This window comes from Dermochelys coriacea, chromosome 20 (genome assembly GCF_009764565.3).
Source record: "Dermochelys coriacea isolate rDerCor1 chromosome 20, rDerCor1.pri.v4, whole genome shotgun sequence".
NCBI classification, from domain to species: domain Eukaryota; kingdom Metazoa; phylum Chordata; order Testudines; family Dermochelyidae; genus Dermochelys; species Dermochelys coriacea.
The window spans coordinates 5160161-5300685 of record NC_050087.2 but is presented as its reverse complement, the minus strand read 5'-3'; the positions used below and the strand labels follow the sequence as shown (position 1 = coordinate 5300685).

The 140525-nt window shown below is 50.7% G+C and overlaps 4 protein-coding genes across 10 annotated transcripts in view; 2 read left to right on the top strand and 2 right to left on the bottom strand.

The window, feature by feature from the left end:
- Window positions 1-24619, bottom strand: part of EIF4B (eukaryotic translation initiation factor 4B) — a 24893-nt gene extending 274 nt beyond the window's left edge. The window contains exons 1-16 of one of the 6 annotated variants that reach the window (XM_038378627.2): window positions 24448-24518; window positions 22678-22759; window positions 14482-14625; window positions 13457-13665; window positions 10809-10925; window positions 10549-10603; window positions 9825-9965; window positions 8511-8633; window positions 7860-8039; window positions 7440-7677; window positions 6598-6707; window positions 5824-6040; window positions 5382-5449; window positions 3508-3607; window positions 2364-2436; window positions 1-1943 (exon numbers count right to left, since the gene is read on the bottom strand). The exon at window positions 1-1943 is cut by the window's left edge and continues 274 nt beyond it. In XM_038378627.2, the coding sequence (XP_038234555.1) occupies window positions 1863-1943; window positions 2364-2436; window positions 3508-3607; window positions 5382-5449; window positions 5824-6040; window positions 6598-6707; window positions 7440-7677; window positions 7860-8039; window positions 8511-8633; window positions 9825-9965; window positions 10549-10603; window positions 10809-10925; window positions 13457-13665; window positions 14482-14625; window positions 22678-22729 (1908 nt within the window). In that variant the 5' untranslated portion in view covers window positions 22730-22759; window positions 24448-24518 and the 3' untranslated portion in view covers window positions 1-1862. Of the gene's footprint in view, window positions 1944-2363; window positions 2437-2483; window positions 2551-3507; window positions 3608-5381; window positions 5450-5823; window positions 6041-6597; window positions 6708-7439; window positions 7678-7859; window positions 8040-8510; window positions 8634-9824; window positions 9966-10548; window positions 10604-10808; window positions 10926-13456; window positions 13666-14481; window positions 14626-22677; window positions 22775-24447 lie in introns of those variants that run through there. The other 5 variants (XM_038378628.2, XM_038378630.2, XM_038378629.2 and 2 more) reach the window with 5 other exon arrangements.
- Window positions 24620-43370: 18751 nt separating this feature from the next.
- On the bottom strand, window positions 43371-51758 carry KRT18 (keratin 18). Its single transcript, XM_038378667.2, has 7 exons — window positions 50682-51758; window positions 47725-47807; window positions 46887-47043; window positions 46559-46723; window positions 45836-45961; window positions 45019-45242; window positions 43371-44307 (listed from the first exon to the last, which is right to left on the bottom strand). The coding sequence occupies exons 1-7, from the start codon at window positions 51087-51089 to the stop codon at window positions 44178-44180; spliced, it is 1293 nt and encodes a 430-aa protein (XP_038234595.1). The 5' UTR covers window positions 51090-51758; the 3' UTR covers window positions 43371-44177.
- Window positions 51759-92869: 41111 nt separating this feature from the next.
- KRT8 (keratin 8) lies at window positions 92870-107583 on the top strand. Of its 2 annotated transcripts, XM_043506656.1 has the most exons (10): window positions 92870-93073; window positions 94089-94437; window positions 97905-98113; window positions 98691-98751; window positions 98843-98938; window positions 99746-99910; window positions 101922-102047; window positions 103199-103419; window positions 104770-104825; window positions 105708-107583. In XM_043506656.1, exons 2-10 carry the CDS (start codon window positions 94099-94101, stop codon window positions 105896-105898), a joined length of 1464 nt encoding a protein of 487 aa, XP_043362591.1. In that variant the 5' UTR covers window positions 92870-93073; window positions 94089-94098; the 3' UTR covers window positions 105899-107583. The 2 variants fall into 2 exon arrangements, with proteins under 2 accessions (XP_043362591.1, XP_038234762.1); XM_038378834.2 differs by lacking the exon at window positions 92870-93073 and having other exon boundaries at window positions 94014-94437.
- Window positions 107584-115945: 8362 nt separating this feature from the next.
- Window positions 115946-138364, top strand: LOC119845739 (keratin, type II cytoskeletal 8-like). Its single transcript, XM_043506390.1, has 10 exons — window positions 115946-116276; window positions 121599-121809; window positions 123933-123993; window positions 124225-124320; window positions 126620-126766; window positions 127571-127696; window positions 129832-130052; window positions 131327-131416; window positions 131763-131919; window positions 138272-138364. Exons 1-10 carry the CDS (start codon window positions 115946-115948, stop codon window positions 138362-138364), a joined length of 1533 nt encoding a protein of 510 aa, XP_043362325.1.
- The last annotated feature ends 2161 nt before the right edge of the window (window positions 138365-140525 follow it).

Genomic DNA, 140525 nt, shown 5'->3' with positions numbered 1-140525 from the left:
AGCCCCTGCGTTATCTAGACCTAGGCAATACCATGTTTGAAATTCAGCTCTGCTGTCCTGGCGGTGGCCCCCCATGGTACGTGCTGACACATCAGCTTTAATTTTTTTTTTGTTTTTTTTTAAACTAGCTAAAAAAATCACTGAAATAACCAACCAACTGCAGCTTTACAATGCATCAAATCCAGCACCTGGTAGAGAGCTGTGCTCTGCTGAGTTTGCCCAGAAGAGAGAGTCAGTCCTAAACCATGAGGCATTTCTGCAATTCTCCTCCCCCCCGCTAAGGTAAAAAGGCGACAATTGCTGAATGGGTGCACACCTTGTCAATCAAGTGAGTATTGTCTGTAGTCTTGCAATCCAGATATGCTACACCATTAATGGGTTCTTTCTGAGAACCCTGTTCTTTAGAAGGCGGTGAAACCCTCATGCTGGCTTGACTATGCCATGAGATTACCACAACTCTGCTGTCAGCTCAGGAAACCTAGTGAGGGTGAATTAAAACGGCTAAAAATTTATAATTTTACTTTTAATACACCTTGCCAGTTTTAGGCCAGTGAATATTTAGGGACTGGAGAATCTCTCTTCAGTGGAAGTTTGGGGCAGATATTCCCTGTACAAGGACCTATGCCACCAATGCTGTCTGCCTGCTTGTCCAAGTGGAGGGATTGAGTTGGACAAGCAGATGCAGAGGGGGCAGGAATATGTTCCAGAGGCACAGATGTGCAACCTGCTCCCTGCACCCAGAGACAGCCTTGAGGCCATCTAGCCTGCCCGCCCGTGCACCTTGATAGCTGTACATGCCCAACCGGAAGAGGGAGCTCTCACTCAAGGAGGGGGGGGTGCTATTTAAAACGTGTGTGAAGGGGTGACACCAGGTGATTAAAGAAGTGGGCAGGTGGTGGCTAAGGAGAAGAGATTTCAAGAGAGAGAGATACCAACCCATGGGAAGATGTCAGATCCTGAAAGGTTTGTCAGTCCCAGCAGGGCTCAGAGGAGGGGAGTTGAGCGTTTGTGCCTCCAAAGGGAGGACTTTCACTACCTTGTTAGCATGCTTAGCACTTTCCAAACTGACTGCTGTCTGAGGCTCTCCACTCCCCAGGGGGCTACCACTCGGGTTCACTGGACAGCCTGTCTGCTCTTTCCTGGATCAATTGGCCTGACCTGGTGCATCACTTTCAGAGATGAGAGTCTGGATTCGAAGCACATTTCAGAGACGGGCGCAGTTCAACACCCCCTCTCTACCTCAAAGTCTCATCCCATCCTCCACTGTTGGGACAGCAAGACAGTTTTCTCCTCCTAATGCACTGGGTAATGCTTTGTATTACACTGGATTTTGGAAAGGAAGAGCTGGCCGCTTAAGGAAGGAAGGAAGGTAGAATAACCTCATGGACTAGATACCCTACCTTCAAAGTGATCATTTATTAAGGTAACATCGCAGAATTCATCCATTTAGGCTAGCAAGATGAGGGAGAAAAGCCAGTTCTTCCTTAATTAACTGTCCTACTGCCCAATCTGCTCAGGCTTCTCCAAGACACCTGGCTGGCTAACATGTTAAACGTCCACTCTAAATGACAGGGCCTATGCTCAAGTCACACTGGAAACCACGTTGAGTCGCCCCTTTTCCTTTTAAAACTTGCACTTCTCTCCCGCTACACTTTGCAGAGATTCTCCAATTAGTTCAATACTTTAAAGGCTGCAGCAGCATGCAAGAGAAATGGTTTCCTTTTGTTTTTTAAAAAAAGTTTAAGAAAGGTCTCCAGGAGATGTTGAGTTTTACATTTTATTTCTGTCTCATCTGGTTTGGTTTGCTTTTCCTATGTTCCTGGGTGGCGATTGGCTAGGAGACAGCGCAGGGTCTGGAGACTTTAATCAGTGTAATTGTCTTCCTCCACTTCATCTTCACCATCCACTGACAAAGCAGCGTACTTGCTAACATAGCTGAACTTCTGCAAGAAATACAGCAGGTTAAACGGGGAATGAAACACCGGGTCAGCGACTCTGCAGGCTCTGTGATCGAGAGTTCAAGAGCCTGGATACAGCATTTCATAGGAGAATCACACGCAGCTCCCACTACCTACCAAAGGGTTTTCACTGTCATTTTTAATCCAGGTATTTTTTCCCCATGCCCCTCACCACTGTATCCAAGTACTTCCCAAACAATGAATTTTATCTTCCCAGATGAGAAGTATAGGGGGAAATAGCCTCATTTTACAGATGGGGAAATAGAGAACAGGAGAAGTAGATGGCACTCAGGAAGTCCACAGAACAGCTAGGAATTGAACTGAGGTTTCTGAAGTCTCAGTCCAGCCCTCCTCTCCCCACACGCCGCTGTGCTTCAAGCAGCAGCTAGTAGATTAAATGCTTACAGAGGCTGTATTCTCTTCAGGTTTCTTTGGCTCAGATGCAGATTGCGAGTCATGATCGTTCTTGCTTTCTTTCCTGCAAGAGTCAGAGTTTCAGTTGAACAAGAGTTCATTCAGCTAGAGGAGCTGCCAACGGAGTCAGTGTGCTGCTACCAGGCTACAGCTGTGCCCACTGGATTTGAAAGGGGTGCCAATCAAGGATAAGAGAAAATGGCCAATTTCACATCCAACGTGCAGGCTAGCCTTTGGTGTTTTACACAGCCTGATTCTCAGACCAGCGCTGACTGGACACAGCATGCATCACTTCAGTTAAGGAGGGAAACTGGCTTTATAGATCCTCTAATTAAGTCTGCACGTGCCTACTTCTGGCAGTGAGGGAGGCTATATAGCTATTTTACTGACTACTACTAGACGATTAGGAGCTCAGTAGGTGGATGAAGGAGGGAGTCCTGGCCCGTCCCCAAGGGCATGGCTAGTAACATGCTCAGCTCTCTGAAGTCAGACCTTACACATAAAAGCCACCTGCATGAAAGCTCTAGCAAAAACCCAGGGACTTAAATGAGGAGGGAGGGGTAACTGGCCTTGGTGGTAGCAGCATCATTAGGGGCAGGGCAATGGGGGAGACCTTGACAAGGTGTCTAAGGAATGCAGGGGGAGACCTGAAGGGCTGGATCTTAGTAAAAGCCCAAAATAAACATTCTGAAGTTAGTGAGAACTAAAACCGAGGTCAGCTCAGGTGGTGCATTGTTTTTAAAATACCTGGCAGTCTATTGTAACAGACCATTCCTGCCTCATGCCTAGTTGTTCCGATGCCCAACTGGAGAAGGAGGAGTCATGAGACCATTATACCAGCCAGTGTTTTGTGCTTCGGTTGGCAGTGGATACTGAACCAGGCAAAGCTGGCTCCTAGCATGGAAGCATCAGCATTACCAACAAGGCAGTAACAGCTCAGTACATAGAAGTCTGCAGCTATTTAAGACCTGCCCCAGCGCTGTAGGTCAGACACTCCACACCTGCCGCTGGTTAGGTCTGAAGGGGCTGGTGCATGACACTGGAATGCTGCTCAGATCTGAAACGGTTGTTGAAATAGGCCTGGTGGGAGGAAAAAGGGAAGGGGATGATGAGACATCAAGACAGACAGACATACCTATCTGAATCTTGCCAATGATCTCTGCTGCCTCCGTCTCCTGGGCCACCTCGACCTTTTGGAACGCTCTCCTTCCCCTCATCTGGTTTGTTCTCATCTCCTGAAGAAAAAAGGGCTGATGAAACGTTCCCTCTCACGAACACAGCCAAATATCAACCAACCACTTAAGGCCTGTATATCTGAACAGTTCTAGTACAGCAAGCCGGGGCGTACTAGCCTGCTGTGCATGAGGTATCAGGTGGACCCTACTCCTGCACACACAAAGTTCTGTCGTGCATTTTCAGCAAGTCCTTAGACAGCCCGTGATACACATGGCACAAACACTACCCCACAAACACTACCCCAAACAGCTTACAGTCAAGGCCCAAAATCCATCTGGGCCTTCCTAAGTTCCAGCCTGCCTGTTACCTGCTCCTCCCTATTGGCTGCACAAGGGCTGGATGTCCATGTTCTGAGGGATAACTATTCAGCTCAACTGGCCCCTTTGGCATTTCACTCCTAGTTTTTCCTTGCCTTCCTGCTTCCTCTTTTGTTTAGCCTGTCTTCTGTGACCCTCCATGTTGTGGGTTCATCCATGACTTGCTTCTCCCTTTTATGAAATCCTCTTTCTAGAACTTATGGATCCCAAAGGCAGCTTTGAGTACCCCTTCCCCAATATCAAAGAGCAATATCAAATTCATGGTCCATTTTAGTCGATTTCAGTGTCACAGGATTTTAAAAATTGCAAATTTCATGATGCTGCTGGCTGGGAGCCCAGCTCTGAAGGCAGAACCACTGCCAGCAGCAGTGCAGAAGTAAGGATGGTGTGGTATGGGATTGCCACCCTTACTTCTGCACTGCTGCTGGCGGGGCGCTGCCTTCAGAGCAGAGCGCCTGGCCAACAACTGCCGTGCTCTGGCTGCCCAGCTCTGAAGGCAGCACAGAAGGGTGGCAATACCATGACCCTCCTAAAATAACCTTGTGACCCCCTCCCTACAACTCCCTTTAGGGTCTGGACTCCAATTTGAGAAACACTGGTCTCTCCCACGAAATCTGTAGAGTATAGGGTAAAAGCACACAAGACCAGATTTTACGGTCTGGGACGTGTTTTCCATGGCTGTGAATTTGGTAGGGCCCTACCCAAGAGGATCTGAGATCAATTACATTACTTGGGAAATGCTTCCTGAACCATCTCCCACATGCTCCTTCAGACTAAGGCCTCCTTATGCTTGCTCCAAAACGTGCTGTTTTCCAACAGTCTCCTCAACAGGCCATGGCCAGTGGCACTATTACTGTCTCTATGGCAGGCAGAGGACTTGAATCTCTCTTCTCCTGGGTCGTTAATTCAGCACTCTTCAGGTTAATTCACCCCCCAAACCAGTTAAGCCAGCATTGAGGCAGGAGGCTTTGCAGTGACAACAGCATGGGAAGTGAGGTTTCCCCAATCACAGAAACTCCAACAGAAATGCAGACTTGTGAGGGGTTACACTTGCAGACCCATGGCAGCCTCCCCGGGCAGGAGGCAGTTTTCCCTTTGCGGCTGGTCAGACATCTATGCGGACAAAGGTGAGTGTTTGAATCTAGTCTGAAGGAACTGTCCATTTCTGCTCCCATCAATGCAGAGAGGAGACTGCTGCCCTCTACTGTCCGGCAGAGGAACAACTTAAGGGCAACAGAATTTGAATAGAGTTGTTTACCCCTTGGTCCTGCTGAGATTAATAAGACATACAAACAACAACAATTCCCAAACCTGGAACCACCCCTTAACTCCACAGTGCTAATGCCATGTAACTCAGGGCATCAAACCAGGGAGCAGCAGGATTAGTCCACCTGCACGAGGCAGAGTGATTCTCAACCCTTCTTGCCCTACAAGTGGAAACAAACCCTGACCGTACCTTTCCTGGAAGCACTCTTAGGTGGTGCTCTATCCTCCGACAGCTGAGCTGGTGCTGCCTGGCTGCTGCTAGGAAGACAAAAAATCCCAAAAATATGTGAACATCAGGGACGCTGCATCCTCTGACAGGTGCTTGGGATACTGCTGACTTTGAGAGCTATTTGCTTCTTGATGAGGCTCAGCCTTAGGTCTAAGATTTCAGCAGCCACATGTGGGTCATACAAGAACCAACCAGAAGCCCCCAAACCAGACTCAAACCTGAGGCCACTGCCTGAAGCTAAGCTCTACAAGGTGCATGATGCATTCACCATTGTTTCAGTGGAGAACAGAGCAGCCGCTCATCTTCAGTGGAGTTTTAACCTCCCTTCTGTAACCGAAGCTCCTTGCATGTATCTAGGGATGACAGATCGAACCCTGAGCAGACACTCGGTACAGACGCTCACCTTGTGGGAGAGTGCTGCTCCGTGTCAGAGCTCAGGGAGCGGGCAGGGGGGTTGCTGCTGCGTTTAACCCAGGCGTTCTCCTTCGGCGGTGGTGCTGGCATCACTTTCAGAGGGAGCTTCTCTTCCTTGGGGGTCTTGGAGGTTGGAGACGGGGCATCATCCTCTTTGCTGAAGGTTTCATTTTCCAAGGACTTCTCACTCTCCCTCCTTCGGGTGGCTGCAAGGACAGGAGATGGCAGTGAACACAAGGGATGTGGGCAGGCAAGACTTCCCCCAAAATGTATCTAGCCCAAGGCAGGTGGTCTGGATAGGTCCCCAATTATTCCAATCTGAGTAGCCTGGGCCATCAACCTCGATGGCCCCTTAACTATCACTTTAGGACTCTTGCCTACTGAGGCCAGCAGGTTTGACCTAACATTGCCCACGAGTAACCCGACGAGTGGCTCTTGTGTAGCAAGTGACCACTAAAACCTGATCGCTACAGCAGCCAGGAAGCCAGGCCTCACATAGCACCTGTTCTGTTGCAGGACAGGATGAGGGTACATTGATGATGGAGGCTGCACCAGAGGAGTCTGGTTAACAAGCGTTTGAGCATCACTGATGTTCTTGGTCCCATGCAACCATCCACTGAGTCGTACTAGGGATCCTTCCCCACACGCAGCCTACACACGTGAGGGGGCTTTCAACAGAAGCGGGGCTAAGCAGCCAACTTGGGAAACAAGAGTTGACAAAGGCAGGCTTGGTCCAGACCGACTCATCTTGTCCCCAACTTACTTCTTCCTGTTGGGCCAGTTCCCACGGATGGGCCTGTGCTCCCAGTCTGTGAGGACTCGCTCCCTGTCCGTGATCGCTCCTGGTTCTCTTCACTACGCCAACTGGGGTGCCTATAATAGAAATGGGGAAGAAAGTCTGATCAAACTGTAATATCCAGTAAGAACTGGGAGCGGGGCTGGAGGAGAGAGTGGGCAAAACGCCCCTCTACATCCCAAAGCTGGGGAAGGCAGTACAAGTGCTTGGCGCTTCCCATCTGCTGACCTCAAAAGGGACAGCAAAGAAGGGCTATCACCACTACTCTGCTGCTTTGACAGATGGGCAACATGAAGCACAGAGATTAACAGATTTGCCCAAGGCGACACTAGAACTCGCATCTCAACTCCCAGGTCCAGGCCCTACTTACTGGACAAGGCTGCTTCTCTTCAGAAGTCACCCAAGAGAGAATCAAGCCCAGTGTCTTCTGACAACGCAAGTCAGGAATGTACAGCTGCCCTGGTGAATAGGACCTACCAAGAACCCATACTAAGGCCGGCCACTTTTAGGTTTACGGGGCTGCCTGAAATTCCAACGAACGTTCGGCCTATGACAACGTTATTCCAAAGGATGCAAACAACCAGACGGTGCAATATTACAGAGGGGAGCAGTCACATCTCCAGCACCCTGCATGAGAGGGGTGCACAGCTTTGCAGGCATGCTAAGCCTCAGCACCCTAGTATGCACACTCCCCACATCCTTCTAAACTGTGGACACCAGAGTGCATACCACACAACCACCACGTGCAGTCAGGCAGCTCATGTAAAGAACTGCTCCCGAGGGTGTTCCAGCCCCCTCCTGCCACCTACCTCTCTCGGGGCCGCCTTTCTAGCCTTGGTTTATCATCCTCCAGTTGACGCTGCAGCTTCTCCTGCTCCTTCTGTAGCCGCTCTTCCACTTCACGCTCCCTTGCGGCCGTGTCCACAGGCTTGGCACCCCCGAAGATAGAGGCTGCGCGGCTGGACTGAGTGGCAGGGGCCACCGAGGAGTCTTCCTCCTTGGGGGCGCTGCGCGGTTTCAGGTTCAGTTTTGGCCTCTGAGTGGGACCTACATTGGATGAAGTGGACAGCAACTTGAGGGCAAACGCCATGTGATCTGTTCAGCACAGGACCCCAGGAACACCCAGCTGGGAGGAGAGAGGCACACTGGTTGCACTGGCTACCAACCCTCCAAGCTCAGCTTCCTTCCAGCTGTTGAGCCCACCCCCTGAGAATGAGCAGAGCCTTTACCTCTATCATCGCGACGAATGTCATCGCGGGCGTAGTCATCCCGGGAGCTCCACCTGTCCACCCTGTCGTCCCTCCTTTCATAGCGATCTTCGTAACGGTCACCTCCCCCTCTGAAGTCATCGTCCCGACGGTACCCAGTGCCAAAGGCTCTCCGGCCGCTGCCCACCCTGGAATCGTAGCCTACAGGAGGAGGAGAGGAAAAGCAGCACAGGTTACTCCTGAGCAATGGAGCATTACACCAGAGGATGGCTGACTAAGTGCAGGAGAGGGAGGCCCCTCTAAGTTTAGGCAACATTCCTTAATACAGGAAGGCAAGAAAGGGGCAATGGTGACCCGTACTAGCTGCAGCCAACCCAACCTCCCTGGATCTGCTCAGTCAGGAGGCACTATGAAATGTAAGTACCAGGGCAGGTCAGTGCACACCATCTGCCACACATAGGAGTAAGTGGACTGCAACTCAAAGGCATACAATGAATGGCCTGCCTTCCATCCCCCACTTCTAGAATGGGGAACAAAAACAGACCTGGGACCTGCACAATTGAAGTGGTTTGTCAATGGTTAGTGCAAGCTCTGGACAGAAAGACTCCAACTGACATGCAGTTTGATACCCTGATCCATCAGATCACAGGAAAGCCTCTGAAGCCATACTACCTCCTCTATCGTAGTCTCTACTACGGTCATCATAACGATCTCGGCCCCCAAAGCGATCCATATCCCTGCGAGGGCCATCGCGATACCGGTCTGAATCATTGTAACGATCGCGGTCCCGATACCCTAAAGAGAAAGAATGGTTACAGTACAAGGCAGCCAGTATTGGGTGACCATGCACTACTCCCAAAACACTGAGGCTTAGTCTACGCTACAGAATTAGGTTGAGGAAAGGCAGTTTACACTGACATAATGCGGCTCCTGCCGATGTAAGTCGCCCACCACACCAATTTAATTCCACGTCTGGGAGTGGTGTAATGCTTAAGCCAATGTAGCTGGGTCAGTGAGGTGTCCATGTAGATAATGTGAGGCTTACATCATCTGTTGGCTCACAGGGCTGACAGCCCGAGTCCAAGCCCGGGGCTGACAGCTGATGAGGAATTGAGGGGGCTGTGGAGAGGACAGCCTGAGCTGTGGTCGCCTCCTGGTAAGGGAATGTGGAGAGGGTGCAGAAGGGCTCCAGCTGTCAGCCTCAGAGAGGCAGGGCTCTAGCTGTCAGTTCCCCACAACATCAGTTAAATCAGTGCAAGTGCGCTTGGTGAGAACGTGCATTGCTGACAGAAGGAGCATAGTGTAGACGTTAAAAATCAAATTGAACTACTGCGGTGGCTGTATGTCAACTTAGTTTTGTAGTGTAGATGCACTAAATTGACACACTGTCCCAAGCAGCTCAGTTGGCAAAGACTCTGCAATGAATGATTCCATTCATTCCTCCCACCTTTGATCACTTGTTGAACTACATATTTCATCAGACTACCGATGGCACTTGCCACTATGGTACTGAAATGTCACGTACATTATCCTCAACACCCCTGTATGGCAGCGAAGCATTACTACTTGTTTTGCAGATGGGAAACGGAGGCACCAAGATGAACTTGCCTGAGGTCATAACACGAACCTGTTGCAGAGAGCCGGGAGCAGACCTCAGATCTCCTGGTCCCAGTCAAATACCTGAGGCTACCTACACAGACTCTCCACCCAGTAACTCAACTGGTCGCCATGTGCAGAGCTGAAAATAAGTATGCTAGGATACCATGATGATGTCATTTCCCAGGAGACACCATCCAAAAAGGAAGGATGTTGCTGGAGTATGAGGGATACGCAGGATCTGGCTCCTCAAATCTGGGGACCTGCAGATCCACCCTCAGCAGATCCCAGAAAAAACCCAAGAGAAGGCGTGGAACTAACATTTCACAGGTAATGTTTAATGACAAGATACTATGATGGGCATGGAGGGAGGACTCTCAGCCAACTCACGGTCTCCAAAGCTATCCTCGCTCCTGCGTGGAGGGTAATCATCAAAGCTATCAGTAGCAGGACGAGCCCTCCAGTCAGTCTCGAATCTCTCTGAGTCTCGGTTGCGATCACGATCTCTGCCGAAGGAGCGATCGTCCCTGTCTGCAGAAGGGAGGGAACCAGACAGCAGTCAGGCTTGGAAGGTCAAGTCTTTAAGGGCTGGTGCAAATGCCCAAGGGCTGAGCACCAAAGGGGAAATCCATGGATTTGAAATGCAACGAGACTGATATGGCATCTCTGCTGTTTGGCATGTTGCCTTGCAATTAATACATCAATGACAACAAGAACCTCTGACTGATGCTTTAGAAGGATGACGGGCCCAGCCAGATTCAAGGACAGTACATGGGCGGTGGGGAAGAGGGCTGCCCTAGTGTTGCTTACAGGTACCAGCAGCCACTGAACATTCCAGCTACCCCTTTGGCAAAGCGTGCAGATGTGCAGAAGCCTTGGCCCTGCAGCAAATGAGAACAGCATGCATAGACAAGGAGGACCTATATGCTGCCTTTGAACTATTTAGGTCAGAGGGAGAGAAGGCTGCCAGCCAGTCACCAGCTCTTCAGGAGCTCCAGTGCTAAGGCAGATTCAGTCATGAGGACAGTTGCCTTGCAGTGTGGTGCCTAATTTGTCAGCATTCAGTTTATCTGATCAGAGAGGAAAATTGCTACCTATTTCAGGCAGTTCTCACCTTTATCCTGAGCTTGATCAGCAACATCCACTCGTATTCTTCTGTTCCCTAGAGACTGAACACACAATACCAAATTCATTAGCCTTTCAGCCTGAGGATGTGGGGATACTTAGACAGTTTTTTCTAGGGAGATCTTAGAACACTTTGAGGAACAGTGTCTGTTAACTGGGCCCTGGAATATCCCGTGAAGCCACCTGGGGTCTGGAAGCAAGAGTTTTAGGAATTGCTTTGACCCCGTTTCTTTGCAGGTTTCAACTCACCTCTTCATTGAGGCTCAGAGCCCGGAGCAAGGAGTCCAGGTCTTCAAACTCGGCATAACCAAAACCTTTCAACCTTTCTGGGTTAGTAGGTTCCCGGGGCAAACGCACAGCACTTATCTGCAGTCAATTGGGAACAGAAAGGAAGAATCTCATTAGAAGGGTCAGGATCCCTTGATGAGTGATGTACAGGAAGACTCAATAGGACTGGGTTTAACTATACATTCATCTGGTAGTTCAAATCCATTGGAGAAGGCATGTGGTCTCCAAAGAGGAGATGTTGAGTTTCCCAAATTCATGTGACTCAAATAAGATTTATGAATTAAGCAAGCCAGACAGCATAGTTCGCTTGCAGGCAAATAAGAGGATTAGTATATCAGAAACACATGGACCTGGTTCCTGTTTAAAGTGCTATTGTCTGAGAACCCAGGTAACAGTTTGGAATGAAGAATTTGGCACTGGTAAACAGTGTCCGACTTTCAGCTCTGGAGACTGAAGGTCTTTATCCACAGAACAGGGAAAACAGTCATTGGCAGAGCAAGCTTCCTTGGTATATTCCTGGTGAAAACAAGATCTGTGAGTCTTTCACTCTAACCTCTGCTGACAACTACCAACAGCAGAGCCACCTGCTGCCCCTTCCTCCCCATTTCGCATAAGTCAAAGAGGAGCTGTTAGAGGGCACTGGTCAGGATTGACCTAGACTGGAATTGGAACTGGCAGTACAAGTCAGAACGCTTCACACTTACACAATTTGCAAAAGGATCTTTGCACATTATATATGCACTCTCCCCACCCCGCAAGGAAAGCGCCCTATGAACCCCACCCATTTCTACAGCTTACTTAATATTACTTGATGAAGTCCTCAAGTAAGGCCAATTTCTGACCTGCTTCAATGGAAAGACCCTTCAAGCTAGATTATGGATAAAACAGGAACAGCAGTTTTATTCTCAGCTGCACAACTACGGACGACACCCACTGCCAAGAAGGGCAGCTCACACAACGCTTATGATTAGGTTTGGGATGCAGAACTTAAACTAATATCACTGCTTGCAGTATAGTTTGCTTAAAGTATTAAATGTCACTTCAAAGGCTAAGCTAAATTCTATCACATTAATGATTTCCACTTGATTAACCACTTCATAAGCACAGTTGCTCCCAGTGGCGCTTCCTGCTTAGAGAAGCACAGCACACAGCTCAAAGCCACAGCATATCACAGTGGTTTGTGGAGGTTACACTCAAACAAGGAGCTCAAATTGTGTTCAGATAAGCCACATGTGACAAGCCATTGGCTTGATAAAGAATTACAGAAGCAGCTGGGCAGTGGTTAAGAGTGAATGATATGGGCAAACCTGCAGGTCATCAAGTGAGGAAGGGAAAATTCTAGTGATGGTTATTAAATTGACATTCCATATTTATTATGCACACATCCCCCCCCATTAATATTTCCTATCAAATTTTCTCAGTTTGACTCCGCCAGATCAAGAGGTTTTTGCTGCTGGAAGCAAAACATCAGCTAGCCAGCTAGGGCAGCTCAGTGTTGTCTTTCGGAAGCATGGACCACCACCTCCAAAAGTACCCAGTCACTTGCTAATGCACGTAGGGTATAAGTAGAGGATGGGGCAAGTATTGGATGACTGTAAGCAACAGAATGCCAGGAAGACTGGTTGGCAGGAAATTAACAAGGCAGTCCCTTACTCTGAAGATACCAATGAGTTCACCAACTGGTTATGTAAGGCTATGTCTATACTATGGACCTTACAGAGGCACACCTGTACCACTACAGCTGTGCCGCTGTAAGGTCTTCCGTGTAGACACTCTTTGCCGGCAGGAGAGAGCTCTCCTGCTGGCATAAACAACCCACCCCCAACAAGCGGCATTGGCTATGTTGGCAGGAGAGCCTCTCCTGACACAGAGCTGTCAACATCACCACTTTTGCCAATTAAACTTATGTCAACCGACACGTTTCACCGACAAAAGTGGTAGAGTAGACAAAGCCCAATACAGTACATCGGTCACCTCTCAGACGGACATTCACCATTGCCATCCACCTAAAGCCAGCGCAGCCTCTCTAGATGGCGACACTGGAGCTCAGCAAAGACTGCCCAGGAAGACAGTGGCAGAACGGGACCTGGGACTCCTGCATTCTACTCCCAGCTTTGCCACAGATTAAGCCTCCATCCACTCTTAGGAACTTACTAGACCTCATCTCTCACTTACTCTTCCCATTTATTTTTCAGATATGTGGAACTTAAGAGCATACGAGATGAAAATGGCTTCTTCACTGCATGCTAAGTATTCTAGGTCTTTGGCACAGCCCTAGGCTGCTATATGCAGCAAGTGCTATGAAGTCTATTGCAATGACTATGACACTGTGATGGACCCCCTGCTGTACTGTTATAGGCAAGTTATTACTTCCAAGAAGGAGGGGATGCTGCATCAGTAGGAAGAACAAATGAGTTATAGTTGCAAGTTGAAATGGACAAGAAATGCAAGCAATGTCATTTTGACCATAACAATCTGCTGTGAGCAGCGGAGCTCATCATCACATTGACAACGTTCAGTTCAACACCCAACGGCACATCAAGAAATATTTCACATTCCCTGCTGTATGTGTCACAACAAACTTAAAATTATGCATAACAGATACTCACATTGAGTCCTCTGAAGAAGTCCTTGATGGACTCTTCTGACACATCATAGGGCAAGTTTCCCAGAAAGGCAGTGTACGGGGGCGACTTTGGAAGACGGCTTCTGTCTATATTGGGTTCCCGAGCAGCCCGAGGTGCGGTGGGCAGGATGGACCGGTCAATTGGTGCAGCTCGGTACACATCATCATCGTTACTATGCCAAGTGGTGGAAACTAGAAGAGAAATTTTGCACATGGTCAAGACACACTGAGCAAGTCCCCTAGCCTTTATAGAAGTTGATGCCTCTCAGATCCCCTCTTCATTGGGATTAATGTTTGAATTTACTTGCAGCCCCTTCAGGCATCTTAAAGGCATTAAAGATGATCAAGAAAAATGTTCAGCAATATTATAAACAATCCCACAATTAGATTCAACTGTGCCATGTATTTTAGGGCACTTCCCCCCCAACAGATCATAGCACATACGCTGCACAAAAACATGAGATCCAGCGAATGAACAAAATTGGACAAACAAAAAAACCCCCAACAGACCAAGCCGGTAATAAAATGGGGACAAAATGGTCCAATACAGCAGACAGAAAAGTTTTCAGTGAGCTCCGAGTACAGCCACTAAGGGGCAGAGTTAGGGAATGAGCAACTTGGACAGAATCCCTGAATCAGGATATCTCTGCTGGGAGCCCCAGACCAAGCCTCAGATAAAGCAGAGAACTCAGTTGGTCTCTCAAAGGAGTTAGGTGTTACAAGTACTGCCAAATACTAAGAGTCACTGAAAATGTTCGTTCTTTCCCCGTTGATGTACAAGACTCTCATAAATGCAGAGAAACTATATACAGAACATGACAGTGAAACTGACTAAAGTGCTTTCAAGTGCATCATGAATAAGCTAAAAAAAAAATAAAGGCACTCTTCCTGTAATCTTTTAGCTTCAAGATGTCTTAACATCAGTAGGTTTCACTGACATTTAAGCTATTCAGGGACAGTATCTAGAGACAGAATGCTAATAGTACGGAAACTTGGGAACAAACGTACCATCTCCTTCCAGGTCGTCTGTCTCATCGGCCCAGCTGACTGGTTTTGGAATAAAGGTGGTTCCACTGCCACTACCGCTGCCGCCATCCTCTGCCAGAAAGTCCGTCAGAGTAAGGGTTTTCCCCTTCTTGTTCTTCTTCTTAGCTGTTAAAGGGGAGAAGGGGACAGACATGAGTAACATCTGGGCACAATTAATTCCATTAAAGACGACAGGGAATGGAGGAGTTAATGCCCATCACAATGCCTACGGAGGCAAGTATCCTACATGCTCAGGATGATACACATCACCTCTAGGCCAAACCTCACCAGCACAAAACCACACCCCACCATTCCCACAGACTGGGAGAACAAAAGCCATCCATTTGTTATATAGCATTAGACTGCCAGAGTAGTCTATGGAGTTGAAAGACTTTTTATTCATGGGTCTCCATCATAACTTTTGTTGTGCATTTGACTCCTGCTATTTTAATTGGCATCTCTATGAACCCACACCAGAGGAATTCTCACTAGCACTTAGAATCTCTGGCTGTGGCTTGTGGCCTAAGGATTCAGGCCTATAGTCAGTGGGAATGGGGCAGATCTGTTTTGCTCTTTTCTTCAGGGCCCTTCTGATGGACTGGATTTAAATTAAAAAAAAAAAATCTCACTTTGAACCTTCCCCACTTTTTTCCTAGCCCTTGTTAGTTCAGATGGACCTCTCTATTTTCATTCCTTTGTCGCAGAGCATCCCTTAGCTACCTGAATTACAGTGACACCCACAGCTGCCCCACAAGGATCATGGCCCATTGGGCAAAGCACCCACCACCTCTACTTACAATGGACAATTATTTGAAAGCCTCTGGGACCCTCCTGTGAAAAGTCTACAGCCCCACTCATTCTACTTGTGCTGGAAGTTCCTGGCTTCTAAGTGAAGAATATACTATTGCCAACAAGGTGGTTGAAATGTTACTATGAGAAAGGCATGCAGGTCACCTGAACTATGAGAGCGACTGGACGCTCTGGTAGGACTGTATCCCATTTGAACCCTTTCATGGTCTATTTTACAGAGGAAGGACGGTCCAATGGTCAGCACCAACCAATTCCCTGATCTGCTACAAGCTTCACGTGACAAGTTACTGAGGTCTGATCTACACTTAAAAATTAGATCAACCTAGCTACATCACTTAGGGCTGTGAAAAATGTCAGTGTAGACATGGCTAGGTCAACTGGAGAATTCTTCCATTGACCTTGCTAAACAACTTTTTCAAGAGGCAGTAGTACATAGACAGAAAAACCCCTCTCCGTTGATGTAGGACGTGTCTGTGCTACAGCTTGCAGTGCTGACATGGGACCCGAAGCACAGAGATTCAGGCCATCTGTAAAACAGGATAACAGCAATGCTCTGCCTCACACGGGTTGTGAGGAGAAATGCATTTAAGACTGAGATGCTCAGATACTATGGTGACGATGGCAAGAAAAGCTCCTTAGATGGGTTTAAGTGCACTCAAATATGCAATAAATCTGGTATACATGCAACGAGGGAGATTAGCTATTCTGAAAGCCTGACAGCTACACTTCTTGTGTTTTAAAACTAACTTTAATTGTACCCTGGGCAATTTCTATTTTGTTTACATTAACAAAAAAGACTAACACACTAATCAGGTACTTGCACATGCATAATGAAATGACAGCACAAAACCACCCCATGGTAACACTGAGATCATGTTTGTGTTATTCTATAACCAGCACAGCATCACACATTTAGTGGATATTTGTTGCTGTGCACGTGCAAAGCAAGAACATAATTCCTTACTGGTCCCCTAAACACACTCACAAAATAACCCACCTTGAAAGATTCAGCTTTTCAACCGCAGCATGTACATACATAATTCACAAGACAACTCAATATGGTTTTCTGTGGTGGCAAAAGACCAAACAAAAGATTTTCACCTGCCTATAACTCAAAACTAGGAAGCAATTTCCTTAAACTTTCAAAATGCCATCTTAAGGCCAAAAACAAACATGAAAGAGTTAATGGAAACTGGACATTTTAAAACAGGGAAGTTGATGGAATTCTAATAAACTTGGCTTGAGTTTTCAGAAACGAATAATTTTGGGTTCTCAACTTGAGACTTTTACAGGTGCTCAATTTTCAGTGGACAGATGCTCAACACTTCTGAGAGTCAGGCCCTTCCAAAATATCTCAAATTGAGCATCCAAAACCACTGATAAACTTATGCCCTTATCTTTAGTAGTTGCTACAATAAACTATAGTAGAAGCTTTGCTGCATTTCATACAGATCTCTTACCAACTTTCTGGCAGGGGAATGAAGAACTGATCTCTGTATTTCACAGTTAGTACCTTTCAATAAATGCATTTTATGAAAATTAGATCTTACTAGCTTTCAAATATGTTCTGCAACTGACAGTAAACCAGACCTGGTCTACCATTCTCTTCAGTATAAGCAGGGAACTGCTGACAGCACATAAAATGTTTCTTCTTCAGGTGGATGAGGATCAGTATTATGATTGCAAATTGGCTACAAGCATTAGCTGTATAGCCCCGGCACTAAGAGTAACACCGAGTTCTGGCTGTACGTTGAATATCCGATAATACCTTCCCTGTCACCCAACCCTATTCCCCACCTTTCAGCACACCTGATTTACTTTGTATCCCCATATTCCCCTTTGATCTCAATCCAGACGGTAGCATATCAAGCCTCACCCCTGCTATTTTAGCCCTCTGCTGCAACACTTGGGACATTGTGCCTTACAGAACAAACTCTCTGGGCATCCAAGAATATCTACAGAAAAGTCACTGCCCAGAACTGCCACAGAAATTTTAAGCTATGTCTTCTATCAACACCCAGGGAACATCCAGCACAGAACAGGCCAACTCTTTTTGCTCAGGAGTTTTGTTGTTTGCTCTGAATCTAATTTGACATTCCTGGAAACCTTCCCTTTATTTTAAGCTTCAGCAAACAACCTGGAAGACTTTCTGCTATGGGCTGTCAGAGCAACATAAGCACATGCCTCCAAATGAGACTTATCAGCTGCTTCTCTTTAACCACCTGAGGAAAAAACAAACAAAAAAAGACAAGTTTGGAAAGCCTGCCAGTCTGCAGTGAAATGCTACCATCATAAGTAGAGAGATATCAATATTTTAGCTCCTACAGGCCAATAACCTGGCAGCAACCAATTTCACAGCCTCCCATCCACCATGCTGCCAACTGTGCACAAGAATGCAGACTCTGAATATGGGGAGGTTCCACAGATTACTGCCACATAAAACAGGGCACTCCAGGGCCCAGGCCACCAGGCTTCTCTCAATCACCTAGTCAATGAATCACTCCGTGAAATACTGTTTGATAAGATTAGCCACATCCTAGGAGGCTCTTTAGAATTCCCCTTAGGCTGGTCATAGCAGGTATTACTTGTAGCACTTCCTACACTAATGCAAAGCTTTCCAAATCACCAATGGCTTTCATGGGGGTGGTAAAGAAGTCATATGAGCAAGCTTACCCATCACCAGTGTTCAGTGTCTTTAAAATGGAGTTTCCATATCACAGGTTGGTTTAAACCTACACACTAGGCAGAGGATGTGTTCAGCATTAATAAGCTTAGCAATGTGGAATGACACAGAACACGTATTGGGACTGTAGGATGCAGGTCTGCTCTCTCCTTTGGCTTCCACTAGCTCCTTGAGGATGTTCTGGCTTTGATCTTCAGCCTTTAGTGCCCCCTCTGTATGCCTTGTGGAGCCTGGGCCCTGAGGATTCCACCGTGCCCATCTTCACAGGCAGGCTCAAATCAAAGTATTTTCATTAGCTGGGCCAGATTATTCCTCCACACAAATGATAGGAAGGAACGCCATTGAAGCCAGAATGGCATAAAATTGGTGAGAGGGGAAATCAGACTGCTAAGCTAGGGCCATCTGGTCACAGGGATATCAATGAGACTTCTGCAGAAAATCAAGCGGAGGCCATTGCATTCAGCATTACACAAAGGACACCTTTAGGGGTACTTGCTGCGTTTCTATTCCTTCCCCCTGTCTCTGTTCTGCCGGGTTGGAGACTGCTTGATATTTTCTATTGGGAAGGGGTCTTTGCATGACTATTTCGCCTCCAGCAGCTCCCAAGAAATCTATTTCTCTGCAACCTGGCCAGCTTTCCCTACCAGCATACCGAGGGAGTCCAGCACCACCCAACTTTTCTTCCCTTCCTCAAGGAGTGGCTTGCTCATGGTTGCCCACAACATTAAAAGACTACATTGCTTAGAGCAGCATATAATCTTTGGAAGCAAGTTTGACTACAGGGCACTTCCCCTGCCCTACTGGACAGCTCAGTATATGAAATAAATTGGTTCAGAAGCAGCAACTTCAATTACGTTCACTTACTTTCCTCTGCTGCCTGCATGGTAACTGGGCAGACCCTGAACACAGATACATGGCATTTGCTTGAACTGCTCGTCCTTCTCACTTTCCTCCCCCGCAGCCCACCCCAGAGTCTAAATCTTGCAGCAAAGCCACATGGTCCTTTTTTTTTTATTAAACCACCTCACTTTGTTGCCATAGAAGCAAATGTGAAATCACAGATTCAGCATTGTGACTTCATGGCTAGGCTAAAAGGAGGAGGGGAAAAAAGCCTGAAGCACAGGCAGGTTTGACCTCAAACGAGATGGGAATGGAAAGTAACAGCTTGGAGCCTTAAAAATCTTCCAGCCTTGCAGATTGAGTTCCAAGGAGTAACAGTGAGCTCCAGTTAAGACACTCGGTTCCTGTGGCCAGGTGGAATTTTGAGGTGCCAGGGCGATAAACATATATGGTAGATTCTCCTATCCCATTTTGTTAGTCCCTATTTTATTCCATCACCCATGATGCCTGCCCTGCAGTTACTATTGTCCTAGCAGAGATCTTACCCCGTGCCTTCTTATCAGTAGATTTCAAAGCACTTTACAAAGGAAGTCAGTATCATTATCCAAATTGTACAGGTGAGGAAACTGAGGAAGAGCGAGGGGAAGCTACTTATCCAAAGCCACAAGCCAGCAATGAAACTCAGGCCCAAAATCCCAGTCCAGTGCACAATCCACTAAACCATACTGCCTTTTCCAGAGCCCCTCAACAGCACTCAGGGCACTGGTCTACACGACAAACTTAGGCTGGCTTAACTACATTGCTCGTGGTTGTGAAAAGTTTAATTCCTTGTGCGATGCAATTAAGCCAGCCTCAGTCGCAGTGTAGATACCGCTAGGTTAACGAGGAATTCTTCCTCTGGGAGAGGTGGATTTACTACTGCAATGGATAGGGTTTTTCCACTGCTGTAGTTAAGTGTCTGCTTTACAGCATTGGAGCCTCACTGCTGTAGCATTTCTAGTGTAGATGTACCCTAGAGTCACCCAGAGGAGTCAGAGGCATCTACACAGAGCCCATGCTGACTAGGAAAGTAAGAGAAGATGACTTGCAGCTAGGCCTCTTACATAGCAGCAATGATTAATATTTGACCACAGGGCCAGCCTACTTCGCACTCTAACTAGAACAGCAGTTTCAGGAATAATGTCCTATACCCCAAATCTGTCAGAAGTAAGTGATTAATGGAGAGTCCATATAATTTACTGGAATTATTTGAATACAGAGGCACAGGTTTATTGCTTCTTCCCTCCCCCATCACTCAAATGATATCGCCAGCATCCCCCTACTTCACTGCAAACATCTCTTTTCTTTCAGGTTGCCTTCTGCTCTACCTTCTCAATTCCTGTCACACACCTAATTCAGCGACCAGCCTTCCATATACTATGCAGAACATGGCCTCACCAGCGACTAAAACAGCACTACAGATAATTAGATCTAAATGAGAAACGTCTACCCTGGGGTGAGCTTTAGAAGTTCATAGTCACTGTATCAGCCGCTCAGTTTACAAAATGTAGTTATTTTTAAGGTGGTCACACAAAATCCACATGCTGCTACCTGTGCAGCTTTGGAGTCTTCCAGAAAACCCCAGGGATAAAGGTCCCATGATGTTTAAGGTGACCCTCTTGATGCAGCAGAAGAAACTGAAAAGACTCCAAAGTGCCCCCGCCCCTTAGTGCAAAATGCACTGGTCTGATGTTTTTATTGTATACACTGGGAATGCTATTGCTGAACATGGCAAGCAGGGGTTGCAAGAGCTCTTGCAAATGGGGATGATAGGGGGAATCTAGCTAACCTTTAAGAACTATCAATTGTTAAAAGCACTGGAGTCTACAAGGACTGAGAATTAAAATTGGGTTAGTCCTCTAGGATGGTTAAAGTTCAGTTTGCTGGGGTAAACTCATGGAATTATGACATCAGACAAGGATAAAAACTGGTAGATCAGCAGCAACAACCTCACACAGAAAATGAGGCTTAAGTGCCCTCCTGCTGTAGGCAAGCATTGCTCAGAAAGAAAGCGAAGGTGTTTCATGTATGTTCCCACCCCCAAGGACGTCTAATTGGTATCAATGATTGGTTGCTAAATGACAGCAAATGCACTGCTAAGTAGAGCAGACGCTGCATTCATAAAACCTGCAGGCTGGCTGTTTGCTCAATTTGCATCAAATGGCTGACAAGTCACAGGCAGTAGCCAACAGTATGAAGCAACTTCTGTTGCTGAACGCAGTGCTACTTATGCATCACCGAACCTGTCAAAACCTCATATGGCTCAGGAAGAACAATGCAGGGAAAGACACCTGGACAAAAGAAGCCCTTTCTTGCCAGTTGTGGATTTCCAATAAGGCCAATATCAGCTTCCTCCTTGATATGAGCAGAAGCTATCTCCAAACTAGGCACCAGTTATATCTGGGAGCACCAAGCCCTTCAAGAGTTTTCTTAACATCTACTGCTGGTAAATTCCGATTCCAATTCCCAGCTGCTATATACAAACAAAAAGCATATGCTACTGCTCTACTCAAACTTAGCTTATTGAAACATTACCATTATTAAGAGATGTACAGCACTTGTACAGAGATCTATGTTTTATTAATGCAGCTTTGTAAAACTGTTAGGCAATTTGATCAGCCTAGGCACAAAGCCTATTTGCTTACCCTTTGATACAATGTTGAACATGCTAGTGATTTGTTTATTTAACTTACCCCATTAAAAAAGTTACCCCAGGGAATTGTGAAAATAAAAATTCAAGGCAGAATTAGTATATTGTAAGTATTATATTTAATGTAGCTCTAAATGAGTGACTTAAGCGATTTTGTGTGTTTCATCATTTTCCCTTATCCTTAAGCTCAAAGCAATATTTTGCTTTTTGGGCTGCACAAATGCGTAAGCATATCATGGGCTCAGGTTCTAGTCAGCTACAGACACGTCTGTGCAAACACCTAGGGAAAAGGCAGGCAGGTATTTCTGCCTCAAACTGCTTGCTATGAAATATGGGACCTTACAGGTCTGTTGGTGGAACTCCAAATGGCATCTGCAAATTCAGAGTGCTGCAGTTTTGCTTAACTGTCCTGATCCATGCCCCCTGACATTTCAGTCATACAGCGAGAGCCATGTTATTGCTGTTCGGGGGGGGGGGGGGAGGAGTTGGTTTTATACTGAACTCAGAAAGATGAAATATTACTCATTTTAGAGCAAAAGTGAGTTAAGTGAAGAAAACTGCCTGAACAGTTATACTGATGCCTTGACCTTTCCTAGATGTCAAACACTTACCATCTTATGGGGGGGGAACCCACAAATTCTGCTGCTTTTTCTCTAGGGAACTGAAAGGGACACAGCTGACTGAATTAGTACCAATGGACTCTCATACAGCTAGGGCTTTTGTGGTTACTGTAATCAGAAGTGTAACCAGTGAGATGAGAGACAGACGTCAGCCTAGTTAACTGCAGAACCTCAGTATAACCCTAAAACTAAGTCATCCTGACTCAATAGCTACAGACCCCTCAGTTCTTAATCGAGCAATACTGGCTAGGTGTCAGGAAGAGTCCAGAGTAAAGCCAATCTTTCATATAAATTAACGGGAGACCCATTGCTCCAGACAGGTAAGACTATATTTAAATAATGAAGCTTCCCCCACCCCAAAACAAACAGACCTTTAGCTCCACAGAGGTTTTCTAAATTAAGAGCATTTGTTGAAGGAAGGTTCCAAAAGGATAACTTGCAATAAGGGGTGTGTGATTAAACTCTTCAGCATGGGGTCTTGGGTTCAGGGGGTTAGAAAGAAGAAGAGCCCTGCTAGGAGATTCAAGGGTACATACCTTCTGGCTTATTTTGGATACTACCTGCAGATAATGGTGCAGTCTGGTGCATTTCAAAGGCATATAAAAGTCACTCTTCAGACTAAGACAGTAATAGAAATTCAAGTTCAACATCATCCAAAGAAGTAAATGAATCTCAACAGCAGAGAAAGCCCTTTCAGTTTAGGTTTCAGAGTAGCAGCCGTGTTAGTCTGTATTCGCAAAAAGAAAAGGAGTACTTGTGGCACCTTAGAGACTAACAAATTTAGTAGAGCATAAGCTTTCGTGAGATACAGCTCCGATGCATCCGATGAAGTGAGCTGTAGCTCACGAAAGCTTATGCTCTAATAAATTTGTTAGTCTCTAAGGTGCCACAAGTACTCCTTTTCTTTCAGTTTAGAACAGCCAAATCTTTCACCTTTTATTCTGAAGGGAAGGAAAATGCTGCAATACCATTTCCCACCCCTCCTGGATTCCATCCTGACCCTATACACCATATTAGAAATACAAGGCAGACAGCAAGTCCTGGAAGGGACAGAGGAGCTGTACAGAGCAGGGCACAAACCCCATTTCCTGCAGTAGAAGGGGCACTGCATCCCTGCCACCCAGGATACAGGGTGGGCAAGAGGGCGGGGACAGCAGCATATCCTACTTGTGGGAGGGAGAACTCTACAGAGCAAGTGTTGCAACAGGCCCAAGCAAAATGGCATGGGGCAAAGACGTGTTGGGGGGGGGGTGCTCAACCTCCCAGGAGAGGGGCCTACCCAGCTCTCTGAGGACAAAGATAAGAGATGCAAACTAGCGATGATCTGATCAGTGGTGAGTGCGCAGGCTGGGCTGCCCTTTCCTCCCGTGAGAAAGAGACCATGTGGGAACACTGCACCCTCTGGTCCTGGGGTGCATCCGGAGCTTCACACCCCCCTCAGGGCAGGGGGGCGGGGTGGCAGGAGCGATACCCAGCCCTGCGGGCAGGCCGCAGACCCCCCTACGGGGTTCTATGTGGAGCGGTCAGGCCACACCCCTTAGCTTTGGGGTGGGGGGAGAAATCGGGGCACCCTGCACCCCCCACCCCGTTCTGGGGGAGATGATGCAGCACTGCGGGAAGTCGGGGGCCCCGCACGTGGCGCTGGGGAACTCCTGGTCTGTCGGGGGCGGGGAAGGGGATGCGCACAGCCAGGGCCCTGCACCCCGCCCTCTCCCAGGAGAGATGGCCCCGCGCAGGCACCCGGGCTGGGCACCGCCCGCAGCCAGCGGCTGTTCCACCACGCCCCCCCCGGGTCACCAGCGCACCCACGTGGGTGCCGCCCAGCCTCCTTCTTCCTCTCTCCGTGTCCGCTCCCGCCCCCCCCAGCCAGCCAATCCCTGCGCTTGCGCAATCACCCGACCGAAGCTTCCATCTGGCTCCCCGGTTCCCCCGTCAATCACCGGCGGCGCGAGCCGCCCCTCCCCCAGCTGCCCCCCCCCCCCACACGGCGGGATGGCGCGCGCGCCGCGACTCGGAACGTTCCAGGCTGGAACGTTCCGAGCCGCGGCGCGCGCGCCCTGGCTGCCTGGGGAAGGGGACGGTGCGCGCGCGCGCCGGCGAGGCCCGAGGGGAGGGGAGGGGAGGTGCGCGCGCGCAGGCGATCCCTGCGTGGAGGAGAAGACAGACAGGATTCGCCTCGCTCGGGCTGGGGAGGGGAGGGCGAGGGTCGGCCCGGGGTGAGGAAGCGGGTAGAGTCCTCGGCCCGGAGAAGGGACCCGGGCCTGGCTCAGGTCTCAAGGGCCCGGAGGCCGCTGAGCACCACTCACCTGAAGCCGCCATGTTGGGCAGAGGGAGAGAAGGCAAAGGACCCGGATGGCGCCGTCACGTGACTATAGCGAGGCAAAAGCCCTCCTCCCGAAGGGGCGAGGCTCCAGTGGGGAGGGGGAGGGAGCGCGGTTGATTCTGCGGTTCCGGGCGATGCAGATAAAATCCAAGAGTAGCGCAGCGGGCGGGCGAAGGCACGAAATAACGAGGGGGGGAGGGATTCTTCGTTTAGCATCGCCGCACGCTCTCGCTTTTCTGACGCTAGATGGGGAGCTGGAATTGCCACAGTTGTGGGGCTGTCAGGGCCAGCCGCAGACCCCCAGAGCAGGTCCCGCGGGGGGGCCCCACCCTCCCGTTGGGGATGTCTCTGGTTGGCTATGGGGGGCAGTGAGGGGGCTGGGGTAGTTCAGGGGGCAGTTGGTGGGTTGGGGTAGTTCAGAGGGGCAGTTGGTGGGGTTGGGAATGTCTCAGGGGGCGGTGGTGGGGTTGGGGTAGTTCAGGGGGCAGTTGGTGGGGTTGGGTAGTTCAGGGGCAGTTGGTGGGGTTGGGAATGTCTCAGGGGGCAGTTGGTGGGGTTGGGGTAGTTCAGGGGGGCAGTTGGTGGGATTGGGGTAGTTCAGGGGGCAGTTGGTGGGGTTGGGAATGTCTCAGGGGGCAGCTGTTGGGGCTGGGGTAGTTCAGGGGGCAGTTGGTGGGGTTGGGAATGTCTCAGGGGGGCAGTTGGTGGGGTTGGGGTAGTTCAGAGGGGCAGTTGGTGGGGTTGGGAATGTCTCAGGGGGCAGTTGGTGGGGTTGGGGGTAGTTCAGGGGGCAGTTGGTGGGGTTGGGAATGTCTCAGGGGGCAGTTGGTGGGGTTGGGAATGTCTCAGGGGGCAGTTGGTGGGGTTGGGAATGTCTCAGGGGGCAGCTGGTGGGGTTGGGAATGTCTCAGGGGGCAGCTGGTGGGGCTGGTGTAGTTCAGGGGGCAGTTGGTGGGATTGGGGTAGTTCAGGGGCAGTTGGTGGGGTTGGGAATGTCTCAGGGGGCAGTTGGTGGGGTTGGGGTAGTTCAGGGGGCAGTTGGTGGGATTGGGGTAGTTCAGGGGGCAGTTGGTGGGGTTGGGAATGTCTCAGGGGGCAGCTGGTGGGGCTGGGGTAGTTCAGAGGGGCAGTTGGTGGGGTTGGGAATGTCTCAGGGGGCAGTTGGTGGGGTTGGTGTAGTTCAGAGGGGCAGTTGGTGGGTTGGGAATGTCTCAGGGGGCAGTTGGTGGGGTTGGGAATGTCTCAGGGGGCAGTTGGTGGGTTGGGAATGTCTCAGGGGGGCAGCTGGTGGGGTTGGGAATGTCTCAGGGGGCAGTTGGTGGGGCTGGTGTAGTTCAGGGGGCAGTTGGTGGGATTGGGGTAGTTCAGGGGGCAGTTGGTGGGGTTTGGGAATGTCTCAGGGGCAGTTGGTGGGGTGGGAATGTCTCAGGGGGCAGCTGGTGGGGCTGGTGTAGTTCAGGGGGGCAGTTGGTGGGGTGGGGAATGTCTCAGGGGGCAGTTGGTGGGGTTGGTGTAGTTCAGGGGGCAGTTGGTGGGGTTGGGAATGGCTCAGGGGGCAGTTGGTGGGGTTGGTGTAGTCAGAGGGGCAGTTGGTGGGGTTGGAATGTCTCAGGGGGCAGTTGGTGGGGTTGGGGTAGGTCAGGGGGCAGTTGGTGGGGTTGGGAATGTCTCAGGGGCAGGTGGTGGGGCTGGGGTAGTTCAGGGGCAGTTGGTGGGATTGCGAATGTCTCAGGGGCAGTGGTGGGGTTGGTGTAGTTCAGAGGGGCAGTTGGTGGGGTTGGGAATGTCTCAGGGGACAGTTGGTGGGGTTGGGAATGTCTCAGGGGGCAGCTGGTGGGGCTGGGGTAGTTCAGAGGGGCAGTTGGTGGGGTTGGGAATGTCTCAGGGGGCAGTTGGTGGGTTGGTGTAGTTCAGAGGGGCAGTTGGTGGGGTTGGGAATGTCTCAGGGGGCAGCTGGTGGGGCTGGTGTAGTTCAGGGGGCAGTTGGTGGGGTTGGGAATGTCTCAGGGGGCAGTTGGTGGGATTGGGGTAGTTCAGGGGGCAGTTGGTGGGGTTGGGAATGTCTCAGGGGGCAGCTGGTGGGGCTGGGGTAGTTCAGAGGGGCAGTTGGTGGGGTTTGGGAATGTCTCAGGGGGCAGTTGGTGGGGTTGGTGTAGTTCAGAGGGGCAGCTGGTGGGGTTGGGAATGTCTCAGGGGGCAGCTGGTGGGGTTGGGAATGTCTCAGGGGGCAGTTGGTGGGGCTGGTGTAGTTCAGGGGGCAGTTGGTGGGATTGGGGTAGTTCAGGGGGCAGTTGGTGGGGTTGGGAATGTCTCAGGGGGCAGTTGGTGGGGTTGGGAATGTCTCAGGGGGCAGCTGGTGGGGCTGGTGTAGTTCAGGGGGCAGTTGGTGGGGTTGGGAATGTCTCAGGGGGCAGTTGGTGGGGTTGGGGTAGGTCAGGGGGCAGTTGGTGGGGTTGGGAATGTCTCAGGGGGCAGCTGGTGGGGCTGGGGTAGTTCAGGGGGCAGTTGGTGGGATTGGGAATGTCTCAGGGGCAGTTGGTGGGGTTGGTGTAGTTCAGAGGGGCAGTTGGTGGGGTTGGGAATGTCTCAGGGGACAGTTGGTGGGGTTGGGAATGTCTCAGGGGGCAGCTGGTGGGGTTGGGAATGTCTCAGGGGGCAGCTGGTGGGGCTGGGGTAGTTCAGAGGGGCAGTTGGTGGGGTTGGGAATGTCTCAGGGGCAGTTGGTGGGGTTGGTGTAGTTCAGAGGGGCAGTTGGTGGGGTTGGGAATGTCTCAGGGGGCAGTTGGTGGGGTTGGGAATGTCTCAGGGGGCAGTTGGTGGGGTTGGGAATGTCTCAGGGGGCAGCTGGTGGGGCTGGTGTAGTTCAGGGGCAGTTGGTGGGATTGGGAATGTCTCAGGGGGCAGTTGGTGGGATTGGGGTAGTTCAGGGGGCAGTTGGTGGGGTTGGGAATGTCTCAGGGGTAGTTGGTGGGGCTGGGGTAGTTCAGGGGGCAGTTGGTGGGGTTGGGAATGTCTCAGGGGGCAGTTGGTGGATTGGGGTAGTTCAGAAGGGCAGTTGGTGGGGTTGGGAATGTCTCAGGGGGCAGTTGGTGGGGGTGGGGTAGTTCAGAGGGGCAGCTGGTGGGGTTGGGAATGTCTCAGGGGGCAGTTGGTGGGGTTGGGGTAGTTCAGGGGCAGTTGGTGGGGTTGGGAATGTCTCAGGGGGCAGCTGGTGGGGCTGGTGTAGTTCAGGGGGCAGTTGGTGGGGTTGGGAATGTCTCAGGGGGCAGTTGGTGGGATTGGGGTAGTTCAGGGGGCAGTTGGTGGGATTGGGATAGTTCAGGGGGCAGTTGGTGGGGTTGGGAATGTCTCAGGGGTAGTTGGTGGGGTTGGGGTAGTTCAGGGGGCAGTTGGTGGGGTTGGGAATGTCTCAGGGGGCAGTTGGTGGGGTTGGGGTAGGTCAGAGGGGCAGTTGGTGGGGTTGGGAATGTCTCAGGGGGCAGCTGGTGGGGCTGGGAATGTCTCAGGGGCAGTTGGTGGGATTGGGAATGTCTCAGGGGCAGTTGGTGGGATTGGGGTAGTTCAGAGGGGCAGTTGGTGGGGTTGGGAATGTCTCAGGGGGCAGCTGATGGGGCTGGGGTAGTTCAGAGGGGCAGTTGGTGGGGTTGGGAATGTCTCAGGGGGCAGTTGGTGGGGTTGGTGTAGTTCAGAGGGGCAGTTGGTGGGGTTGGGAATGTCTCAGGGGGCAGTTGGTGGGGTTGGGGTAGTTCAGAGGGGCAGTGGTGGGGTTGGGGTAGTTCAGGGGGCAGTTGGTGGGATTGGGAATGTCTCAGGGGGCAGTTGGTGGGGTTGGTGTAGTTCAGAGGGGCAGTTGGTGGGGTTTGGGAATGTCTCAGGGGGCAGTTGGTGGGGTTGAGGTAGTTCAGAGGGGCAGTTGGTGGGGTTGGGAATGTCTCAGGGGGCAGTTGGTGGGGTTGGGGTAGTTCAGGGGGCAGTTGGTGGGGTTGGGAATGTCTCAGGGGGCAGCTGGTGGGGCTGGTGTAGTCAGGGGGCAGTTGGTGGGGTTGGGAATGTCTCAGGGGGCAGTTGGTGGGATTGGGGTAGTTCAGGGGGCAGTTGGTGGGATGGGAATGTCTCAGGGGTAGTTGGTGGGGTTGGGGTAGTTCAGGGGGCAGTTGGTGGGGTTGGGAATGTCTCAGGGGGCAGTTGGTGGGGTTGGGGTAGGTCAGGGGGCAGTTGGTGGGGTTGGGAATGTCTCAGGGGGCAGCTGGTGGGGCTGGGGTAGTTCAGGGGGCAGTTGGTGGGATTGGGAATGTCTCAGGGGGCAGTTGGTGGGGTTGGTGTAGTTCAGAGGGGCAGTTGGTGGGGTTGGGAATGTCTCAGGGGGCAGTTGGTGGGTTGAGGTAGTTCAGAGGGGCAGTTGGTGGGGTTGGGAATGTCTCAGGGGGCAGTTGGTGGGGTTGGTGTAGTTCAGAGGGGCAGTTGGTGGGGTTGGGAATGTCTCAGGGGGCAGTTGGTGGGGTTGAGGTAGTTCAGAGGGGCAGTTGGTGGGGTTGGGAATGTCTCAGGGGGCAGTTGGTGGGGTTGGGGTAGTTCAGGGGGCAGTTGGTGGGGTTGGGAATGTCTCAGGGGGCAGCTGGTGGGGCTGGTGTAGTTCAGGGGGCAGTTGGTGGGGTTGGGAATGTCTCAGGGGGCAGTTGGTGGGATTGGGGTAGTTCAGGGGGGCAGTTGGTGGGATTGGGAATGTCTCAGGGGTAGTTGGTGGGGTTGGGGTAGTTCAGGGGGCAGTTGGTGGGGTTGGGAATGTCTCAGGGGGCAGTTGGTGGGGTTGGGGTAGGTCAGGGGGCAGTTGGTGGGGTTGGGAATGTCTCAGGGGCAGCTGGTGGGGCTGGGGTAGTTCAGGGGGCAGTTGGTGGGATTGGGAATGTCTCAGGGGCAGTTGGTGGGATTGGGGTAGTTCAGAGGGGCAGTTGGTGGGGTAGGAATGTCTCAGGGGGCAGCTGATGGGGCTGGGGTAGTTCAGAGGGGCAGTTGGTGGGGTTGGGAATGTCTCAGGGGGCAGTTGGTGGGGTTGGTGTAGTTCAGAGGGGCAGTTGGTGGGGTTGGGAATGTCTCAGGGGGCAGTTGGTGGGGTTGGTGTAGTTCAGAGGGGCAGTTGGTGGGATTGGGAATGTCTCAGGGGGCAGCTGGTGGGGCTGGGGTAGTTCAGAGGGGCAGTTGGTGGGGTTGGGAATGTCTCAGGGGGCAGTTGGTGGGGTTGGGTAGTTCAGGGGGCAGTTGGTGGGATTGGGAATGTCCAGGGGGCAGTTGGTGGGGTTGGTGTAGTTCAGGGGGCAGTTGGTGGGGTTGGGGTAGTTCAGAAGGGCAGTTGGTGGGGTTGGGAATGTCTCAGGGGGCAGTTGGTGGGGTTGGGAATGTCTCAGGGGGCAGTTGGTGAGATTGGGGTAGTTCAGAAGGGCAGTTGGTGGGGTTGGTGTAGTTCAGGGGGCAGTTGGTGGGGTTGGTGTAGTTCAGGGGGCAGTTGGTGGGGTTGGTGTAGTTCAGGGGGCAGTTGGTGGGATTGGGGTAGTTCAGAAGGGCAGTTGGTGGGGTTGGTGTAGTTCAGAGGGGCAGTTGGTGGGGTTGGGAATGTCTCAGGGGGCAGTTGGTGGGGTTGGGAATGTCTCAGGGGCAGTTGGTGGGGTTGAGGTAGTTCAGAGGGGCAGTTGGTGGGGTTGGGAATGTCTCAGGGGGCAGTTGGTGGGGCTGGTGTAGTTCAGGGGGCAGTTGGTGGGGTTGGGGTAGTTCAGGGGGCAGTTGGTGGGGTTGGGGTAGTTCAGAGGGGCAGTAGGTGGGGCGTGAGGGGCAGCTGGCGGAGGCAAGAGCATGTCTGTGAGGGGCACTTTATTCAGGGTGTTGGGCCCACTCGAAAGACCATAGCGGGATGATAATCAACATCTCCCTGACACTGCAAGGCAGCCACCTCTGGGGTCATGGTAGTTTATGGAGGCAGTGTGGTCCGGGCTGAACATGAGCAGCAAGGAACAGGTTTATTTCCAGCTGTACACCAGAGCTGTGTAACCAACCCATGGCCCCGCGGGCTTTTGTCTACACAGGAAAGTTTTACCCCTTATACCGGTAATATCATACTGCTGTGGCACCACCTCCTCCTTCGTGGACACTCTTATTCCGGTGTGAATGGCCTTTTCGGATTAATTTATATCACTTGGGATAGGATTTAAGCTAAATCAAAGAAAGCCACACTTACATCAGGATAAGAGCCATCTAGGCTATGTAGTTGGTGCCGACATAGCCCCACAGTGTCGCCGCAGCCTGTCCAACAGAAGGATTTTTTCTGTCACTGTAGGAACACCACGAAGTTACATCCATGGACGCCCTCTTCCGTCAATATAGCTGCGTCTACACTGGGCATCATGACAGCATAGCTACATGGCTCAGGTGTATGTTTTTTTCATGCCCCGGTCCTAGGTAGCTATGCTGATACACATTTTGAGGATATATCTACACTAGAAATGCTACAGTAGCACAGCTGCAGTGCACATGCCTACTACAGTGATGAAAGGGGTTCACCCCAGCTATTGGCACCCTGCCATGGGGTTTGAAGGGAGCCCAAATGGTCATCTTGGTTTTGCAGCTCATCTGAGATATGGCTACTGCTGCAGCATAATTCCTTCCTCCCTTCACCGTGCTGGAGTCTGTACTGACTTGAGGGGAGAGCCACACCACTCCCTAAAGCACCACACCCCTGGGGTATCCCTGCAGACTTGGAAGAAAGAGCACCCCTTATTGCATCCTTACCACCACTTACTGCAGTACCCTAGTACTGACCCGGGACACCTCTGCTTAGCCTATGATCTGTGGTAGGCTCATAATCCCAGCTAACAGAGAGAATGAAGGCCCTTTCGCTCCCAGAGATGATTGGTCCCAATTCCTTAGACAGGCCTAAGGTCCCCAGACTGCCAGTGCAACATCTTTCTTTCACGCCACAAAATCCTCTCATTTATAGTTTGAAAAAAGGAAACAAAAATAATCTCTAATTTCCCATCGTTCTCTCAAACCAACTCTCTGCATTATTAATGCTGCTGGAAACATGAGCTGATGATTGCTCCACACACTCCTGTGGCATAGGTGAGTATTGTAGATGGGGAAACTGAGTCACAGAGCAGCATAGTGACTTGCTTGAGTCCACACAGCAAGGTAGTTGCCAGGGCTGGGGTTAGAACCCAGGAGTCCTCAAGTGAAGCAACCACCCCAAATCATGCCCCTTGTTCAAATTAGCCCCTATACCTAAATCCCCATACCTTTGCGAAGGTGATGGGAAAACCACAGGATCGTTGGTTCTCTGGTCCCCAGTTTCTGGTCGGGTCCCCCATTTATGGAAGCCTTTTGGGTCTTGCTAAGAGAAAGCCCCATTTTGCAACTTGTTCCTCCACTTCTCTGCCCAACCGACTCAGAACTTGGTACGCTCAAAGTTCTCTCTGTCTCTCTTAAAGGGACCATCACTTTAAAAGACTGTAATCCATTCCTGGACTGTAGTTTTATCCAGTCTGGCTCCAGGAAAGATTGTGAAACAATAGTGTCAATGTGGCATATTGGTTAAAGTAGGGGACTGGGACATAGGGCTCCTTGGTTCTCTTCCTAACCCTATTAGTAACGCCCTGTGTGACTGTGGTCAACTCACTGCACAGCCCTGTAAAATGCCGGGGCTAATAATGCTGGTCTACCTGAGAGGGAAGTTAATAATCATCATAATAACTAATGATTATAATAAATGCACTGGTTTAATTCACACACGTAAGGTGCTTTGAAATCCTCAGATGAAAGGAGTTAGGTACATGTAAACTATTAATAAAGGAATGTTGCTTTGTATCCCAACCCCCATCGTCAGTAGGGAAAGTAAGAATATTATTCACTACGTAGATGATTGCCCATTGTGGCTGCATTAACCAGGGTACTTCACTATATTTCACTTCAGGCAGGGTCAAAAGCTGGGGGTGAGGAAGGGGGGAAATTGCCCAGAAAAGGCATTTATAAAACAAGACCCATCCCAGTGAGATCTGACAGAAAATATTCATTAAATAACAATACTTAGGTCTGATCTAGTGCTGGTCATCAGTAGGTCTCAAAATGCTTTACAAAGGAAGTTAGTATCATTACCCCATTGTATATATAGGGAAACTGAGGCATGGAGTAGGGAAGTGACTTGCCCAAGGTCACCCAGCAGGCCAGGTGGCAGGGTTCAGGTCTCTTAAATCCCAGTCCAGTCCATTATCCACTAGGTCACACTGCCTAAGCACACTGCCGAGCTGCAGTGTTATTAAGACAATGGTTAGGGTACTGAAGTGGGTGTCAGGAGACCTGGGTTCTATTCCTGACTCTGTTGCCTGGCCTTGAGTAAGTCACTTCCCTGCTTCATGCCTCAGTTTCCCCTCCCAAATCATTGTTTGTGTTGTCTAGAGGGCAAACTCTTCAGGGCAGGAGCTGTCTCTCACTGTGTTCGTACAGCACCTGGCACCATGATACCCTGCTGTTAGGAGATGAATAATAACAAGAAGCTCTGATCATGCTGCCTGACTGGGTTTATCTCAGTGCATTCTGGGAGAATCTGGGACACTCTCCCTTACTGCCTCTGAAAGATATACATCCAGAGCAGGATCAGCAGCAGATGCGGGCAACATGCCCAAGGATGCCTTACTCAGTAGAGCAAAGTGACACCAGAGGAAGCTTGCACAGATCAATCACACCCTGAACACTCCACAACTCAGACAAGATCATCGACGCTCCTTCCTATGGATATGGGAACTGATGGATAAAGCAGCCACTTGGAGCTAGAGTGGGGTAATAGGGAAACAGCACGGCATTGCTGCATGGGAAGGATGGGAGGATGAATCCATTAAAGAGTGAGGTGCTCAGGTACCCCCATAATGGGGGCAGGGAAGCACCTGAGCTAGACATAACGACTGCACCCCCAGGTGCTTTTCAGCAGGGAGTAGGTGGTTGCATGTCTCTTCCCACCTCCAATGGCTGCAAGGGAGGCATATACAGGACTGCTCCTTGCTGTGGACAGGCAGCACAACCTGGCCTGTTGGAATCAGGAGCAGCTTTGTGAGCCAGTTGCAGACCCATTGCAGGGATCTCTTGGGCAACAATGCCTCTGCTAGGCCCTGGGCTACTCACAGAATAAAGTGCCAGTTGAATACAAATAATCTTTACAGCCAAAAAACTCTGGTAATAGAGTCTGATCCCAGCCCCACTGCAACTTCCTGAGCCCCTTGCATGGGATGTGTCTCTTACATCACTGCTTTGGCTATGGGGCTCTGATTCTCACACCTTGTGTCACCATTCACCCCCGTGTGTAGGGGGTGTCAACTGCGGTGGTTCTGATCTGTGATGATTTCATACCGACTTTAGGTGTGTACAAGGGAGAATCACACCTGGAGCTTCTCGCAACCAAACCCACTCAGGAAAATAATTATCAGAGCCAGAACCCCAGAGCTGATGACCCTAGCCTAGGGCCCTGCTCCTTTAGCTCCAAGACCCCAGACCTCAGCCACTTGAGCTAACACAGACATCCTCTAATGGTGAGTAGTAATAGGTCCGTTACCTTCTCTGTGTTCCAGCTAATAGCAGATGACAGCATATATGTCCTGCCCAGCCACTGCTAGAGAATGCTATTGGCATATGGAGTTCAGAAGATTCAGATCAAAGTTGGGCATGAATCTGTAAAGCTGACAGCTACTCTAAATTTGATCTATCTGCATAGATAGCTCTCTCCATAATATCTTTCTTTATTGATACATATCTATCTATTGATACTTTCTTTCTTTCTTTCTTTCTTTCTTTCTTTCTTTCTTTCTTTCTTTCTTTCTTTCATACTGATCACATCAGGTGTATATACGTGTATGATATACTAATATCTTTTACAAACCAGCTGCTACAAACCCATGATTCATCAACTCTCAGTCACTGACCTGCCGCCTTGGCTGGAAGGAATTTGTTTGTCTTCGTGTTCCCCATTCTCCCCTCCTGTGTAACATTTGCGGCTCTCTCCTCCCCTGTCCACACTGGAGGGCTCTGCTGTGTATTCTGCACATGAGATGAGGCGAGGGCGTGGAAGGGAGAACCACAGGGCAGATCCAAACCCTTTAGTGCAGAGCCAAGAGAATCCATTGACCTGCAGGATGGGCTAATGGCTCCTTCCTTTAATCTGCTGCCCCGATCGTGTGAAGCTGCTGTGGACTCACCAGCTCCATCGCTTACTAGGAGACTTAGCTGATGCCTTTACAATGGCCTAGCAAGTCCCTAGTGAGCTGGTTCTTGCTAGAAGGGTGGTAACACAGTTCCCTGGCTGGTGTGAAATGGTCCTTAACATTATTCATGTGGCTACTACTCTGCCAAAGGGCTCTGGGACGTCTGTGAGATGGCACTGGCAGGGTTTTCAACATGTGAGTTGCAGGGTGGTGCACACCAGTTTGTTACTGTAGGGTCACTTGAGTGAGGGACCTGCACACTGGTTTGTTATTGTAGGGTCATTCCTGAATGAGGGACTATGCACACTGGTTTGTTATTGTAGAGTCACTCCTGAGTGTGGGGCTATGCCGGCTAGTATTGTGGGGTTTCTCCTGAGTGCGGGGTTAAACACACTAGTTTGTTATCATAGGGTTGCTCCTGAGTGCTGGCGTGACTGTGCAAACTCCTTTGTTTGTGCAGGGTTGCTTATGAGGGCTAGTTTGCACATGCTGGTTTGTTATCAGAGCCCCCCCCCCCAAGGCTGGGGCTCCCTGCACTGGATTGTTACTGGAGGGTTGCTCATAGGCCCTGACCAATCAAAGCAGAGCTCAGCAAGATGGCAAATAAACAGAGGGGGGTATAAACCCAGTTTTATCAATGGAGTGGGGAGAGACAAGGAGGGCGAGGTCATATCTTTTATTGGACCGACTTCTGTTGGGAAGGAGACATGCTTCCGAGCTCCCCAGAGCTCCTCTTGTCTCTTTCCCCAACAGAAGCTGCTCCAAATAACGGGATGACCTCACCCACCTTGTCTCTCTCATAGCCTGAGGCCAGCATGGCTGCACCAACACAGCAAACAAAATTTTTGGGTGTTCTCAAGGAGTAAAACAGAATGGCCACAAGATGGCGCTGCAACCTCAGGAACAGGAAAGAGGGCTTCCCTATTACCCCCCCCCCAACCCCCCAGTTGAAATGCAGCCTGCTGCAGAGTCATAACACAAAGCCTGAGTGAGTTTTCAGTGCTGCATAGGTCTCCTGCTGGCCCCTGCTCCCCGGTGACTCACCCCCGATATCTCCTTTCACCCAGACCAGACAGGATATTTCTAGCATCCACAGCTACAGGGCCAGCATGGACCAGGCTAGGAACCTCTCCCCAAATAGCTGCATACCCACGCATGGACTCCACCCTTTTCCAGCCAGGGGCCTATAGTCCCGCCTTGTGGGATATAAGAAACTCCCATTGACTTTAATGCCCCCAGGACCTGCAGCCGGGTTCAGCCTGGTGCTGTGGCTGCAAAAAGGGGCCTTAGGGTGGGTATAATGCTCCCTTGGGGAGTGGCACAGAGAGCCCCTACACCATGCCCAGAGCTGGTGGATAGAGTTGTGGACTGCCTCTGCAGCAACTCTGGTGGGAAGGGGCCCTAAGGAGTTTGGACCGGTGCAGATGTGTGCTCCAGCAATTCTGAGCGCCCACAAGGGGCCATTGTGGTGCTCAGGGCTGCACCAGCCTGAGCTGAGGGGCTGCATCAGCCTCCACAGCCCCTGGATAGGAGGAAGGCAAGATGCATCCCCTCTGCCTCTGCCCTGGTGCTGAGTCTGCCCCCTGAAGCGTGAGCTGTGCGACACCATCACCTTTGCACAGCACCGTGTTTTCCAGGGATGCTGAGTGATTCTGGTTCCCACGTGGACATGGATTCATGCCAAAGCAGAGTCCAGAGTGTGAACTGGAGTGTGAACAGGTCGAATGCTGGGCTTATCCCTAGATTGCCTGACATGGATATGTCAGCAGACTGTGGGGCAGAACATGCCTTGCCTGACCCGAAAGGAAGCAATGAACCACTCTTGGTCAGTTCCTAACTCCCCATCCCCGCTTGCCCATTTCACTCTGAATGTGGATGAAAGGGGTTAGCTCAGGAGTTCTTAAACTGGGGATTGGGAAACCTCAGGGGGTTGTGAGGTTATTACATGGGGGGTCGCAAGCTGTCAGCCTCCTCCCCAAACCCCGCTTTGCCTCCAGCATTTATAATGGTGTTAAATATATTTAAAAGTGTTTTTAATTTATAAGGGGGGTTGCATTCTGCGGCTTGCTATGTGAAAGGGGTCACCTGTACACAAGTTTGAGAACCACTGGGTTAGCTGGACTGGGTTCTTCCAGGACCAAATTCTCCTGTAAGATTCCCCCCCCCCCCCCGCATCAGTGTAAAGCTTGTGGCAAACTGAGATCCTGCCTGCAGCTCCACAAAGGAAATGTGTGCATGCAATGATTTGTTTTGATATAGTCACTCCTGAGTTCTGGGCTGCGCAGCCTGGTTTGTTATTGTAGGGTTGCCTGTGAGGACTGGGCAGTACACACGGGTTCGTTATTGTAGGATTGCTTGTGAGTGCTTGGCTGCACGTGCCGGTTTGTTATGGTAGGGTTGTTCTTGCACGCTGGCCTGGGCACTCTGGTTTTACCATCCTCTGCCTGGGGACAGACCGCAGCGGAGGTGAGACAGAGCCCAGAGTGTTTGCTGCAGGAGCTGGGAACGCTTCCTGAGTTGGGTGCAGAGAAGTGAAACCTAACACTGGTGTATTATTTGCTTCTCTACAAAGCTAGCTTTGTTGGGACGCTAGCTCTGTCCCTGGCACTCACTCCACACTGCAGCCACCTCCTCCGCTTGATCAGTGCACAACGCGGAGCCATGCAGCGGGGAGAGCTTAACTTTAACCCTCCCTCTCCAGGGGCTGGAGCCCAGGGACCCCAGGGGGCCGGCAGAGACGTTTGCACAATCAACACGCGTGGACCCCACATCGGCTGGGAGTCCGGTCATTCCTGGCAGCTGATTAGACATTCCTGCTTGGCTGAACGTGAGCTGCTGAAACAAGGAGGAGAAAGGGCCAAAAACAACTGACCCCAGCCCAGCCCTGAAATTCCAGAGGAATCAAAATACCCAGACGCTGCCCTATGAGAACAACACGCAGGCTCTGGCTAGGGAGGCCTGTGGGAGGCTGGAACCTAGCTTCTTCATGTAGCATCATGGCCTCGGGTCGGGTGAGCCTTCTGCAGTCACCAGTCAGTGTGGAGGGGAATGTGGGGGTCAGGGAAAAGGTGTGGACACAGACACTTGCCTTGCTGCTGGTGGTGTGGGGATAAATGGAGGATTTGGAGCCTCTGCCAGTCCACCTGTGCCAGGTGCCCTGGATTCTCCTTAGCGCGTGACAGCGGCAGTGGAAAGACAATGAGGAGGGGAGAGGCAATTCTGTTGTGTAGCTGCACCCCCGGGGCTGGAGGAAGACCCCCAGTTTCTCTGCCAGTCTGGAGGCAGCGTGGAGTGTTCCCAGCTGCGGCCTGGAAAGCCCCAGGCTTGCCTCTGTGCCGGGCCAGGAGGGAGGAAGGGCCCTGGGCTCCAGGCTCCGGGGCTGTGATGAGCCTGGACTCCAGCTCGTCACAGCCCCCGAGCCTGGAGCCCAGGGCCTTTCTCGTGGGCATGGCTTGTTCTGATCCCTGCCATGCTGGTGTGTCCGCACTGGGCGTGGGACCCTGTTGAAGGACTGCGGGGGGGCAGACTACCCCAGCGTGGCTCTCAGTGTGGCTGGATCACACACAGAAGTGTCCAAGTGGGACAGACTTTGAAGGAGAGAGACGGGATGGTGGGTGTTGTGTGATCAGGCTATGGGGGGAAGGCTCAGCCCCTAGAAGCCTGGTGGTGCAGTGATCAAAGGCACCGAGGAGGTGTGAGTGCCCAGCTCCCCTTGGTGCTTAATCTCCTCCCAGGTTCCTTATCTTTCCCTGGGATGGTCTAGACCAGTGAAATTTGCAGCTGCACCGGCGCAAAACCACTACACTGCTGTAGAGACACGACACAACGGGGCTGTCTGGGTGCAATTCACAATTGGGTGAGCTGTCCTGGTGCAAAGCACCATCTCGTACTTCTCCACTGGGGCAAAAGGCTTACACTGATGCACCCCCAACCCCTCTAGGCAGGATCTCCCTCTGCTGTAGGTTATCACTATAGGCTGAGCAGGATGATAATCCCAGGGGATTTTCCTGCCTGCAGGCAAGGTCATTAGGAGCCCTACCCTGCCCAGAGGCTGTTCTCAGCATGCAGGGCTAGCAGGTGAAATGAGCAGCGGTGGGAGGCCATCAAGAAGAGAGATTAGAGCTAGTTCCTGTAATTGCTCCCAGAGCCTGGCATTGTGTTGGTATCATGCTCATTAAGAGTGGGACTTTCCAGCCTTGGGGCGAGGCTGCGGCCTGCTCTGACAATCCCTAGAATGCCTGACAGCCCCATTCCCGTCTGGAGCAGAAATTCCAGTGCTGCAGGAGATTCTGCCCGGACACAGGCCTGCACGGGTAGTCCCGTCCCCCGCACTCCTCTGATGGGGCCACTCCAGCCACGCAGCAAAGGCTCACCCCTCCAGCAAGAACACACTGCCTGCCCTGCTGTGATGGGGCACTGCCCGCCTCCTGGAACACAGACCGGCCTGGCAAGGGGGCAAAGGGTTCCCCTGGAATCCGGTGCCACTAGAGACAACCCCCTGGACAATATACAGTCCTCCCATGGGCACAACAGACCCCAAACAAAGCTAAATGAGTACAGGGCCCTGAACAGATAGATAAATACCCAGTAACATCTATCTATCTATCTATCTATCTATCTATTTATCCCCATACATATCATCTATCTATCTATCTATCTAGTCACGTGCAACTAAATTTTCCAAACTAACCCCTAATTCTGGATGCCTCATTTTGGGGCACCCAGTTTGAGACCCCTAGGATATCCAGGCAACAGCTGAAGTTTGTTGGGAGCCGGGGGCCCTCTGCAACCTGGAAGTTTCAATCCACCCGTGAGCCTTGTTCCCACCCGCCAGGGCTCTGGTTCAATCTCTTGAGGCTTTGCTGGCTGAGCTGTCATTAACGCGGCGGTGGGGAGTACGCGCAGAGGGGACCGTGAAAGCCCCTGCCACACTTGCAACTCGGAGAGGCCGTGCCACCACGCAGCTGCATTGCTGTGGGGGAGGTCACGCCACCAAAGTCCATCTCAATGAGCTGCCAGTATGAGAGAGGAAGTTGTTTATAGTGTAACTGCGGATTATTCTCCTGAATGCCTGCTAGCAGGGGAATGAACGTTTGGGGTGGGAGCTAGTGCCAACTTTTGCTTTCTGGGCAGTGCCACCAAAACTGAGTTGCTGTGGGGAAGCTCCCAATGCTGGGGGTCCCTGCAGGGCACAGTCTGCACTAGACAGAGGAGGTTGTGCAGGGCTCTCTGGCTGGGGCGCATGCATTTCTCCACTTGCCTTCCTCTTATTTCTGTGTGGGGTGTCTGACCCTCATGTCAAGTGGCCCAGGCTAAGTGCATCAAAGGGTTTAGTGTCTGGAGATAAGGTGATAACACAAGGGGCTTTTGTTTGTGTGTTTTCTCCAAGGCAAGGGAGTTACTGATCAGGGTTATCTCAGCAGTGACTCACCCTTGTGCCTTTACACACACAAACACACACGCAAACACACACTCACCCGCACCGCTCCTGAGCTTTCCCTTGCCAAGCCAGTTGCGTGGTCTCTGGGTTCGCATGGGTGCACCTCTCCTTTCACAGTCTGCCAGAGCTTTGCACATCCCACTGTAGCTAGGCACCCCGTTCGGGGCAGGCAGCCCCCCTCACCTTGTCCTGACAGAAAGGGTGAGCAAAGTCCCCCATTTCAGTGGTGGAGCAGGGTCCCTGCTGGTGAGTCATACCAGAGCAGCGTGGGAAGTGGGTGTCCTTGAGAATGACTCAGGCAGCCGTGGGGCACGATAGGGAGTTCTGGATAACTGACTCATCCAGGACTCTCTGACCCCAGAGCGGGGGATCCAGGGTCTGAACCCTACACAGGCGGAAGGATCTATCAGAGCTTCCTGCCTTTACCATCCGTTCCTTGGCTAAATAGGGAATTCTCCCCTGGGCAGGTGCCCCTGCCTGCTCCTCGCCCAGGGCCAGGACCAGAACCCTGGGGTCCTGGTGCCCAACCCTGTGCTCTAACCTCTGGATGCTGCCTCTCACCTGGAGGGGTTCCATGGGATCACAAATCATGAGTCAAATCCCCCCCAAAATCATGATTGGCTCAACAGTCATGCCATTAAAAAAATCATCCTGTGATCTTTTTCTTGTCCATCTGTTTTCTGAGCCTGCGAGAGTCCCGTTTCCAATGTCTCTGCACACCGGGACTCCAGAAGCTGGGGCTCTGAAGCACCAACTAGCACGAGACTTGGCCCTGCTGTGCCTAGCAGGAGGGGAAGCCTAGGTCTCCTCTCTGCAAACACCCTGGTTCCCAAGCACAGGGATGGTATCAGTTAGAATTCCCTGTTTGCCCTGGTTGGCGCAAGATCATTAGTCCACAGGGCCCCTTCTTAGCACAAGTTCCCACAGGAAAATGCCGTCTCTCCCCAGAAACAAATATATGTCTTCGAGGGTGTTGTACCCACCTATCAGCTGTGCCCAGCCAGAGCTATTCCAGCTGCCATCCCAGGGCCAGTGAGTTATCTGAGCTCCACTAGAGACCTTGGCTGCTCCAGCTGAGCCAGCGGGAAATAGGGTGATCGAGGGCTAGGGGAACAGGCAAGGTCCGGCTGGCATAAGAGATGGGGCATCTTGCTGGGATGGAGCAGCTCTGGGCACGGTGTGTGATGACCGGCAGCACAAGAGGCTGCAAGGGTAGTGGAGAGAAATACGGTGCCCTAATGCAAACAATTGCACCCCCACCACATACATGTGAGTCTGCAACCTCCATGCCCCCACGTCTACCTGTCTGGTACTGACCTGCCCTTCCCTCCCTCCATTGTAGCATCAGAAGGCCACAGAAATACGCCTACCTACGGTGGCTTGGAAGGATTTGATTTTGATCGGTAAATGCTGGTGAACGTCAATTTCACGGCCCAAAAAGCAACGACAAAAACCTGCGTGCACTCACACACCCCGAGGCTGAGCTCACACATGCAATGCACAGCCCAGCCTGTGCACGCACACAAATACAAGCGCACACCCCTGAGCCCGCACACCCATCCAGACACACCCACACACCCCGAGGCTGAACACACACAAATACACCCCCACACCCCCTGAGCCTGCACACACACACACAGCCACACCTATGTCACTGCTACTCCAAAGCCCCCGGTTTGAAGTACATGCCCAGAGAGGACAAAGGCCCAGATCCTCAGAGGTACTGAGGTGCCTGGCTCCCACTGAAATCAGTGGGCATTTAAGGATGTGGGGCTCTGGTTGCTCTAATCAGTTGATCTGGTTTCAGTGCAAACGGGTGCTGGATGCAAACCTGGCTCCTCTCCCTGCAAGTGGGAAGCCTGGGCCGCAACCTGCAGGGGTGGGAGCTGCTGAAAAGTTTACCCCAAGGTTACCTGGAGCGCCGGCTCCCACCGGTTACCCTTAGTGGGACAAATCGGGAGGAACGGCACCGAAATCAGCCGGGTTCCTTGGTGTTTACATGGATGTGGCTGAGAGCAGCAGGGTTGCTTGGCCCCAGCAGAAGGGAGTGAAGCAGCACTTGCCAAATTTCCTTCCCTCTGAACCATCCTCAGTAATCAGCTGCTCCTCCTTGCTCCTGAAGCTGGGGTCTGCCCAACTCTGCTCATTAGGAGCGGGAAAGGGAGTAGCTGACACTTGTTGTGCCTACTTTACACTGGGAGAGGCTGGGGCTGGAGTAAGCTGGGAGCTCACCGCCGCGGCCAGCGTTCCTGCCCTGCTCCCTACAGCACCCCCTGGTGGGAGAAGCCAGGACTGAACACCTGCCCTATCATCTGAGCAGCATCTCATACTTGGCTATAGGAATGGGCGGAGCTTATGCCGTGGATGGAGCTTGGAAGAACACCACACCCCTTTGCCATTCCCAAGTGCTAAATTTCGGGATTCCTTCCATGGCTGGCGCCCATCCGCCAGCCTGCGTGGGGGGGTCCTTCATTCTGCCACTGCCCCGTGACTGTGCCCCCATAACACTGCAACCCAGGGACTTATCAGTGGCCATGCCACCATGGATCTAAGGAGCCAAAATGGATGTGACCAATTCAACCCCTTTCGGGGGAACAGGCTGATAGTTGCAGGAGATAGGTCAGGTGAAAGCCCTAGAAAGACCCTCAGATTCCTGCCAGGAATCTGAGGGTCCTTCTACGTCCAGCTGCCTTTAGAGAGCAGAAAGGATACGACCAGTGCTCTGCTTTATGGAAGGCTACTGGGGACACTTATTAGCCAGCCCAGCCTTGGAGAGTCATGGACTACTGCCCTGGACAGAACAGCTCCGCCCACCAATCTAGAGTTAAGGGTGAAGTGCAGGATGCCTGTAGCCCCGACTTGTTCGCTCCAGTTGCAACGGGCCTGGAGAGTGGGGTTATTGAGTTTAGTGCCATTAGCGGGCTGGATGGGGGCAGCCCCCCTCCATGGAATAAGGCATCCTGGGATGGCCCCAGGACTAGCGGAAGAGGAGTTAAATCCATGAGCCCCACTGCGGACCGAGCCCCACAGTGGCAATGGGCCATTCAGAGAGACACAGCCGGGGTCTGTGCAAGTGAGGGAGGGGGACAGGACGGGAACCCCAAAAGAGGGAAATGGAAGGGTGAGAGCTTAGAACTGGGGAGGCTAGTTAAAGCAGGAGGTTGGGGACTATGGGAGGGAATGCAGTCTAATGGTTAGAGTGGGGGGAGGGAGGGTGTTGCTGGGAATCAGGACTTCTGGGTTCTTTTCCTGACTAAGGGGAGTGCATGCTAGTGATTATGGGGGTGGGGCGGTGGGAGTGGAAGTCAGGACTTCTGGATTCTATCTCTGGCTCTGGGAAAAAATGTGGTCTAATGGTTAGAGCAGGGTGGGGCTAGGAATCAGGACTCCTGGGTTCTATTCCTGACTCTGGGAGGGAAGTGCAGTCTAATGGTTGCAGGAGGAGGGGTGGAGAGGGAGTCAGGACTCATGGGTTCTCTCCCTGGCCCTGGGAGGGAGTGCTGTCTAATGATTAGAGTGGGCAGGGCGGGGGGGCTGGGAATCGGGATTCCTGGGTTCTGGGTGGGGAGTGCAGTCTGATGGTTAGAACAGGAATGGGGAGTGGCTGGGATTCAGGACTCCTGGGTCCTCCTCCTTGCTAGGGAAAGTTTGGGGGAGTGGTTAGACCAGTGACTGGCTCTGTGACTTTGGGCAAGTTGTTTTATCTGCCACGTGCCTCCGTTTTCCCATCTGTATATCGGAGACATAGGGCTATGACCCTACATGACCAGGGTGCCATGCGGCAGCATGGGGAGTGCTCTGAGCACCTTGGGCAGGGGGCCACTTTACACCCGCATTAGCAGGGAACTCAGGGCTCAGCCAAGATCCCCCACCTCTCCCCTCCCCCAAAGGCCTCCAGAAGCCCAAGAGAAGCAGCCTGCTCTGAGGCCAACTGTGTATTTTATTGAGCTCCGCTGACCAAGCAAGTGGGTGGAGGGAGGCAAAGCAGGGCATCGCAACACCAGATGCTAAGGGAAAGAAGCAGGGACCACGGGGTGTGTCTTCTCAGTTCTTGAGCACTTGGGACTCGCTGGTCTCCGACACCACTTTGCCGTCCACCAACGTCTTGGTCGTGGTGATGACCTGCTGGGTGGTCTGCGTGGTGCTGCTGCTGTCCACCAGAGCGTCGTTCAGGCTGCAGAGTGGGAGAGAGGGAGCGTGAACACGCAAGGGGCTTTCCCAGAGGCCCTGGTCCACTGCATGCAACCAGAGATGGAGACCTGGGGGCTGGGCTGCACACCCCTTGGGAGGGAGGTCATCAGGGAGCAGCCCACGCAGGATCAGTAGCCCGGGGTGGCATTATGCCCTGGCAAGCATTAGCTCCTCCCTGCCTCCCTCAATGGGCACCCACTTTCCCCACCACCGGCTCCCTGCCAGGGCCACAAATCCAGGGAACGTGGGGTTCTAGCGATAAGGCGCCTCTGGGAGACAGCCCAGATGTATAGTTCGTCCCGCACTGCCCCTCAGAGGGACAGAGCCCATTCCTGGTGGGGAACTGGGCCTGACTGCCCCTTCCCATCCCTGGGGAAACCTCAGGGGCTCCGTGACCCAGCAAATGGGGCCAAACACTGGGAAGGATATTGGGTGCATCACTGACCCTCTCTGGCCTGGGTCAAATCACAGTAGCTTCCCGGACCCTCAGCTAACCCAGCTAGGAATTGCTGTAACAGGGAGTGGGGGGCAAGATGGATTATCTTGGAGCCAGGTTTCCCTAGCAGAACAAATGACGAAGTCCAGGGGCCCCAGGGTTAAATCCTCCCTATTGCCACAAGTAGGAAGCGTAACGGGGAAGTTGGAAAGAAGCAGGGCTGTGGGAGGAGCCGACGCCCCGACCCGAGGCACTCACTTGAACTCCTCTTCGCCCTCCAACAGCTGCTTGTAGGTAGTGATTTCCACCTCCAGCTTGTCCTTGATGTTCAGCAGGGCCTGGTAGTCCTCAGACTGGCGCTGGATGTCGTTGCGTACCTGAGCCAGCTCCGCCTCGGCCCGCAGGAGCTGCCCGTTCAGATGCTCCATCTGCATGGCGTAGTGCTGCTCCACGTCCCGCAGGTTTGCTTCCAGGCTGGCTTTCTGCAAGGGGAGTAGAGGTCAGTGCCATGCCTCCGTGGGCACCAGCCATACCTCTGGGGAGGATGCCATGCCCCAGAGGCACTAACTCCTCCCCTTTGGGGGGCAGCATTGGACAAGGTGAAACCAGGATGTGGCCTGGCCGAGGGTGACGGGCCAACGTTTGCTCCCCCGCCGCCCACGGAGGGTATCCCCAGCAGGGCCAATGCTAGCTCCCCCGTGGCCCATGGAGGGTATCCCCAGCACACTGGGATGCTGTCCATCTCTAACGTGGTTGCCAGCCTGAGCACCGGGGCTGGATCAGGGCTCTGGGAGAGGACAAGGAGAAAGCCCCCTCCCTGCACACGGCTGGGGAGAGGCTCAACGGGGTGCAGGAGACCCTGGACGTGATGCGGGAGAGCCCAGCTGTGATACTGCGGGAGGAATGGGACAGGGAGAACCCGACCTGGTGCTAGGGAGGGGGAAAGCGGCGCTGGGGACAGGGGAGTGAAGGAGGAGCCCAGCTGCAGTGGCGGGGGATGGAGCAGAGGGACCCCGGCCCTGGCGGTGGGGGGGAGCAGGGGGGACCCCGGCTCTGGCCGGGAGGCAGAGCGTACCAGGTTGCGCAGGGACTCCAGCTCGATCTCCAGCATCTGGTAGGTGCGGCGCAGCTCGGAGACACTGCTGCGGGCCACCTCGATCTCCTTTGTGTTCTTGGTGATCTCCACGGTGCTCTGGGTGATCTGGAGGGGACGGGGACGGGGCAGGCCAGTTACTTGAGGGTGGGGGAGGGAGTTTCTTCCTTGCCAGCCAGAGCTAGCCTGGGCCAAACTTCCCAGACCCCGACACCCCAGGGGATGGAGCTCCAGCCATCTGCCATCTGTGGGGGTGAGGAGGGGGCATTTGGGGGGGCAGAGCCCCTCCCCCACATGTGGGGTGCTGCAGGGGGTTCATTTGGGGGGCAGAACCCCTCCACCATTTGTGGGAGTGCACTTGGGGGGAATAGCCCCTCCCCATGTATGGAGTACTGCAGGGGGTGCATTTGGGGGGCAGAGCCCCTCCAGCATTTGTTGGGGTGCTGCAGGGGGTGCATTTGAGGGACACGGCCCCCCTGCCACATGTGTGAGTAGGGCAGGGGTGTATGTTTAGGGGTTGAGACTCCTGTCTCCATCACGGGCCAAACCAGAACCCCGGATCAGAACCACCCCCGATTCTGGGCTTGGTGGTATGAACTCGTCCTGAACGTGCCCAAAGGAGTCTCCTTAAGTGGCCTGTTCTTGAGGGTGGCAGGAAGTGGGGGACACCCCGGGGACAGGCCGTAACCCCTCCCCCCGGCTCACCATCTGGTTCCATTGCTGGTCCAGGTCCGCCATGTTCTTCTGCGCCAGGGTGTCGTACTGAGCCCGGATCTCCGCCATGACCTTGCTCAAGTCCTGAGGCTGAGCAGCATCCACTTCCACCGTCAGCCCCGAGCTGGAGATCTGGGCCTGAAAGCTGTCCACCTCCTGTGGGGACAATCCCAGACCGATGAGACATCCACCCTTTGGGAGAAGGAACCCCTACCCCACCCCTCCCTGGGCCCTTCTGGGGGCTACCTCCCACCCCCCAATGGTGAGCCACGCAGGATAGTCCTGCCCCATGTGGGCACAGCCCCCCCCCGCAGCTTACATCCTGGTGGTTCTTCTTCATGAAGATCAACTCCTCCTTGAGGGACTCAATTTCGCCCTCCAGCTGCAGTCGGCTCATGTTGGTGTCATCAAGGACCTTTCGCAGCCCGTTGATGTCGCTCTCCACAGACTGGCGGATGGCCAGCTCCGACTCGAACCTGCGCCGGGGGGGAAGGGGAGAGAGCAGGAGGGGCTCAGTGCTTGGGGATGGAGCTCCAGCTCTGCAGGGGGGCTGGAGCTCCTCTGCCATCTGTGGGGGTGAGTAGGGGGCATTTGGGGGGGCAGAGCCCCTCCCCCACATGTGGGGTGCTGGAGGGGGTTCATTTGGGGGGCAGAACACCTCCACCATTTGTGGGAGTGCACTTGGGGGGAATAACCCCTCTCCCATGTGTGGGGTACTGCAGGGGGTGCATTTGGGGGGCAGAGCCCCTCCAGCATTTGTGGGAGTGCATTTTGGGGGGGGAAGAGCCCCTCCCCCATTTGTTGGGGTGCTGCAGGGGGTGCATTTGAGGGACACGGCCCCCCCGCCACATGTGTGAGTAGGGCAGGGGTGTATGTTTAGGGGTTGAGACTCCTGCACCATGAGTCTGTGTTTGGGGGCAGGGGGAGCAGCCTGAGTGCCAGACCTCTCCACCCTCCGCGTGCCAGAGTACCCTCAACATCCGGGGTGCCGCCAGCCCAGCAGAGCTGCTGCACCCCTCCCATATATCCTTGGGGGGAGCTTCCCCTCTGGGTTGTGCCCCTCCCCCCTGGCTTCTCACCCCACCAGGGGATCTCCGCCCCGGCCAGGCAAACGGGGTCAGGGCGAGAGGACAGTGACTGCTCGGTGGGATGCTCACTTGACCCGGAAATCATCAGCGGCCAGGCGGGCGTTGTCAATCTGCAGGACGACACGGGCATTTCCCACGGTGCTCTCGAAGATCTGGGCAGGGGGAAGATGCATGGGGGGGGGGGTGAGTGGGTGCAGAAAGCAGCACTGGGGCTGGCTGGGTAGGGGGGGCACGGACAAGGGGCTGAGTTCTGAGCTCTCCCAGCGGGGTGTGCTTGCCCCCTGGATGGCAGCAGGGTCCCACCTCCCTCGGCAGGGCCCCCGGCAGCCCGGCGATGCCCCACGAGAGCCAGAGGACGCCCCACCCAGCCGCTGATCTGGGAATCGCTCTCCTGTGCCAGCCTCCGCCAGGAACCTGAATCCCCTCGGCTCCTGCCAACCCACGACATTGTTTGCCTAGTTCAGCACAGGTGCAAGGCAGGTGCGGTTCCCACAGCAACGGGAGACGAAGGCGCTTAAAGAGACACCACCCGGTTTATTCGCGGGGGCCCGTCACCCTGAGATCTGAGCCCTAAAAATGGGACTAACCCCCGAATTACTACAGGTGATGAGCACAAGAGAGCCTGGACGCCTGGGTCCTACAGGCGATCCTACCGGTGAATAAAACCCAGGCGTCTTGGCTCCCATTCCTAGTCCCGTCGCTGGGTGACCTTGGGCAACAGTTAGGCCCAAATTGGCCTAAAATTTGGGGTACCCCACTTTTGGGGTGCCCGACTGGAGACTGGTTTGAGAGCAACCCACAGTGCCAATAGAAGCCTCCATGTTTGCTCAGCCCCTCTGAAAAGCAGGCCACGGTGGCTGGATTTTGCTGTGAGCTCAGCTCCGGCTACTCCCCTAAATAACAGCCAGTTTTCCAGGCCTTCCCCCCAAGTGCTAAGCTCTTGCTGAAAACCCAGCACTGGCACTGGGAGGGAGGGTGCCAAGCACTTTGAAAATCTGTGAGATCCCTGTCTCAGAGATGGGGAAACCGAGGCATGGGGCGGTGACGTAACTTGCCCAAGGTTACCCAACCAGCCAGTGGGAGAGCTGGGAATAGAGCCCACATTTCCAGTCCAGTGCTCTGCCCACTTAGCCATGCTGTCTCCCCTCTAGGGCACCTTTCTACCAGCCTCCACCCCCAGGGGTTGTACTGGTGGGGTTCCACTGGGCATGACCTCACTCCTCTAGCCAACACAGTGACACTATGTGTGGGTAGACCAGGCCTTTGTCTTTGAACTTCCAGAAGGGAAAGACATGTGTGTGGGAAGAGGTTGAGTCTAATGGTTAGAGCAGGGCGGGGCTGGGAGTCAGGACTCCTGGGTTCTGTTTGCAGGCTTGGGAAGGGGCGTGGGACCTGTCTAGTGGGTTAGAGTAGGATAAGCTGGGAGTCAAGATTCCTGGGTTCTCTTCCCAGCTTTTAGCGGGGAATAGTGTCTAGTGGTTAGAGCAGAGGCGTCAGGACTCCTGGGTTCTCTTCCCAGCTCTAGGAGAAGAGAGATTTGCTGTGGATCACAGGGCGGTCATGCCTTCAGGTATAAATAACCCTGAGGGGCCAAATTCTCCTCTCCCTTTCCCCCAGGGGAGCCAGTGGCAGGGTTTTCAGGCAGGGGTTGGCTCTTTCCCTCTCACTATCTGCCCCCTGCACCTGCGCCCCCCCTTCCAGATGGGGCTTTCTCCTGTTGCCCTGCACACCTGTTCCCACAGCAGCTTTCCAAACGGTCTCACTGTCTTTGTTGGTCTCACTGTCTTTGTTCCGTTTGCCAACGGTGACTCAGCCCAAAGAGAAAACAAACATCCACTTTGTTCCCCACCCAACCCAGCTACACCCCACCGCGCCCGTTTTACCCTGTCCCATCCCACCCTACTTGGGGAGAGAGTTTTCAGTCAAGGCAGGATGCTCGGAGCAAACAAGCAAATGGCCCTGAGATCAGCCTGGGGGGCTGGTTCAGGAAACAGGCACGCAACAAACATTAAGGAGACTAAACCAGCCCTAACAGCGGCAGTGCGGCCTAGGGGCTAGAGCGCTGAACCAGGACTCGTGAGACCTGGGTTCGGGCCTTCGCTCTACCACTGACCTTGGGCAAGTCGCTTTGCTGCTCTGTGCCTCAGTTTCTCCTCTGCCTATTTAGAAGGGGAGTGCGTGTCAGGGCAGGGGCTGCCTTCCCCCCCCGGTGGGTGTGCAGCACCTGGCGCAACGGGGCTGCTACTAGAATAATCATCTGCTTTGAGGGAGGGGCTGAGACCCCCTCAGCGCCCTGCCGAGTGGGGGGGAATTAAACCCCCTGCTGCCCCAAGGGGCTGTAGCTGGAGCAGCAGGGGAAAGATGGGATTTCGCCCTGCCACACCCTGCTTCTGCACCTTGGCTGAAGGTCAGGCTGCTGTGCAGGGGAGGTTAATGAGTAACTTGGGGGGGGGGCATGAGCCACAGGCTGCAGCAACGTGCCTGCCCTCTCTGGGCCTCACCCTGGCTGAGTTTCCCAGCTTCCCACACAGGGGGCTGGGTTGGGCCCCTCACCTTGGCCTACAGCCCAGCCGGACCCGGCAAGCCTAGACGAAGCACCACGGTGAGCTGACTGCCGAGGGACCTCCTGGAGGCTGGGGGGAGCACGGGGCTGCACTTGGGACATGGGTGCAAGTCAGTAACCTTGCAACGCTCCCCAAAAAGGGGGCAGGCTTGTTCCTAGGCTTTCCCTTGCTGCACGGTCCCTTGCAAGGATAGCAAACCCATGCTACCCCCGCCCCTCGGGGGGAGGGGGGGACAGACAGAGGGCTGATCCCAGATATGGGGATGTCGACAGGTTTATGATCCTTCCCTCTCCCATTGGGTTCCTGCTTAGTCCCAGGCAGAGGTGGTGCTAGAATTGGGCAGCAGGGGGGTCCTGCATGTGCCACCTCCTCCCTGATACAGTGGGTTTGGGGGCTGCAGATCTGAGCGTGATCCAGGTGGCCAAGGCTAGGCGGGGGAGGCAGGAGCAGGGAGCACCTCACCTGGTTCCTCAGGTCCTCGATGATCTGGAAGTAGTGGCTCCAGTCCTGGGACCTGGGGCCCTTCTTGTCCATGAACTCCCGGATCTGAAGCTCTAGCTTGTGGTTGTCGGCTTCCAGGCTGCGCACCCTCTCCAGGTAGGAGGCCAGGCGATCGTTCAGATCCTGCATGGTTTCCTTCTCGTTCTGCACCACCCCGGAGCCCAACAGGGAGCTGCTGTAACTGCCTCCAGAGCTGCTGCCCGGGAAGCTGGAGACCAGGCTGGTGGCCCTGGCCACGGAGATCCTCGAGCCAGAGCCCCCCGCCCCGGCGTAGACGCTGGCAGCACTGGTGGTTGGGGCATACCTCCTGCCCATGCTGCTCGGACCTCTCACGCTGCTGGAGTAGGTGGTGGATCTGGAGAAACTCATGGTGCTGCCAGCAGGTGGGGACGGACAGAGAGAAGAGTTTGCAGCAGTGGTAAGGTCTCAGTCTGTGCAGGGCTGGACTGGATGCAGACTGGAATTTATAGCCAGGAGCAGAGGAGGGGCCGGGTAGGGCTTAGCCACCCCCACCTCTACCAGCTTCCCTCTGCCCCAGGAAGGTGGGGCTAGGCAAAGGCCTGGTCCTGGCCTTTGTTTGCACAGCCGGCTCACCTGAACCCTTGCCAAGGACCCAGCCCCGGCTCCATGGAACCGGATACCACCCAGAGCCACCCACGCCTGTTCCTGAGCTGTGCCTGGCTGAGGAGGCTGGGCGGGGGGGTTCTGGGCAGAGTTAGCGGAGAGATCTGTCCAGCCGTGGGGGAGCTGGGGCCTTTCCGTCCCGGCTCTCTCTGGGCCGGAGCCTGTCGTCAAGCCGGCAGGGGGGTTGAGCAAGATATTTGGGCCTGTGAGTCTGGGGCCAGGCGTCTGCTCAGTGCAAAGGGGAAAGTGGCACGGATGGAGGTGCCCATTGCTGGCCACAGGAGCCACCTGCCTTTCTCCCCTGCGCTGGCTCTCGGCCTGGGAAGCCTGCCCTCGTAGTTCCTGGGGTGGGGGGGTTGAGAGCCATTTGGTAACCTCGCTTGCCTTTTGCAATCAGTGCATCCAGCGCTTGCCCCCTCCTTCTAGCTGCCACAGCACTTGCCCCCTCCTTCTAGCTTCCCAGCACCCCCCGGGGGGTGGGAGGGGCTGATCTGGTGCTGAGTGGAGTCCCCTTGCACCAAATTCCGAAGGTGCAGAGAGAGAGGGATCATAGCAGCCCCCAGCCGAGTGGGGCGTAGGGGCAAAGTAGATGGGGTGCGCCAGCAGAGAGCAGGCTGCAATCACTTCCTAACAAGTATCTCTATGCTCGCTTAGCTGGGATCTCTGCTTGCTAACCTGGCATGCAAACATGGTCTTCTGTGTGTGCTAACCCCATGCGCAAATGTGGTTCTCTCTGCATGCTAACTTGGCATGCAAATGTGGTTCTCTCTGCATGCTAACCCAGCATGTAAATGTGGTTCTCTCTGCATGCTAACTCGGCATGCAAATATGGTTCTCTCTGCATGCTAACTCGGCATGCAAACATGGTTCTCTCTGCATGCTAATCCAGGATGCAAATGTGGCTCTTTCTGCACGCTAATCCAGTGTGCAAAAGTGGTCCACTCTGCATTCTAATTTGGCATGCAAACATGGTTTTCTCTGCATGCTAACATAGCATGCAGACATGGTCCTCTCTGCATGCTAATCTGGTGTGCAAATGTGGTTCTCTCTGCATGCTAACCCGGTATGCAAATATGTGCTAACGTGTCATGCAAACATGGTTCTCTTTGCCTGCTAATCCAGTCCGTCGTTCATGCTTCACGTGGTTCTCCATGCATGCAAGTCCGGATTTCACGACCCGCAAACCCCAATTTCTGTGCACGCAAACCCAGATTTCTGGGCATGCAAGCCCTGATTTTTATACACACTTTCCTGGATTTTGTATACTCATTATCCCAGTATGGATGGGATGGAGGCATATTTCTGTCTGCAATGCATGCTAGCCCAGAGCTTTGTGCATGCTGCTTCAAGTGTGCTTCCCTCGATCTCCTTGCTTGCTAATCCCAGCATGCTATAGATAAAATGAAAGCTGAGCAAGCCCATTAAAATCTCTGCACAGAGCCAGTACAGCAAAGCCCAGCTCTGCTCATTTCTCATGAGACAGGTTGTGTGTTAAATTCTGCTCTGGGATGTCAGTGGAGTGACTCCAGATTGACATGGATTTAACTCAAACCAGGATTTGCTTGTGTATGTAGTCAGAAAGTGCTCCCCACTGTGCCTCTGAAATGCAGCCTCCTCTGGGATGGAGCGAGGAGCTCACACAAACAAGGAAAACAGCAGGCTGCGGGAAATGCTGGCCAAGGACCCTGGGCCAAGCCCTTGCTCTTATGTCCAGGCAGGAAGAGCAGCGAGTCGGATAGTAAGATCCAAAGAGCCACCCACTGTAGGGAATAGACCCCAGGAGTCCCGACTCCCAGCTGCAATCTGCTCTAACCGCTAAACACCACTTCCTTCCCAGTGCTGAGAATAGAATTCAGGAATCTTGACTGCCACTTCCCCTGCTTGAACCACTAGACCCCCCCTCCCGTCCCCCGAGCTGCAGATAGAACCCAGGTATCCTGACTCCCAGCCCCCTCCTCTAACCATTAGACCCCATTTCCTGCCAGAGCCATGGCTAGAACCCAGGAGTCCACCCTCCCCTCCTGGGGCCACCCTCATGCTCTAACTGCTGGACTCTACTGCCCTTGCAGAGGGGTAGCTGAGCGGAGCCTGCCAGCGATTCAGCTTGTGGATTCAAAGGGTGTAGCTGTTGCGACACCAGGCCAGCGCAGTGGAGCCAGGGGCAATGGTGCCTGACCTGAGAGCTGTAGCCTGATGCAAGCAAAGTGGGAGACTTGTGCATTTCTGGGCATGCAAGCCCTGATTTTTATACACACTTTCCTGGATTTTGTATACTCATTATCCCAGTAATCCAGCCATCCTAAATCAAGCAATAAAGATCGAGACATAATAGCAGAGGGAGAACTTTTACCGAATACAGCCCTGCCACATTCCTGGCTTATCGGGGCTAGGGTGAGGTGTGGGCGTGCCTGTGCAACACACACACACACACACACACACACACACACACATACTCTCTGCAGCCTTACATCTCCTCTCCTGTCACATCTTCCTCCACCGCAGGCCGATCCCCCTATTCTCCAAACCACGCGATCATCATCTAGCTTGCCTGTTGCCCACAGAAATACCTGCTGTAGACCGAACCAAACCCACCGGCCCACCCCCAGCTCCATTTGCGGAGCGGTGGGGTTTGGAAATTTAAACCCAGGCTCACTTTGGAATGTCACCATTTTGCCCCTGTAGATGGGATGACCCGAAACCCAGGATACAACCCCGCCCATGCCCCAGTAGTTCTCAACTAGGGTAGCCCTGAGGGTATGCAGTGGTCTTCCAGAGGGTACAACAACTCCTCTGGATATTTGCCTAGGTTTACAACAGGCGACACAAAAAGCACTGGCAAAGTTAGTACAAACTACAATCCCAACCTGAAGCAAATACCAGGAACCACACACCACACAACAGAACCACTAACCTAGGAACCTATCCTTGCAACAAAGCCCGTTGCCAACTGTGTCCACATATCTATTCAGGGGACACCATCATAGGGCCTAATCACATCAGCCACACTATTAGAGGCTCATTCACCTGCACATCTACCAATGTGATATATGCCATCATGTGCCAGCAATGCCCCTCTGCCATGTACATTGGCCAAACCGGACAGTCTCTACGTAAAAGAATAAATGGACACAAATCAGACGTCAAGAATTATAACATTCAAAAACCAGTTGGAGAACACTTCAATCTCTCTGGTTACTTGATTACAGACCTAAAAGTTGCAATTCTTCAACAAAAAAACTTCAAAAATAGACTCCAACGAGAGACTGCTGAATTGGAATTAATTTGCAAACTGGATACAACTAATTTAGGCTGGAACAGAGACTGGCAATGGATGGGTCATTACACAAAGTAAAACTATTTCCCCATGTTTATTTCCCCCCCCTCCATCCCCCACTGTTCCTCAGACATTCTTGTCATCTGCTGGAAATGGCCCACCTTGATTATCACTACAAAAGGGTCACCCCCCCCCCCCCCGCTGGTAATAACTCACCTTAAGTGATCACTCTCATTACAGTGTATATGGTAAAAAGAAAAGGAGTACTTGTGGCACCTTAGAGACTAACAAATTTATTAGAGCATAAGCTTTCGTGAGCTACAGCTCACTTCATCGGATGCATGTAGCTCACGAAAGCTTATGCTCTAATAAATTTGTTAGTCTCTAAGGTGCCACAAGTACTCCTTTTCTTTTTGCGAATACAGACTAACACGGCTGCTACTCTGAAACCAGTGTATATGGTAACATCCATTGTTTCATGTTCTCTATGTATATAAATCTCCCCACTGTATTTTCCACTGAATGCATCCGATGAAGTGAGCTGTAAGAAAGAAGAAAGCTTATGCTCAAATAAATTTGTCAGTCTCTAAGGTGCCACAAGTACTCCTTTTCTTTTTGCGAATACAGACTAACACGGCTGCTACTCTGAAACCTACAATTACAATGACTTTTTTGTATTGCTCTATATACTATACGCTGAAATGTAAGTACAAGATTTACATTCCAGTCGATTTATTTTCTAATTAGATGGTAAAAAGGAGAAAGGACGCCGTTTGTCAGTACTAGTGGGGCTGGGACACTTTTGCGGTTTTATATCTGATTTTGTAAGAAGTCGTTTTTAAGTGAGATGAAACTTGGGGGCTCGCAAGACATATCAGACTCCTGAAAGGGGTACAGTACTCTGGAAAGGTTGAGACCCATTGGGCTATAGGGGCTTTGCAATTTGGTGCGGTGTCTAGTCATGGGAAACAGAGCAATAAAGACTCGTTAGGTATAGAACAGGCTTGGATACATTGCTAATCCCACGCCCATCCTCTGTTTACACTCCTCACATATTTGCAGCCTGCTCTCCTGTCTCCTAGGGGCTAGTCTCTTAGCCAAACTAGACAGATTTAGCTCTTGATCTTTGACGTGAATCCTCCCTTAGCAGTTTTCCTTCACTGCATCTCTTTGAGCCCCCTCCAGTTTGTCCGTATCCCCTGGCACTGAGTTGCCCAGAATTTCTCGGGCAAGGTCATCACAGAATGAGGTCCAGCCCCTCTCTTCTGCACCAAGCCGTTGCACTCAGGAGTGGCCAGAATTAAAGGCAACCATCCAGGAGCCAGCTGTAAAAGGGGGCCTGGCACAAGGGTGCACGGCTGGTGGTTGGCTGGAGTCACTGGGTGCTTCTGCTATACAGATAATACTTCTCAAGGTCCCACCCCCCCCCTGCATTTCTGTGATTTTCAGGGATAACTGGAGCATCTCCCAGCTACAGCAGCCGCGGGACACTCACATGGTAGTGTTGACTAGTGAGTAGGGCCCTGGTGAGCGACTCAGAAGAGCTGGCATGTAACCCTAACTCTTCCTTTGATTGCTGAGCAACCTTCATTAAGTGCCTTCCCCTCCCGCCAGTCTCCCGCTATGAGACTGTGAGCTCTGTGGGGCAGAGACTGTCTCGCTCCACAGCTGTGCAACGCAGGGTACATAGGGTCTGGGGGCTCCAGGTGCTACGGTCCAACCCAGGATAGTCCTTAGGCGATCAGGGCTCCGGGTGCTCTGATGGGCCCACCATTCGAAGCAACCTGTGTGTCCCTGGCATGGCCGTCGTCCGATTACACACAGGCAAACCCCGCCTGCCTTTGTACCGAGCAGCGCCCCATGGCCTGAGAGACTCTGCCTGAAACCCATCAGCCTCTCTCAGCCTTGCCCAACTGGCTGGCCTGCCGCTGGCTGATGAATGAGCTGCTTTGAAGCTCTATGTTCTCTCATTGCGGCCTGAAGGAATGGCACATTCCAGAGTTTTATCAGTGAGGGGATCTGCCCTGAGAGCAAATTCTCCGCCCTGGTAGCCCCAGGACTCAGCTTCTGCGTTCTCATTGGGATGGACAGTCAGACACAGGCTGCAGTGTTTGCATTGCATGGCGGAGAAGAGACAGGACATGGAAGTTATGAGTAGAAAGGGGGTTCTTCAGGGAGGCTCTCAGATGCACACAGAGACCCTGGGGTGGCCTTTGGACCTCTAACTCCCAGGTTGATCTGTGCAGCCTCTCTGGTCCACGCAACCTGCGCTGCCTAACCCCGTCTCGCAGGGTCTCCTGACGGCCGCCAGGCGAATGGAAAAGTTTCCATCGAAATGTCTTCTCAATGGAAAACTGGGTTTTTGACAAAGCGGAAGTTTTTCTGGAAGGCGGCTGCTTTCCTGGGAACATTTTCAGTGATTTTGTCAGAAAAAAAAAACAATTTTCGGGTGAAAATGTTTAGTTTCCGCTGAAATTTCGGGCGTTCCTTTTTGACAAGTCCGAATTTTTCTGCCGAAAATTGATGTGGGGGGTGGTTTGTTTTTTTCCCAGTTACGCTGAAAATTTCGCACGCAACTGCCCCCTTCCCGACATGCATTTTCCAGCCATTTGTAGACAATCATGAAACATACTGCTGACTACGCAACACAGCTGTGAATCGCCCTGTGTCCTGGGTGAGGAGCCTGTACGTGGGATGTAATCTGCCTAGTCTGTGGAGAATAGGATTGGCTCTTCTGACATGGCAAGGCCTGAGTTTGGAGCCCCATTGTGCTGGATGCTGCCAGATGGGATTGTAAGGTTTTTGGGGCATGGACTGTCTTTTTGTTCTGTGTTTGTACAGTGCCTGGCACAACGAGGTCATGGGCCATGACTGGGGCTCCGAAGTGCTACTGTAAAACACCTACCAAATGTACAGCGCCTGGCACAATGGGACCTGGTCCATGTCAGGGAGACAGTCCTGGCTTCAAAGAGTTACGATTGAAACAGACAAGATAGACAACGGGTGGGAGAAAGGAAGAGAAATTATCCCTGGGTTACAGGACTGAAGTGGAAATGGTGGGGGGTTTCAAAAGCTCCTAAGTGATTTAGGAGCACAATCACAGGGACCTCTGCTTCTCGATCACTTTGGTCTTGTTGCAAATTCCACCTCAAGAGATTCAGTGACTTGCCCAGGCTCATACAGGAAGGCAGTTGCAGAGGTGGGAGTTGGACCTAGATCTCCAGAGGCCCAGCCCAGTGCCTTGACCATGTGCCCAGCTTCTCTCCCACCCAGCCCACCATCTATCCATCCAAGCACATGCTCTGGAGGTTTTTATCACACCCCATCACCACAGCACCTGAGCACTGTGTATCATCCCATCCTCTTCCTGCAGGCTCCTGCTCTCTCTAATTCATTAACTTAATTTCAGGCCCAGCTGGTGCCTGCTGTCACTTCAGGCTTGTCTGAGGGCAGCACCAGACTCTCTGGCAGCAGAAAAAGCTCCAAACCTACCCAGGATGGCAGCCACAGCCCGGGGGGCCTTGGCCCCTTCACTTTTTACCTGCCTTAAGGGCGAGCGATGGGGGGGGGAAGGGGCAGAGAGGAGCGAGCCGGGGGTGGGGCCTCAGGGGAAGAGGCGGAGTGGGGGCGGCGCCACCCTTCACATGCCAGTGGCCCCCCACTTTTAGGCCCCCCACAGCCCATGCTGACCCCATTCGCCCCCATGCCACCTGCTCCCATTGCCAGTCGTATTAAACTGACCTCTCTAGTGCCTCTCCTATTCCACCCCCCTGAACTTCGCCAGTCTCTTTAACAGCCTGAATCTTTAACCAGCTAAAGATTTGCTAGCTAACACCTGGGACTGAACCCGGGACCCCTCTAGAATGGCAAGCAGGAGCTTGCTTCTGCATAAGGGCTGGTGCTTACAGCCCACTCTCTCTCTGGCCCTGGGACATCTTGGGTTACAACTCCAGGCAGCCAGCTGTCACGTGAGCTGAACGAGACACCTCTCCTCCCCATTCTCCTTATGCTGGGAGGAGTTGTTGACTTTAATGTATATTTCACCTCCCCAGGCTAAATCACTGCTGCTGAGCATAATACAGCTAGGCTAGAGGGCGTGTGGCTTCTGGTGCTCTCCGAACAAGGTGTGATGGGAAACTAACCCTGCCTAGCATTGCAGCTGGGACAGATGTGCTGGCTAAGCCCAAGGGCCACCCAGGATGGGGCTGTTTGCATCCTGCCTGGTTTGTGCCGGATCAGGGGGAGAAAGGCTGGGGAGGTGGACGTCGGTATGACATGGTATGGTAACCGTCCAACACGGTAGCCTCCCCTCAGATGGCAGGCTCCGGGCCGGGACTTGTTACTGCATGGCTTTCAAATGGCAAAGCTTCTGGGGCACTTATGCAAATACATATAGCTACAAGCTTTTTGCACGTTGATGCAAATTTACTATGCCACACAGGCAGGGGCTGTGTCTAATCTGCCGTCGATGCCCGGTGAATGTGCGAGGATAGTTCCGGTTTATGGCTACAATTCCGTAGAAGTGATTGAACGGATCCTGGCTCATTTCCTGGGTGCACAAAGCCTATTTGATCCAGCCATAGAGTGATGAATCAGGATCCTGTCTGGGGACTAGTGGCTAGAAAAGGTGGGGTGCTGAGAGTCAGGCTCTATGCCTGGCTCTGGGAGTAGAGCCTAAGGGGTGGAGCGGCAAGTCAGCACTCCTGGGTTCTAATCCCAGTTTCATCAAAGAGAGTGTTGTCTAGTGGTTAGACAGGCCGGTGGGAATCAGGACTTTTGGGCTCTATTCCTGGCTCTGCAACTGAAGGCTGCAGGGCCTTGGGAAGTTACTTAACCTCTTGGTGCATCTGTTTCTTCCTCTGACGAAGAGGATGATAATTAGACCTGGGCAGGAATTTTTCAATGGAATGTTTTTTCGTTGAAAAATACAGGTTCATCGAAACCGAACCCTTTTGTAGGAATGGGTCTTTTTCAGTGAACTTCTCAATTCAAAAGATGTTTTAGGGGGAAAAAAACCCCTTTTGAAATGGTGAAAATATGATAAAAATCCCACTTTTCCAGTCTGAAATGACTTCTCATTTCAAAATTTAAGCTAATTATAATAATTATTTAAAAAAGGGTCAAAATCCAAATGAACTGTTTCAAAGTTATCAAAACAAAACATTTCATTTGATTTGAACTGGATTTTTTTTCCTTCTGATCTTCAGTTCTCAAAAATTACGGATATTTTCCACTTTTCATCCTGACTGGGGATGGGAAACATTTAAAAAATCTCAAAAACTATCATGGGATGGGAAAACCATTTCCCACCTAGCTGTCATGATAACAGTCCCCTCCCTCTCAGGGTAGGCTGTGAGAATTCTTCACTTACTGTTTGTGACATGCCAAGTAATTGAAGGATTTTGATGAAATTCTAACATTGCCCAGAGATGAATCCCACTCTCTGAGCAGCCACCCCCGATAGCTACCACCCAGCTGCTAAATAGCTCATCCCAAGGCTACAAAATGCATCTGATGAAGTGAGCTGTAGCTCACGAAAGCTTATGCTCAAATAAATTTGTTAGTCTCTAAGGTGCCACAAGTACTCCTTTTCTTTTTGCGAAAACAGGTTGCAATAAGTGAGAAGCAGCAAGCAGTGGATAGCACAGGTCCAAGATGCTCTATTTTCTCCCAGAAAGCGACGCTCCAGTGGATGTGTAGTGAAAACACCACTGCTGGCCGCTTTTGCTTCCAAAAACTCAAGGCAGAGTCCGGTCCCGATCTTCGTTACACTGGTGCAAATCCAGAGAGATCCCAGTGGAACTACAGATTTACTCTGGTGTATTCAAGGCCAGAGCCAGGGGCAGAAAGGAATTTCTGCAGCATAGACACTGGAAGTGTGGTCCTGTGGTCTGTAGATACAGCTTCACCCCCATGGTTTGAACATAGCACCTGCTCATTGCATTAGCCCCGATCTTTCTGATCTCCATTCTTGCGTGGCTCCTTCTGCCCTGCACAAGATTTAGCTACTTCTATTTCTTCACTGCAGACAGTAGCTGTTTCAGAAGCATCTCTGTTGAGTTTCCTTTGATCTTTGGTCTGTGTGGGTGGGAGCTGGGAACAAAACATTCCTAGTTGGGGGGATCCATCTACGGAATAAAATCCAGAGATCAGGCAAAGCCGGAATCTGTGGGAAGCATTGAACTCTCCGAAAAAGCTTTCACTCCCCAAGAGTGACACTTACAATACTACACCCTCCTCTGCCCCTAAACCCCCCCTAATTTCCCCCCAATAAATAAATGAAAAAACCCTTCTTCAAGCAGAATTTGGACCCCCTGAAATGGAGAAGAACCAGACTATCCACTTGACTATTGCTATTGATTTTAAGGCACCCACGTACTACAGTGATGGGCAGCAGGATAAAACCCTATGATACACGGATAGATAGATAAAAATAAAAGGAGTACTTGTGGCACCTTAGAGACTAACAACTTTATTTGAGCATAAGCTTTCGTGAGCTACAGCTCACTTCATCGGATGCATTCGGTGGAAAATACAGAGGGGAGATTTATATACACACACACAGAGAACATGAAACAATGGGTTTATCATACACACTGTAAGGAGAGTGATCACTTAAGATGAACCACACCAGCAGTGGGGGGGGGGGGGGGAAGGAGGAAAACCTTTCATGGTGACAAGCAAGGTAGGCTATTTCCAGTAGTTAACAAGACCATCTGAGGAACAGTGGGGGGTGGGGTGAAGTGGGGGGGAGAAATAACATGAGGAAATAGTTTTACTTTGTGTAATGACTCATACAATATATAAATACATATAATGATAGATAGATGATAGAGAGATATAGATAGAGGTGTATGGGGATGGAGAGATAGATTGACATTGCTTTTCTTCATCATGCTGTTCTTTCTCACTCTCCCATTTTTGCTTTTCCCTAACTCCCTTCAGAACAGGGGCTCATCCAGTGGAGTCGCCTTCCCCCAGAGTGGCCAGAGGAAAGTGCAAAAAAAGTGTCAGTCGTCTCGAGGGGATATCTGTTCCTAGCCACAGGCCTTGGACCATGACCCAGATCATGAACGTTTATAAGCCTTATAAATGTTTACTGTCAGAATGACAGTAACAACCACCCACCCTGACTGAGATCAAGGCCCCATCCCGCAGGGTGCAGGCACAGGGTGAGAGACAGACTTTGCCCTTGTGGCACCTTAGAGACTAACAAATTTATTAGAGCATAAGCTTTCGTGAGCTACAGCTCACTTCATTGAGCTGTAGCTCACGAAAGCTTATGCTCTAATAAATTTGTTAGTCTCTAAGGTGCCACAAGTACTCCTTTTCTTTTTGCGAATACAGACTAACACGGCTGCTACTCTGAGACTTTGCCCTGAAGCTCTCACATGCTAAACAGACAAATGGTAGGAGGGGAAACCGAGGCACAGGGAGGGGAAGTGACTGGTCTATGGTCATACAGGAGCCCCTGGCAAGATTAGACCCCAGATGTCCCAAGTCTTGACCCAGTGCTACCTTACCACACTGCCTTGCTGATCTAGCTTAGCTACTGCAATGGGAGGACATTTGCATTTTCCCTGTGAATGCCTGACCCTATTTTGAATTGCAGTAAATAGGAGAATTTTGTTAAATTTGTTAGTCTCTAAGGTGCCACAAGTACTCCTCGTTTTTTTTACTAAATAGGAGACAGAGCTTTCTCTGCGGCCAGCCCAGGCTGTGGCATAAGCTCCCCCAGGAAGTAAGGACCTTCCCAAATCGCCCCTCCTTCTACTCCAAGTGGAAGGCAGGTTCCTTTGACCTGCCTTCTGTAACACAAACACAGAGCAATGTGTGTGTGTATGTGTGTGTGTGTGTGTGTTCCACAAGAAGATACTCCACTGCTTCTACTCCCCCCACCCCCCCACCAGGGCACAAACATGAGACAGATGTTGGTCACTCTGCTTAAAGCACAGCTGGAAGGTGCTCAGATATTAGGGTGATGAGCACAGTATAAGACCCCCTATGAACTCAGCATTATTCCTTTTATTACAATAGCACCTAAAGCCACCAGCCACCATCGGGACTGTGTGGTGCAAGGGGCTGTACAAATAAAGACACTTTCTGCTTCGGCAAAGGGACTGTTCTGAGCAATGCAAACACATGTAATCACAGGGCTGTGGGCTGAGACCGGTCTCCCTTATTTAACCACATCACACTAGAGTGCATGGCAGCAGAACTGACCTGGGCCTGCCGATAGTGGGAGGGCAGCGTGAGGTCAGTGTTACTGAGTATGCTCAGGTTTCAGAGTAGCAGCCGTGTTAGTCTGTATTCGCAAAAAGAAAAGGAGTACTTGTGGCACCTTAGAGACTAACATTTATTAGAGCATAAGCTTTCGTGAGCTACAGCTCACTTCATCGGATGCATTTGGTGGAAAAAAACCACGATGAAGTGAGCTGTAGCTCACGAAAGCTTATGCTCTAATAAATTTGTTAGTCTCTAAGGTGCCACAAGTACTCCTTTTCTTTTTGAGTATGCTCAGTACAAGCAAAGTAGCAAATCTGGGGGGGGGCACATGACCTTGCATACCCCCCCGCGTTGCCTCTGCATGGCTGGGGAGGGCGGGAGGGGCAGGAACTCCCACTGACTTAAACACAAAGCAAGGTAGGGGTGGACCATGGCGCCATCCCATAATACTCTGGGTAACCCAGTTAACCCTATCCCAACCATTTTACGACATCTGCCTGGCAGAATTTGCCTCCCAACGGATAGGACACAGAGGATGGGTGGAACAACCGAGGGACAGAGAGAGGAAATGACTTCCTGAGGTCATGCAGCCAGGTGGCCAAGTAGAGGACAGAGCCTTAGTGTCCTGGATCCCAACCCAGGCCCCAATGCATTCGGTCAAATTGCCTATTGCTCCTATGGCTTCCACATGTGAAGGCGGTGGATTGCCTCTAATAACCAGTTTTAAAGGCCCTGCTTTTCAGTTTCACCGGGTGAGCGCAGAAGGCTGGGTGACCAGGTCTTTGGTGCGGAGCCCACCACAGCTGCTCCATGGCCTCATCATCCAGTAGCATTCTGCCCACTCCGTTCACATCTGGATTTGCCCAGACTTCAGCAGACATCTGGACTGGGACACAGTTGTGGATTGATTTATTTTTTTTGGCACTGTGTGGACAGACCCTCTAGTCTGACTAGGACGTTAGAAACAAGTAACTGAGATAGGCAAACATGCCACCTCATCGGGGAATCTCAGTACGATGCAGTTGCCTGATGATACCGGTAAAACATAGTTGCGCCTTGCAATGTAGACGGGACCCACCAGCACTTTAAGGAACCCGGACGGGTTTCAAAGCAGCCCCACCCTGCTTGCCTGCGTGGCTCTCCTCCTGCCTTATGGACTCCCTTGCCCTGCAGCGGTGGAAAGCAGCAGCAGATGTGGGTGGGTGGAGCATGCCGTTCAGCAACCATAGCTAGCAGTGGCACATCTCCATTCCCAAGAACCTAGATCAAGCGAAGAAACTCTCCTGGGACTTCACCCACCAGAGCAGCTGGGCGATGGAGCCTCCTGCGATAAGACGAGGGAACCCACCCTTAGTCCCTGAGGTCCAAAGGGCACAGGCATCGTTGTGCTTTGTCTCTGACCATTGTGACAGGGCATTTTACCCTGGAAGTGCAGTGCGGTCGGGAGGCATTTCTGTGTTCTCAGAAAAAGAGTGGGGCGGCAGCGTTGGTTTCAGAGAAGAGCCCCGGCTCCCACAATCATGCCTCTGTATAGCACCATCTGAGGTCGCCTTGGGCTGGAAATCAGGGGAAGAGTCAAGCTGGGGAGCTCTGGAAATTGCTCCAAGGCTGCAGAGAGGAATCATTCCCCAGTTCCATAGGAGGAAATGCAGGACCCCAACTCCCCCTGTGTTTCAAAGGAGCTTAGAACCATCTCTAATCCTAACTGACTTCCTACTACATCACCCAGCCCCTACCAGGGGCTCGAAATTCTCCCACTGTCTGAAGCTCCCCTGGTGGCTTTGTTACCCCAGCTGGAGACCTCAGGAGAGACTAATCTGCTTGCACTTGTATATACTGGCCATGGGCTTTGCTTATGGCACCATGGAAACAAGCGCTGGCACTGCTTGCACCTTGGTGCACGCCGTTGGCACATGAGGATTTCCATTAGAAAGAAGCGATGAAGCTGGTCGGCAGAGCTGGAGGAGAGAGATCTTTACTGAGCAGGCCGAGAGGCCAGCATGGCATGCCCTGGGCTCTAGAGCCTGGCCGTGGCTTGCATTCCTGAGCCCTTGGTGCCACATAGGTCCCTCCTCACGCCTGACCCTTTCTCTCCAGGTCCATCCATTAGGGCAGGTTGGCATCTGATGATCACCTTCAGCCAGGCCAGCCCAACCAGCCACGGAGCGAGGCTGTTGATTGTCAGACTGTCCCTTGGCCTTCAGTTCCCCACCAAGATCGGGTCAACGGGGACACGAGGTACAAGAGGAGCAGGGCAGAGAGCTCTGTGCAGAAGATAAAGTGCTGCAGAGCAAGGTGGAGCCGGAATGAGTGTGGGAGGCCAGGGGCAGCTGGGGGCTGTTGTCAGGCAGAGCATTCGTTCTGCAGGAATCTGGTGCTTGCCCCAAGACTGGTTTTTCCTGGTCAGAATTTGTGCGGCACAGAGAAAGATTCCAGCCCCGGCTCTTCCAGTTTGCAAAGTTCCTCTCTCGGGTGGGACTTAGCTTCTTGAACAAGGAAGCTTACAAGTGGCTGAGGATATAAGTTCACTGCAGAGTTAACCTTGGTTCTTACCCAGGGGTAGCCTCTAGCCCCCCTCCTGTCCACACACAAACACTTGAGTGGTGCTTTTGAACTGACTCGGCTGGGGGCTGGAATGGAACCCGGGTTCCCCTTTCACTTGGGCTGGGAACCAATCCACTATGCAGTGAGGACGCAGGCTAAATCACTCAAAGGCTGCTGGTCCTCCAATGCCTTCTCACAATCCCCCAACTGAGTGCCCACCCAGGAGGAGAGTCAAGCTCTCCCCTGATTTGCTGGGAAAGAATCATAGAGCAGATCAGCTTATTGCAACTCAAAGATTCATGGGATGTGCCCCCAGGTGTCCCAGTGACACAGACGGGTGAGCGCAGCACCCGCGGGGGTAGGGCTTTGCAGTGTGGCTGCTCACACCCAGGCTAGGCTAACTTGGGTGGTCCATCCTGGGTGCCGATCACCCAGGCTGACTGCGATGAAGACGCCCCCCTCGTATTCGAGGAGACAATCACACAGAGCTGGATCCAAAGCCCATGGAAGCAATAGCGCCAACCCCAGGTGTTTGAAAATCATGGGTCTAATCTTGGTCAGGGTCCCTCCCATGCTCTTGGGTGTCCATAAGTTTCCACCATTTATTTCAGGCTTGTGCTGGCCTATTCAGGCTTTGGAATGCCATGCTTGTGACTTTTGCTTCTTTCTCTAGTGCTCTATGTAATGTTTCTCTAGGTTGCCCTCTTTTTCCAATTGGTGTCCATGTTATCGCTTGAAACGGAAGTTGTGTTGATGTTGTCCTTCAAGCAGGTCCTAAATGTGTCCATCATCTTCTTCTTGTCATGTTTGATGCTTTAAATTGCATGAAGTTCTCTACTTAGAATTTCTGATGTTGTAATAAACTCTTGAGATCTTCCGCAGGCAGTCTCTGTCTCCTGATGCCTACCACAATACAAAAGAGTCATGTCACGATAGGCTAAGGGATGGATTTCCTATAGGGTGACCAGATGTCCTGATTTTATAGGGACAGTCCCGATTTTGGGGCTTTTTCTTATTTAGGCTCCTATTACCCCCCACCTCTGTCCCGATCTTTTACACTTGCTATCTGGTCACCCTAATTTCCTAGCAGAAGCTGAGTCTTTGATAAAAAATTGAATGAAATTGCATTGGAAACAAAACGGAGGGAATTAGAGTGACTTAATGGAATGGTGCTTAGTCAAGGTTTTTTCACGCTCCTTCACAGTGTTTGTGGTACAAACCACGGCAGAGGTGACGCCTGGGGGGAACGCGTGGGGTCACGTGCCCTGCCAGGTTTGCTGCTTAGCTTGTACTGACCATGCTCACGTGGACTGAGCATGCTCAGTAACATCTGCTGACACCTCTGCCCTCACTCGGCCTCCCCACTGTCAGCGGGTAGAGGTCCTTTGAGATCCGGCTTCAGGAATGTAAGGGCAAAGCTAAACGTGGGCTAGGTGAGGCTGATGGGTACCTATTCTCTGTCCAAGCTGCAGTTTGATCCATTCACGCTCCCTGCCTGCTTTGCATTTGCTTTGTTTCAATAAATAAACACGTTGCCCTCAGAGAGCCTCAGGTTTCTATGAGCTGATGTGCCAGGAGGATGGAGCTACATTTGGGTACCATTAAAAGTAGACCTCTCTGGAAGCAAGTGCGTGGGTCTCTGCGGGGTTTGATGGGGATCAGGTCTGAGAGTGGGTCTGGGCTAGGAAAATGAAGAGAGGCAACCAGAGCTCTGCCTAAGCTGGTGTTGAATACAATTACCCCGCTGGTGCAAACGGGATCCACTGAGTGTAGCAAAGGGTGCTGGTTACTATGGGCCACATCCTCCGCTGGTGCGAATCAGTGCAGTTGTAAAGTTAATAGAGCTTCACTGATTGACATTAGCTGAGGAGCTGACCCATGGTAGAGTGACCTACTGCTTCCATCACTGGAGTATTTAATCACTTCCCTGGAAATTTAGATCAACATGGCTTTGTCTGTAGGATACCTCAGAGACGCTTCTTCTGATAGGACCAGGTTGTAACACTGCAGCTTTGCGGGGGGGGGGGGGAGGGAATCAGAACAAAACATCAAAATCTTGAACATTTTCATGAGCTGACAATCCAAAAAATAAAAATAAAAAAAAATCAGCGTGGGTCAATTTCGTTTGGATCATTGCGGAACGTTGCCATATTCAAAACTCCCCACCCTCACCCCCTGTTCCTGTTTTTTCAAAACAAGAAATTCATCCAAAGTGACCTTTTCCCACAAACGGTTTCCAGTTTGACAACTCGGCATTTTCCGCTGAAAAACACGGTCTGCTAAAAAATCCCCAGCCACTTTGTTACAACATAGGATGGACTCAGCTGATCTTCCCTGCATCAGGACTGTGCTGAACATCCGGGCTGGGGGAATGCTGCTTTTGACACCCTTGTCTACCACAGTTCCTTTCCCCTAACACCGATAAGAGCCTATGTACTTAATGAAATCTGGTTTTCAGAGTGTGATGGGGTGTGTACCCCACACCGGCCCTGAAGGGTTAATTGGCTGAGGGGCCAGTTGGGTACCTGGCTGCACCTGGAAGGAGAAGCGGGCCTGATTGAACAAGAAGCTCAGCTGGGCAGGAAGAGGCTGGGTTATAAAGCCAAGAAGTTGCAGCAACAAAGGGCTGCCGGGAGTAAGCCTGCAGCGCCCCCGAGCTCCCGGCTGCCAGCCCCTTCCCTGGGGTCCCGGCTGCCAGCCCCGTACACCCAGGGTCCCAGCTACCGGCCCTGTGTGCCTGGGGTCCCGACCTCAGTTCTGGGGGTGGTGGTGGATAGGGGTAAGGGGACTGGCTTTTAGCACCCCCATATTAAAAATGTTCGAGCTCCACTGGTCCTGGATTTTGGCCCTGCATGCCCAGGGTCCTGCCTGCCAAACCCGTGCGCCTGGGGTCCTGGCCTCAGCTCTGGGGTGGGATGGGATGGATGGGGTAAGGGGGCTGGCTTTCAGCACCCCTATATTAAAAATGTTCCAATGCCACTGGGGAAAACCCAAGAGGGAGAATAAGCCCTGGGGTTCTAGCCCTGGAAGAAGGGTCAATACCAGAGGAGCTGTGGGGGAAAGGAAGTTTAGGAAGAAGTCCAGGGAAACAGCAGCAAGGAGTAGGACTGTGTAGACCTTGGCTGCTTGTTATAGGGTCCTTGGCTGGAACCTAGTGTATAGGGTGGTGCTGGGTTTCCCTACCAGTGAGTGGCATAGAAGCATTGGAGACGCCAACTGGACAGCTGGTTCGGAGGGACTTTATTACCCCAGAAGGGGAGGACTATACAGTGACCTGGCTAAAGGGCTGAGTCATGAAGAGAGCACCCTGAATTGCAGAGAGAGAGAAAGAGAGAGAGGTGGTAGGATATGTGCATGAGTGGCAGAAGGGGGCGTTGGACCCATGGAAGGAGCTAATCTCCAGAGCAGCCAGGAGGAGGCGCCCTAGCAGCGAGTGGATCCCTTCACACAGAGTCTGTATTCCAAAAACCTTGCACTACCGCATGGCAGATCTTGATCTGTCTTAAATAAGAAATTTAAGTAAAAGGTAACGGATCCAGCTAAAGCCTACCAATGCAATGCTGGGCATGAAAGCCCACCAATGTGCAGCTGGGTCTGAGAACATGCATTTTTGCACAAGCGCGTGAGCTCACATTTGCACTATTTTATGTGGGAACAATACCACTTAGTACATTATGAATAACAATAATCCCTAGCTTTTCTATAGTGCTTTTCATCAGTAGATCTCAAAGCTTTACCAAGGAGGTCAGGATCTTTACCCCCATTTTACAGATGGGGAAACTGAGGCACATGTACCTTTACTCCACCTCAATGTGACCTTCGGGTGCTTGGAAAAATATAGTTATAAATGACTTATCCAAGCTCAGAGCCAGGAATAGAATGCAGATTTTTTCTTTTCTTATATTTTTATTAATTTTCATAAAGAGAGATACACTAAAAAGTACAAAAATGTAAGCGACTTTCAGCTTGTATACGTGACCAAATGCCATACATTTCACAGGAGAGCCAATCAAATTATGCAATCATGCAACTTTACAACTTGTCAAAGCTGCAAGACTGGACAAAACAAAATCAAACAATATTACACCAGCATAACATGTTAAGATGGGGGTAAAAAAAAAAAAGAAGACATGCCCAAATAGGCAAAAGAGGGAAGACCAAGGGGTGGGAAGAGGGCGGGAAAAAGCAGTAAGATCAGATGGACTGGAAGTCTGACATTATTTGAGCTATCACAGCATACTTTTTCCAAATGAACCAAGAAACAGGGTCCAAATTTCTTCAGATTCATATAATTGCTCTCTACCTCGATAAAATAACATGATGCCACTATATAAATCCATGATACGGCCACACTTTGAATACTGCGTGCAGTCCTGGTTGCCCCATCTCAAAAAAGGTATATTAGAATAGGAAAAAGTGCAGAGAAGGGCAACAAACATGATTAAGGATATGGAACAGCTTCCGTCTGAGGAGAGATTACAAAGACTGGGACTGTCACCTTAGAAAAGAGACGACTAAGTGGGGGATATGAGAGAGATCTATAACATCATGAATGGTGTGGAGAAATGGACTGGGGAAGTGTTATTCACCTCTTCACATAATGCAAGAACCAGGGGTTGCCTAATGGAATTTGTAGGCAGCAGATTTAAAACTAACAGAAAGAAGTATTTCTTCACACAATGCACAGTCAACCTGTGGAACTCATTGCCAGGGGATGTTTGAAGCCCAAAAGTATAACTGGGTTAAAAAAAGAATGAGATAAATTCATGGAGGATAGGTCCATTAATGGCTGTTAGTCAAGATGGTCAGGGAGAAAACCCCAAGCTCTGGGTGTTCCTAAATCTCTGACTGCCAGAAGCTGGGGCTGGACGACAGGGAATGGATCACTTGATATTTGCCCAGTTCTGTTCATTCCTTCTGAAGCATCTGGCCACTGTTGGAAGACAGGACATTGGGCTAACTAGGCCATTGGTCTGACCCAGCATGGCCGTTCTTATGTTCTTAAACTAATCTTTCTTTGGCCGCTAACTCAGACAGGTCTGAATACACCTGCTCTATTCTGGATGTAAGCCTTCTCCTCCATTTTCATCAAGTCATGCACTTGGTAATCACTAAAAGAAAAGGGAGTACTTGTGGCACCTTAGAGACTAACAAATTTATTTGAGCATAAGCTTTCGTGAGCTACAGCTCACTTCAATCACTGCAGCTCTTGTGATCAGATCTTCTGATTTCTTGCCTAATGCCTTAAACACAGAATCAGCTGTTCTGGGCTATAGTGACAGTCATGGTCCAGTGTGATGAGGTCTAAACCATGCAGTCTATGCTGGGGCAAAGTCCCCCTTGCCTGCAGTGGGAATTAGGACTGTAAGATCAGCCCCATAGGAAATACAATACTGGCCCATGATTTGGTATTTTGCTTAATGTGCATGAAGGATGGTTGCAAGAAGACGATGGCCAGCTGTTCTCCTGGTCCACATAAGGTAGGACAAGAAGGAATTGGCTTAATCTGGTTGGATAGTAGAAAAGGAGAGTCAAACACTGGAACATGTGACCTGGCAAGGTTGTGGAATCTCTGTCACTGGAGGTTTTTAAGAACAGGTTAGATGAATACCTGTCAGGGCTGGTCTAGATGGACTTCATCCTGCCTCAGTGTAGGGGGATGGACCAGACGACCTCTTGAAGTCCCTTCCCATCCTATGATTCTAAAGAAGAGCTAGCTGAAGGAGCTAAAAAATACCTGCTTCACAAGCGTGAAGCTGTGCATTAGCCAGAGGCGTTTGAAAGAGCTTTTCTGTCCCTGAGCAAATCTTGGCCAGTGTAAATACAACGTGTTCAAACACAGCCTGTGTGGGGCAGAAGGAAGTGTGAGGCTGGGTAAGTTTCCCAGGCCATTGGCTGTCACCATTCATGACAATGGGTTTAGACTTCTGCCTGTATGGATAAATATTGATTCTTGGATTGGGTGAAAGGGAAGAGGGTGGATGGGGAGGCGAGGAAGGTGTTTGTGTGATCCGCTCCAGATTAAACAGCATTAAAAAGAAAATGGCTAGGAGGGATGAAAACCTTTGGTGGACGGAAAGCATAGTGGTAGAGATTCTACAAACAATTGGATGGCTGCCAGGGGAGTTGAGCAAATGAGAGAGTACAATCATTGCAGCACATTACTGCACTTATTGTAGGCCCTCCACATAAAAAGAATCTGGGTGTGGAAGTTTTAATCAATGAGTGGCACTGCTCTGTTACTGTAGGACTTACAATAAGTGCGGATTGTTTTTATTTTTAAAAATTATTTGGTGCTGGAGCAGTCAATAATATATGAAAATATTGGGGCTGATTCTCCTTTTATTCACCCCAGTTTTTGATGGATACATCTCCATCGACCTTAATTTACATTGTGGATGGGAAGGCAGAATAAAGCATACAGCCACAAAAACAGCTGCTAACAAAATCCAAGGTAATGAGCGCTGTCCGGGCTGATGCAGTGTGGCCCAGTAGGGATGGCACTGGCTTTGGGACCGGTCAACTCAAATGCTCTTCCAGGTAGTGCAACTGGTCTGCTGCGGCACCGTTGGCAATACATTGTACCACCCCTGTGCCTCAGTTTCCCCATCTGGCAAATGTGGATAATGAGGCCGACTTCTTTTGTGAGGCACTTGGAGATGGAAAGCACCCAGGTGTGCAAGTCTGAACAAAGAAGGGGGCTGGTCTTAAAATAAATGCGGGGCTTGTGTGTGTTTCAAGCAGTCTCTGTTCCTAGTGGCTGTGTTCAAAGGGAACTGACAACGTCCCTTGATCAAACCGATCTGTGAAGATTTAACTCATACCTGCCTCAAGGTGGAGAGTAGAATGACCCTGCAGTTGATTCAAGGGACCCTAATATAGTAGCTAGCACAAGGAACGTGGTATCCCAAGACCAGGGTTCTACCCCTAGGTCTGCCCTAGAACTTTTTGCCAGCATGTGACTTTTTATGACCTGTCCATATCTGCATAGACGCTGTTATCCTGGCACAAAAGTGTTGGCCGGGGTAGCTTATTTTGCTCAAGAACTTGTCTAAACTATGTCGGTGCTATACTTTTGCTGCGTCCCCACTAGGCGCGCTTGCCGCGTTGTTGCACCAATCTCACTACACCAAGCTCGCCTGTGCTAGGGTAGTCCTGGCCTTAGCGATCGGGGTCCAATGATTGAACTGGAACGTAAAATAGGGCTGACAATAAGCACCCGATGTGTGCTGGGCTCCTCCGATGAAAGGCATGGCATCTATGCAGGTATCTTTCTTGTATTCAAGCTCCTTCCCGCTGCACACCCAGCTTCCATCTCTGAGATCCAGCAAGCTGACAGGGCAGGTGAGGATCCAGCTTAGCTTATTTGCATGTTTCAGAGTAGCAGCCGTGTTAGTCTGTATTCACAAAAAGAAAAGGAGTACTTGTGGCACCTTAGAGACTAACAAATTTATTAGAGCATAAACTTTCGTGAGCTACAGCTCACTTCAAATGCATCCGATGAAGTGAGCTGTAGCTCACGAAAGCTTATGCTCTAATAAATTTGTTAGTCTCTAAGGTGCCACAAGTACTCCTTTTCTTATTTGCATGTGTTTCCCAGATCAAAGGAGGTCTCGCAGATGAGATTGTTCTGCAGGGTCATTGTGCTGCGATATCCCCTATCAGCCTCAGTCTTTGATGACATCCAGCCAGGCACAATGGACAAACAAAAGTGACTTAGTTTGTAGATGTGCCTTCCAGTCCCTTTAATGGCTCATCTGAAGCAATCAAGCCCTACAAAAGCCTCTGACAAAGCAGGGGAGTAGCCTCGGTGCTTTCAAAGAAGCTGTTCATATACACCTGGCCTGTAGATGCTAGTCACTGCACAGAGCCACAGGATGCTTCCATGCCAAGTGTTTACCATGTGTTAGCCAGCCCTGCCCATTTTTCCTAGCAAACACAAGGCCAGAGCAAGAGACGCAGGGGACAAGGATGGTGGCCTACTTTTGCAGCTCGGCTCGGACGGATTCTTGCCAGTTACATCTGGTAAAACACCCCAGGCAGCGGGGAACCATGAGACACTTGCTCTGCCAGGGATCAGGTTCTTTCTGTGGAATTATAGCAGGGTGGGGAGTGGGGAAGAGCTAGACTTGCTCAGGCTCACATCACCATGTGGCATGGTGGAGCCCAGGGAGGGGATGTGGTGAACGGGTTAGTGTCAGTCTGTCTGTCTGTCCCCATGGCATACTTCTCTCATTCTTACTGCACCTATCTGTCTGTCTAGCCCCATGCATACTTCCCTCTCATTGCCCCATCTGTCCCTCTCTCAGTGGTCCCATTTGTCTATCTATCCACCATAGGCGTGGGAATTAGGGGTTTGGGGGGTGCTGCAGCACCCCCAGCCTGTGCCCGGAGTGCCGCTCCTGGCCCTGCACCTGAGGTCCTAGCTGCCGGTCCCATGCCTGAGGCTCTGCTCCTGGCCCTGGCTCCTGGCCCCGCACCCTGGGTCCCAGCTGTTGGCCCCATGCCTGCCCCAGCTGTGGCCCCAGCCTCAGCCCCCGTACCCCCTGTTCATGTCATCCCCTCCCAGAACCACAGCTCTGGGGGGTAGGAGGGGCATGGACAGGGGCAAGGGGGGGCATGAGGTAAAAAGTTTGGGGACCACTGCTTTACAGTTTCCTTAGCTGGCTTTCAGCACCCCTGCTATCCACCGATTTATCCGTCTTTGTCTGCCTGTCCATCCATCTGTGTGTGTCCATGTTTCTTTCTCTCTGTGGCCTTTTCATCAGGGGATCTGAAGGCCGACGGTAGCTCAGTTCCTTGCAAACCACGTTTCTTGGTCTCTTTCCCTCTCCTTAGCCTGCACTGTTGCTCTCCTTTGTCTGTTGACAGTTTCTCTGGGCTTGGCAGCTCCTCTTCTACCTGTGGTTTCTGGGAAATCTTCTCAGCCCCTGCTTCTTATTGTGATTGACACTCGCTCGCTGGAGCCTCGGTGCCAAAGGGAATTCTTATCTGCTGAAGCATGGAAAGGGCTGGTCTCACCCAGCCAGGTGAGCTGTTCAGAGCCCAGCTCCCAGCTCCACGAATCCTGCTGTGTGGAGCAAACTGCTTGGAAACGGGGATGGGATGACGGAGTGACCATCTGCCGCCCTTGGGCGGGTCCATGTTAAAAGCACAGCATGGGATGGAGATGATCCAGAGCAGTGCAACTTTGCTCCAACGGAGTCAAGGGGCACCTTTATCAATCAGGAGACCAGGGGCTATGTGGCCTAGTGGGTAGTGCACTGGACTGGGACTGAGGATACCTGGAGTCTGGTGCTGGCTCTGTTGCTGGCCTGAAAGTCCCTCTCTATGCCTCAGCGTCCCATTCTGTAAAATGGGGTTAATGATACTGATTTGTGCTTTGAGATCTACTGATGCTAGGGGGTTGTTACTAGTGTTCCAAACTAGGAACCCAGCATCCACAGCTGAGTGTTTAGGCCTAATGAACTGTCCTGCTGCATCTCCTGGGCCCTTTTATTATTATTAATTATTTGTATTCCAAGTGCCTAGTTAGCTGGGAATAACACAGGGTGAGCCAGGAACTGGGCAGCCGACTGAGGGGGGAAGAGGTGAGCTACCCCGCTTGTGAGAGACGACGGCTGGGAGCCAAATCCCTAACAGTGGGTGCTTTTGCTGGACTCTGGAGGGGAAATGCAGGTGCAGTTGCCCTGAACTGTGACCAGCCCCATTCAGATTTGGCCTGGCCACCCCTCTGTTATGATGGTGGGCTGGAGAGTGAATGGCGTCTCGAAACCATGCAGCATGATGTGATTCTGTGTGCTGCGTTGCAATGCCCGGAGTGGGTAGCAAGGCCTGTCCCTGGGGTACAGAAACCTCTGCTTCTGGGTCAATGCGAGGCTGGCTCACTCTCCAGCCCCGTGTCAAAATTCTGGTCCTTTTGTCAATTGCATAATATGCTTGGAAAAGCACCACACCTACATCTAAAGGATGTGTGTTGGGGGGTGTTATATGCTCTCTTTGCTCCCCATGATCTCTGCCACTGGCTAAGCACCAAAGCAGGGAGCTGGGGGGTGCTAGGGACTGTTTCTTCACACCCTGTAAATGAGCCCTTGAGTGCAGTGTCCGGTCACAGTGCTCTAGTTTAACAGGACTGGGGAGGGAGTGGTTCTAGCCTAATAAACTGCCGAACTTCTGCAGAAAACAATGGCAGCAAACCAACTTCCCCCTGCCACGCCCCAGGCTGAGTGTTTGGGAGCCGTGACTGGAATAAACTCAAATACCAGCTCAATATGAACATGGTGCTCATAGAATCATAGAATCATAGAATATCAGGGTTGGAAGGGACCCCAGAAGGTCATCTAGTCCAACCCCCTGCTCAAAGCAGGACCAAGTCCCAGTTAAATCATCCTAGCCAGGGCTTTGTCAAGCCTGACCTTAAAAACCTCTAAGGAAGGAGATTCTACCACCTCCCTAGGTAACGCATTCCAGTGTTTCACCACCCTCTTAGTGAAAAAGTTTTTCCTAATATCCAATCTAAACCTCCCCCATTGCAACTTGAGACCATTACTCCTCGTTCTGTCATCTGCTACCATTGAGAACAGTCTAGAGCCATCCTCTTTGAAACCCCCTTTCAGGTAGTTGAAAGCAGCTATCAAATCCCCCCTCATTCTTCTCTTCTGCAGACTAAACAATCCCAGCTCCCTCAGCCTCTCCTCATAAGTCATGTGCTCTAGACCCCTAATCATTTTCGTTGCCCTTCCTTGTACTCTTTCCAATTTATCCACATCCTTCCTGTAGTGTGGGGCCCAAAACTGGACACAGTACTCCAGATGAGGCCTCACCAGTGTCGAATAGAGGGGAACGATCACGTCCCTCGATCTGCTCGCTATGCCCCTACTTATACATCCCAAAATGCCATTGGCCTTCTTGGCAACAAGGGCACACTGCTGACTCATATCCAGCTTCTCGTCCACTGTCACCCCTAGGTCCTTTTCCGCAGAACTGCTGCCGAGCCATTCGGTCCCTAGTCTGTAGCGGTGCATTGGATTCTTCCATCCTAAGTGCAGGACCCTGCACTTATCCTTATTGAACCTCATTAGATTTCTTTTGGCCCAATCCTCCAATTTGTCTAGGTCCTTCTGTATCCTATCCCTCCCCTCCAGCGTATCTACCACTCCTCCCAGTTTAGTATCATCCGCAAATTTGCTGAGAGTGCAATCCACACCATCCTCCAGATCATTTATGAAGATATTGAACAAAACGGGCCCCAGGACCGACCCCTGGGGCACTCCACTTGACACCGGCTGCCAACTAGACATGGAGCCATTGATCACTACCCGTTGAGCCCGACAATCTAGCCAGCTTTCTACCCACCTTATAGTGCATTCATCCAGCCCATACTTCCTTAACTTGCTGACAAGAATGCTGTGGAAGACCGTGTCAAAAGCTTTGCTAAAGTCAAGAAACAATACATCCACTGCTTTCCCTTCATCCACAGAACCAGTAATCTCATCATAAAAGGCGATTAGATTAGTCAGGCATGACCTTCCCTTGGTGAATCCATGCTGACTGTTCCTGATCACTTTCCTCTCCTCTAAGTGCTTCAGGATTGATTCTTTGAGGACCTGCTCCATGATTTTTCCAGGGACTGAGGTGAGGCTGACCGGCCTGTAGTTCCCAGGATCCTCCTTCTTCCCTTTTTTAAAGATGGGCACTACATTAGCCTTTTTCCAGTCATCCGGGACTTCCCCCGTTCGCCACGAGTTTTCAAAGATAATGGCCAAGGGCTCTGCAATCACAGCCGCCAATTCCTTCAGCACTCTCGGATGCAATTCGTCCGGCCCCATGGACTTTTGCACGTCCAGCTTTTCTAAATAGTCCCTAACCACCTCTATCTCTACAGAGGGCTGGCCATCTCTTCCCCATTTTGTGTTGCCCAGCACAGCAGTCTGGGAGCTGACCTTCTTAGTGAAAACAGAGGCAAAAAAAGCATTGAGTACATTAGCTTTTTCCACATCCTCTGTCACTAGCTTGCCTCCCTCATTCAGTAAGGGGCCCACACTTTCCTTGGCTTTCTTCTTGTTGCCAACATACCTGAAGAAACCCTTCTTGTTACTCTTGACATCTCTTGCTAGCTGCAGCTCCAGGTGCGATTTGGCCCTCCTGATATCTTTCCTACATGCCCGAGCAATATTTTTATACTCTTCCCTGGTCATATGTCCAACCTTCCACTTCTTGTAAGCTTCTTTTTTATGTTTAAGATCCGCTAGGATTTCACCATTAAGCCAAGCTGGTCGCCTGCCATATTTACTATTCTTTCGACTCATCGGGATGGTTTGTCCCTGTAACCTCAACAGGGATTCCTTGAAATACAGCCAGCACTCCTGGACTCCCTTCCCTTTCATGTTAGTCCCCCAGGGGATCCTGGCCATCTGTTCCCTGAGGGAGTCAAAGTCTGCTTTCCTGAAGTCCAGGGTCCGTATCCTGCTGCTTACCTTTCTTCCCTGTGTCAGGATCCTGAACTCAACCAACTCATGGTCACTGCCTCCCAGATTCCCATCCACTTTTGCTTCCCCCACTAATTCTACCCGGTTTGTGAGCAGCAGGTCAAGAAAAGCGCTCCCCCTAGTTGGCTCCCCTAGCACTTGCACCAGGAAATTGTCCCCTACGCTTTCCAAAAACTTCCTGGATTGTCTATGCACCGCTGTATTGCTCTCCCAGCAGATATCAGGAAAATTAAAGTCACCCATGAGAATCAGGGCATGCGATCTAGTAGCTTCCGTGAGTTGCCGGAAGAAAGCCTCATCCACCTCATCCCCCTGGTCCGGTGGTCTATAGCAGACTCCCACCATGACATCACTCTTGTTGCACACACTTCTAAACTTAATCCAGAGAGACTCAGGTTTTTCCACAGTTTCGTACCGGAGCTCTGAGCAGTCATACTGCTCCCTTACATACAGTGCTACTCCCCCACCTTTTCTGCCCTGCCTGTCCTTCCTGAACAGTTTATAACCATCCATGACTGTACTCCAGTCATGTGAGTTATCCCACCAAGTCTCTGTTATTCCAATCACGTCATAATTCCTTGACATCACCAGGACCTCCAGTTCTCCCTGCTTGTTTCCAAGGCTTTGTGCATTTGTATATAAGCACTTGAGATAACCTGTTGATCGCCCCTCATTCCCAGTATGAGGCAGGAGCCCTCCCCTCACAGACATTCCTGCCTGTGCTTCCTCCCGGTATCCCGCTTTCCCACTTACCTCAGGGCTTTGGTCTCCTTCCCCCGGTGAACCTAGTTTAAAGCCTTCCTCACTAGGTTAGCCAGCCTGCTGGCAAAGATGTTCTTCCCTCTCTTCGTAAGATGGAGCCCGTCTCTGCCCAGCACTCCTCCTTCATGGAACACCATCCCATGGTCAAAGAATCCAAAGCCTTCTCTCCGACACCACCTGCGTAGCCATTCGTTGACCTCCACGATTCGACGGTCCCTACCCAGGCCTTTTCCTTCCACGGGGAGGATGGACGAGAACACCACTTGCGCCTCCAACTCCTTTATCCTTCTTCCCAGAGCCACGTAGTCCGCAGTGATCCGCTCAAGGTCATTCTTGGCAGTATCATTGGTGCCCACGTGGAGAAGCAGGAAGGGGTAGCGATCCGAGGGCTTGATGAGTCTCGGCAGTCTCTCCGTCACATCACGAATCTTAGCCCCTGGCAAGCAGCAGACTTCTCGGTTTTCCCGGTCAGGGCGGCAGATAGATGACTCAGTCCCCCGGAGGAGAGAGTCCCTGACCACCACCACCCGCCTTCTCCTCTTGGGAGTGGTGGTCGTGGAACCCCCAACCTCAGGACATCGCATCTCATGCCTCCCAACCAGCGGGGTCTCCTTCTGCTTTCTCCCCCCAGACATATCATCTGGTCCACTCTCCGCATTGGTACCTGTGGAGAGAACATGAAAGCGGTTAGTTACCTGTGTCTGTGTTACTGGAACCTCATGATGTGCTGATGGCCATGGCTACCTTCTGCCTCCAGGGGGCTGATCACAGGGTCACCATAACTTCCAAGCTGCTCTTCAGAGGGTGTGTCTGGCACTCAGAGCTGGGAGCCCTCACAAGCTTCTGATCAGATCATAGGGGTGAGTCACCAAGGCCAGTTCTTTGGAAATGGGGCACTGATCTTGAGTATCCAATCTGAGTCACCGTGGGGGGTTTCTTTCTGGTCATCCACAACTCCCGGGGCCTTCAGCTGGTGTCATGGTTAGAAGAGGGGGCTGCCAATCAAAGTCCCCAGGTTGTGATCTTGTCTCTGGAAGGTAGGAGACTGGGGCTCAGGACTCCTGGGTTCCCTACCTGACTCCAGGTCACATGGTTAGTGCAGGGCACTGGGAATCAGGACACCTGGGGTCTCTACGTGACTGCACGAGGGGAGTGTGGTCTCCTGGTTAATACTGGGGAGTCAGAGTCAGGAGTCCTGGGTTCTGTCCACCCTGCGTGAAAAGGAGCAGCTCCTAGCCTCAATTTCCCCACCCGAAACTCCGAGAGTCTCATATTTCTCAACCTGATGGCAAGGATGAATTAAACGTCTGCAAAGCCCATTGAGCTCTCCAGTGTGAAAGATAGCACGGGGGTACCCCGAGCAGGCCTGTAATTATCACTAGCCCTTCGAATGTCACCCCTCTCAGGCAACCCAAGGAAAGGCTCCTCTGGGTGTAGCTACAAAGTGCCTGGCTCTTGGATTGCACATTCCTGAACAAGCTGCTGAAGGAAAGGAGCTTGCCAGGTAGACTTTGACCTGTGACAGCCCCTGCTGGCTGCCTGCCCAGGGTGGGGCTGTGCAGAGAGCTAGCCAGTGGGAAAGGGCTGGCGGAGAGGGAATTATATTGCACTGTCCCCTCTACAAACAATGGGCCGTCCACTCTGGTGTGAGGCCCTGCGGTGTTTCACTGCACACAGCCCATGCCCCAGAAGAGCAGGCTGACAGGCTGTCCAGGTGCACTAACGGAGAGGGGGATGAACGTGCTCCGTGCAGGAATTCTGGCCGGCTGCCTGGCACCAGCCGGCCCCTGCCTTTATTCTCCATTGCTCCTGTCCCAGCCTCCAACCCTTGGTGTATTTGCCCTCTCAGGGCGCTCCCGGGAGGTTAGTCACTGACAGCTGGGCCCTGAGTCTGTTTACCCACAGGTGGGTCCAGGCGGTGGGCTCTCTTCCGAACGTGCCTGGCTGAGCTGGAAACACAAACCTCTCCCAGCGTGACTAAGGGCCGGAGGAAGTGGTGATTAAGCAGTAATATCATTATTGCTCCATAACCAGGGGATAAAACCGATAAACATGAGTTACAAAGGTGATACTGTTCGGCGTGAGATAGAATAGGTGCAGCGGAGGAAGGGTAAAGGGATTTCTTTCTTTCCTTCCTTCTGTCCGTGCCCCTCTTGTCTAAGCCACTGGGTGAATTTACATCATTTCACACATTAAAATTGAGGCCGGGGAACCTCATTTTGCCGAATTTGAAGCCCGGGTGGTTTGAACATTTGACTAGGATTTGAATGCCCGCAGGTTTCCCTTTCTGCTCTGGTGGGGGGAGCCTGTCAATAAAGGGGGGGCGGAGGGGGAACAAGGCAATGAAAAAACAGGATGGAAAATGGCGAGAAGGCAGGGGCGTGACAGGACAGATACTTGGCCTGGAAGCTCTTTGGGGCAGGGAGCTCTCAGTACAGCACCTGGCCCAGTGGGGTCCTGGTTCGTGAACGGGGCTCCTAGGTGGCTTATGCAGGGGAAGCGTGAGCAAAGGAGCAGAGAGGGGAATTGCACTGGTAAAAGGGTGACCATATTATTGCTATCCCAGCTGTGCAGACACACACACAGGGCCTGGCTTTTGGCAGTGGGCTCATGTATCCTGAACTGAGGGCCTGCTTGCAGCCATTAAGTTCCCACGCCTTGCAGCAAAGGAGGGCTGCAAACAGCCAGATGGGAGCCCCCCTCCCCTCCGCATGGTTCAAAGGGTCAGTGTAGCCCGTGCACCCCCATCCCACCACAGGGGGCAAGGCCAGGATGCCCTTATCCCGCAATCCCTGACTCCACTTAGGATTGTTAGCAGAATGCAATTTAGGCCTGGTCTCCCCACCTCAGTGCTGTGTGTTTAGTTAACTGGGTGCAGCTTGTTGTGTGGATGCTCTTAAATCAGTTTGAAACCTGGTGTGCACTGGTTTAGCGAGTGCTGGTACAACTTGGAAGCTAAACCAAGCTAGCCTCTATTAAATTGGTAGCCGAGTGTCCACACAGTGGTTTGCACTAGTTTTTAAATAAATTTGAGTTAAACTGGGGCAGACTCTGTGTGTGGTGACGTATCCTTAGAGCTGCCCCGAGGCTGCTCTGAATTATACCTGGCCGCCAGCCAGGCCCAAGGCTCTGGGGGGTGATTGTGTCCTTTTGAAAAATAACTGGGGAAAAATATGAGTGTATATTACAGGGAGAAAAGAGCCTTGTGCATCTGTGGCATAGTTTATCCTGATGAGCTCCACCAGCTTCTCTCTGGCTCTGAGCCAGCAGCCGCTGAGGTGACCCCCATATTCATGGTGATTGAGCAACTGAGAACAAACTCAGCCTTTCCAGCTGGTTTCCAAAGTCCGTGGCTAAACTCCTCCGCGAGCCACAGACCAAGGCAGTGCTGGCCTGGGGGGGCCCTATGCAGGAATATTTTTGCCCCCCAAAGCATAATAAAAAGCGAATGGGGGCCCCCTTGAGTTGCTCAGGGCCCTAAGCAATTGCTTTGTCTGCTTAGGCCTAGCGCCAGCTCTGCCAAGCAGACCGATACCTGTGGGTCTTGTACAAAGCTCTAAGGCAAGGCCACCAGACTCAGGATTTAGGAATTTCATAAGGGGAATGAACTTTGGTGCAAAGGACCCATTGCCGTAAATGCTCCAGTCCACCCCTGTATCCCACTGCTGGCATCCGGCACTATTTGCACAAGCCACTTGGCTGAGCTCAGCTTGCATGAGCATCTGTATAGAGATGCATGATCCAGGACCCAGATTCTGGGCTGGATCCCATCAAAGTCAATGCAGCTCCCCATCCAGATTGCCATCGGCTCTTGGAGATACACCCAGGAAGCCAGGACAGCATCCAGAGCAATGCTGTGACATATGCCACGCAGTTGGCACCAGGAAGAACGTGGCTTTTCTGTTGTAGTGTTGGGCAAAATCAGCTCAGCCTCTGCCCTCCTCCTCCCAGGAAACACTCCAGGCCAGATCTCACTCCCCAGACCTGCCCCCTTGAGTTCCCCGCAACTCTGATCCCCAGAGAAGAAGTGGGTTTTCCCGCAGGGCACAGACTGGTGCCCAGAGAAGGTGACTGGACATACCACAAAGCTGTAGATTATTATTATTCATGTTATAAGAGCACTGCAGGATTCCCAACCAGGCTGCAGGCCCCATGTGAGAGCTTCTCCCCGTCTCAAAGAATTTATAATCTGATTGGACAAAAAGAGGAGGGCTCAGATCCTCAAAGGTGTTTAGGTGCCCAATTCCCATGGGGGTTAGGTGCCTAGAGAATTTTGAGGATCTGGGCAGTGGCAAAATGAAGCATGGAATCCAGGTGTCCTGAATGCCTTAGCCTCCGGACCAGCCTGCTCTGAGAGCAGAGAGAGCGAAATGGCTGGAATCCTGACCTGCCTGGATCCCCTCGGGTTAGAAACCCACCTTGATCCTTGCAACACCACCACCACCTGCAAATTCCTATACATGTCTGTTTCCCATGACTTAGCCTCAGCTGCCTGGCTCCCTGTGGGTTAAACTTTCTAGGCAATAATTCCCCCTTAATCTCAGCATCCCTGTACATTCCTGAGTGATGAGGGCAGCTGGCCTGCTAGCCAGCACCATCCCTGGTGGAATTCACCTTTCGCCCTTCCACCTCCCCCATCTCTGCTTCCTTTGCTTTGGGAGCAGCGCGAAATGTTTCTGGAAAGGCGTAGGAACTCTCTCACTTACTGGAAAAAGAAAAGGAGGACTTGTGGCACCTTAGAGACTAACACATTTATTTGAGCATAAGCTTTCGTGAGCTACAGCTCATGAAAGCTTGTGCTCAAATAAATGTGTTAGTCTCTAAGGTGCACAAGTCCTCCTTTTCTTTTTGCGAATACAAACTAACACGGCTGCTACCCTGAAACTTACTGGAAAGTTGATAATTGATCACTCATCTGCCACCCACCACAAGTTCCTTTGGAAATTGACAAAGAACCTAGCAAAGGGCAAACAGCCTCTTTGTTTAGCCCAAGGATCTAGAGTTCCCTTAAATCTGCATGCATCTCACTGCATGCAGCCCCTGTGGCCACAGGAACCGGGTGCCTCGCAGTTTAAGGTATTTATCCTCTTACCATCCCTGAAAAGCAGGGCATTGCTATTATCCCCATTTCACAGATGGGGAACTGAGGCCCAGATCTTACTCTTGAACTCAGGGGGAGTTAGGTGCCTCAAGACCTTTGAGGCTCTGGCTCAAAGTCATCTGCCTGAAGTCACAGAGGAGGTCAACAGCAGAGCGGGGGATTGAACCTGAGTCTCCAAAGTCCCAGACTAGCACTCCCTGTTTAGAGTTGGAAGAGGACAAAGCTCCGCAGAAGAGACTGGAGGATAATATCATACACTGACCTACTCAGTTACCTCTGCTTCATCCAAACACCCACTGCCTAGACCAGCTGGACGATATGGGGGTAACATAACATTGCCCATTTGGCCTAGGTCAAGCACTATCCCAGTTTAATGTCCATCTGCTATGCTGTCTGTTGGAGGATGGACCAAAGATCTGACCGGTCTTTCCCACCAGCGCCCCACGAAGGCCATGTTGCAGCCTTTCCATGTGTCTGTCTTTGGCTTCCTTTCATGCAATGAACCACCCTGATCTTTTGACGGCTTGGCGTGAAGATCCCCTGCACTTTCTCGCTTCACTCCCTTCCTAATGGGGAAGCGTTTGCATTCTGACCCTGCTGTGGCCTTTCTTTTGCAGCGGGGTATCCAGCTCTGGGGGGCCAGCCTGCAGCTGCAGGGGTAGAACGAAGGAGTATTATGTGTATTACCATAATGCCTCGGAGCCGGAGGCCTGGACTCAGCAAGGCTTAGGACAGAGCTGTGTTTGGGCCAGCCACGTCATTTTCAAACATGATTTTGGGCCCTGTCAATGCAACCGTGATAAAGAAGAAAACTGGGCAGCCTCAAACTTCGTTAATCATCCCAAAGACTGACAGCGGTGCAGAAAGTCACCGTAGAACAGCATCACCTTGCCCCAGGACGCAGGCAGCCTGATCTTGCTTATCCCCGGAGCAAATCAGGAGCAACTCAACTGAAGTTAACAGAGATCCACTGGGGTAAAACCAGTGTCAAGTGAAATCAGAATCAGGCCCTTGTGCCATCAATGATTGTGCAAGAGAAATGTAAAACATGACTAACGGCATCAATTTGCAGGGGTGCAGCCAAGGCAGTGGAGAATCAGAGTTGTGGAATGACTTTCATGAAGCTTATCTGAGCTTATGCTCAAATTCGTTAGTCTCTAAGGTGCCACAAGTCCTCCTTTTCTTTTTGCGAATACAGACTAACACAGCTGCTACTCTGAAACCATTCCTTAACTGCAAGCTCATCCTTCTGGTTATCATTCATGGGTGGTGGGTGAACTGGCCATTGCAGGAGGCTAGTCTCTGGCCCCTCCCCTTCTGCCTGAGGCCCCACCCCTCCCTTTCCCCTTCCGTCCCCCTACCCCGCCAGAGCCTAGTGCATCCTCACTGTGGCTGCTGGCCCCCCTGCCCCAGCCCGCCTGAGCACCCCCAACCCCAGCCCTGGAGCGTTGGGCAGGCAGCGCGGACCGGGCCACAGAGCCCCCAGCCCCGGGCCTTGCGAGCACCAGCCTCAGCTGCCCTGAGTCCTTCAGCTGCACTTACAGGCATCCAGGCCTGAACACTTTAGAGTGTCAGATTGCCCCTTCCCAGGCACCATCTGGTGGGTGGTCTTACAAAAGTTAACGTTAAGTGTGTGCTTAAGTGTTTACCTGGCTTGAGCCAGGGTCTTCCAAGATCAAGCCCCCCCGCGATGAGTCAATTGGCAAGATTCTGCCCTTGGTGTGACCATGTGTAACCCCGCTGCAATCAACGGCACTGAAGTGATTGATGCCTGGGCTAAGATAAGCCCTTTTCCTAGACCGTGGCTGCAGAGTGCCAGGTTTTGCAGGCCTCCCGTGGTAAAGCACACCGCCACCCATTGCAAACAAGGCCCTGCTGGGAGATATAAACCCGTCCCAAAGGACTTCAGTGAAAGCTGCCAGCATTTTAACTGCTTTGCAGAATCTGCCATTGGCTTTAAAAAGGGGTCTCGGGCTGGCACACACCTTTCTGGGTTCTCTTTAAAAATAACTCCAGGGCATGAATAGTGGAGCCGAGACCCACTGAACCAGACCCCTGAAGCAGCTGAATGGAGCCAAAGATAAACCCTGGGCCACCCCTAGACTTGGCTGCACCTGCAGGGAAGAGGCCCACAGAGTCACAGGGCTAATTAGCTGTCATCCTAGAAACCGAGGTGGGGCTGCAGATGTGTCTGATTAGGAAAGGAAGTGGCTTTGGTCACGGAGCTTTTATGGCTTGTTCTTTTACTATGGTGCAGGTGGTTACAGGATGCAAGCACTGGCTGGAGGTACTTCTGTCAAATCTCCACTCCCTGCACCAAATACATCTACAGTGGCATCCTGCCAGTTGTAGCCTAGGAAGAATAGCATTAGCCATGCAGGTTAGACAGAGATATAGATGTAGGGTTGGAAAGATTAGATTTTTATTGGGAAATGTCAGTAAACATCTAGTTCCATTGATAATGATTGAAATTACAGCTGGGCAAGTAAGAGCAATCAACCTGAGTACTCATGAGTGTTTGCTTTATGGCTATTTACTTTGCCTATTTTGGCATTGGCTGGTTTAAACGGCTATAAAGCTTTAACATTTTGAATCTTAACACCTACTGCCATTACATAATTATTGTCGAACTGTGCCCCTGTTGTCTGACCGCCTCACCCCGAATAATTTCTGGCAACTGTGAAAATTTAAATTGACAAAAATGGGAGGGGGGGGCTTAATTTTGTGCAACTGTGAACAATTAAAATGATAGGTTTCAGAGGAGCAGCTGTGTTAGTCTGTATCTGCAAAAAGAAAAGGAGGACTTGTGGCACCTTAGAGACTAACACATTTATTTGAGCACAAGCTTTCGTGCTTATGCTCAAATAAATGTGTTAATCTCTAAGGTGCCACAAGTCCTCCTTTTCTTTTTAATTAAATTGATAAACATTAAAAAAAGCTTCAAAATTAACATAGATAGTATCTGTCTAACTTTTATAGATTTACAAAAATTTGAGTTCTGCCAAGCCTAAGTAGAAGTATTTAGTTACCTGGATAGCTGGATTAGGTAGATAGAGGCAGATGAGTGGGAAGGGCTAGATAGATGATTATAAATGAGGCTAGAGAGAAGATGCGTAAGGATGGATGGATGGGTATGAATGGGGATAGATATATGTGGGGATAGACAGACAGATAGATGGGTGTGAATGGGGATAGACAGATGAAAAGCCCTTTAACATAGCATGAGTCCCATTCAAAGGCCCTGAAATGCGAGTTTCTTTTATCCTTTCTCTTTTATGACATTGGATTCCCCTGTGAAATGGGGTTGGCAACATGGCCTAGCGGATAGCGCACTGCACTAGACTTCAGGACACCTGGGTTCTATTGCTGGGCTCTGCCACGAACTTGCTGTGTGACTTTAGGCAAATCACTTATTCTCTCTATGCCCAGGGGAGCATGGCCTCTGTGGTCCATTTGATCCTGGCCTTGCTGCTGGCAAAGTTGCCAGTGACAGTGGTGGTTGGCCCATCATGTGCGGAATGGCCTAAGATCTGTAGCCAAAGGCAGCACGCCCTTTTAAAAGGGACTGGGGAGGAGTTGTTTTGACCTAGTTATATTGATTAACCCTTAAAGCCGTGGTCCCCAAACTGTGGGGCACATGCCTCTAGGGGGGCGCGGCATGGAGGAATGTTTGGGGTGGCGTGGCAGGCTTGGGCTATCCTCCATGGGGGGTGGGGAGGGAGCACCACCCCAGTCCTGCCCCGCCACCAGCCGTGACCCCAGCTCCGTCCCTGTCCCCAGCCTTGGCATCGTTCCATACCCAACTGGGAGCCTGGCTGTTGGCCCCTACCACGGCTCTGGCCCTGGCCTCGCTCCCAGCCCCAGCCCCAGCTGCAGTCCCAGCCTCGGCCCCCTTGTACCTGTCCGGGTTCCCCTCCCCAAGCCACAGCCCCGCTCCTGGTCCTGCAGGGCGTGGACAGGGGCAAGCGGGGCGTGACCCTCAAAAGCTTGGGTACCACTGCCTTAACGGGTTCCTTGGGTCAAGTGGTGGATCTGTGTGGAGGGAGTCAGTGCGTCTCACGGGATCAGAACCTTTTCTAGCCACGGCTCTTTTGTTATAAGAACTAGTCGGGCCGGAATCTCAACATCTGGGTCCAGATTTCCGATATCCCAGAGCCCTAGGGCAACCCAATCTATTCCTCACTGGGGAGCCTGGTCTGTCTAAGGGTGCCTCCGAGCACTGACTTGGCCCCCTCTTGAGAACCGAGCAGTGCCACTTTCCCATTAGCCCCTCCACCCCCACCCCATGGCACTTTTGGCTGGGGAGATGTTGCTCCTCTGAGTCTGGCCAGCTCTGGCAGTTCATTACATTCCCTCAACACTGTTGCTGTGCCCTGTTAAAGAGCAGCCACGGAGGAGGCCACACTTCAACGCTGGGCACAGTGATTCCAATATGCAGTAGGTAACGTGTGCTGTTAGCTATAGCATGGCGAGGCCATGGACTAGGACACTTGGGTTCTATTCCTGGCTCTGCTGGGGGCTCCATGGGCGAGTCCCTTCCCCCCCCATGCCTCAATTTCCCCATCTAGGGATAACAATACCCACTGCCATTGCTTTGGGCTCTTTGGATGAGAAAGGCTAGGGGTTATTAATAAAGTGCTTTGGGATCTTGAGAGTGGGAGGTGTCAGGCCAGCCATATCCTTCCAGACATGGTTGATGCTGTCGTTTGCTCAGTGCTAGAAGCCATGGAGAGGGGCCAGAAGAGATTCTGCAAGGCCCTGCGATCTCCTCTGGCTGCACACACCTGCCTAGCTAGCCTACAATAACTCCCCTTTGTGTCTGTAATTCTAAACCCCTGCGCTCTTTGTTTCCCCGACAAACCCAACAGCACCATAAAAGGGAATGGGTAGTTGTCGGACCGGTCCCACCCCATTCTAGGTGCACTGTGCTGGCCAGGCTCCAAGGCCGCACTCCCTCTGCAGTATCTCAGCAGGAGCAAAATACTGTCTGAGCCGCAAATTCTTTCCTGATAAGAAAGGATGGGATGGGGTGGGAGGGGATCCCCATAGCAAACCTCTTCCCCTGCCTTTCATGAGATGTGAAGGGGAGAGGGAGGAGGGAAACCTGCAGGGCTTCTTTCTGGGGCAGGGTGTGGTGTGGTGTGTGGTTTCGGGCTGCAGAGCTTTCTCAGCAAGGGAGGGGTCTGGGATTCTTTAGAGCCATTGTCCGTGCGCTGCAGGGCATGACAGAGGGGTCCCCCAGCCCCTGGTGCTGCAGTACGTGAGTGCAGGGGACTGGACTAGATGACCTCTCGAGGTCCCTTCCAGTCCTATGATTCTATGACACAGGGGTCCCCTGGCGCAGCAGTGCACTGACAGAGGGGTCCCCCATTGACACTGCAGTGAACACAGAGGTCCCCCAGCCCCTGGTGCTGCAGTTCATGACAGAGGGGTCCCCCAGCCCCTGGTGCCGCAATCTATGACTGAGGGGTCCCCCAGCCCCTGGTGCCGCAGTGCATGACAGAGGGGTCCCCCATCCACTGGCAAAGGCACCTCTTTCCTATAGATCCTCAATGCTTGGAGCCTCTCCCTTCCCAAATCCTCAGCGCTGTGTAACTCTCCTCCTCCTGCTGCTGCTTTCCTACCCTGTGACCTGCAGCAGGTCCTGTAGGGATAGACCTGTACATGGCTGTGCATGAAGGGCCAGGTGCTCGAAAGTGTCCTGAACCCAGCAGCTGCCATTGAGAACCATGGAAAATCCCCACCCTGACTCTGCACCCCCACCCCAGTTGTTCTCAGTCTGTCTATTATCAGGCTGTCTATCCATTCATCTGTCCCCGCCTTGCAATAACATCTCCTAAAGCAGATCTTTATCCCCCACTTACTACAGGGTCAGTCCCCTCCCCGCCCCCCAGGCCGCCCAAATCCACTGCAATATACAAGCAAGGCCCATGTAGGTCCCTGGTTTTTATCATCCGGCCCTGCGGTTTCAAGCTCAGGGGCAGGGGAGGTGCTTTGGGGCTGGAGGAGACATGGATGTGCAGATCCATGCATCCGATGAAGTGAGCTGTAGCTCACGAAAGCTTATGCTCTAATAAATTTGTTAGTCTCTAAGGTGCCACAAGTACTCCTTTTCTTTTTGCAGATCCATGGTGTTAGCATTATGTTGTCATAGACTGAGGCTGCTAGGGAGAATCCCAGTTCAAGGCAGTCCCCGGATAAACTAATCAGCAGAGGCCCACAGACCCCTGATCTGGGACTGCATGAGAATGAACAGTCGGCTCTAAATGTCAACAGATGGGAGGCAGCCGTGATTTCAACCCCTTGCCGTGGGGTGTGGCAACCACCCTGCTGAACAATGGCTGTGAAATGCCTGGCACAGTTGCTGGGGAGCCAGGCTTCCCTTGCATGCTGAGCGTAAACAGGGCTCAGACCTTAAAGGGTGCGTCTACACTGCAGTAAAAGACTCGCAGCACACATGGCCCTACTCACTTGACAGGGACTCAGGCTGTGGGGCTAAAATCTGCAGGGTAGCCATTCGGGCTCAGGCTGGAGCCCGGGATCTGAGACCCCGTGAGGAGGGAGGGTCTCAGAGCTCAGGTTCCAGCCCCAGCCTACACTGCGGTTTTTCGCTGGGCAGCCTGAGCCCTGTAACCCCGAGTCAGCTGAGCCGGGCTCTGAGACATGGCGCCGCAAGCTTTTGATGACAGTACCCGTAGATTCTTCCTTAGTTTGTAGCCAAGGATTTCTCCAGCGATGGGAGCAGATTCCCCCCAGCCCTGTGTGCGCTGAAAGCCAAGCTGGGAGTGGTCACATGCCCGACTGGGGATCAGGACTTGTTCTAGGGGCCCATTATTGGGGGGTATTTTGGGGGCCAATGGGTAATTTTGCAGCCCTCTGGATCTCACTATTTAAAAAACAATCAGTCTTCCAGGAACCCAGGTGCTTGTTAGGCCCCTGGAAAATCTGGGATTTTTAGAGTTTAAAAAAGTAACATTTGGCTACTGGGTCGGTATTTTGCCGTGATTTGTAATTTATATAATAGACGAAGATTCTCCAATCGGTGGCTGTTCCACTGCTTAACCTCTGATAACGTGGTACATATTTTGGCCTTTCTGACAATAATTTGGGGGCCCCTTGAAGATTGTTTTCGGGGTGCAAAGTCCCCGGTAATGCTGGGCCAGCTGAGGATAAAAGCCAGGCAACCTCATTCTAACAGAACTTCAGTGTCTATTGCTTGTATGTAGCAGTGGCTTTGGGAGGAGGGGAGGGAGAACTGAACCTATAATGTGTGAGGCACAAAGATCTCCCTTTGGAGACCTTTATTACATGGCAAAGATAGATAAATAGATGAGATAGATGAATATGGGGATGGATAGGCATGGATGGTTACCCAGACAAATGTATTTGGGGATGGATAGATAGATGCATCTGAGGATGGAAGAACAAAAGAACGGCCATACTGGGTCAGATCAAAGGTCCATTTAGCCCCATATCCTGTCTTCTGACAGTGGCCAATGCCAGGTGCCCTAGAGGGAATGAACAGAGCAGGGATCCATCCGCTGTCACCCATTCCCAGCTTCTGGCAAACAGTGGCTGGGGAAACTTCAGAGCATTGTTTTGCACCCCTGCCCATCCTGGTTAATAGCCATTAATGGACCTATCCTCTATGAATTTATCTAGTTCTTCTTTGAACCCTGTTACAGCCTTGGCCTTCACAACATCCTCTGACAAATGTGCACAGGCATAGGCTCCAACTTCTGCTGGCGCCGGTGGGTGCTCGACATCCCTCTGCCCCCAGCCCCGCCCCGACTCCACCCCTCCCACCCCTGCCCTGCCCCGCCCCCGTTCCAACCCCTTCCCCAAAGTCCTTGCCCCAACTCCGCCCCTTCCTTGCCCCTATTTGACTCTTTCCCCAAATCCCCACCCCGGCCCAGCCCCACCTCTTCCCTACCTCCTCCCCTGAGCATGTCGCATTACCGCTCCTCCCCACCTCCCTCCCTCCCAGAGCTTGTAACACCGCGAAACAGCTGTTTTGAGGCGGCAAGCACTGGGAAGTAGGCAGAGGAGCAGGGACCTGGCACGCTCAGGGGAGGAGGCAGAGGCGAGGTGAGGTGAGGCAGGGGGGCGGGGAGAGGAGCTTGGTTGTCGGTGAGTGCAGAGCACCCACTAATTTCCCCCCGTGGGTGCTCCAGCCCTGGAGCACCCAGGGAGTCAGCGCCTATGCGTACAGGGATGGATGGATAGATAGATTAGATTAGATTTGTATGGGGATCCATAGATGGATCTGTATGGGGATGGATAGATAGATATGGATGTGGATGGATGGATAGATGTGCATGGGCATAGATAGACGGATTAGATAGATGTATATGGGGAGAGATGGATAGATGTATCTGAGGATGGAGTAAAATCCCTTGCTAGGTTCTGCGTTTGTGTGTGTGTGTGTGTGTGTGTGTGTGTGTGGTGGGGGAGTTTACCTTCTACAAGGAGCATCAGGCAGCATACGGGAGCCAGCGGACCAATGATCACAACATGTGCCATGGGCCAGTTTTGATCCTAAGCTACACTCCATGCAGGCTAATGGGTCTGAGTTGTGGGGGAAGGCCGGGAAGAATAAGAACATAAGAACGGCCATACTGGGTCAGACCAAAGGTTGGCGTTTTCTGAACCAAAAATTCCAAATTTTTTGGAATAACTTGTTGTTTTGCAGTGTAAGCTAACTAGAGTAATTCTGCAAGCCAAAAACATGGTCTGGATGAATGGAAAAGCTTTGAGAATTTTGAACAGGCTCAGTTGACCCAACCCAATTATTTTTTTCCAGATTTTTGGTTCATGAAAAATTCTCAGTATTTTGACTTTTTCTCCTGGATTTGCGATGAGAAATTTAAAAAAAAATCTCATAAATTCTGATGAAAACTTTCCTCCATCCAGCTCTAGTCCTGACCTGCAGCCCCCGTGTTATTCCAGCCCAGGACCCCGCAAATCTGCCAGTAACCCCCAAGGCTGGCCTAAAGCACTTCTGCCAGGCCAGCCGTGCATACGAGCTTGCACAAGTCTGGAAGTGCACATCTATCCTGCGTTGTCTGCGATGCATGCTGTGTCCACATGTGGATATTTTTGCTGCTTGTGACAGGTCACCACTGTTGCAACCACTGGGGGATACTTACCCCTCTCAGAGCATATCTGTGTGACCTGGTGCTTCCAACAGCATCTGCACTACAGCGTATAGTCTACACTAGTGCTCCCAGTACTGCATTTACTGGTGAAGTTGTAGCGGTGAGGGCAGCGTAGCATCAATTCCCTGTTGCACAGAAGCCCTGAACCTCATGTGAGAAAGGACCTAGGACCTCAGATACCTGCCATTGCAAAACACCTTATTGTCTGTCTCTCCTCGGCTTTTTTCTTTTCCTTTTATTTTCTGGGCACCTGCTGGTAAAACAAGCCTCAACTCATGCATCTTTGGTTGCTTCCCTAATGATGCGCAAGGTTCTGGTGATGCAAACCCGGAATGTCTCCAGCAAAGCCACACAGTGGCGATGCTAGCCCATTGGGGGCCCTGAGAAATAATAGTTTTTTTGCCCCCCTCCCCCAACACATAATAAAAAGCGAATAGGGGGCCTCTTGGAGCTGCTTGGGGCCCTAAGCGATTGTTTAGTCTGCTTATGACTAGTGCCAGCTCTGGGTTCACCCCAGTATAACTTAGACCAGAAGAAAAGGAGGACTTGTGGCACCTTAGAGACTAACAAATTTATTTGAGCATAAGCTTTCGTGAGCTACAGCTCACTTCATCGGATGCATCCGATGAAGTGAGCTGTCACTTCATTGGTTGCATTGAGCTGTAGCTCACGAAAGCTTATGCTCAACTAAATTTGTTAGTCTCTAAAGTGCCACAAGTACTCCTTTTCTTTTTGCGAATACAGACTAACAGGGCTGCTACTCTTAGACCAGAAGCTGGCCTGATAGTTGCATTTCCTGCTCTCTCTGGATGGATCCTGGGTGAGTTCATGAGGCTGCTGCCCCCCTCTGGTATTTTTGCCAGGTGCTTCTCCAAACACAACGGCGAGGGGACGCAAATGACCAGTCTCAAGGCTTCTTGGAGCTGGGCCCTGTGCATTTGATTGCCCCTCTCTGGCTTTGAAAGAGTTAATTAAGTGGAGCAGGGTGGAGGGAGCAGGTATTGGCCTGGCTCTGTTGTAGCCCCGCCTCTCTCGAGGCCTGTAGCCAGTCAGTGCTCCAGGCATTGGATCCCCGCCCCCTGATGGTGAGGTATATAAGTCTGCACACACCCCACTCAGCTCTCAGCCTTTAGAGCCTGTCCTTCAGCTGCTGAGCTTGCTCAACCAGTGTTTCCTGTCCTCCTCCACTAGCCTCTCCAAAATGTCTGTCAGAATAACCAAAAACACCTTCAGGAGCACCAACTCTGCTCCCACTCGCTCCTTCAGCAGCCGTTCCTACACAGCTGGCCCTGTGGGCAACACCAGGATAAGCTCGTCCTACTCCAGCTATGGTGGGAGCAGGTATGGAGGAGGCAGCGTGCGGGGACCGTCGGTGGGCTACGGACTTGGCACCGGGGGTGGCATCACTGCCGTCAGCGTCAACCAGAGCCTGTTGTCACCCCTCAACCTGGAGATCGACCCCACCCTCCAGCATGTGCGGACGCAGGAGAAGGAGCAGATCAAGACCCTCAACAACAAATTCGCCTCCTTCATTGACAAGGTGAGTCCTGGCACCGTCCGGGTGAAGCTGGCATCCGCAGAGCCGGGTTGGTAGGGAGAGAAGCGGGTGTGTTCCTTATGGATGGGCAGAAGTCAACCAGACTTGTCCTGTTGCTGTAACACCTGGAGGCTGGAAGGAGATAGAGCTGATTCCAGACTCAGTTACGCCCTATGCCACCCACAGTGATTCGAATAGGGTGGCGGGGGGTGCGTGCAGTAAACATCTCAGGGTAACGTCTCTCCCACCACGTAGCATATAAGGGGAGTAGTGACCTGCCAGCCAATATCCCTGCAATCAGAGGGGAATCGGAACAGTTCTGTAGCCAGATCAGATCCCTCTGAGCCACTCCTGAGCCAAAGGCTCCTCCTACAGGTGCATGAGAACATGGAGAAAAATTTCCTCTGCTTGTCTTAGTTACAAAGATTTCCGGTCACTGCACCACCTGGTGGGTTGAAAAAGCCCCTCTCCCGGAGGTGTGGGAGCAGAATGGAGAAGAGGCCCAGAGGTTCCCCATTGGGACACCTGCCAATACAGGCCCCTGAGCGGCTGTCAAAAGCATTGGCACTGGAGAGCAGCTTTAGAGCTAATGGGGAAGTTGCCTGCACATGGCGGCGGGTAGGGGCGGGGGGAGGAGGGAAATGTGCCACCTTGCAAAGCACTCCTGCTAAAGGGCATGGCTGGGGGGGTTCTCCATTGCTCTCAATGGGTGCTGCTGGGGGCTGAGGTCTAAATGTGGCTCTCCAGCTAAAAGTGGGGGCTGATTCCAGGTGCCCAACTTGGTGCCTGGTTTTCAGGGGGTGCCAGGCACAGGCAGCTTCTGCTGAAACCAGCGGGGGGTCAGCCCCTCTGAAAATCAGACCCAAAAATGGAGGCACCCAAAATCTTAGGGCCGAACATACCTACAGCCGGGGAAACTTCAGAGCTAGTGGAGCTGGGATGAGCCAGAGGGAACCCAGTGGCTTTTTCCCATCCTCATGTGTCTGTGATACCAGCCTGGAAAAAGATGTAACCCCTGCATGCGGTAAGGCCGAGAGGGGCTGCATCAAGGCTTCTTCTCTCCTTCAATATTTCCAAGGCCCTGGTATATGGCTGCAGCACAGTGGTCCCCACTTGCAGGGGACAGGTGTTGACCTCCCTCCCCCCACTTGCCCCATGGGCAGCCTGCATCTGTTCCTGTTCCACCCTCACCTGGACTTTTGTTTCAGAGGCTGGTGCCCTGGCAAAAGGGCAGCTGGATTCTTTCTGCCCTTTTCCAGCATTGGGCTTAAAAAGCTGTGTGTTTTTTTTTAAATATCAGAGGGGTTGCCGTAACAGTCTGTATCCACAAAAACAAGGAGGAGTCCGGTGGCACCTTAAAGACTAACAGATTTATTTGGGCATAAGCTTTCGCGGGTAAAAAACCCAGATGCGCAAATAAATCTGTTAGTCTTTAAGGTGCCACCGGATTCCTTGTTTGTTTTGTGTGTTTTTTAAAACACACACTGGCGGCCAGCTGGAGGAAATGCTTAACTAAAGGCAATGTAACAATCTAACCTGAAAGCCTCTCCCACCACACCCATCACTGTTCTAGGGCAACTGTGTCGGGTTTGGATTTAAACAAACAGGTTTTATTGCCTGTTAGCAAAGGCCTGTGTTTACATCTCTTGTTATCTAAGGCTGGGCTATTGGCAGGAACAGCTGCCTTGCCCTGCCCTCCAGGAGTCCAAGTGTCCTGGCCCCTCCTTTGGCTCAAGGCCTGTTACAAATCCTCTTGTGCCCCCCTAGTCCAGATCATCCAGGCCAGGTGGCATCCCTTCCTCTGTACAATGGGCCACCTGGCCATCCGTGATGCTGGTGGCAATCCAAAGTAACTCCACTGCGCCCATTTCTTCTTCCTCTTACTAATTCGATGCCGTTGTTATGCCATCAGCTTCAGTGGCGTTACTCCTGGTTTCCACCAGCATGGCCAGAGGTCTGCATCATGCCCTTAGCCTGGCCACATGCTAAATGGGACAGCTTTTTGCACGTGGTCCAGCAGCGTCCATGGTTCTCAGTGGGGGCTGAATGCTTTGGTAAATCTAACTCCATGCGCTAAATCATGGGGAGTTTTGCCAGCAAGAGACCTTGACTTCAGCAGCTCCAAGTCTGCAAGTAAACGCTAAAGGCATTTGTAGGCCTGTGGGCTAAATCCTGCAGTACCTGTGTAACCCACTGGGGGGCGTATGTTACAGGTCTCCCCCTCCCCGTGCCCTGAGGGTATGTGTTGTGACAGCCCCATTTAAGCAGCCTTGACTGTTTAGCTCAAGCCATGGCTGCTTGCCCTTTTAGCTCTGGAGGTCCTCAGTTCAATCCCTCATGCGTCCGTTAAGATGGCAGCCGTCACACCTGCTCAAGAGAAACCCCTTTTGCGATGAAGGGCAGTTACATCAGTATCAATCCAGAGTGACTCCACTTACTTTGCTGGGCCTATTTCTTGTCTACACTAAGGCTCCTTCACACCCCTGGTATAGGGATTGTGACTTCTGCGCTGTGGCGTGTGGTAGGCAGAGTTGTGACCCTCAGGCCCTGTATAAAAGCAAGGCGGGGTGGGCTCTGGTAACTGACTAGATCAGATGGCATTGGTGTAAACCCTGTGATGCATCGGTGCCAGATGTGCCTCCGTTAGGGGTTTGCACTGATGTAACAGTTTTGATGCAGATGCCTCTAATGCAGACAAGGCCTAGCCTTTTAGATTGCTTTACCTTCACTTTTCAAGAAAATAAATGCCGAGGGCCAAATCCTTCCCTTCCGTTACATAAGTGTCAACCCACAGTGACTCCACTTATTTCCTCTGGCTTGTTTCTCATTTACACTGAGGCTGCTTTACACCCCCAGAGTAGGGAAAATGGGCCTTAGTGTAAATGAATCAGACATACTTTATTGAGACCCAGATTCCGCTCTGTTATACCGGTGTAAATCCAGAGTCACTCCACTGAAGCTAATGGAGTGACTCTCAATTTACTTTGAGAGCAGAGTTGGGCTCAACAGGAAAAAACTCCTTCCGATACCTGGACTCATCTCCCATTGAATTAAACGGTGCACACGTCCAGAGGCAGAATAAGTCTCTATGGCACAGAGTCACTTACACAAGGGGAACTCTGTTGCTTGCTGTGAAGCTACTTTTGATTTATGAGTGGAGGTGGGAGCAGAATCCGGCTTGGTGCAGTTCTGTAGGCCTGGTTGTCTTCTCACTTACACCTGATTCTACTAGGAAACTCCATGGGGAACTCCATTGACTTCCACAGAGATACTCCTGATTCACAAGGGTGAGAGAAGGATCAGGACCTAGTGGGAGGGATGGCGGGTGATTTCAGGAGCATGAGTGAGAAGAAGCTATCCGTGCCCAACAGGTTGCAACTCTCCCAGGAGGAGATTCCTGCTTCCCAGGGCCACTGAGCTCTGCAGGTGTAATCAGCAAGGCTCTGCTTCCCCACCTCACCTCCCACTAGGTCCGCTTCCTGGAGCAGCAGAACAAGATGCTGGAGACCAAGTGGAACCTGCTGCAGGGCCAGAAGGCCACCCACAGCAACATGAACAGCATGTTCGAGGCCTACATCAACAACCTGCGCAGGCAGCTGGACGGCCTGGGCCAGGAGAAGCTCAAGCTGGAGGCTGAGCTGGGTAACATGCAGGGCCTGGTGGAGGATTTCAAGAATAAGTGAGTCCAACTGAGGCCAAAGCGGGGGTGGGAGGGGACACACACACCTTCATTCCGTTCAAAGGGAGGTAGAAATCCCAGGCACACCGAGGTCTTGGATTGTACCCCAGTGTCCTAACAAAAGGAGGCTCTTAAAGGCTACATTCATTATCAGCATGCTGCCTCCTTCAGGGCATTCATTGGATCTGGCCAGGTTATCAACACCGGCCCGGCTTGTGTGCTCCTTGCTTCTCTGCACAGAGAACTTCTCCCGAAAGCGGGTGGTTCTCAGCTCTTCTTGGTGGGGAGGGGGCGGGATGGGCATCATTAGGGGTTTTCCTCCATCACTTCACATATAAACCCCAATGCACAATCCTGTCCCACCCAACAGTGAGCACCGTTTCCCAAACCCATCCTGTCCTTTCGCCTTCCAGGTCTGGAAGGTCATTGGTGGGTGCCTGGCTAGGGGTCTCCCCGCCTCCTGGCATCCCCTAGATGAGTCTGTCTGCCCCCACGATGGTCGCTACGCCTTCGTAGCATCCATCAGAGAATGACTTCCCAGCCCTGCTGCAGACCTGACAGTTTCCCCCTCCCTCAGGTACGAGGATGAAATCAACCACCGCACTGAGAAGGAGAACGAATTTGTCCTGCTGAAGAAGGTGAGTCCATGGTGCTCCTGGGCTCGGCTGTGCGCCGCAGGCAAAGAGGGCTGGGGGTCTCTCTAATGAGGTCTGTGCTCTGTTCCTGCAGGATGTGGATGAGGCCTACATGAACAAGGTGGAGCTGGAGTCCCGGCTGGAAAGTCTGACTGACGAGATCAACTTCCTGAGGCAGCTGTATGACGAGGTCTGTGATGTCTCCCTTTGGCTCAGTGCTGTAGCCCTGGCCTTATAAATTCCTTCCTGACCTGCAGGGGGAATCCCATTGAATAACACTGAGTTCCTGCGAAGACAAGTGTCTTCTTGCAGGAGACATGGGATTTTTAAAGGGCTGGGACTGTTTGTACATAGGGTGCATGGTGACACCCCTCTTCTCCACTCCCCGGATAGCCAAGCCATCAATCCTACAGCATCTGCTGCTGCCCTCTGGCCCTTTGAGGTTGGTGAGTGGAAGGAGGGGGATCTCAGCCAGCTGCTGGCAACATCAGCCCCAGTGGATTCAGTGGCTGGATCAGTCTGGGATAGGGTTACCATTGGTCCTCCAATCTCCATCCGGGCGGATTTTTGAAATATGAATGAATGTCCGTGATTTGGTATTATCACCCTTAGTTCTGCCCTGCCTTCAGAGCTGGGCAGCCAGAGAGCGACAGCTGCTGGCCAGAAGCCCAGCTCTGAAGGCAGAGCTGCCGCCGCCAGCAGCGCCGACGTAAGGGTGACCTGGTATGGTATTGCCACCCGTACATCTGTGCCGCTGCTGGCAGGGCGCTGCCTTCGGAGCTGGGCGGCCGGAGAGCGGTGGCGCCTGCTGTGCCCCCTCTCCCATTCCTCCTCCAGCTTCCCCTCCCTTCAGCAATGTCTTGTGTTTGGGAACTTGAAATACGGTAACCCTAGTCTGGGAAAGGAGCCAGCTGCAAGGCATTGGGAATGCTGGTGAGTGCACCGAGTTCTCCATGCTCCATGGTGACAGATGATCCTTATGCTTATCCGCACCCAGGAGCTGCGTGAGCTGCAATCCCAGGTCTCTGACACCTCTGTGGTCCTGACCATTGACAACAACCGCAAGCTGGACCTGGACAGCATCATTGCAGAGGTTAGAGCGCAGTACGAGGAGATGGCCAACAAGAGCCGGGCGGAGGCTGAGAACATGTATAAGATCAAGGTGAGTTGCCCGTCTGTCCCCCAGAGCTGCTGGGGATGCAGCCAGCCTGGTCTCTGAGCTGACCATGGGCGGCTTAGGGCGTGTGGCACTGCCCATGGGAATGTTCGCTAGGTGGCAGCTGTCCCATTCCTTCCCTCCAGCTGGTGAGCTGAGCACATGAAGTATCCCCTGCAGTACAGGCAGGAGAAGCCTTCCTTAGCAGGCATTGCATATGCATGCATAACTCTCAAATGCAACGTGACTCATTGACCCCCTCTAGTGGCTGGAGTCACAGTTCAGGGCAACAGCACCTGTGCTCCCCTTCTGTGGTCCAGCAAGGACACCCACTCTTAAGCTCCCGGATCCTCAGCCGTCACCTCTTTAGGGCGGAGAACCCTGTCTCTCTCCCTCCCAACTGGGGTTATCCAAGGCTCCCCAGGCCCCTGCCTACCTTCAGAACACTTTCCCATGTCTCCCCCCTAGACGAAGTTACAGCCAATCCCGCAATAATACATCAGCTTTGCACTTAATACAATGGATTCCGGAGAGACTTACGCTCAACTGAATAAACCTTTTTCAAGGCTATTACAGGGAATTACCGTATCTGCCACAGCTGAGTCACACATTCTGAAAATCTCAGGCCACAAGGAACCACTGTCTGTCCTTCCTGCATACCCTAGGCCATAGCCCTTCCCTGCAGGGAGCCTGCTTCAGCCTTGGCTTCATAGACCTACCTTCTCTAAAATGGGACACAAACAACCTAACACTGAAATCTGAGGCTGTAGAGTCATCTCCTGGGGGAAGCTCCATAATTTGGGAATGTTTAAAACCAGACTGGATGATACAAGCCATTTTCTAGTGTAATGAACAAACCTGTCCTGGCAAGAAGATGGGACTTGCATAGACGATTGCTCGAATGCAGTCCACGTTGACGTGAAAGCCCAGGCCTGAATTTCCTTGTCTATCTAAGATAGTATAAAAACCTCCCAAGTTTCAATACATTTATTCTCACCACATCTCTGGGAGGCAAGACAGGGCTGTCATCCCTCTTTCATAAATGGGAAACTGAAGCACAGAGGGGCTGAATGGCAAGCCAGGAACTGGATCCAGGTCTCTCGTCAGTGCCCTACCCATTGGACCATACTTCCCTTCCCTTTGATTGTCCCAGGTGGAAGCCTCATTTCCAAGGAACGGCAAATGCTTCCCACATGCCGTCGGTGCTTGCCACCCTCCCCTGGCAGTCCAGCCTTGGGCTCCTATGCAGTTCATGCATCATTCCAATCCAGACCGGAAGCACCCCATTGTTAGTTCTGTCCCGAACGGCCACTTGCCCCTCTGCCCTACCTGCAGGACCGGTGCTGTTCCACCCCGGAGCAGCTGTCTCTAATCCTGCAGTGGTTTTGCAATGTGCACTCTGAGTCGTTGCACAGAGATTCCACACTGGTTCCTCTGACCCTGGAAGCTGGGATGACGCCCTTAGCTGCAGAGCTTACTGCAATCTGCATAGCAGTATACACAGGACTTTCTAAGCAGCAATATTACATGGTTTTCATTCTGATTTCCTTCTGGCTTCCCTTCCCGACACATAGAATTTAATCCAGCCTTGCAAAATCCCACTTCCTCCTGGGGAGGAGGATTTGACTGAAGGGGAAGTGAAATACCACCAGTCTCCTTATTTGCAATCTCTGAACCAGGCCTGGTGAATTTTTCTGGCAAATTTGCAAGGCTGATTAAAGCTGTTAAAAATGGAGCCTTCCAGAGCTGGGACAATTGTGACAGGACCCCTGGTTTATACTGTTTCCCTGGTGGTAAAGAGCCAGGATTCAGCTGTAATGATAAGGGGATTCCTTTAGTGAGACTGCTGGACACAGACTAACCCTGGGTGTCTCTCTAGCTCCCAGCCTGGGTTGCCATCTCTCCCCGCACAGGATCTCCCTAAATCCTGGCCTGGATTCTGCACTCACGGAAGGGGGACAGCTGATGACACTGTGCGCTCTGTTCTTAATTCCTTGTCTCTCTCCTTCCCACACAGTACGAGGAGATCCAGGCAGTGGCGGGGAAGCACGGGGATGACCTCCGTACCACCAAGACCGAGATCAACGAGCTCAACAGGATGATCCACCGACTACAGTCGGAGATTGATACTCTGAAAGGCCAGGTTAGAGAAACAACCACTTACTTCTCCAGAATTGCACCAGACCCTTGGTTTCTCCTTCTGCAGTTATCTGGGGGCATGGGACCTGCCCCAGAGACCCGGGGAAATTCCCTCTTGCTATTCTTAGCTTGCCGGTCTACAGATCCCTCTCAATCCACCTAACTGCAGCTGTGGGGCAACACAGCCCCATTCTCTAGTGTAGATGGGAAATTCCCCATGTGCCCCCCAACCCGTGGGCAGCACAACTGTGGTTTGAAGGCATAGTTAATATCTGTCTCTGGGCCAGTTTTTCAGCTGAGATAATCAATACAGCACTACAGAAGTCGAGCTCTGTCTGCCTAGGGTGACCAGACAGCAAATGTGAAAAATCGGGACAGGATGTGGGGGGTAATAGGAGCCTATATAAGAAAAAGACCCCAGAATCAGGACTGTCTCTATAAAATCAGGACATCTGGTCACCCTATCTCTGCCTGTTTACTTTAGCTGATGATCTGACTTTTCTTTCTCTTTAATCTCACTGACTCTTGTTGCTGTAATCAATCAATCAGTCTCTCTCTCCCTCCCCCTAGTTTCTTTTGCAGCTCTCGGGACTTTAGCAGCTGAGCGCCTCACCAATCCCACAGGTCGGCCTGCGCTGCAGAATGGGGCAGTGCTTAGAAATAGGATCAGGGGTCATGTGTTGTGACAGTGACATGCTTGCAGCCCTGGTGTAGATAGGAGCCTGCTTCCCTTTCTTCCAGAGGGATTTTCACTTTCCCTGCTCCCCAGTCTCCTTTGGAGAAGCCTGTATGATGGGAGAAAGCAAAATCTGAATAGGATGCAAGAGCTCAGGGTTGGTCTAAGTTTGCACCATCGGGTGGAAAATAATCTGCCATGGGTGTAAAGCAGGGCATGAACCCACGTAGCTTACTCTGGTTTGAAATGGGGGTAAACTGCCCAGTTGCAAGCCCCTGCTTGGCCTGGGTGTAGTGCATCTATATTGGGAGTTCGCATTGGGTCAGCAACATTGGTGCAAAAATTTAGACCAGCCCTTAGTGTGTTGGATGTATAATGCCCCAGCAGATTTCTCCGGGGAGCTTCACCCTCCTCCTCTGATAAGGATGCTGGGAGAGGCCCCTGTTCTGGGAGAAACCATCTAATGCTTTCCCCCCCAGCGTGCCAGCTTGGAAGCAGCCATTACTGAGGCCGAGGAGCGTGGCGAGATGGCCATCAAAGATGCCAGCGCCAAGCTGGCTGAGCTGGAGGCTGCTCTGCAGAGAGCCAAGCAGGACATGGCCCGCCAGCTGCGGGAGTACCAGGAGCTGATGAACATCAAGCTGGCGCTGGATATCGAGATCGCCACCTACAGGAAGCTACTGGAAGGAGAGGAGAGCAGGTGGGTGTGGGAGGCCGGCATCGTGTGTCATGATTGGATGGCTTCTCCCCCTCTCCAGAGGGAGGACCAGTGAGAGAACTGAGGACAATAGACCCTCCCCGGGTGTGGAACTTGGCTCCAAAGTCTTACATGTCTGTCTCGGAGCAAGGTTTGTAGATGAACTCCTTGTGTGCTGAGCCTTGCTGACTTCTGAGTGCATCAGGATTCGGGTGATGTCGTGATTTTACAGGGACAATCCTGATATTCGGGACTTTGTCTTATATGGGTGCCTATTACCCCCATCCCGTCCCAATTTTTCACACTTGCTCTCTGGTCACCCTAATCAGGATGTCCTGCTAGTGCCAGCTTTGCAAAGAGCACCCTCAGTTGCTGGCCCATTAAGGGGCTTACGTTGTACATCCACCATCACTACAGCCTCCCATCAGACCTCGGGTTTTCAGTGACTCCCATGAATAATCCAGTAATTGAGTCGCAGGCAGACGGAGCTTAGTGGGGTGCGGGCCCGTTAAGTGGGCTACTGCAGTCACATGTTCGTCTGTCTAGCGCATCCATTGGTGCCTCATCGATGATGATGTTCGCATACGGATGTGGAGTCAGCCCTACTGCAGCGTGTCAGGCAAAGGCAGTGTTGGCAGCTGTGTGAGGACAGGGGGGAGGGAGCTCGGGGCAGCGAGGCGCAGAGTGGCTGGGATGTAACTCGGCTCCCAGCAGCAAGTCGGCACAGTGCAGCCAGGGCTGCGAATTCTGAGATGCAGCAGGGGCAACGTTGCCTAGTGATCAAACCCTTTCCATGCGCTCACCCACTTTCCCATGCAGGGATACCCCTCCCCTCATCCCACTTAGCAATATGGAAAGGGCAGGCTGGTCACAACCCCCTGACATCTGTTTGCAGTGCAGCCCCCTGCTCGAGACCCCCCCCTTGTCTAGATGGTCAGGAGCCAGGAATGCCTGGGTTTTAGTCCTGCCTGTGCTGACTCACTGGGTGGCCTTAGCTGGGTCAGTGGATAATCTGCAAAGCAAGGGTAATGATATTAGTAACAAACCCTCTGCTTAGGGCTTCGCTCTTATAAATTTCTGGCAGGCTGCAGATGCTCAGAAGTTCCCAGGGGCAGCCAGGATAGAACCTGGATTCTTCTGCGTCAGAAGTAACGGGGCCTTATCAATAGAGCTAAAGGAGAATCTCTGCTGTTAGCAGTATTGGGTCTATGACACACAGATGAGCTGTTCTGATGCCACATTGGCAGTGGCTCACCCATTCCACGCAGCCCTAAGTTTGTCCTTCTCTGTGCCCCATCCCCATTCGACACATCCGGGCACTGATAACTCATGTCCCTCTCTTCTGCTTGGCAGGCTGGAGTCCGGGATGCAAAACATGAGCATTCAGACCAAAAAGACCAGCTATTCAGGTAAACGCATTTCATTTTGGGGGTGGGGTTTGGTAATGTGGGGCAGCAGGGCAGCACTCTGAGCTGAGGCAGAATCCCGCCAGCCTTCCTCCCCCCCCTCTCCCCGTGAGGATGGACTCTGCTACTCAGCAGGAATTTGACACCAGGGTTGGGGCTCGGGGGAGAAACTGGCCCTTTGTAACTCGCTGAGGGTCCTAATTATCACTGACTTCAGTGGGAGCTGAGGGCACTCAGCAACTAGCAGAACTGGGCCTGGTCCACCTTCCCCATGGTTGCTCAGTCTTACCAGCACTGAACCAGATGTGTTGGGGGGGTGATTCTTGCTCTGCAGCAATGGGGATTTGTGGGGGCAGGGGAAGGGAAGGGGCAGCTGGAACGTGCCTAAGCCCCAGCAGTGGGATGGTTTCTAGTGCCAGGGGCTTCTTTTTCCAAGGCTGAGCTCCTGACCAAGAAGATGAGGGAAGGAATCATTGCAGGGTTAGATGCTCTGTAATGACATCCCCTTCTGCTTTTATAAGGGGGTGTTTGCAAGAGGCTGACTCATCCTGCCCATGCTCTCTCCACCCTGGGGGAATCGAGTTAGCGATTCAGGACCATAGGTTGCCTTCACTCCGTCCTGGCAGCACCTAGTCTAGGATCTAGCCTTTTGCTTCCCCAGCTTGGTTCTGAAGTGCAGAGCTGCACAGCTGACTCAACTGTAGGAGAGATCTGGGCCAGGTTTTGTAGCAGAGATCAAGCGTTGTAGCCTTCCAGGGTCCGCAGTGCTCGGGCCCACAGGATGTGGGTTGAGCAGTCCATGCGGTCAGCATTGCCCTTGGCTGGGGAGTCACTTGCACATCTTGCATGGTCTTACTGGTCCTCTGTCTCTCTCCTCCCGTCCAGGTGGGCTTGGCAGCGCATACGGTGGTTACGGGGGAGGATACAGCAGCTCATACGTGAGTGGTGGCTACTCCCTGAATTCACCCACACTGGAGAGCTCGGCTTTTGCCAAGTCAAAGGCCATCGTGATCAAGAAAATCGAGACCAAGGATGGGAGACTGGTGTCCGAGACCTCCGACATCCTGTCCAACTGAGCAGCCACCGGATGAGCTTCCACAGCTTAAAAGTGCCTTAAGAGATGAGCCTTTCCTGATCAGCTGGGCCACTAGGACTCTGGGGGAGACTGGGACAAGGGCTGGAGCCCAGGATCCCCCCCCCCCCCCCAAACCCAGCAGCGTTTGCAAATTTTCTTGTGATAATCAATGAGTCGTCTGATGCCCCAGATGCTCCCCCTGCCTGTCCCTCTCCTTCACACATGAGGAGGAGGAGCTGAGAATCCACCCATTAGAGTCCAAATGGCCAGGTTTCCATCCCTTGCTCCTTTCTCTTTCCCTTGCTGCTCCATCCAGCACTGTCTCAGCTTGGAGGACTGGCTCAGGCCTGGATCAAGCATTTCAATCGGTGTCTCCCAGAGCTGTTAGATGCAGAGAGTCACAAATGCGTCCCGTGGTGCAGCCCCTGTGTGGTGCTGCCAGAATCATAGGCACAGACTTCCTCTCTTTTCCGTGGGTGTGCGACCCCTGCCCCTAGCCGTGCCTGCACTCCACCCCTTCCATGAGGTCCCGCCCCAGCTCCACCCCCACCTTGCCAATAATCCAACTCCTTTCCCATATCCCCACCTCCTCCCCACCCCTCCCGGAGTGTGCTAATGCTGCCAAACAGTTGTTTGGCGGCGGCCGGGCAGGAAATGCTGGGAGGTAGGCGGTGGAGTGGGGACGCGGTGCACTCAAGGGAGGAGGAGGTGGGGCGGGGGGTGAAGGGAGCTTGGCTGCCGGTGGGTGCAGAGCACCCACTAATTTTTCCCCTTGGGTGCTCCAGCCCCAGAGCACCCACAGAGTCGGCGCCTGTGGCCAGAATGCCAACAACGTGGCGTCATAACATCCCTGCGGCATGATACCAGCCTCACTCATTGGTCTGGGCCCCAGCATCCCCAGGCTCTGAGGTTGTTGGAAAATGGGGTCTTATTTATTACTAAAGGCCTCAATCTCATGCAGTGGTCCCCAAACTGAGGTGTGCCCCCCCAGAAGGGGTGGGGAGGAAGCACCACCCAGCCCTGTTCTGCCCCCAGCTCCATTCCAGCCCTGCCCCCAGCTGCAGTTCTGGCCTCGGCCCCCAACTGTGGCCCCACTCCTGGCCACAGCCCCCGACCGCAGGCTTACTTCTGGATGCAGCTCCGGGGGGCTGCAAACCAAGTAAGGGGGCAGGGTGTGACCAAAAAAGTTTGGGGACCATTGTCTTATGGCCACATGATGCCAGGACCTTAACCGTCAGTTCACTGCTCTGTGGCTCTTTTCATTGCCATAACATTAGATTTCCTTCTCTCTGGGTGGCTGGGAAGGAGGAAAAGGGTGGTTCCCCTCCCTCCCACCCCCAGCTATCTGGGGGAGGCAGTGGGTGGGGGAAGTTGCCAATTCTGTTCCCAGTGGGTCAGCAATCAAGGCTCCTCTCCAGCTTGGGCATCCCCAGTTCAATGCTTGCTCAGCACAACTGATGGTGGAACTAAAGCAAATGTGTGATTCTTTTTCTCTTCCACCCCCTCAACTGCCTTGTGTGCAGGGGGGTGGGGGGGTGTGACTGTAAGCAACACACTCTCTCTCTTTCCTCCTTCTGCAGTACGATGTTCATTTGCTAGAGACGGAAGCTGTGTGTTGGCTCTTTCTTCCCCTCCTCACGGAGGGTCGTATCTTCTCCATTTTCTCAATAAAGCTGTTACCTATAATGGTGGTGTCTGTCTGTCTTGTGTCCCGTGCTAACTTTTGCTGAGAGATGTCTGCATTTTGTTCTCTCGGTGATATGGAATCTGCCCTTGTCTTCCTCTTGCCTGACTGCGGGAAGACCAAAGGAGGCACAAAACTGAAGCTTGCCCGGCGGATGCATCGATATGGACACTTTTTTTTTCTTAAGAAATAAATGGGAAAAAAGTTTTGAACAGTGTTTTAAAATGTCAAAACCTTTCGATTTTGGGGTTTGAAATGGTTTTTCCATTTGAAATTTAGTCGTTTAGTTTAGTTTTAGGTTTTTTTTTTAGGTCACAATCAAAACATTTGGAAAGTATCAAAGCAAAATGTTTCAGCTGACCTGAACTAAACATTGCTCATGATCTGATCATCTGAAATTTTTAAGATTTTTGACTTTTGTCCCAATTCAGGATGGGGGAAATTTTTTTGAACTTTTGAAAATCTCATGGAAGAGGAAACCTATTTCCAGCTCTCCCCATTGTGCTAGGCCCTGTACAAACCCAAAATAAAGAGATGTCCCTTGAGCAAAAAGCTTACAGTCTAAAGGTATATCTAGACTACGAAATTAGGTTGAATTTATTTAAGTCGACATTTAGCTTCCCATTTCACAAAATCGATGCTGCATGTCCCCACTATAGAATATCAGGGTTTGAAGGGACCTCAGGAGGTCATCTAGTTCAACCCCCTGCTCAAAGCAGGACCAAACCCAACTAAATCATCCCAGCCAGGGCTTTGTCAAGCTGGGCCTTAAAAACCTCTAAGGATGGAGGTAACACATTCCAGTGCTTCACCACCCTCCTAGTGAAATAGTGTTTCCTAATAGCCAACCTAGACCTCCCCTACTCTAACTTGAGACCATTGCTCCTTGTTCTGTCATCTGCTACCACTGAGAACAGCTGAGCTCCATCCTCTTTGAACCCCTCTTCAGGTAGTTGAAGGCTGCTATCAAATCCCCCTTCACTCTTCTCTTCTGCACTTTCCGTCCTCGGAGTGCATCCTCAGTACCATGGCTAACATGGCCTCACGGAGCGATGCACTGTGGGCAGCTATCCCATGGTACCTGTTGCCGATTGGAATTCTGGGTTAGGCTCCCAATGCCTGATGGCACAAAAACATTTCCGTGGGTGGTTTTCACTTGCCTCTTCCCTCCTTTCCTCCATCTCTGAAAGCAACCGCAAACAATCATTTTCATGCCAAAGCCTGGGTTACCTGTGCAGACACCATAGTACTACAAGCATGGACCCTGCTCAGCTGTACACTGTTGTGAGCATCGCAAACACTTTCTGCATCATCCTGTGGTATTTGCAGAGGCTAGCCAGGAGCCGCAAATAGCCGTGCTTGAAGCCATGGAATGGAGCAATTTGCACACGCAGGCGGTGGCAGCTGGGCTTGTTGACGTGGTGGAACGCCGCTTCTGGGCCCGGAAAACAAGCACAGACTGGTGGGAGCACATTGTGATGTAGATATGGGATGAGGAGCAGGGGCTGCATAACTTTCAAATGCATAAGATCACTTTCATAGAACTTTGCAAATTGTTTTCCCCAGTCCTCAAGTGACAAAATACCAAAATGGGACCTGTTCTGGCAGTTGAGAAGCGAGTGGCAATAGCTCTGTGGAAGCTTGCAACACCAGATTGCTACCGGTCAGTCAGGAATCACTTTGGAGGGGGTAAATCTACCATGGGGGCTGCTTCAATCCAAGTAGCCAGGGCTATCAATTCACTTCTGCTAAGAAGGGTAGTGACTCTAGGAAATGTGCAGGACAGAGTGGAGGGCTTTGCTGAGATGGGGTTCCCTAACTGTGGTGGGGTGATAGATGGCACGCATATCCCTATCTTGGCACCAGACCACCTTGCCAAAGAGAACATAAACCAAAAGGGGTATTTCTCAATGGTGTTGCAAGTGCTAGTGGATCAAAAGGGCCATTTCACCGCCACCAACGTGGGATGGTCGGGAAAGGTACATGACGCATGAATCTTTAGGAACTTCAGTCCCTTCAGAAAGCTGCAAGAAGGAACTTTCTTCCCAGACCGGAAAATTACCGTTGGTGACTTTGAAAGACCAATAGTTATCCTTGGAGACCAGCCTATCCCAGGCAGCCTGGACAGCAGTAAGGAGCAGTTCAACCATAGGCTGAGCAAGTGCAGAATGGTGGTAGAATGTGCCTTTGAAGTTTAAAGGGGCACTGGCGCAGTTTACTCATTAGGTTAGACCTCACTGAAAGCAATATTCCCATGGTTGTTGCTGCTTGCTGTGTGCTCCATAATATCTGTGAAAATAAGGGGGAAAAGTTTCTGGTGGGGTGGGGGGTTGAGGCAGATCACCTGGCTGCCAATTATGAGAAGGGCAATAAGAAGAGCACATCAAGACACACTGCATCTCTGAGAGGCTTTGAAAACCAGTTTCATGAATGACACTGATGTGACAGTTCTGTGTGTTGTTCTTTACCACGCTGCCCCCTTCTTTGTATGTACTGCCCTGTAAACTAAACCCTCACCAACTACAACATGTACAGTGAATAAAGAGCCTCTTGTCTTCAATTCATGCATTTTGATTATGCTCTCAAACACTGAACAGAGACAGCAATAAATAGCAAAGATAACGCAGGTCTAAAGGCCTGAAAACACAGGGTGGGAGGGGAAAGGACACGTAGCTTATTACAATTGCACTGTCTAGCAATCAATGCTGGGGGAATGAGAGTCTTCCGCTCCATGAACCATCCCCTGGAGTTGAGTTCAAGGGATAACAGAGCTTCCCCCCGTGCATTCTAGGTCGTCTGGGAGAGGAGGATATGGAACTTGGTGAGGAGGGCAGCTGGTTCATCATTGGGTGCAGCAGGACTCTAAGGTCTAGCTGCCTTTCCTGCACCTCAACCAGATGCCTCAACATGTCTGATTTCTCCCCCAAAAGCTGCAACCTCTCCTCTTGCGTGTTACACTCTTGTTCCCTGCATGGTTTCCTGCCCTCTTGGTTGGTGTATGTGCTCTCCGACAGTGTAAGCCTCCATGCATTCAGCTGGGCCCTGTCAGTCTTGGAGGAAGGCATCAAACTGCAGAACATGTCTTCCCTTGTCTGCTTTTTTCACCTTCTAATCTGGGAAAGCCTTTGTGCTGGTGTGGAGGGAGCACCCACGGACAAGGTTGCAGCTGCAAGGAAAAAAACTCCACCAGGGTAGCCTTACAGAACATACATGGTTGAAAACAGGTTAACTCTTGCAATGAATGAAACACTTCACAACAGTAAATACATTTCCTGAGGTACACGGCCACATTTTGTCTTTTAAAAGGAGTGCTTACCAGTAAGGTACAACACACGGCAGAGCACTGGGCAGCAGATTTTGGTTTGCAGGAGGGCATGGTAAGCACACAAGAAAGGGTAGGCAGTGTCAGGCCACACCCAGGGAGATATTTTGGTGAGGAAACTCTTGGCACATAAACAGGCTTTTCCGGGGGGCACCCTTTGCGTAGCTGGACTGGCAGCCACCGTATCCCAATTGTTTACCTCAGATTAAGCATTAAACACAATTGCATTTAACCCCTGTAGTGTGATTACAAGTGTGCACTCACCAGAGGTGCCTTCCCCGCCATCATGGTCTCACAGCGATAGGCCCTGACCAGGGATTGGCTCCAGAGTTAGGAAAAGGTCCTGGCTGTGGGGGAGAATGGATCCTCCACTTGCCTGCTGAGCATTCTCCTCCTCTTCAACAATGTCCTCCTCATTGTTGCCCATGGCTGCCTGGGGCCCCTGGGAGGTATCCACAGAGAGTGTTGGGGTTCTGGTGGGGTCTCCGCCTAAAATTGTATGCAGCCATTCATAGAAGCAGCATGTCTGTGGCTCAGAACCAGAGTGACTGTTCACCTCCCTTGTCTTCTGGTACGCTTGCCTGAGCCCCTTTATTTTCACGCGGCACTGCTGTGTGTCCCTGGTAGAGCCTTTGTCCCCCATGCCCAGTGCGATTTTGGCATCGATGTCAGCGTTTCTTCTGCTGGTTCGGAGCTCTGCCTACACAGACTCTTCTCCCCACCCAGCAATCAGATCCAGTGTCTTCTGGAGCGTGTTTGCAGCCCTGGGCAGGCATGGTTAGCTGTGCTGGTGAGCTCTGCATGCTGCTCCAAAAGTTCCCAGAGCTTTTCCTGTGCACCTGGCTGAAATGCAGTGGAGTTGAAAGTGCTGTCCAGAGCGGTCACATTGGAGCACAGTGGGACACCTCCCGAAGGCCAATCCTGTCAAATTACACAGCGTTGTGTCTACACTACCCCTAATTCGACCTGGGAAGGTCAACCCTAGCACTCCGCCTCTCACCGAGGTGGAGTACAGGCATCGATTTTAAATGCCCTTTAGGTCAGTGGAAAGGCCTTGGTAGTGTAGACTCGCACATAATAAATTTGACCTAACGTGGCATATGTCAACCTAACGCCGTAGTGTAGACCAGGCCTAAGTAACAAACTGAGACTGTAGCAGGTTGGAAAAGATTTTTCTTCCTGTTAAAACTTGATGAAAATGAGAATTTTCACTGCAACGTTTCTGGGGCTTTGTTGAAAAACTGAAAACCTAGAAGCCAAATGTTTTTGGTAACCCCAAACCAAAAAAATCCTGGCCTAAAACAAACAAAAAATTTTTTTTCAAGAAAATCCCCCAAATTTCATTGAAATAGGACATTACCTATGGAACTTTGTGTTTTGTTGAAAAAGCAGTTTTTAACAGAAAATATTCTGAACAAAAATTTTCAACCAACTTTAAGCAAGACCTTGGTTCTAACCCACCTCTCATGGACAAAAGAGTGTGGGAACTCCAGAGCTAAATCTAGTCCTGAGAATTATTTCAAGCAGAGAGAGCAAGAAACACAGGGGACAGAACAGGCATGAATATGTTATGGGGCATTTGCTGTGAATCAGGCTGGGTATGGGGAGGACTGGACTCCACTCTTTCAATTGGCAGAAAGGTGTATTGAAAACCAAAGGCTCTTTGCTGTGTCACAGTTCTTGCAGTAGCTGTTTAAGGTTCCATTGGATATCATGTTCACTATTCAAATAGAAGCAGATAACTGAGCAATAAACCCAGGTTATTAAGAATACAGAAAATGATAGTACACTGCATGGCAAACCTGGATCATTGCTCCTGATGTGGGGTGAAGTGCAGGAGCTGCTAGTGGGCAAGATGGAGCAGGAAGAGAAACAGATCACATGGGGTCCTACACCAATCAGCTGAGGCAAGGGGTATGCAATGTCCCATAAAGATTTGTAGCAAAGTACTCTTCATCGGAGCAAGGAAACACTCCTTCCACCACTGTAGTAGTCATAAACTAGCCCTCAGATAGCATTATTCATTCGTATCCTACTGAGTGCCTGGGAAATGAATTAATAAGAGATTAACCTCATTCTCAGGACAAGGGTTCATAGATTCATAGATTCATAGATACGAAGGTCAGAAGGGACCATTCTGATCATCTAGTCCGACCTCCTGCACAGCGCAGGCCACAGAATCTCACCCACCCACCCCTACGAAAAACCTCACCTATGACTGAGCTATTGAAGTCCTCAAATCGTGGTTTAAAGGTTAACCCAGAGCAAATAGGAACTAAATTACCTGCAGAATAAGATAGCTGAATATGCCATTTTCAGATTGAAACAGAATCATTGTATTGCAGCGTTGCAAAATGGCCATGAAAATTCCCCAGCTCTGGCACAAAACTGATTTGCCCACTGTCTCTGTGATTATAACAATGAGAAAGCTAACTGTATATTACTGGTCTGCCATAAAACTAAAGCTTGTTCTAAGCAAGTGGGGAGGTAGAATCTTGCACAATGAAATTAAGTCTTTGGATTTCTAAAGGACTTTTAGCTACAGTAAGATAAGTAGAGGGTCCTTTAATAAACATGCTATAAGAAAGCTACATGTAATGATTATTATTATTATTTTTTTGCAGTTCTTTGTGGTCCAGTATCTAGATTCTACAAAGATTCTGCCAGAAGACTGATTATAAGAACTGCATTTAAACTAGTGCTAGTTGAACTTATTTTTGTTCACAATGTTTTTCAATGAAGAATGTTTTTTTCCCCTCAAAATGGAATTGTCTGGTTTTGATTAAACCACAAGAATGTCCATAAAAATGCTGGAAAATTTTGACCATAAATGGCAACACTTTTTTTGACCATTCCCCTAATTTTTTGATGGAAATATATATATTTTTTCATTTTTGTTGAAATTTTTAAAGGGAACAAAACCCATTTCCTGACTAGCTGTTATTTAAGCACATTTGTGGGCTAATCAAAAGCCCTTTGAAGTCAATGAAAGATTTTCCATTGAGCACTGGATTAGGCCCTTAAAAGGTAAACAGGTCTGAAGAATGTGAACTCAGTGTTAGTTCAGAAGATTTCTTTTATATGTGACAAAAATTAGAAAGCCCAGCTGATCAAACATGATTGTAAGATACTGGTGAAAATTCTGGCAATGCCTTTAGGATCTGATCCAAAGTTTGTAGAAAACCGTGGATTATTTCTGTTGAATTCATTGGGCTTTGGATCAGGCCCCTAGAGAGCTGATTCATTCTGCTATTCTTCTCCATGCAAGTTCTTGTGCTGTGCCAATCGCTGTGGTATCTTGGTTCATCCCAATCAGCTTTTTAAAATACAATTGCAGATGCTACAAAATGCTTTTAAAACAAAATGCTTTTAATAAAAGCAACTGCATGGATGTACCTGTTGCAGCATTTCGCTAGTGGTGTAAAAGGCATCTGACAGTGTGGAGTGGTACTGAAAACAGATACTGAAACAGGGAACTTTGAAGCAGAGATTCACATTCTCTGGAAGGGACAGATATTATTTTCACCATATATTTTGATTACTCTCCTTAACCTAACACTGATTGCTTTCTCCATCAGGTAAGTCTATAAGGCCCCATATGGGGAGAAAATTTCTGATAGCAGAGGGCTCTTTATTTTAGCAGACAAAAGCATAATAAGATCCAGCAACTGGAAATAAAGAGCAAAGATTTAATATGGAGGATAATTAGCCATTGGAACAAGAAACCTAGAAAGGTGGATGGATTCTTCATCATTTGAAATCTTTAAATCAAGACTGGGTGTCTTTCTAAATGACATGTTCTGGGTCAATTACACTTTAGGACTTTATTCAGGAATCACTTGGTGAAATTCTAAGCCCTGTGTAATGCAGGAGGTCAGACTAGATGATTTAATGGCCCCTTATGGCCTTCAAACCTATCAATCTAGCCAGCATCACCTCTGCTTTATCTTGGTGGAGCCTCAACCAGCTTGCCTTCATCCATGTCACAGTCTAAACCAGACTCCAGGAAAAACACCTGACTGAGTGATCTGGTTTGGAGAGCTATAAACCTATGACTGAGTGTTCTCAAGAATCTGCACCCCATGCTTCCTCCTTCTCCCTCCTCATGGCTTCAAACACATGCTGAATAAGAGACAGAGTGGACCTGGCAGAACATCACATGGAACTGGAGTGTCCTTCTGTAGAATGCTCAACATTCCCTTCCAGTGTCTGTCCAAGAGATAAGAACAAAGCCACTTTAGAGAAGCTCCTTGCAAGATCTGCGGGTAAAGGAAGCCAATAGGATCGTACTATCAAAACCAGGATTGACACTTGGTTTTCTTCTCACAGTCAACCAATGAAACAATTCAGCACTGTTCCCCATATCCTCATTCCTGCTGCCTTCTTGCTACATCCACCCCAGATCTTCTGTCAACCAAGGTGACCCCTGAGAAAAAAATTGGGAAAGAGGACACTTAAGGAGGCAGCAGATAAAAATTAAGTACAAAATTTGATATAGTGATATCTATATATATAATTGACTATGCAAGTTATAGTATCATAGAGTTGTTTGAAAAATGCTAATTATTTTTCATGGGAAATTTAGAAAATAAATTAATTTTTTAAAGAAAATTCCCTCAAAAATGTTCCCTTTTTTGTTGAAAACCCAAAGCTGTTTTCAGTTTAGGCTAAAAATTATTGCTATTCAAAAATAAAGAACCAAAATTTGTTACTTAATTAAAAGAAAAAAGAGAAATTGTACCAAAACCATGAACATTTTTACTAAACAACAAACTAAAAACTACTTTTTAACTGGTGTATAGTTTTCTCTCTGCTGGCTCTGAAGAAGTTAACTAGGTTGGGCCCATGTTGATGAAGCAGGTGATGAACTGGGTGCACTGAATCTCCACCCCTGCACAGCCACTAGGGTGTATCCCTGCCCCATGGCCACCCTGTATATAAATCAGCACTGACTCCATGCAATCCTCAGCCTTTACTGACCTTCCTCCAGTGCCTGCGACTGCCTACCAAGCACTTCCTCATTCTTCACCAGTGTCATCAAAATGTCTGTCATCTCCGTCAGTAAGAAGTATGGGAGTTCCCCCCACAACTTCAGCAGCCAGTCCTATGCCTCCACTGGCCACTCCAGAATGAGCCCCCTGACTTATGCCATCTCCAGCCCAGGTGACAGCAAATTCAGAGGAGTCAGGAGCCCTTTGGGGCTGGGGATGAGTGGTGGGGCTGGCATCAAGGGTAGTCTCGTAGCAGTGAACTTCAACCGGAGCCTGATGAGTCCCATCAAGACTGGGCTCGACCCAGAGATCCAGCTCGTGAAAGCTCAGGAGAAGGAGCAGATCAAGATTCTGAACAATAAATTTGCCCACTTAATTGACAAGAAGAAAAGGAGTACTTGTGGCACCTTAGAGACTAACAAATTTATTAGAGCATAAGCTTTCGTGAGCTACAGCTCACTTCATCGGATGTAGCTCACAAAAGCTTATGCTCTAATAAATTTGTTAGTCTCTAAGATGACACAAGTACTCCTTTTCTTTTTGAGAATACAGACTAACACGGCTGCTACTCTGAAACCTGTCTTTATTGACAAGGTAAGCCTTGGGTCTTCTAATACTGAAAATCCTCTCCTTGGCAGATGGATCTGTGTTGTGAAGAGCTCTGTTGTCCTCCTTTCCTATACTTTTTACCTCTTATAAGAATAGGAGAGACCAGCGAAAACTGTGATTATACAGCCCAAAAGGCAGTGGTGGCAAATTGCTAATATCATGGTAGCTGTTGTCAGTGGAATAAGTAAAGGCAATAAAGAGGGTTTAATCATTGTGCGATCTATAGAAATCGATATGGTACCAAGGATGATAAACCTGAACAGCTCTCACAGCCAACACCAGAAGATAGCTAGGCCTTATCTGATGCTCCAATGGTTATACTAAATGGGACGCTTTCAAGAAGACCCACGCAATGTCAAAATTGCTGTCTGTATTTTCAAAAGCGACTAGACTAGTCAGTTTTGGGGTGCTCAGCTTGAAATGCCTTAAAGAGACTTGAGTTCCAGAGATGGGCACTTGGTGATTTTGGATAAAATCAACCCCTTTTAAGGGGTCTTAAGTTGGGCACCCAAAATCACTATTCAGGCTTAGGTCTTCTAAACAGATTGGGCAGGATCAAGACTTTATAGGACTCATCTTGGGAAACAAAAGAGGCTTCCCCGAACTCGTCAATATGTATTTTGGTTCATGCTTGGAGTAATCAATGAGCATCCTACAGTAAAGGCCAACCCTCTTTAATGCTTCTTTCTTATTGCTCCCACAGCTCAATGGCTGTGTTGGCCATTAGTTTTCTAAATTTTCTCTCTCTTAAGAGCCTAGAACAGGGGTGGGCAACCTGACCCTGAGAAGGAGCCAGAATTTACCAATGTACATTGCCAAAGAGCCACAGTAATATGTCAGCAGCCCCCCATCAGCTCTCCCATCCCGCACCCTGAGCCTCCCACCCACTGGCAGCCCCACTGATCAGCACCTTCCCCTCTCTCCCCACATATCCTGATCAGCTTCGTGGCGTGCAGGAGGCTCGGAGGGGGAGGAGCGAGGGCATGGAAGGCTCAGGGGAGGGCATGGGAAGGGGTGGAATGGGGGCAGGGCCTGTGAGCAACCCCTGGCACATTGGAAAGTTGGTGCCTGTAGCTCCAGCCCCAGAGTCAGTGCCTATACAAGGAGCCACATAGAATCACAGACTTTAAGGTCAGAGGGGACCATTATGATCATCTAGTCTGACCTCCTGCACAACGCAGGCCACGGAATCTCACCCACCAATTCCTGTAACAAACCCCTAACTTATCTCTGAGCTATTGAAGTCCTCAAATCGTGGTTTAAAGACTTGAAGATGCAGAGAATCCTCCAGAAAGTGACCCGTGCCCCATGCTGCAGAGGAAGGTGAAAACCCCCCAGGGCCTCTGCCAATCTGCCCTGGGGGAAAATTCCTTCCTGACCCCAAATATGGCGATCAGCTAAACCCTGAGCATGTGGGCAAGATTCACCAGCCAGATACCCAGGAAAGAATTCTCTGTAGTAACTCAAATCCCACCCCTTCTAACATACCATCACAGGCCAATGGGCATATCTACTGCTAGTAGTTGAAGATCAATTAATTGCCAAAATCAGGCTATCTCATCATATTATCTCCTCCATAAACTTATCAAGCTTTTTCTTGAAGCCAGATATGTCGTTCGCCCCCACTTTTTCTCTTGGAAGGCTGTTCCAGAACTTCACTCCTCTGATGGTTAGAAACCTTTGTCTAATTTCAAGTCTAAACTTCCTGATGGCCGGTTTATTTCCATTTGTTCTTGTGTCCACATTGGTACTGAGCTTAAATAATTCTTCTCCCTCCATGGTATTTATCTCTCTAATGTATTTATAGAGAGCAATCATATCTCCCCTCAGCCTTCTTTTAGTTAGGCTAAACAAGCCAAGCTCATTGAGTCTTCTTTCATAAGACAGGTTTTCCATTCCTCGGATCATCCTAGTAGCCCTTCTCTGTACCTATTACAGTTTGAATTCATCCTTCTTAAATATGGGAGACCAGAACTGCACACAATATTCCGGATGAGGTCTCACCGGTGCCTTGAATAATGGTACTAACACCTCCTTATCTCTACTGGAAATACCTCATCTGATGCATCCCAAGACCGCATTAGCTTTTTTGACGGCCATATCATATTGGCGGCTCATAGTCATCCTGTGATCGACCAGTATTCTGAGGTCTTTCTCCTCCTCTTTTACTTCCAAGTAATGCGTTCCCAGTTTATAACAGAAATTCTTGTTATTAATCCCAAAATGCATGACCTTAGACTTTTCACTATTAAATTTCATCCTATTACTATTACTCCAGTTTACAAGGTCATCCAGATCTTCCTGTATGATACCCTGATCCTCCTCTGTATTGGCAATACCTCCCAGCTTTGTGTCATCCACAAACTTTATTAGCACATTCCCGCTTTTTGTGCCAAGGTCAGTAATAAAAAGATTAAATAAGATTGGTCCCAAAACCGATCCCTGAGGAACTCCACTAGTAACCTCCTTCCAATCTGACAGTTCACCTTTCAGTGTGACCTGCTGTAGTCTCCCCTTTAACCGGTTCCTTATCCACCTTTCAGTTTCATATTGACCCCCATCTTTTCCAATTTAGCTAATAATTCTCCATGTGGAACCTTATCAAATGCCTTCCTGAAATCGAGGTAAATTAGATCCACTGCATTCCCTTTGTCTAAAAAATCTGTTACCTTCTCAAAGAAGGAGATCAAGTTGGTCTGACATGAGCTACCTTTTGTAAAGCCATGTTGTATTTTGTCCCAATTGACATTGACCTCAATGTCCTTAACTACTTCCTCCTTCAAAATTTTTTCCAAGACCTTGCATACTAAAGATGTCAAACTAACGGGCCTGTAGTTACCCGGACTGCTTTTTTTACCTTTCTTAAAAATAGGAACTATGTTAGCAATTCTCCAGTCATACAGTACAACCCCTGAGTTTACAGATTCATTAAAAATTCTTGCTAATGGGTTTGCAATTTCATGTGCCAATTCCTTTAATATTCTTGGATGAAGATTATCTGGGCCCCCCGATTTAGTCCCATTAAGCTGTTCAAGTTTCTTCCTTGGATGTGGTAATATCTACCTCCATATCCTCATTCCCATTTGTTGTCCTACCATTATTAACTTCTGAAAAGCCGCATGTGGCTCCGGAGCCACAGGTTGGCCACCCCGGCTTAGAAGATCCCTTAGAAGATTATCCCACATCTGCCCATTGTGGAATTTCTTGCACCTTCCTTTGAAGTATCTGGTACTGGCCACTATTAGAGATGGAATACTGGACTGCATGGCTGAAGGTCTGATCCAGTCTGGGAATTCTTATGTTCTTAAGTGTGGGGATAGTCTTATCCTGGAAAAATGCTCAGTTTTCCATGAGGACCAAGTGTTTTCTCCAAGTGAATGTGTCCTGTAGCCATCTGTGGAAGTGAGTGAGGTTTGTCCTGTTCATAGAATCATAGAATATCAGGATTGGAAGGGACCTCAGGAGGTCACCTAGTCCAACCCCCTGCTCAAAGCAGGACCAATCCCCAATAATACTTCCTGAAGTGGAGAAAGATTAGTACATAGGGTATACGTAGGAACAGGTTCTCTTCCCAGGGAGTTATGGGTTAGCATAGAGGAGATAAATTATCCTTTGTGGCTAAAGAATAAGGAGATGGGCCCAGTTCTCTAGTGTCAGAGTCATAGATTTTAAGGCCAGAAGTTAGATCAATGTTCTGATCAAAAGTCTCCTATAATCGATTAATGAGACTGTCAAGAGGGTTATTTTTGCTCTTAATTTGTTTTGAAAGGTAGTGTCTGTTTCAGCACAGCTTAATGCAGAGACGCCGACTTTCAGATGTGCTGGGGGGATGCTTCACCCCAGGCCCAGCCCCCACTCTACCCCTTCCCCAAGGCCCCAGCCCCGCTCCGCCTCTTCCCACCCCATTCCACCCCCCCCCAAGTGCATCCCACCCTCAAGTGCGGGAGGTGCTGGGAGGGAAGGGGAGGAGCCAATTGGTGGGGAGGACAGAAAGGAGGCGCTGGGGGCAGGGGGATGCGCTGGCCCACGGGGCTGCCAATGGGTGCTGAGCAGCCACTAATTTTTCCCGGTGGGTGCTCCAGCCACGGAAAGCACTTTTCTCAGCTTGTGTGCAGATTCCATTTACCATGGACACAGCTGCTTAGAGAGCACAAACAATTCTGTTGGGGCATGTGTCCAAATCTGGGCACTGAGAAACTGTGAAAGTGAAACGGTCAAAGTGAAGAATAGTTGGTGTAGCTTGGATAAAAATGGAAAGCTCATGGCACAAGGAAAAGGTACCTGTGGCTGGAGTTGGTTGAACACTCTTATTTGTATTACAATAAAACCTTCAAGATCAGGGCCCTAGCGTGTCAGGTGCTGTACACATTAGAGTGGAGAGAAATTTTTTAGCAAAAAGAGTCAAGTTCAGTGATGCCAAAACATTTTGTTAATTCATGTTGATTTCACTGAATGGTTTGTTTAAAAACATAACAAAACAATTACAAAAACTGGTACAAAGCGATTTGATGTTTCTGTTTGAAATGACATTTAGTTGCAAAATATCCTTTAGTTTTATTTAATTTTTTTTTAATGTTTACAAATGGTCAAAAACATTTTAATTTTGTAGAAATTAGACTTCTTGTTCAATCCAGAATGAACTTTTTTTTTCGACTTTTTGATTAGCCAAAAATTTCCATCTGACCCCAAATTATATTTTTTTCTGACCCTTTGAAATTGGTAATGAACTAAAAAAAAACAACAACATAATTTGCCCAGTTCTAGTTCAGACACACAGCAAGAGATAATGCCCACCCCACTGAGTTTACAATCTAAATAATGAGACAGACACAGGTCGGGAGGAGACATGGAGAGGGGAAGTGACTTGCCCAAGCTTACCCAGGCGCCAGCTGTCCACAGTCCTAAACCAGTTGCTCAATCTACTGGAGCACACTGGCTCTTATAAATCACCAGTTGTATTTACACCGATTTTAATGATGCTTTTTCCCACTGCTGAAGTGAAGCAAAGGTGCTTTAGTGCAGCTGAAAAGTCTGGCCTAAGGTCTCCCATGTGCATAGTCACACCAGTTTGAGGACGCAAACTCCTTATCTCCCCAGGTTCACACACTGGAGCAGCAGAACCAGGTGTTGAAGACCAAGTGGCGCATGCTGCAGGGCCAGAAAACTGGGCCCAGTAACATGGAAAACATGTTCAAGGCGTTTATCAACAACTTGCAGAAGCAGGTGGAGGACCTGGGGCACCAGAGGGTTAGGCTGGAATCCAAGCAGGGCAACATGCAGGACCTTCTGGAAGAGTTCAAGCGAAAGTGAGTCCAAACTAGGAAATGGCCAATGGGGACTTTCTCACCACGCTGAAAGGATTGGGTAAAGATTCCAGGCTAGGGTCCTTTGCACATCCAGGCCTGTATCCATTAGCTATGGAAGAAGGAGATCCTAAAGCGGAGGTGGGCAAAGTATGCCTGGCCCTTGAGCTCCTGGCCGGGGAGACTAACCCCCAGCCCCTCCCCTGCTGTCCCCCTTTCCCCGCCGCCTTAGCTCACCGTGCCGCCAGCGCTCTGGGCAGTGGAGTTGTGAGCTCCTGCCAGGCAATGCGGTGGCGTAGCTGGCTCCAGCCGGTGGCGCGGCTGCCAGTCCTGCTGCTCTGAGTGGCATGGTAAGGGGGAGGGGAGTGGAGGGGTTGGATAAGGGGCAGGGGGTCCTGGGGGGCAGTCAGGGGACAGGGAGCAGGGGGTGGTTGGATGGGGCTGAGGTTCGGGGGCAGTGCGGTCGGGGACGGGGAACAGGTGGCGTTGAATAGGTGTGGGAGTTGCGGTGGGTCTGTCAGGGGGCGGGGGTATGGATAAGGGTCGGGGCAATCAGGGGACAGGAAGCGGAGGGGCTGGATAGGGGGTGGGGTCCTGGAGGGGCAGTTAGGGGCAGGGGGTCTCGGGAAGGGGCAGTCGAAACATGACTTTTCAGAAGAACTTGGTCCATTATATCAATGGGCAAAATTGCAGTATGGTTGGTGTCTCCAGACTCAGTGGGGTAGGGGATCTTTTGCTCATAGTCACCTCAAGTCTATACCAATGGACCTGGGAGAATATTTTTGTTTGAAACGTGATTTGGGGAAAATGCAGCTTTGGCAACAACAAACTGTGCTGTGAATTTGTGTTGGCTTCACTGAATTTTCCTTGAATTTTATTTGAAACACAATGCCAACACGTAAATAAAAGCCCAGTCGAAGCGAAAGGTTTCGTTTTGGGTCCAATGGAATGTTTCATTGGATCCATAACGATCTTATTTTAATTTTTACTTTTAGATTCTCCAGAAATTCTGAGAATTTCCCTTTTCTGTGTACCTGAAATGATTCCTCCCCACCCCCGATTTTTCGGCACTCTTAGTGAACTGAAAAATGTACAATTTGCACAGCTCTAATTCTCACCTTTCTAATGCCGACTTTCTAATGAGCTGGGGGTGCTCAACCCCTACTCTGCCCCAGGCCCCGCCCCCAGTCCAATCATTCCCCCACGGCCCCACCCCTGCCCTGCCTCTTCCTGCCCCACCTTGCCCCCACTCCATCGCACCCCACCCCACCTCTTCCCGCCCCCTTCTGCCCCCTTCTCCAAGCACGCCTCACCCTCACTTTTCTCTCTCCTCTCCAGTGCCTTGTGCATGCTCGGAACTGAATGGGACAACTGATCAGGGTGCTTGGAGGAAGGGGAGGCACTGGGAAGGGTGAGAGGCGCTGATCAGTGGGGCTGCCGGTGGGTGGGAGGCGCTGGATGGAGAAGGAGAAGCTGATCGGGTGGGGGCTGCCATTGGGTGCTCAGCACCCACCATTTTTCCCCCTATGGGTGCTCCAGCCCTGGAGCACCCACAGAGTCGGCACCTATGCTACACCACTGATTATCCAAACTAACTCCATCGCGCCCTTGGTGGGTTTAAATCAGGCTCAGTAACTCAAAGCCTGTCCAGATTTATATCCCCATTGTGCTTACAGGCTCCAACTCTGATCATGGCCCTGTTATGCTGGAGGCTGTGCAGTCACATCGTGAGATGCACTCCCTGCCCTGAAAGTGTAAACGGTGTAAACAGAGAAAAGGCGGGAGGGGAAATGACTCATCCATGATCACACAGCAGGGCAGTGGCGAAGACAAGAATAGAACCACTAGGCCACACCACCTCTCTCTTTTGCAAAGTCCCAAAGTGCCCAGCCACAGTTGCAACAGCAAGGGCCTGATGCAACAGCACCCAAAATCCCAGTTGAAGTCAGTGGGTGTTTCACGGGAGAGGAACACCTACAGCTCCCACTGACTTCAGCTGGGGTTTTGGGTGCCCTTCAGAACATGCTTTGATGGTCCCCACATCTTTATAGCTTCCGTAAGGGAATTAACTCCCAGCCACTCAGACGCACCCTGCAATGAATTGATTCCCTCCCTCCTGCTCACAGATACAAAGAAGAAATCAACAACCGGACTAGGAGGGAAAATGAATTTGTCCTGCTTAAGAAGGTGAGTCCATGCTTCTTCCAACTGGGTTTAGCGTGAGGCATCGGGCATTATTATTTATTTATTATGGGTATTGTGGGAGTGCCTGGGAGGCCCAGTCATGGATGAGGATGCTATTGTGCTAGGCGCTGTACAAACACGGAACAAAAAGATGGCCTCCTACCTCCAAAGAACTTCCAATCTTAGTAAACAGGGTTGGAGTCTGACTCACAGGTTCCTGGACTCTTTTCTCAGGACACGGACGAGGCTTACATCAAAAAGGAGGAACTGGAGGTCAAGTTGCAAAATCTGACCGATGAAATCAACTTCCTGATAGAGCTTTATGCCAAGGTAAGTGGCTTTTCTCTCCCTTGTCTACACTTTGTGGCAGCACATGAGGTGCGGGCTGCGTCCACACTGGGGTGTGTGGCTAGATGCGGCAGTGAAAGGCTCTAGCAGGTGGAGGCAGTGGGATACTACACAGCTCATGCTAGCAGTGTAGACGGGGAAGGCACTGGTTGGATGTGTAGAGAGCTGGGCAGGGTACATGCCCCAAAGTTCTGGGCATAGGTGCTGACTCCGTGGGTGCTCCAGGGTTGGAGCACCCATGGAGAAAAATTAGTGGATGCTCTGCCCCCCCGGCAGTCAAGCTCCCCTCACCCCCCACCCCGCCCCTCCTCCTCCTCTTCCTCCCCCTCGAGTGCACCGCGTCCCCGCTCCTCCCCCTACCTCCAAGCTTTTCCTGGCTACTGCCAAACAGCTGTTTGGCAGTGTTAGCACACTCCAGGAGAGGGTGGAGGAGCAGGAATATGATGCGCTCAGGGTGGGTGGGGGAAGAGGCAGGGCCAGGGCAGGGATTTGGGGAAGGAGTTGGAATATTTGCATGGGGGGGGAGTTGGGATGGGGACTTTGGGGGAAGGGGTTGGAACGGGGGTGGGGAAGCGGTGGGAAGAGGCAGGGCAGGGGTCGGGCCTCATAGAAGGGGTGGAGTGGGGGCGGGGCCAGGGGCAGAGTGGGGAGTCGAGCACCCACGGGAAAGAGAGGAAGTCAGCGCCTATGGTTCTGGGGTGTCTTTACCTGCCTAAGCAGTGCCTCACCATCTACACTGCTATTTATACCCATGCTAGGGGTGTGTGCAGTGACTGTAAGTGTAGACGTACACTTAGATTACGATTTAGATGATGACTACAGTTCTAAATTTCCGAGTGAATTCCATTGAGTAACAGAGTTTCTGTAATGAAAGATCCTCCCAGTCTAGAGAGCCAGAGATATTGTCTTTTTTTAAAGGGGCAGACCTGCCTCCACAGTTCACTTTACAACTAGCTGCAAAATTCCAGGCCAGATTTCAAGCCCCACAATGGTCAGGAGCTGTTTGGAGTTTGTTTGGGGCCCACAACTGGGATAAATAGTCACCAACTGATTCTTATAAAACTCCTCTGTTGTACGTGTCATGACTCCCATTCTACAGACAGGAGAACTGAGACAGAATGACTCACCCAAGGCCACTTGGCATGTAAGTGGTGGAGATGGGATCAGAACTCAGGAGCTCCTCCACGCAGTCTCTTAAGGGGTCGTTTACACTGCAAAAAAAACCCCTGCCACAGCAAGTGTCCAAGTCCGGATCTGCAGACTCGGGCTCACTGAGTTCACCCTATGGCGCTAAAAATAGCCTTTTTGACATTCCCATCAAGGCTGGAGCGCAGGTTCTGAAAGTCGGCAAGGGGTTTGTGTCTCAGTCCCTGAGCTCTAGCCGGAGTGGGAATGTCAATATGGCTATTTTATAGCGCTGTAGCTTGAGCCTGAGTCTATAGCCCCAGGCTCTGACACTTGCTGCCATGGGTCTTTTTTTGTAGTGTAGACATACCTAAGACACTAAGCATATAGGGACTTCCATATTCCAATAGACCTGAGTTCCATCTAATCCACTATCCTGTTTCTAAGAGTAGCCAGCACCAGCTGCTTCAGTATAAGAAAAACAGAATTAGTAAAGGTGGAATGATCTACCTCCATGTTAGGGCTCATCCTGACCTCTGACAGACAGAGATAGGCTTCACACCTGAACCAGGAGATGTTAAACCCCTCCCTAAATTTGTCAGCGTTAACTGTTATAACTTTGGGTATTCTTCTCATCCCATCCCTTTTGGAATGTTGCGACGTTCTTGGCCTCACTGACTTCTTGTGGCAGTCAGTTCCACAGGTGAATGACATGCTGTATGGAAAAAGTATTTTCTTGTCTCTATTTTGAATTTTCCACCCTTTAACTTCATGGAATGTACCCTCGTTCTTGTGTAAGGAGACCCCGATCTTCCTTCTCTAGACATTCGTTATTGTATATACTGTTATTGTGTCCCCTTTTAGTCGTCTCCTCTTGAAGAGAAACCATCCCAATTTTGTCAATCTCTCTTCATATGAGAGTTTCTCCAGCCCCTTAATCATATTTGTCACCCTTCCTTGAACCCCTCTAATTCTGCAATATCCTTTTTGGAGGTGGGGTGACCAGTGCTGCATGGAGAATCCAGAAGAGGCTGAAGCATTGATTTATATCAGCCTGGGAAGGGAGTTTCCATGGGAGCCAGCTGCAGGGCTTATGGGATGCAGTTTGGTTCGCTGTCCTTCGCTGTAATGAATGAGGGTTTTCTTCCTCATGTAGGAGCTGCGTGAACAGCAGACCCAGGTAGAGGTGTCCAACACCCTCATGGTCACATCCGTGGACAGCATCATTGCGGAGGCCAGAGTGCAGTATGAGGAGATGGCTGAGAACAGCCGAGAGGAAGCTGAGAGCAAGTATCGGAGCACGGTGAGTGAGGCCCATCTCTGCCCTGAGCGGCTGCTGTTTAGGAGGGCAGGGCAGTGTGTGAGGCCTGGTCCATGTAAGAGAGAAGTGACAATATGGAACAGGGCGAGCCAGGGCCCTAGACAGCTTCCTGGTTCCTTTGCCAGGTGGCTTCATCCTTTGCTTGGGGTGGTGTTGACAGCAGGGGTCCACCACCTGAGGCCCACTTCTTTCTGCCACTCCTAGTCAGATGGGTTGTGGCCTTCCTCAGCACTGACCTACAGCCATCAAGCAGGTAGGGGTCTATCCTGGGCTTTGTGTGCAAGGCCATCACCCTGGTGGAGGGGCCTTCCTGCCACATAACCCCCTACGCTACCCCAACCAAAGAGCCTTTCCTGCCACCCCAGCTGAAGGTCTTGTGTGTGGGGTTCCCCTCAGACACCCGCCTGAACCCTCTGAGCATGCAGTGGATTTAGGGGCCTGCCACAAAGGGTGGGAACTTGGTTTCACTCCATTGGGCCCCCCGATCCAGGGGGATGGGAGAAACTGTTCCCCCCATCTTCCTTCGTCGACCAAGGACCAGTGCTGAAAGATGGAGCTGTTTTCTCCCCACCCAGGACAGTGGCTGCATAGATGACAATTCTGAGGGGAACCCTAATTTGTACGTGCCCACCTCTGCACCCTTGCTGGCAGTGAGGTGACACGACATAGCTAGCATGAGGCTCTTCACTGAGGCGGTGGATCTCACCGGCTCCCAGACTCGTGTTTCTCTATATCCTGGTCTGGACTCAGCATCTCCTTCTCTCTTTCCCTTTCTCCCCTACGCAGTACGAGCAGATCCAGGAGAAAGCAGACAGGCACGGGGAAGAGCTCCGTGCCACCAAGGCCGAGCTCAACGAGCTCAACTGGATGATCCCACGGATCCAGGCGGAGATTGCAGTTCTGAAAGAACAGGTCAGTGAGGAAACAGCTGGGGATTCACATGTGGATGGAGGGGGCCACATCGAGCTCTGGGGGGAGCTCTGCTGAAGTCATTCGGTGCCCACAGGGCCAGATTTTCCAAAAGCTCAGTGCACTGAGTGCATAGAATCATAGAAAAGTAGGCCTGGAAAGGACCTTTTGAGGTCATCTCGTCCAGCCCCGTGCTGAGACAGGACCAAGTATACCTAGAGCACCCCAATAGGTGTTTGTCTAAACCTGTTACCTCCCCTGGCAACCTGTTCTAATGCTTAACTATCCTTACATGTAGAAAGCTTTCCCTTATCTCTAACCTAACTCTCCCTTGCTGCTGATCAAGCTGATTACTTCTTGTCCATGCTGGATACCTGGGCTCTTTTGAAAACCCAGCACTTGAAAATCGGCACCTCCTTGTCATTTTCTCCATCCATTCTTTCGGAGAGACCTTGAGGCAGGAGCATCCCAAATGGGGTGGAGACCAGGGGGCCATGGCCCTCCCACTTTTTACCGGCCATAAGGGCGAACAATGGGGGGGGAGGGGGCAGAGAGGAGCAAGTGGGGGTTGGGTTCTTGGGGGAAGAGGTGGTGGAAGGGCAGGGACTCAGGGGCGGTGCGGTGTTTTGGGGGGAGGGCCACGGTTTGGGCACCTGTTGCACCCACTTTAGGGTGCTTGTGCCACCCTTTCCTTGAGGCCATGTGACCAGGGAAAGGGACTTCCCTTTAGGCTTCTTGCATGTGTCCGACTTTCTCTCTAACGATAGTCGGGCTTGGGGACCCAGTCTCAATGTGATTCTATTCTGTAGTGTGGGTAGGATGTTAATTGTGTCCTGAACCCTTGCTAAAGCCATGACCAGTGTATGCATTGGTTAGGAATTCAGTCACTGTCCTATCTATCTCTTCAGGGGTGACTTGTTTACAGTCTATAAGTATCTACATGGGGAACAAATATTTGATAACGGGCTCCTCAATCTAGCGGCCAAAAGCTAGCCAGATCCAAAGGCTGGAAACTGAAGCTAGACAAATTCATGCTGGAAATAAGGGGCAGATTTTTAACAGTGAGGGCAGTTAACTATTGGAACAATTTGTGGTGGATTCTCCATCACTGGACACTTTAAAATCGGGATCAGTTGTTTTTCTAAAACATCTGCTCTCGTTCAAACAGGAATTATTTTAAGGGAGTTCTATGGGCCATGTTATATAGGAGGGCATCAGAGTAGCTCAGTGGTCCCCAATGCAGTGCCTGTGGCCACCATGGCGCCCACTGGGGCATTTTTGTGTGTCCGTAGGACACCCCGCTGCTGAAATGCTGCCACCGAGTGTGGCCGCCGGAGAATCGCCCGCCAAAGTGCCACCGAGAAGCATTACCGTTTCTCAACGGCATTTTGGCGGCGGGGCAATATGCTAATCCCACAAGAAAGGTTGGGGACCACTGGACTAGCTGATCAAAATGGTCCCCTCTGGCTTTAGAATATCTGTCTCTTTCTGTCTGTCTCTGACTTGTAGTTCCACACTCTAGCCAGCCTCGCTCTCCCTCTCTGGTCTCTTTCTCTACGTAGCAACTTTCCCCACTCTCATTGCCAATGTATCTCAGCACCTTACAAATTGGGTTATGGTGCTGGTCCGGGACTCAGGAGATCTGATTTAAATTCGTGGCTCTCCCACATTGTAAATGTCAAAACAAAACATTTGGGCTTTTTCTGTTGTTGGTTTATTGGTTTTCGTCTGAAGCAATTCAGTGAATGGATTCCAAAATATTTCAGCCGATGTGAATTTGCATTTTGCAGTGAAAAATAAGTTTTGGATGAAAAATGTCACCTGCCTCTCTTCTCCTCCTGATCTCTAAGACCAGAGACTGGATTAAGTCCTGATACGTAAGCCTTAATACCCCTTCCAAAATGTGTGTTGTCATTAATTATAAGGGCCCTACCTCTCTTCCCTTGCTTACTTCTTTTCTTGCTGGGAAATTTCCACTTACCCAGTAACTAGCTCTCTTTGGAGTTGCCCACGTGATTGGAGAGTTGGCCTTAGAACGTCCCAGCTGATTTCTGCTGTCAGCTGAACCCATTCCTCTATAGATGGCTCCAAAGAAAGTCTGGGTCTCAGTGGAAATCTGTCAAATGTCTCTTTTGCAGAATGCCAAGCTGGAGGCGGACATTGTCCAGGCTGAGGAGCAAGGCAAGATCGCTGTGGCAGATGCTACAGAGAAGCTGCAGAAGATGGAACATGCCCTGCAGAAGACCAAGCAGGACATGGCGCTCCAGCTGCAGAAGTATCAGGCGCTGATGAGCCTCAAACTGGCGCTGGATATCGAGATCGCCACCTACAGGAAGCTGCTGGAAGGAGAGGAGAGCAGGTGGGCTTTGGGATGGGGATGGCGTGAGTCATGATTGGTTGGCTCTCCGCCACACCCAGCAATGGGAGAACCAATGAGAGAGCTGAGTACCATAGGCCAGCCCCCAGTGCTAGAAAGTTGGCTCCGACATGGTGCACCTGTCTGTCTCTGAGCTAGATGGATTAACCCTTTGATTGCTGACCTCTCTCTGGGAAAGAAGCTCAGGTGGGTTTGGAAGGGGGTCGGGTGGCACATGATGGGAATGGATGCCTCCTGCGGGTCGGAGGGCCAGTCAGAGAAACCAGATGAGCTCAGTGCTGATGCACTGGCCCCAACAGGCCAGTCCAGTGCTAGGCTCATTGTGACCAAGGTTGCCACCTCATCGGAGGAGATGGGTTTGTGACTGAGCAGTACAGATTAAGAACAAGCAGACTGGAAATTAATGTAGCTGTGCGGGACAAAATGGATGCTGTGTGTGTGGAGTACCTTTGGAGGAGCCACTTGGTTAGCCTGTAGATATTCTGTTTCTGTTTCAGGGTGACTTCCCCCAATAAACTGTACTTGACCCTTAATGATCTCTTAACCCAGGTTGCTGGTCCTTTAACTGCGGGTGCACAAGAGCGTTCTGATGTGTGTGATTACAGCCAGACAGCTTTCTACGGAAATCATTGTTTACGCAGAAGCAGGCCAGCCACTTCCCGGTTGAGCACAGCCTCTGAGCTTGATTCACCACTTCTTCACTCCTTGCCTTACGCTGGTATGTCAGGCAGGCGGCCTCTGTCTGCGGCTGTGCTGAGGCAGGGGTGAAATGCCTTCCAGGGGAGTGAGTCATGGAGTCAATGAGGTGTTCCCAGCAATCTATATCCTAGACAAGCCAGCCTCAAGCAGTGGAGGAAATGGAGTAAAGCAGCTGGGATCTCCTGTGTTCTAGTCCCAGATTTGCTGCTGGCTCACTGTGGACTTAGGGGAGGTCATTTAACTTCTCATTAGTACCATAAGGATAATGATCCTGTAAGAAATATTTCTATCTCCGGCTTCACTGTGGTTGCTATGCAGCATGCTAATTCTCCACTCAAAACTTCTTGGGTAGAACCCCAATCCTTCTGCTTCACAATACAGGCCCTTATTGACTGAGCCAAAGGAGAATCTCCGTTAGCTACAAGCAGTATGGGGCTCATGACACACAGATGAACTGTTCTGAGTCTGTGTTGATGGTGGCTTGCACGCACAGCACTCATTGTGTCCTTCTCTGCATCCCACCTCACTAAGTTTTGTCACTCTCTTCACCTTGGCAGGCTGGAATCCAGTATGCAAAACCGGAGCATTCAGACTAAGACAACCGGCTATTCAAGTAAATATATTTCATCGGGGGCACCGGGGAGGAGGTGGGTAGCCGGGCAGCCCATAGAACCAGGGCAAAATCCCACTCCCATAGCAGTGCTGGACTTTACTAGGAGGTGGGAGTTTGGCACGAGTAGGGAGAGCAGAATATGAGAGACTGCTTCTGTCATGTGGGTCAGAGAGGAGAAATTTGCCCCTTGTGATTCACTAAGGTCTCATCCTGTGAGCTGCAGAACATACCCCACTGTTGACAATCACATCCGGTGCCATAGGCATGAGAACTATGGGAGCAGGGGGGCTGCAACACCCCCAGGTTTTGCGTAGGTTTTGTGCCTGTGGTCCCGGCTGCTGCCACTGCACTCAGGGTCCCGGCTGCCGCCCCGCATCCAGGGTCCCAGCTGCTACCCCATGTCCAAGGTCCTGGCTGCCACCCTACGCCCAGCATCCTGGCTGCTGCTCCATGACTGTGGTCCTGGCTGCCGCCCTGAGTCCAGGGTCCCAGCTGCCGCCCCGCATCCAGGGTCTCAGCTGCTGCCCCGTGTCCAAGGTCCTGGTTGCCATCCCTGCTCTTGGGGCTCCATGCCGGCCCTGCACCCAGGGTCCTGGCTGCTGCTGGCCCCATGCCTGGGGGCAAGGGGGCTGGCTTTCAGCACCCCCACTATTAAAAGTGTTCCAGTGCCATTGTCCGGTGCCGGGACCGTTGGCTAGATTCTGACCTTTTCTGGCCTTGCTTAAACTCTCATTCCCGAGGCAATCAGGTTAATGACAATAAAGGCCCATCTACTGCCTTCAGTTTCACCCATGCCATCTCATTGGCTGAGATGGCAGGATATAGACAAGGGCCCAGCCTGGCTGGTGGCTGCTCCGTGTTCTCTGCATCACTAGAATGGGTCTGAGGTGTTGTCCATATTCACAGAACTGGGAAGCTTCCCGGTGGCTGAAATTTCATGTCCTCCTTTTTTTTTCGGGCAAAACACTGTTTTTGACCAATGTGTAAATTTTCCATGGAAAATTTCCATTCTGGCTGAAATTTTCTGGTTAAAGAAACTGAAAATTTTGGGTCAAGTTTTTGGAGATTTGTAAAAAAAAAAAAAAAAAATTCATTTTTTTTGGGTTCAATTTTCCGTACATTTCGTTTGGTTGGTTTAGAAAACTGAACGTTTGTGGCTTTGGAAAAAATCAAACATTTCTGTGGTTTGAGTTGTTTTTTTTTTTTTAATTGAAAATTGATTTTTAAATTGATTTAGTTGGGGATTAGTCCTGCTTTGAGCAGGGGGTTGGACTAGATGACCTCCTGAGGTCCCTTCCAACCCTGATATTCTATGGTTCTGTGAAAAGCCTCAAAATGTTCCATGGGAAGGTCTGAAAAGAAATCATAAAAAGAAAAGATTTCCCACAAAAAAAGAATGTGTGTGTTTCATCCCGCACAAGTCTAAGTGTAGCGCTAACAGACCCCAATTGTCGGTGGGCGGGATCGAACCTAGGGCCTCTGGAGCTTAGCAGTGTGAGCTTCTACAGCATCAGATAAAAGCCAACTTCCTATTAGCTAAGGCTGTAGAGCAGACACATTCTAGCTCTCTCTCTAAGTGGTCTCAGTGCCATTAGATAGGCCAGAACAGCACACCCAGAAGGTGTGTGGGTTACAAAAGCAGAGTGGAGCCTGTAGCAGAGAGCAGACTGTCATCTTGTAGTGGCTGCTGATGTAACCAGTAAGTGGTGGGTAATGCATATAGACCACATATGGCCCATCCCTCTGACTTTGAATGGTCACTGTCCCGGCCTGTGATCTGGGATGGTGGGTCTGTCTCCTACTGGTGCTGTCTTTGAGCATGCTTGATTCTTCCCCTCCGTCGCGCTGCCGCGATCGGTTGCTTTTGGGATGCAGGGTTGGAAGCCCGTCAGCTAATGCGTCCATCTCCCTCTTCTCTTAGATTCATAGATTCATAGATACTAAGGTCAGAAGGGACCATTCTGATCATCTAGTCCGACCTCCTGCACAGCGCAGGCCACAGAATCTCACCCACCCACTCCTATGAAAAACCTCACCCATGTCTGAGCTATTGAAGTCCTTAAATCATGGTTCAAAGACTTCAAGGAGCAGAGAAGCCTCCCTCAAGTCAACCATGCCCCATGCTACAGAGGAAGGTGAAAAACCTCCAGGGCCTCTCCAATCTGCCCTGGAGGAAAATTCCTTCCCAACCCCAAATATGGAAATCAGCTAAACCCTGAGCATATGGGCAAGATTCACCAGCCAGATACCCAGGAAAGAATTTTCTATAGTAACTCAGATCCCATCCATCTAATATCCCATCTCAGGGGATTTGGCCTATTTACCCTGAATATTTAAAGATCAATTACTTACCAAAATCCCATTATCCCATCATACCATCTCCTCCATAAACTTATCGAGTAGAATCTTAAAACCAGATAGATCTTTTGCCCCCACTGCTTCCCTTGGAAGGTTATTCCAAAACTTCACTCCTCTGATGGTTAAAAACCTTCGTCTGATTTCAAGTCTAAACTTCCTGGTGGCCAGTTTATACCCATTTGTTCTTGCGTCCACATTGGTGCTGAGCTTAAATAATTCCTCTCCCTCTCTTATATTTATCCCTCTGATATATTTATAGAGAGCAATCATATCTCCCCTCAACCTTCTTTTAGTTAGGCTAAACAAGCCAAGTTCCTTAAGTCTCCTTTCATAAGACAAGTTTTCCATTCCTCGGATCATCCTAGTAGCCCTTCTCTGTACCTGCTCCAGTTTGAATTCATCCTTTTTAAACATGGGAGACCAGAACTGCACACAGTATTCTAGGTGAGGTCTCACTAGTGCCTTGTATAACGGTACTAAAACCTCCTTATCCCTACTGGAAATGCCTCTCCTGATGCATCCCAAAACCGCATTAGCTTTTTTCACAGCCATATCACTTTGGCAGCTCATAGTCATCCTATGATCAACCAATACTCCAAGGTCCTTCTCCTCTTCCATTACTTCTAATTGATGCGTCCCCAACTTAGAACTAAAATTCTTGTTATTAATCCCTAAATGCATAACCTTACACTTCTCACTATTAAATTTCATCCTATTACTATTACTCCAGTTTACAAGGTAATCCAGATCCTCCTGTATAATATCCCGATCCTTCTCCTAATTGGCAATACCTTCCAGCTTTGTATCATCTACAAACTTTATTAGCACACTCCCACTTTTTGTGCCAAGGTCAGTAATAAAAAGATTAAATAAGATTGGTCTCAAAACCGATCCCTGAGGAACTCCACTGGTAACCTCCCTCCAACCTGACAGTTCGCCTTTCAGTAGGACCCGTTGCAGTCTCCCCTTTAACCAATTCCTTATCCACCTTTTGATGTTCATATTGATCCCCATCTTCTCTAATTTAACTAATAATTGCCCATGTGGCACGGTATCAAACGTTTTACTGAAATCTAGGTAAATTAGATCCTCTGCGTTTCCTTTATCTAAAAAATCTGTTACTTTTTCAAAAAAGGAGATTAGGTTGGTTTGGCACGATCTACCTTTTGTAAAACCATGTTGTATTTTGTCCCATTTACCATTGACTTCAATGTCCTTAACTAATTTCTCCTTCAAAATTTTTTCCAGAACCTTGCATACTACAGATGTCAAACTAACTGGCCTGTAGTTACCCGGATCACTTTTTTTTCCTTTCTTAAAAATAGGAACTATATTAGCAATTCTCCAATCATTCGGTACTATTCCTGAGTTTACAGATTCATTAAAAATTCTTGCTAATGGGCTTGCAATTTCAGGTGCCAATTCCTTTAATATTCGTGGATGAAGATTATCTGGGCCCCCCGATTTAGTCCCATTAAGCTGTTTCAGTTTCGCTTCTACCTCTGATATGGTAATATCTACCTCTATATCCTCCTTCCCATTTGTCATGCTACCATTATCCCCAAGATCCTCTCTAGCCTTATTAAAGACTGAGGCAAAGTATTTGTTTAGATATTGGGCCATGCCTAGATTATCTTTAACCTCCACTCCATCCTCAGTGTTAAGCGGCCCCACTTCTTCCTTCTTAGTTTTCTTCTTATTTATATGGCTATAGAACCTTTTACTATTGGTTTTAATTCCCTTTGCAAGGTCCAACTCTAGTCGACTTTTAGCCTGTCTCACTTTATCCCTACATGTTCTGACCTCAATTAGGTAGCTTTCCTTGCTGATCCCTCCCATCTTCCACTCCCTGTATGCTTTCTGCTTCTTCTTAATCACCTCTCTAAGATGCTTGCTCATCCAGCTTGGTCTACAACTCCTTCCTATGAATTTTTTACCCTTTCTTGGGATACAGGCTTCCGATAGCTTCTGCAGTTTTGATTTAAAGTAATCCCAGGCCTCCTCTACCTTTAGATCCATAAGTTCTTCAGTCCAATCCACTTCCCTAACTAATTTCCTTAATTTTTGAAAGTCAGCCCTTTTGAAATCAAAAACCCTAGTTGCAGATTTATTTTTGTTAATCCTTCCATTTAGTTTGAACTGAATTAGCTCATGATCACTTGAGCCAAGATTGTCCCCTACAACCATTTCTTCTATGAGGTCCTCGCTACTCACCAAATTAAATCTAAAATGGCATCCCCTCTAGTCGGTTCAGCAACTACTTGATGAAGGAATCCATCAGCTATCGCATCTAGGAAAATCTGAGCCCTATTATTATTACTAGCACTGGTCCTCCAGTCTATATCTGGGAAGTTAAAGTCTCCCATGATCATGCAGTTCCCATTAGTATTTACTTTATTAAAGACATTAAAAAGGGCTCTATCCATATCCAAATTAGATCCCAGAGGTCTATAGCACACCCCAAGCACTATCGTAGGAGAGGCTTTACTAGTTTTCTTCCCCAATGTAATTTTTGCCCAGACGGACTCTGTCTTATCCATTGCATCGCTTCTTATTTCTTTACATTCTACCTCATCATTGATATACAATGCTACTCCACCCCCTTTACCTTTGTTTCTGTCTTTCCTAAAGAGCACATACCCTTCAATACCTGTAGTCCAGTCATGACTACTATTCCACCATGTTTCTGTTATCCCTATAATATCTGGTTTCACTTCCTGCACCAGTAGCTCTAGTTCCTCCATTTTGTTACCTAGACTCCTCGCATTGGTGTACAAACATCTTAATTTTTGCTGTTTGGCCTCGCTCACATTTTGTACCCTATTAGGCACAGTCATTCTACAGCCAGTATAACCTATTAGACTAGTATCCACACCACCCTCGCTCCTTATATACATTCTCCTACCCATGGCTGTATCCTTTCTTACTTCATCTTCTTCCCTCTCAATGCTAAAATCTGGCGTGGAGATTTTCTGGACATCTCCCATCCATCTCCCCCCAATTCCTAGTTTAAAGCTCTCTTTATCAGTTGTGCCAGCCTGGATCCTAGAAGTCTATTTCCTTCCCTACTCAGATGAAGTCCATCCCGAGAGAACTGTCCTCTGTCCGTGAATGCCTCCCAGTGGCCATACATCCCAAAGCCCTCCTTATAGCACCACTGCCTAAGCCATCTGTTGACAGTCATAATCTTGTCAGACCTTTGTTGCCCTTCTCTAGGAACAGGAAGGATCCCGCTAAAGATCACCTGAGCCTCAATTTCCTTAAGCGTCTTCCCCAGCCTAGCATAGTCTCCCTTAATACTTTCCAGCGAGAATCTAGCTGTATCATTTGTTCCCACATGAAGGATAATTAGGGGATTCTTTCCCGCTCCCTTGAGGATCCTTTTCAACCTCAGGTCTACATCCCGTATCTTAGCACCCGGAAGACAGCACACCCTTCTATTCTCAGGATCAGCTCCAGTTACAGGCCTGTCTATTCTTCTCAATAAAGAGTCCCCGATCACATAGACCTACCTTTTCCTGGTCACCGTGCTATTCTCCAGTCTCTCCCCTGTTCCCTCTGGCTGCAAGTTCTTTCCATTCCTATTTTCCCTTACAATCCTCTTCAACCCATCCTGTATCCTCCTGGGGCTCATATTTGGTGTAGTCTCCCTTGACTCTTCCCCTTTTTCTATAGGACTAGCCTCTCTTCTCTTCTTCCTTACCCTTCCACCTTCAACAAGTACCTGCCGAGCCCCTTCTTCATTTTCCAACTCTGCAAACCTGTTCCTAAGCTCTATTTCTCCTTCACTAGCCTGTCTTTTCCTCTGCCTGGTTCTTTGAGTCACATGTTTCCACTGACCACTTTCCTCATCCAGTCTCTCCTCAAAATTCCCCAGCCCTGCTTCCATCTGTGAGTCTGAGCTTTTCCCTTCAGATACCTCATATCTTTGCTCTATCATCTGCTCAAACCCCTTCCTAAACTCAACCAGACTTTCCACCTGCATCTCCAAACCTCGGATCTTTTCCTCCATCAGCTCTATCAGACGACATTTCATGCAGAAAAAACTCTTACCGGTTCCCCCCTCCAGGATCATGTACATACCACAGCTTCCACATCCAGTCATTCTCAATGTGTCTTTCACTACAGGAGTCACTCCCACAGCTGCCTCTGTATCTGTCATCTCCTTCCCACCTAAATCCTGTTAATCTTGGAAACACAAGCCACACCAAAAAGACCACCCCCCCAGCAAAAGCAAACCCCAAACAAGCACCACAATCCAAACTCCCCTTGCAAACTCCCACTCAAACTCCCCTGTTTAAAGCTCTGTTTGCTAGCTCCTGTGCCGCTGCCTGACTGGCTGGCTACCTTTATAGGGCCCCTAGTCAGAAGCCCCACCACCTAGGCAGGGCTCAGCTGCTCTCTCAGCACAAAGCCCCACCCCCTAATCAGGCTCAGCTGCTCTCCCAGCACAAAACCTCTTCTAGGTGGGCTGAGCACAAGATTCGCTGGCAAATTTGGCAGCTCGTAAGCATTGGTGCTGCCCCCCCAGTTCCTCCCCCTGGAAAGCTTGACTGAGAAAAATAAAACCGGGGATGGAAAATTGGTGTCCGGTGTCCTCTCAGATGAGCCTCTATTACTTTAGTGCCTTAACAGATGGGCCTTTATTGATCAGCTAAGCCAGTAGGTCTCTGGGGGAGACTGGGACGGGGCAGAAATCTGGGACCCTCCCACCCCAAATCTAGCAGTGGCTGCAAATTCTGTTCATGATAATAGAGGAGTTGGGTGATGGGGTGAGCGCAGGCAACAGTGGAGTAAATGGTTTGCCAGTATCCCCTGACATCAGTGTTTGGTCCCTATCAGTCTATGCTTCTTTCCTTCTCAGTGGCTGCAGAGCAAAGCTCTGTTATGTTTTTCCTCTCTTTCCCCTGCCCAGAGAGGGTCATAGTTCAATAAACTTCTTACCTCTCCCCGATGAAGTGAGCTGTAGCTCACGAAAGCTTATGCTCAAATAAATTTGTTAGTCTCTAAGGTGCCACAAGTACTCCTTTTCTTTTTGCAAATACAGACTAACATGGCTGCTACTCTGAACTGAGCAGAGGAGCTGGTCTGTGATTGTTTTGGGATCAAAGACCCACTTGATGTTACTGAGCAGAGCTGGGTGAGTGGGGTGCATTGGGAACAGGGCTGGTCATGCTGGTCCATGAAAAATTTGGGGATTGTGAAAAAAAATTCATCCTGAATTGGGGTAAAAAGCCAACGCTTCAAAGTTTTTTGCATAACGAAATTCTGAGAAAATTCTAGTTGGCAGCTGGTATCAAGCGGAGTGTCCTCGGGCCGGTTTTGTTCAATATCTTCATTAATGATCTGGAGGATGGCATGAATTGCACCCTCAGCAAGTCTGCAGGTGACACTAAACTGGGAGGACAGGTAGATACGCTGGAGGGTAGGGATAGGATACAGAGGGCCCTAGACAAATTAGAGGATTGGGCCAAAAGAAATCTGATGAGGTTCAACAAGGACAAGTGCAGGGTCCTGCACTTAGGACGGAAGAATCCCATGCACCGCTACAGACTAGGGATTGAGTGGCTAGGCAGCAGTTCTGCAGAAAAGGACCTAGGGGTTACAGTGGATGAGAAACTGGATATGAGTCAACAGTGTGCCCTTGTTGCCAAGAAGGCCAATGGCATTTTGGGCTGTATAAGTAGGGGCATTGCCAGCAGATTGAGGGACGTGATCGTTCCCCTCTATTCGACTTTGATGAGGCCTCATCTGGAGTACTGTGTCCAGTTTTGGGCCCCACACTACAAGAAGGATGTGGAAAAATTGGAAAAATTCCAGCGGAGGGCAACAAAAATGATTAGGGGACTGGAACACATGACTTATGAGGAGAGGCTGGGGGAACTAGGATTGTTTAGTCTGCAGAAGAGAAGAATGAGGGGGGATATGATAGCAGCCTTCAACTACCTGAAAGGGGGTTCCAAAGAGGATGGATCTAAACTGTTCTCAGTGGTAGCAGATGACAGAAATACGAGGAGTAATGGTCTCAAGTTGCAGTGGGGGAGGTTTAGGTTGGATAGTAGGAAAAACTTTTTCACTAGGAGGGTGGTGAAGCACTGGAATGGGTTACCTAGGCAGGTGGTGGAATCTCCTTCCTTAGAGGTTTTTAAGGTCAGGCTTGACAAAGCCCTGGTGCGGATGATTTAGTTGGGGATTGGCCCTGCTTTGAGCAGGGGGTGGGACTAGATGACCTCCTGAGGTCCCTTCCAACCCTGATATTCTATGATTCTATGATATTTTCAGGCCAATCGGAACAATCCCTTTCCACGTTGACTCTTTTTTATTTTTAATTTTTTAAAATATAAAGTAAAGAAAATTTCAAACCAAAAAGTTGTCGTGAAACAAAAAAATCAAAACTGTTTCCCCCCCAATTTTTTTTCTAAAGGAAATTTCATAGAAATGGAGACGATTTTGCAAAAAAATTCAAAATTTGGCAAAACAGCATTTTCTGACAGCAAACTAGTTTGACCTGCGTATTCCAACCGGCTCAAACTGGGCGGGGACGAGCGTCTGGGATGGGCATGGCAGAGGATTTGAGGGCAGAGAAAGGGCTTTTATGAGCAAGGCATCAGACTAGCAGAGAAGAGTTCAGGATGGGGTCAGCAAGGAAGTAAGCCGGATCTGGGGAAACCAAAAGGGAGGAGAGACATAGCAAAGAAACCGGTGTAAGAGGAGGAATGAGGAAGGGAATGAAGAAGAGAAATGAGCACACAGGGCAGGAGAGCATGGAAGTGTTTGCTTGCCAT

Coding starts and splice junctions, on each gene's coding strand:
- KRT18 (XM_038378667.2), bottom strand. CDS start 51,089: ATGAGTTTCTCCAGATCCACCACCTACTCCAGCAGCGTGAGAGGTCCG. Junction 46,724..46,886: donor TGAAGAAGAACCACCAGGAT/GTAAGCTGCGGG, acceptor TTGTCCCCACAG/GAGGTGGACAGCTTTCAGGC. Junction 45,962..46,558: donor ACCAGCAATGGAACCAGATG/GTGAGCCGGGGG, acceptor CGTCCCCTCCAG/ATCACCCAGAGCACCGTGGA.
- KRT8 (XM_043506656.1), top strand. CDS start 94,099: ATGTCTGTCAGAATAACCAAAAACACCTTCAGGAGCACCAACTCTGCT. Junction 102,048..103,198: donor TTGATACTCTGAAAGGCCAG/GTTAGAGAAACA, acceptor TTTCCCCCCCAG/CGTGCCAGCTTGGAAGCAGC. Junction 103,420..104,769: donor CTGGAAGGAGAGGAGAGCAG/GTGGGTGTGGGA, acceptor TCTGCTTGGCAG/GCTGGAGTCCGGGATGCAAA.
- LOC119845739 (XM_043506390.1), top strand. CDS start 115,946: ATGTCTGTCATCTCCGTCAGTAAGAAGTATGGGAGTTCCCCCCACAAC. Junction 130,053..131,326: donor CTGGAAGGAGAGGAGAGCAG/GTGGGCTTTGGG, acceptor TCACCTTGGCAG/GCTGGAATCCAGTATGCAAA. Junction 131,920..138,271: donor GCTGCTGCCCCGTGTCCAAG/GTCCTGGTTGCC, acceptor CTGCCCCCCCAG/TTCCTCCCCCTGGAAAGCTT.